The sequence below is a fragment of the Halichoeres trimaculatus genome, unplaced genomic scaffold, assembly GCF_033239565.1.
Source record: "Halichoeres trimaculatus isolate MK-OKI-2021-1 unplaced genomic scaffold, fHalTri1.1 fHalTri1_scaffold_21, whole genome shotgun sequence".
NCBI classification, from domain to species: domain Eukaryota; kingdom Metazoa; phylum Chordata; class Actinopteri; order Labriformes; family Labridae; genus Halichoeres; species Halichoeres trimaculatus.
In genome coordinates, this window is record NW_027437199.1 from 23,770,567 (window position 1) to 23,893,593 (window position 123,027).

Genomic DNA, 123,027 nt, shown 5'->3' on the forward strand with positions numbered 1-123,027 from the left:
CTGTCCTACATGTTTTTTTATGTTCCTGACTCCAACACACCTGATTCAAATGATCAGCTCGTCATCAAGCTCTGCTCGAGCCTGATAACGAGCCATTCATTTGAATCAGGTGTGTTGGAGTGAGGTAACATCTAAAACATGCAGGGCAGGGGTCCTCCAGGACCAGGATTGAGAAACACTGTTTTACATCATGAGACTTGTTGAAATGTAACGAAAAAGAATAATGAGGTAGAAGAACAGTATATGGTAAATAGTAAATAGACTTGAGCTTATATAGCGCTTTTCTAGTCATGGACTACTCAAAGCTGCTTTATACCACAGGTCACACTTACCCATCCACACTCATTCGCGCTCACATTCACTCACTGATGGTACAGAGTTTCTATGTTAGGTATCCACCAGTATCTCTAACACATTAACGCCCTTTCATGCTCATTTACACACCACTGACGCAGCAGTGGGAGCAACTTGGGGTTAAGTGTCTTGCCCAAGGACACAACGCCATGTATCGCCCAGAGATGGGCTTGAACCTGCAACCAAATAGCGATAAATCAAGAAAAAATTACCTGGACAGACCAAAATGTCCTTGATTACCCCTGAGGGTTGAAAACAAAAAAAAATTGCTTTGCAAAAACTTAAATCTAAGCTATCCCAGATTTCAAGATATCTAAAGACAAAATGACAGGACAATCACTTGACAAAAGGAAAATAACCTGCCAGTGGGGTGAGAAAAATTGACTTGTTTAGTTTCTTGAGTTTACATATTGTTCTTATTTCAAGAAACTAAACAAGTAGGATTGTCAGATTACTTTACTCTTGGCAAGCAGTTTAGCAATTTTAGTACCTTAAAATAAGACATGTTTCTGGACTTGTTGGATGAATGTGGCTCACATCAGGTCTGATAAGACAATGTTTACTTAGATATAAGACAGAAGCACTGGCTGATATTTCAGTTTTTGCAGTGTGATAACTAAATGAAACAAAGACACGGTGAGAACTCAGCAACAAGACTCCGGACCAACAACAAACTGCATGGTGTTTGAAATGAATGAAAAGGATAAAGTCCAGTGAATACACTTCACATTACAGCTGTATCCCAACCGTCATGCTCTAGTGATAACTTACATAACCCATCACTTGGCACTAATTTCCCTTTACAACCAAAACATGAAAACAGATGAGCAGCAAGAACCACTGCATCACAAGGTCTATCATGCTGACACCTCCCTTCAGAGTTTTCTCAAGTCAGGCACAAAACCCTGACCTTCAGGTGTCAGGTTTTGTGTTGTCAGGTAAATGTTGCTCATTTAACCAGATTTTGGACTAAAATGACAAAAACACTTGCTAAAGTTGGAGATTCTGCTTGGTTTGTGTTGGGACAAACAACTCGACACCTAAAAAATCTGAACAAACTTTGAACTGTCTTATTTGCTGCTGTGAAAATACTTGTGTCAAGCTCAGCATTAATATTTTTCAACTCTCATGCTCAGCTGTGTACAGACTGAGCGTGTCTGACAAGCATGGTTGAGGCAGACCAATAAGGTTACAGTGAGAGTAGCCCTTCCCACTGATGTTTATCTTGTTGCCAGTTTGTGGAGCATGAAAAGTTAAAGTGTGGAGGTAAAGTGGAGTCTGCTAGCTGTGTTGACGAGGGGTGTAAATACTGGATTGTCTGGTCTTATGGTGTTCGCAACTCAGTACAGTTCCCCTCTCAATTACAATCTTAATGTATCAGTGCCCACATTTACCTAAAATTGTCCCTCATCTAGCTTCAGTGTAACCTCGTTAATGATTTGGCTTCTGCTCCTCAGAGAAAACAGTGATCACGTGAGTTTGCCCCCATAATTCCTCCTGTTTTTGACAGCTCAATCAACTGGCATGCACTGTTTATTAGCTTAATATCACACCAGTTTGTTCTCTGTTGTTTTGTCCTCTTTTTCCACAACAGGTATGTAGAACTTTGTAGAACTTTGTACAAGTCGCTCACGTTGTTCTGTCATGGCTCAAGCCTTGTTTTTAAACCCAGCACAGCAGCAGAACCTCCCCGATGGAGTTGTAATCTCAAACACAAAGAAGCAGTTGGGCTTGACTTTAATCTGTGATTTTACAGTAGCTCTAGTAATGCATGAAATGCAACACATAGGCCCCTAGAGTGTTTGAGGAGAGTGTGAAGCTCATAGGACTTAACATAAGAAAGAAGAGTGTCACTGCAGAGGAGAAATATCATCCAAACCCAAACATATTCCTCTCAAACCTGGCTCACACTGGGATGTGTAGGAACTCTAATTTGAGGGAGATTCCATCTGTTTCACATCACTGACATCTCTTTAAGACGAGCTAGAAAGGCTTCTGTATAAACAATAATGTGTCAAAGACACATTGTCCTGCTGTAACACATCCTGGCCTGGCCTGCTGTAAAGTACACAAAGCCTTAACTCTAAGTGGACGCTTACAAACACAAACTGTTTGGTCTTTTAGTCCAATTTAACCTAAAGATTTTCATTTCTGTTTAAAGCACAGAACACATTTCACTCTCTACTGCACTTTGTCTTGGAAAAATCCACATCTGTGTGTCGACACGTCTCCCCTGAAAGACGATGTTTACGCTGAGCTGTGGTTCTCTACAGATCCCTGTCAGTCTGTTAGCGTAGAGGTACACCTGCACGCGCGCACACACACGCACACGCACACGCACACGCACACGCACACGCACACATCCTATTTGTCCAACAGCTCTGCATGAATGTCAAAACAACACTGTACCCAGTGTTTGAACAACTGTAAGGTGTGAGATAATCTTATTGTTTGCTGAGGTACGCCCATAAAAATGAGTGGTTCATTCAAAGTGTTCAGCTGGAACAAAACTTTTTACACAAACATGCACATACCAACTTATTTTCATCTCATGCTGGAACTTGTTTTGTGCAAAGTGAACTTACTTAAACGCCCCATTTTGTTTAGGCCCTAGACTTCCCCTTAGAACTTGTCCCCTCTACAAGTACCAACATTACATGACTCACTCCTGTTTGCCCCAAAGCTTCAGAGACCAAAACATGTGACCTTCATGAGACTAAATTGTGCATGCAGACATTTTTTTCCACTCTGTACAGATGTTTTGAACATGCCTGGAGGTGAGCTTGTTGTGAATAAGCCACTCATTCTCACAGCTGCTGTCTTCTTCTGACCTCATGTTAGGGGAAGCTGGTGCTGTGATAATAACATCACCTCTGTTCTCCAGCTGAAGGATTCGAGGCCAGAGACCCCCTGTTGGGAATCACTGCTGTAAAGACGTGACTCTTGCCAAGATGTGCAAGATCATGTTTGACCTGACTACAGACAATTAGAAATATCACAATGAAAACCGAATCATTGCTTTAATTATCTAAATTTAGATCATTCATCATGAACCAGCAAATATGTAAAAGTGAGACTTTTCCTCACCACCCATCTGAGTGTAATGATGGATTTTGTGTTAATGTGAAGCTCTGAGCGTGTGTCAGATATGCTCAAGCTGTCCCACATTCTGAGCGAGGGATGTGAAAGGAGTGAGAACAGTCACCTGTGCTGCTGAGGAACACCTGTGTCTCTTATTAAATGTCAGGCACATCCTTAACCAGGGATTTTTAACATTTTTTCCAATTTTTAGTCCAAATTGTTGTATTCAAAAGCCCAGATGTGTCAGGAGATTCAAAAAATCAAAACTGACACTCCAAGATTTTAGCTTTAGGCACACTGCAAAAATACAAATCCAAGCAAGTATTTTTGTCACTTTGTTGGTAAACATTGTCTTGGTTCACTTAATATGAGCCATACAGTCACCGTATAAGACCAGAAAATGTCTGACTTATGATACAAAAAGACAAAAAAAGACATCTAAATTGCTTCTAATATATCTGCCAATGGGGGAAAAAATGAAATTATTAGGTTTCTTGTAAAAAGAATGAATTCTGGAAGAGCATTGCTGGCACACTTACTCTTGTTCTGAGGATGGTTTCTGAATATTTGGACATTGTTTATTTAAAGTTGTTAAAAGTTAGAGTCCATAGAGCCAAAGACTGCTGTAAAGGCCGTATTCACTTCTGACTAGCACCCATGGTTTGACCAGTCTGTAGGTCTGGATCCAGGGGATGGGTGAAGTTGGGGTTGTTTTCTTTTTGCTTAAAGGGAATTAATTAATTAATTAATTATTATAACTAAAACAAACACACAAACAAAAAACAAAACAAAACACTTTCTTAGATTGAGCATTTTGAAACATTACTAGGAACTTAAACTGATGTGTAAAAAGCTCACTTTGTTTAAGAAATGTATCATAATGTACCATATACAATTCACATAAACAGACTAAAATGCTTTGTGTATCATTTGGATTCTTTTCTATCAGGAAAACATAGAGAGAAATTAGCTTATGTAAAAATAAAGGTAAAATGGTTATCTTTGTTAGGATATTAGAAAATATTCACCCTGGTGCACTGTTCACACCTGCCCTTTTTGCTGATGTTCTTTCAAGTCTAGAAACACCAGAGGTATAAATGACAGTGACAGAGGGATACACATCCTCGTTATTGTCGTCACTTTTATACTGGAGAGCTTATTGCATGTGGGCCCTTTATGCAGGTCTTCCAAGCATATGCTGAGAGCAATAGCATCACTCTGGGGCTTTTTTCACTCATAACTGTCTGCAGCTCCGTCTGCTGCCGCTCTTTAAAGCGGGGTCGCTGCTGATACTGTTTACTTTCTCTCTTTCTGCACCGGATTGGCAGCAATTGACGGTTAAACGAAAAACGAGGAGGGCTCACTCCGGAATATTTCTTGTGTACGAAAACTAACGTGCAGAAGATGCTGGAGTCCTCTGCTTACATACTTTTTGACAGTCATGCAGTCATCCACCAAACAGTCCATCTCCAAATGAAGAGAAATCATTATGCAGCACACTTGCAGTCGTGCATATTAGACTAACTAGATATTTTGAGAGTATATCCTGAGAGTAAATTGAATTGCTCATTGAGTTAAAGAATCTAACAATTCAAATATGTAGAAAAAAAGGCTAAACATGCATTTACATATTTTTATTATCAAATTAACAGTCGGTATTAAATGACAACACCAAACAGCTGATAATAGGTCATAACTTGATTTCATCGACGCCCACCCGTTCAGAGGAGTCAATCTGAATGGTGGCCCTGATTTTCGCGGAAGAGTGATTCGTCTCATCTTAAATAAATAAAGACGATCTTCGTCTGTGCTGGTTTTGACGGCGTTGGGGGAGCACAGCTTGCTGCTGCAGCGGTAGAGTTAGGGACGGACGCACTGGCCGGGCACATCCCTCCCCCTTTCTCTCTCTCCCTCAAACACACATACACATTCTCTCTCTCTCTCTCTCTCTCTCTCTCTCTCTCTCTCTCTCTCACACACACACACACACACACACACACACACACACACACACACACACACACACACACACACACTTCACCCTTTTCTACAGCATCGGCGCACAGTGAGTGGCGTGGCGGGGGAGGACACGGGAGCCGGTTACAGCAGACGGTGAGTTATTCATGCCTGGTTGTCTTTTCTCTTTTTTTCTTTTTTTTTTTTTTTTATGTTATTCTAAAGATGCTACTGCTGCTCCTACTGCTGCTGATGACGATGATGGGGGTGAACGCGGTTTTCCTCTCGGTATCATTTTGGGAATAATGGTGCAGTGCTGGTTGGTCTATTTTAATTCCAGTGATGCTGCCTGACAAGGCCACCAGATGCAAATAATCCAGCAAATATGGAGGCGCCTGACGCGGATGGTGGTGTTTTTATCCGGATTCGGCAGAGCATCAGAGGCAGACCTGTGCACTGTCTGCACACTGCCTGTAAAGCAGCATCCATCAAAGCATCCATAGGGGTGGGAAGCCTTGTGTTGATCGGCTGTAGTGCTGAACGAAGCGTCGGTTTATGCGTATTGCTGCTGCCACCGGCCGGTGCGGACAGGCCTAGTAGCGCTGAGCGGACTATTTGATGTCTACAAGCGATGCGGCCAGATGCAGCTCAGCTCCTTCAGCTGATGAGGTCAGGATTGACTCTAAAGCAGAGAACAAGGCTAGACACCCCAGGCCCTGTTTTTAGATGTGATATGTGAATGGGAGGCAGGTGTCTGTGATCAGTTAGATGGGGGGTGGGTATCTCTCAGCTCTCAGTGATTCTTCCATGAATCTAATAACAAGGTTCTTTGAATGATTTCCGTTCTTTTTCTTCTTAAATACATTTTTTATTGGGGTTTGTTTTTCCATAAGATATCTTTGTTGATGTATCAAAATTAGAATGAATGGATACTAGTTATTAACTTAGCACTTGCTGCTGATCCTGGATTGGTTACAAAAAATAGATCTGAGGGATTCTACCCCCCCCCCCCCCCCCCCCAAAAAAAAAAAAAAATAAAATAAAAATAATAATAATAATAATAATAATAATAATTATATATATATATATATATATATATATATATATATATATATATATATATATATATATATATATATATATATATATATATATATATATGTAATGAATAAATATTATAATATAATAATAATAAAAATAAAATAAAAATACATAAATAAATTAATTAAAAAATAAATAATAGTTATAATAATAATAATAAAAAGTTATGGTATAGAGTTTTGATTGCTGATGTTAAAGGGCTTATTGCAGCTTATTTTTTTAAAATGAACACTTAACATGGTCTGATAATGGCAGTAGAATAAGTCAATCTCTGACTTTGTATGTTGTTAAACAAAAAAGGCACAAATTTAGAGGAAGAAGTAGCTGTTTTTTGGTATAGCTGTTCAAAACACTCTTTTTTTTCAGCATTGCTTTATTCGATGTAACAATAGGGACTTCGCATTCCTTTACTCTGCTTTGAGTTTGAAATCGAGCATTTCAGGTCTTATTTACTGTGTTTCTTCCCAAGTATTATTTAATTAGACCATTCATTAGATGATACAGATGCATTTGGATGGTTGCAGAAGGTCCATCCGTGGTGCCCATTTCTGGACAGGAAGATTGCTATGATGGAGTCTTTTTCATGAAGTCTATGGATGGAGTTCATGATGGGATACTGGTGTCGGGTGAGACTGATGCTTCTGCTGTCTGTCAGACAAGTCCAGCTTCACCGGCAACAGCAGCAGCAGCCTCTAGCCCAGCTCCAGGTGACAGACACAAACAAGGATTGCTAGAGATTCAACCTGAGATTCAGCCTGACAGAAACATGAGCAGAGCATGGTAGCTAAGTCTTGGTTTTCTGACTCTAGATTAGTGGATAGACCTCTGATAGGCTCCTTTGTCTTTCTCTCTGTGGGCTTTATCATGATGACTCAAAGAGTGTTGCTTTATGATCAGCTCTTACTCGTACTACTTATTTTTTATGTCTATATATCTGATTTCAAACTTTAAATATGTTGATGTGAACACAGCATTAGCCTACATATCACTAGTTAAAAGCGCTCACTCACTGGGACACCTGCTCCGTTCTCTAGTTCTCCTCACACCACAACTCCACAGCTCTCCTACGGATGTTATTCCTCCTAATCCTGCCCTGTTCACAGTCTCTATCTTTCCCAACAGGCTCATAATTATAACCCTGAGGTAGGGCTGTACAATATGGCCAAAATCCAATATCTCGATATTTGTACACTATATCTTGATACACGATATATATCTCAATATTCTGACTTCTCTAAATCACCATATAAATGTTAAATCAGCGCTTTGATGCATAAAATGACATCAGTATAGTGATTCAAGCAAACCTTTCAATTGGATTTTTAAAATTTTAAGGCAAAAAGGGGAAAACTCAAGCAGGTAAAGTTTAGCAAACCTTTTAATTTAAACCAAACTTTATGTAGTTACATATTTTTATTTCCAGTAAAATAATGTGACATTTGAATCCGCGTATATTCATGTTAAACAGAGGTTGAAGCAGCGTGACTCCTGATTGTGAAATCATGTTCAATTGCGGTTTTTAACGCCGAAGTACAAAAACCCATACTAAAATGTCTCCAGGTGACCCTGTGGTTTATTAATTTAGGAATTTCTTCCTGGATATTATTTTTAAGTTGTTTTTTCCTAGTTTTTACCAGTTATTTCCCATCGATTTCTTAACAGTTGTCTTTAACCTGCAATGAGTCAAATAGTGACCAATGCTGTATAATTATCACCTCACTGATACCAAATATCCAAAGTATGACAAAAAAATCCTCGTATTGAACAGATTAACTGTCTAATTTCAATCAGTTGTTGGGTGAATGACAACAATTCTTTACCTTTTTGGAACCATCGATCTCCTTTAGATTGTCATGAGTCATTGCATGTTTGCCTTACAGTTTATCTAGTGACAAAAATGTTGAATTTGTTGATCAGAATTAATTTGCTCTGGCGTAGCATGTCTGTAATCCACTTTACCTTCTAAGAGAAGAGTTTTAATCCTATTTATTTCTCATTTGGTAGCAAAGAACCACAATTAAGAAAAGCAGTGTAAGTTTAAGGTTTGAGTAATTTTTTTTTTCTCAAATCAATGCCCAGGTTTAAAGTTAAATTACAAGGAGTAATGTCTTGTAGCCAGATATACCAACGTGTATCTTACAGTTATAGTGTAAAGTATAGTATAGTATAGTATAGTATAGTATAGTATAGTATAGTATAGTATAGTATAGTATAGTTTAGTATAGTAAAGTATAGTATAGTATAGTTTTGTATTTGCATTGTACCTATGATTGTATAATATATGGACATAGCCTCTGTAACAATACAGAAATTTGAAGCCCAATGTCAGCACGGGTCGTATTAGAAATGCTGAGCTAAGTCTAGCTTAAAAAGGTGGGCCTCTACTCTCTTTGCAGAAAGGTACAGGGTGCTCACCTGTCAGTCCAGTCAGCCATGCCCTTATATGGTTTGATAACTAAGTTTAATAACTTTGAAAATAAAGAGTCATGCTAATCCCGGGACAGATCCCCAAATAACCGAGACGAGCCTTCCCACTTTTTGAGACCCTTCCGTAGTGGTGCCAGACTAAACTGATCCAATCTTGGAAGGTGGAGCTACAACACTGCAGACCGTTGATTGGTCAAAAGAATCATCACTGACCGTGCGACAGCTGCTGTATTCCTCCTTGCGGCACACTGTCTTCTCTGAAATAAAGCTTGATTGTGCTTTGTAACAAAGAGACACGTGCCAATCACAAAGGATACAAATTGCTTGATGTACACTGTGTCACGGTGCTGTGGTTGTCATGCTATTATTTAATAGATGCGGCGATTGGCATCAAGCTGACATGCCGCCTACCCTGAGGGGGCATGGTTGGCTGTGGAAATGCAAACAGGACGAGGCTTAACCGAGCAAACACATACCAAATGGTACGACTCTAAACAGGACTGGTGGAAACGGGGCTTTGGACCCAAGCCGCTTTTTACTCTTAACCAGGATGTAAACGTGTATTTCTGCTGAAAAGCTCAGATTTTTAAATGGGTATGTAAGTGGTTTCTGGTATTTCTGCAGACAGCCTCAAGTGGACACTAGAACAGCAGTTTTTCTTTTTCACTTGGCCTCACATTTTTAGACCAGGGGTTGCTGTTTGATCATATCTGATTTACTGAGCTACTCTGTGACACCCAACTGCTGTGGACAGATAAGCCAGAATAAGATACAGGACCAGAACCTCCTCTTTTAGCCTCTTGAATGCTTTTCTTGACATTTATAGACATTTCTACTTTATTGACCCTTTTAAACAGTATTACAAGTTTGATGAGCATGAAATACAATACATGAGAGAGGCACAGGGTATTTTATATTATGCTACCAGAGACCCCCATAGTCTCAATATTCTCCAAATTTTAGTCCTTTTTATGATAGGCCACTGTTAATGCAATGTAGAAGTGTGCTGAGTAGCCAGTTTTCTATCCTCACTTCTTACTGTGGTCTCATATGATAATGTTGTTATTGGTGATTTGTCTCAGATGCCTCGGAATCATTAAATCCCAGCTGAAGAATCACAGTGACATTAACAGGGACCCCTGTTTGATGAAATAAGTCACAGGGCTCTACACTAACCTTTCACTGGTAGCACTGGTGGGACTCACTTTCTTAGTGGGTCACACCATTTATTTATTTATTTATTTGTGGGGGTGGGGGTGCAGTAACTTTAGCTATGATTTTGGTAAATATTTTATTGTCAATATGAAGTTTGCAACAAGCAACACGCTCTGGCTGACAAACCTGGTTCTTTCTTTTCTGTAACTTGAAAGGAAGACAACAAAATGCTTCTTCAATAAAAGCAAAGAATAACAAAAGACTTACATGTGTTAACATGTCAGGGTAATTATAGTTAACAAAAACATTATCGTTGAAAGCTTTACAAAACAATCACTAAAATTCTTGAATGAGTTCACAAAACTTACTTAAGTTACCTAAAATGATGGAGAAAATGTCTTTAGTTTTTGTCTTTGTGCCATGTGTGCCATTACTCCTGAATATGGATGGAGTCTCCTATTTTTTTAACACTTTTTCCAGCTGTTCTCCTGGCTTGTGATTTCTCCTGATTATCCCCCAACTTTAAGTTTGCTCCAGCGATCTCTAATATTTTTCAAAGTTAAATCAAGCCCTGTACTTGGGCTGTTTATCGAAAACTCAAAAACCACCCACTCCTCTATCTCTCAGTTGGTCTGATCCAAAGACGCTGCAGGAGACCTCATAGACAGATATATAACTGTGCTGCACTCGTTTATGAAGAGTTTATCAGAGCCTTTGCCGTTTTCTTTCTTTTGTTGTTTTTTTTTAGGTGTTGAAATGACATGACATGAGTTCAACTCTTGCACTGGTTAAAAGTTAATTCATCCTGTGGTTAGACCTGATCTCTCTATCTAACCTAAGCTCCAACATGCTCTAACGTAGCATTCTCTTCAATAAGGAGAGTTTAGAGCAGCATGAATCTTGTTGTGAGTAGGCCGACTCTTAAGTAGTGAAATGCTGGTCGTTGTGAAGTTCTGTCTGTCTTCGGTGTGTGATACAGATCCGTGCTGCTCGTGTACGCGACTGCGCTCTCTCCTCAGAGCAGGAGGGAGTTCAGGTGGAGGAGACTGACTGAGCCAGTGAAAGAGAGGGAGAATTCAATCCACAATGTCTAGTACAGTGTCTGTGATAGAGGAAGTATTAAGATATATGCAGTCACACAAACGCGATCGGATGAAATTTGTACTCACACAAGAACCATTTTGGTTGCAGTCTCAAGCCCTGAGTCAACATGACTAGTGATCACTTTGACTTTTAATTAAACTTAATGACAGTCATTCAAAACTGTTCCAACCCAAAGCTGTGCTATAATGCTAATATCAGACTGCTCACCTACATTCGAAAAGTTCCTGTCCGCACTTTCTGCAGAAACATAACATGGGCCACAGAAGACATGTTTGCTGTCTTCACAGAAGATATCCTTTAAAACAGAAGCTGCGTTAACCCAGTGTTAATTTTCTCTAGGCCTCAGTAATTTCCTATTACAGTGAAACTCATCCACTTAGTTAATGCATTACAGCACGACAGCACAGGTGTATTCAGTCACAGTAAATGATGGGGTAATTCCATTAAAGCACTTGAATACAGCTAAGCCATGGTTAATGATATTAGTCACACCTGTGCTTTTAGATGAGCTGAAACGTCTGCTGTGTCTACAGTCTGCTGTGCTAACAGTCTCTTAGGGTGTAGTTACACCTGTTGCTCATTTGCTTTGTTCCGATTCAGGGGCAGAAATGATACAATTGTAGCAGTTGTCACTTGGTTCATTTGTGTTCACAAAGCAAAAGTCTGTTGTAAAGTTGTAAACGAATGCCATGTGTGATCTTTTTTTTTTTCTCTCATTGGTCAGAAATCATACCTGGAAGGTGTGGAGTTTCCTTATCTTCATGGAGTATCAACAACGTGTGGCTAATTAGCGTTATAGCTTTAATGGCTCATGTAACAGTGTGTGCTCTATGATCAACATATGTAGTTTTTAAGAGTCCTGACTGCATTAAGGCACTTCGATAAGTCACTTTATGTCTTTACTGCTCCACATGAGCCCACGACTCATTTTCTTCAGTTCCTTGGTCTACTCTTCTTCTGCTGTGGTTGATTCTTTTACTCCTTTTTCTTCTTCTGTTTTGACTGTACAGTTGTCAACCGAGCTCATTACTGCTCGCATCACTACAGTGTGAGCCACAGTTACAAGTCAGTTGTGCCAGTTGCTGGGGCGTTTTTCAATCAACTTCGTATTAGTGGTTGCTGTTTCTGAATAACAGCATTTTTATTGCACACACAGTATGGAGGCCACTTTTCCAATCATTAACTACTACACAAGCTTGACATGTAGCCTAAACATAGTAAGTGGGTCAGATCCAGAGGAAACCTGACGTTTCTGAGGAGGACAAGTTAATCTTGCAGGTGAAAAACTTCAAATGCAGAAATTTGGCAGAAATTCATGTCAACACCAGTGCTGAGCTCCAACCTAACTTCCCATGATGGATATTTGACTCTTGGTCATGAAGGAAACACCCAAAGTGAAGTATTTCAAAGACATGTGGTCATGCTCAGTACAAAATTAAGTGAGACTAAGCAGAAATGTTCAAATCCCAGTGGTAAACAGCTTAATTCGTTGTAAAGTAAAGTCTTAAAAATAATATCCCCTCATCCACTAAAAATTTTGTCAAGGCTCTAAAATGTTTGGTAAGGATTTGGGTCAAAGAAGCCATAAACTCACTGCTCTTATCACACTGTGCATCCAACTGGTTCAAGCAGCCAGCATCACATGACCAGTTTGAACCAACCAGCCTGAACTTTACAGATAACAGCACTGTGCGTTGAATCTGTCTCCTCTGGTAGGCTAATATCTTCTTCCCCCAAGAAATGAAATGAATTTGATGGCCGACTTAACTTAGATGTTTTACACATGGTTTGCAGAGTGTGTAATTATGCAATGCTATTAAAGCTGAGTATTTGACTTCTTTCACAAGACCTCAGTGCTTCCTGTGGCCACACTGGTGTCATTTCTCAGATGTCACTCTGCAAAGCTTGGTAGATATTTTGAGGCCTTCTCGTGCTAGTCAGGGGTAGAAACGCCCATTGAAGCTGGCCCTGGATGTTTGGTTAACCTTTTTATTGGGCGTCTGCTGATCCTCACTGTGTGGTAATGTAGGAAAATGTGGCTCCAGTTCATTCATGCATGTGTCCCTGATCCTACTTGTCTAACCCCTAAGTAAAAGCCTTTCTGAGACCAGCAAGTTCTAAGTAAATGCCCTCTTATTGCTCTGAAAGAACATTTTTGTGGAACAGATGAGCTGTGCAGCGTGCAGCTAAGGAGGACGGGAAACAGAAAGCAGTTCTCAGAGTGGAAAAGTTATCCATCAGTTAAGATGTGACTTAACTTGTAAATCAAGTAAAAACAGGTGCCTATGTTAATGAGATCTGAAGAGCACATCTGTCTGTGTTGATTTAATTTTTTCTCTATTTAACTCTAGTAGGGGAGCCTGGGTATGTTTGTAACATAGGCAGAGTTGTAACACCACCAATTGCTCCAATCAGGGATAAGAAAGGAGTCATATGATAATTTCAGTATTTACCCACTGATCACCCAGATCACACATGGTGGTTGCCAGGACTGGAAACAGGTGCATGCAGAATCTATAAAGAAAAAATATATGTTTTGAGGTTAGAAAGTACATTTTTTGACTAAGACTATTATTGGTTTAGTACTTATACTGTTCCAGATAGAACCATTTGACTAATGTCAGAATAAATTGTAGTTTCTGAGGCAAAATATGATGCATTTTTCCATGCTAATGTCAATCCACTATGGTAATACAGCTCACTAAACACAGGCTGACAGGGATTGGTGGGTTGAACTAGGGTGTGCCATTTCTTATCGTCTACAATGATACCGGTAAAATTTTATTGACAATATAAATGTGTCATTTCGTGACATTTACAGTGCAGAGACGCAACGACGTATGGCACTCCCTGCTGTGTACAAAACAACAATGGCCGAGAGCAAAAGCAACACAGCAGCATCAACTCCATCCTCACATGAGGATTAAGTGCCTATAAGAGGAACTAACTCGGTGATGTGGAGGTGGTTTGGCTGACCAAAGATCAGACACTTAGCAAAAAACATTAAATGCAAAATGTGCAAGAGAATTATTACTTTGAAGGGTTGCAACACCACAAACATGTTTCACCACCTGAAGCTGAAACACACGGCCGAATAGGAAATAGGAAATACTTTATTTATCCCAGAGGGGAAATTCAGGAGTCACAGCAGCAATCAAGAAAACAAAAGTAAGAAAGTGTATAGAAAGTGCAAAAAAGCTCCTCCAATGTGGCGCCGGCATCCGATGTCATCTCCGTCAGCCACGCCCATGAACAGTACGATGCCACTCTGCCCTCCAGCAGCCCCTCTGCCGCTGGGCTAGCTCGTCCATCCCACCAGAGATAGATCCCACGTTCCCAACAACGATGGATGGAAGGACAGGTCGTCCTCACCTCCTCCTCCTCACCTTGAGGGAAATCATCAAGCCTTACACTAGTTAGCATTGACATGCTACAGGCTGCAAACAGCTAATTTCACATGCAAACAATGCAGCCATGGTTACATGTAGGATCTCCAGACAAACACAGGAGAAAAGTAGTAAAAATATCACTGAAGCCACAAAAAGTTTGGTGTCCATGACCAACTATGAACCACACAAAGTAATGATCCACTCCAAATAAAAAGATGATGAAAAAGAGACTAAAAAGTTACAAGAAACGGACAAAGAAGAGAGAGCTGCTGCAACAGGCAGCTACTTGGGCAGCGCCTAGCATGTAAGTTATGGTTGTATTCCAGTGAAATGGAATACAACCACGTGTGAAGACACGTGAGGAGCAAGCCACAGCTACATTATTATCGATGGAATTTTTTGTCTCTACGACAGACCACACATGACTCCCAAAACTTCAGCACCTTCAGTCCATGCCTTCTCCTTTCTGTTGGTGTCCTTATAGTAAGAATGTGCTTTACTCATATAGAATTATGAAGTTTTTCACCTGCAGGATTAACTTTCCTCCTCAAAAACGTCAGGTTTCCTCTGGATCTGACCCACTTACTATGTTTAGGCTACATGTCAAGCTTGTGTAGTAGTTAATGATTGGAAAAGTGGCCTCCATACTGTGTGTGCAAAAAAAATGCTGTTATTCAGAAACAGCAACCACTAATACGAAGTTGTTCGTTTTTTTCTCCCATATCATAATAAATATTATTATTACAAATTTCCTTACAATATCGCGAAATAATTTTGAGGCTATATGGCCTACCCCTAGTTATAACACATCTTTAAGAAGTGTCAGAACCATCCCATTATATACAACTATGAACATTTTCTTGATTTTAACACCACTCTGAGTTCCCAGTAAGAAATTCCGAGTTCAGGAGTAAACATTTATTGAGCTCCTGTTGGATTCTTTTTATTTTAGAATTTCTGACTAGTGCTTGTTGCAATAAATCAGCTGTACACATAGTATTATTTGATGTTTACATACAGAAATAATGCTGTTATGGCATGTTTTCCAACATGGCAACTGGAACGCTTAACTCAGAGATGACATCATTTCCACTCCCGACTTCCCAGTTCCGAGTTCAAAAGTAATGCAGCAATACATGCATACAGGAAGTGAGTTATGTTCATTCACAGAGAGAGATATTGTTCTGGATTGTTTTATTTTGAATAAACCTTTTTTTCATTCTCATGACCTCTATTTTTGCTGGTGGTGTTACAGCCACCACGTGGTGTTACAGAAATGATACCGGGTGCACATCAAAAACACAGTTTCAACAAACAGTCACACAGACTCTATACATTAAAAGAAACGCTCCTCTTTCTACTGCCAATGTGGCACAGACTGGCTGCTGTTGGCTGAGGAAACACTGTACCATCTTGTGTTTGGATCCCCATCGTGTCACCACATCATGGATGAGAGCCTTTTGTGGTAGGTTGAGGGCAGCTTGTTTTTCTCTAAGCCTTCGCCTTCTTTTCCAGCTCCGTGAGAAGCTTTGGACCCTAACTGCAGTGTCAACCCTTTGAATATTCAGAGCCTTTGAGGCCAGGTTTAGGTTATGCCCAAAGCATCCAAGCCACAGATCCGTAAAGTCTTCAAAAGCCTTTACCATATTTGTTGCATTGTCTGTGGTTACACATACCATTTTTTTTTCTTATTGATCCCCCACTCTTCCAGCATATTCTTGAAAGACTCTGTGATGGTTTCAGCAGAGTGATCTTCTGGAAAGAACTGTGTCTCAAGGCAGTGTGATGACAGTTGCCAGTCTGGGCTGAGGTAGTGGACAGTGAAGCTGATGTAGGTTGACCAGCTCCACTTTCACTGGTCCAGATGTCAGTTGTTGCAGCAAAGTATGTGTCCTGAGCCTATTTTTTTTTACAACATCAGCTTTAACACTGATGCACAGATTTGGGATTTCAGAAATTTTGGGGACACTTTGTAGTGAGGCACAGCAACCTTCATCAGTCTTAGAAATCCAGGTCTCTCAACTATTTGAAAAGGCATCATATCCATCGCAATGAAATGTGAGAGGGCTGCAGTGAGGTTTTTGGCAAATTTCAAAGTAGGTGCATGATCAGGGTGCTTTTGAAATGCCTGCTGTATAGTTGGTGTGACTGTCAAGGATGTAGAGGATGTAGAAGCTGTTACATCACTCGGCCTGCATGCTGCACTTCCACTCTATAAAAAAAGGACAACAAATGAATTATTTCCATTTATTAATGAATTGGATCATTTGGCTCAGCCTGATGAGAAGGATGGTTGAACAGTACATCACTTGACAGAATTGTATCTATAAGAAAAATGTTAATAATATAGTATAATCACTTTGACAATTCATTTCTGCTGGAAATGCCTCACTTGACATGGATAATGCAGTATTATTACAAATGTTACTCCCCGAGACTGTTTATTATTGCTATTTTTATATGATTATTTTGGCTCACTTCAACAGACCACGTGTTTTAATGAGTAATGTTAGGAAACTCTTTAAAATACTGTGATAATGAAGAACTAAATAAAGGTTAGACCGACAAACTGTGACGTTTTCAGCTAAAAGTTAACTTACCTTACACTTGCTGTAAAGTTGTGGGTGGTGATCACGGAGATGACTCATGAGATTTGATGTGTTTCCTCCCTTCACGGGGACTTTCTTTCTGCACTTTCTGCAGACTGGGGGACCATCTTCGATTAGTTTCCCTTCTTCGTCTTTATAAAAACCAAAATATGCCCAGACTTTGGACCTGGTCCTTTTTAAAGGGAAAAAATCTCTGCTGCACTCTCAATACAACCATCCTCCGCCATCATCTGCACGCAAAAGCCAAACAATGCAGGATGCGCGCCTATGCATGTGTTCCCTGTCACACATAGGAAACAAAGCAGACGCATAGTTCCATATTTTTTAGGCAATAACAAGCATCACCGTGAGTTATTGACGAAGTAATGTCATCAAACATGGTATTTCGGTAATTTAGAAAGGAAACGGTAATGATTGCCGTCGGGAATTTTACCATGATTTACCATTTTACCGGTAACCATTACATCCCTAGTGCAAATACAGGAGGCAGAACTTGGCGTTAGCTGTTGCAGGATTGCAGCCTGTCACCTGCTAAAAACAAGCTGATACTAAGAGATCTGTTGACATAAAAACTAGCAAGATGATTTCCAAAAGATATTAGTCCATTTGAAATCAGACTGCTCCACTCTGAGCACGCAGAACTATGATGGGGATACTTTTCTTTTTTTTTAATGAGTTCAGAAGACTTGACTTGGAAAACATAACTCACAGTTTATATGTTGAACCACATAAGAGCGCATTGTTTTGGGGTTATTGATCCAGCAGCCACTCTATCATACTTTGTCCCTTGGTAGTTAACAGTGCATTACAGTGCATTACACACAGTGCGTCTTCGTTCCTAGGCGCTGCCCAAGTAGCTGCCTGTTGCAGCAGCTCTCTCTTCTTTGTTTGTTTCTTGTAGTTTTTTTCGTCTCTTTTTCATCATCTTTGTATTTGGAGTGGATCATCACTTTGTATGGTTCATTGTTGGTCATGGACACCAAACTTTTTGTGTCTTCAGGGATATTTTTACTATTTTTGCTTCTGTGTTTGTCTGGAGATCCTACATGTAGGGTTGCCAACTTTGAGGCAGAGAGATACGGGATGTGGGGGGGGGGGGGGGGGGGGGGGGGGGGGGGGGGGGGTTCCTCGCTACACAGCACGGGGGGGGGGGGGGGGGGGGTAGTCTCTCGCTACCGTACAGTCTACGCTCGCTACACAGTACAGTGCGCACGCACTGGGACTGGGTCACACGACCGTTAGCACGGCCATGGCAGGCAGCCACACACACAATGCATAGCACACAGAGAGGAAAAATATATGCATCTTGCCTTTACCTCTGAGGCCGGGACAAACAATGTCCCGTACGGGACGCGCCTCTTTTGGCTCAAATACGGGACGTCCCGGCTAATACGAGACGGTTTGCAACCCTACCTACATGTAACCATGGCTACATTGTTTACATGTGAAATTAGCTGTTAGCAGCCTGTAGCATGTCAATGCTAACTAGTGTAAGGCTTGATGATTTCCCTCAAGGTGAGGAGGAGGAGATGAGGATGACGTGCTGGTTCTCAGGTGTGAGCTGGGAGGTGACGACGTGGACCTGTCCTTCCATCCATCGTTGTTGGGAACGTGGGATCTATCTCCGGTGGGATGGACGAGCTAGCTGTGCTAGCCCAGAGGCAGAGGGGCTGCCGGAGGGCAGAGTGGCATCGTGCTGTTGACGGACGTGGCTCCACATTGGAGGAGCTTCACCTGCTGTGGGCAGACAGGATCCAGGAGACAGAGACTGAACAGACTGCTGGGGAGGCTCAGTCCTGGACCCTGTGGAGGTGGAGACTGGCTGGGCTGGAGAGTGGTGGGCGGGCTGTTGTCATCTATTTTCATGTGGACCTTTTTGCACTTTCTATACACTTTCTTACTTTTGTTTTCTTAAATGCTGCTGTGACTCCTGAATTTCCCCTCGGGGATAAATGAAGTATTTTCTATTCTATTCTATTCTATTCTATTCTATATCTATTATCTCATTTTAATTGATTCACAGTGTGTGTGTGTGTTGTCCAGCCTGTAAAAGTCAGCGTCATAGTGTGATAATCAGTCTTATCATGTTTGCTCTTGCTCACCAACAGTCAGTGCTTTTGGACGCTGGCCTATAAAAGTCAGTGGTGCTTCACATCAGTGACAATGCCCCACCCTGTCACTTTGTCCTCTGTCTCTTTCACCCCCGAAGCTGCTGAGCCAGCTGGTTTTTGGGGCGGCTGGATCTTCCTCATTGTCCCCTCAGAGCTGGGCTGCTGTAGTCACCTTGTCTTTCTCCCCCCTCGTCATGCAGGCATGGCTGCTCTGCTGGCTTTGCATTTTAGCTAATTACAGCATGCAGCGTGACCCACATACAGTTGAAGACCTACAGAGCACTCCTTTGTAGGATTACTCTCAAGATATTCAAAGCTTTCTATCTCATATTCCCTTTCACTTCCTCCTAAGTTTTTTTCATCAGAATTATATTCATCTGATCAGCCTTCCATCAAACAAAATTTCAGCAGTTCTCTCCCTGAAACTTGCGGCAGACAGCGATCAAAAGAAGGACCTGATTGTGATCAGGACACTTTCTACCAAATTAGCTTCCAGCTCTGCTCTCCTGATGTGTGATCTGCTGGAAAAGTGATAACCCTGATGTCCCCACTCAGAAATGACATGAAGATACTTGCACAGCAAAATTTATATCAGACTACCTTAACATGATAGAGATGTGAGAAAAGAATATTTTTATCTAACACATATTTAGTGTATTCTCCTCTAAACAATATCACTAACGAGGGTATAAAGTTAAGTGTGCTCATAAAGACTTTTATCTTTTTGGTTTACTATAAGCAGTTCATACCATGGAGTAATATAAGTCTTTAAATCTCAACCTGTTGAAGAATAACACATCTCATCAAGAGAGCAATCCTGCTGAACCTTTTTCTCTCTGGTAGAGTTCCTGACATACAGCTTCTAAAACATGGAAACACCCTTGTCTGTGCTTGTATGAATAAAGATGTACTGTGATAAATATATTCTACCAATCTGAGAGTTTTATGCACCGTGTTCACTTACTTAATTTGATCTGAACACACCATTGTCTGTATCCATCACCTAATTCAACTATTTTTCATTTCACATTTCATATTTCAACATCTCTGCTCTGACTTTATACCATTATGCTGATATTGCCCTGAATCTTCTTTTCTATTTATTTTTGTACTGTTTTTTATTTTTTGCTGAACCTTTTACTGCTAATTTTTTTTTTAATTTCTCTTTTTAAACCACTGCTGCTAAGTATCAATGGAATACCAATGGGATTGACTCTGGAGACAAATTAAGTTTTTAAATTGAATGTCACTGAGGTCAGCTGACCATATTATGTTAGATATCATTAGAGGACTAAGGGTTTTAGGCATTTTAGTGGATTTAAAAACCAAAATTATGTCTGCTTCCTCTTCTTCTGCTTTCCTCTTTTTACTTTCTTAAGAAGTAAAAAATAAATTAAATCTTCTAATACTTAATTTTATGGATGGGTACTGAATTAGATATTTTTATAGGTACGGACCAAAATCTGTCAAAAGTACCGGGTACTGATTCACGAAAAATCAAAAGGTACCATGTTTAGGTACCTAAATGCATCTTTGTGGCTATGAGGGAGTGGAAGAGCAGACAATTTTCCATGCTGGACATGAACACAGCATTACAAGGTTATATATTAAAAAATGATAATGTCAAATTGAAAAACAAAAAATAAAAAATTAAACAAATTGATATTTTTTACCTAAAAAAGTACCGAAAATTGGTACTGTTGAGTACCAGTACTGATTGCCAGGTACCAGGCATTGGTACCGTATTGTTTCATAAGTGAAAGGTACCCATCCCTACTTAATTTATAGGAACCTTTTTTTCTCCCACAAACAGCTGGTGTATGCCAAAACAAAATCAAATCAAGGACATGACCTATTGCAGGATGAGTTACAGTCCCTTTAACACTGGCTTTTCACTTTAGCATGGCATAGCAGTAAATGAGTTTGAAGAAATAAATGTTAATGCTGTAGAGACCTCTGTTGAACATTTTTCTGCACACCAGTGAGAAGCTGTGCTAATATGTCAAATTTAGACTGGCATGGAGGTACAACCCTGCTCGTCAATGCATGTCTGTGCTGGATGCTACATGCTAGCCACAGGTGGTTTGAACTTTATGGGGTGGTGAGACAGTCAGCCAAAGTGTGCTAACATGGACCCCTACATCTGCACATGGAGCTAATAGACCCCACTGCTGTGGTCCATACTCCTTTCTCACACCCCATACAGTCTGTTAGTCTTTTTCCAATAATATGTGGACTAGAGCAGCTTAATTTTGATAAATAACTGTCAAACAGTAAATACTTTTCTTCAAGATAACATCCAGTAGTTCTTGCAGCATGGTGTTTTATATGGTAAAACATGATCAATATAAAATTGAGACAGATATTCTTTAGACTTTAACCGCTTCCAGTCCAAGATGGAAATGCTGCAGACAGCTGTGCACTTTGCTTCCTATTCTCTGTCTTCTCAGCATTTTCCCACCATACACACATGGCTGTTATTGACCCTCTTCCCACCTTGTCTCTCCTCCACCCTCTGCTCTGATCCATGACTCACAAAGCCCATTTAACCTGTATCAAAGAAAACTCAAGCCAGTGCTCAGCTATGACCTCCATAGGCAGTCCATAACTGAAATCTTTAACCTTAGAAAAATATGAAACATGCCCACAAATACAAATAAACTGGGCATTGATGTGCACCCGTTATCATTTCTAGAGCAAAGGGAACCCCCCCTTTACAACAATCATCCGTTACAGCTTTGTAATAACCTGCAAGATACCTGGCCACAGACGGTCCATTAATAACTGGAAGAACAACTAAAGTAGGTATCACATACTCTTCCCACATGGGTTTCCCTCCCTCACACTCACGTAACCAGGTAACATGAGTGATCACATGTCCAGGGAGTGCCCTGTAACGGCTGGATCACATGACTGATGTTTGTTTGGTCGACCAGGATACAGTTCATTTAACACACCAGTACTTGACTTATACGCCCTGTGGTTTGTTAAGAGATGTTTTAATAGTTTTAGAAATAGAAACCTTTTGATGGACCTTAGGGCTTCATGACTCCCGAGCTACTATCTTTACATCCGAACATAAATCATTATCCTCCCCTCAGATGCAGGAAACACCACTGTGTGTCTTCCTTACACTGAACTATACGTCAAACAGAACACAATATAAAGTGTATATGTTTAAACTGACTCCATCATAGACTGCTGTTAAAATAGCTGTAATTGCATGTTCTTCTGCGCCCAAATTCTTTATGAATGCAGCAATGTATTCACAGCAATAATGCATTCAAATACTTTCAAAATTATTTCATGTTTTACGCGATTTGAGTCCCATAGAGAATAAATGCAGAATCTTCAGGATTTGCTCCTTTCAGGACATTTTCAGCCTGCTTCAAACCCTTCTCATTCAGTCACACATTCAGCGAAAAACTTCATTCATACTTCAAAACATTAAAGGTAGGGTCGGTCAGATTGAGAAAGCCGCACCACTTAGGTGGATTTTCAAACGATACAACAGAACCATGCCTCCTGAACCACATTATCGAGCAGAGGCAGACGACAGCTGGAGGATGACTACAGGTAGCTGTGGAGAGACAACTTGCTACATCGTTTGCAGAATTTTTTCATCAAAGAAAAGAAAAAAAATCTCATTCTCATGTGAGTAATTTGACTTTACTGCATTAGGAGTAGATGAAAATGAAGGTTTTTAGTGCACTGAGCGGTTATACTAGCACGTACATTTGTGTTTATTTGATTGGTAGATAAGAAATGACAGATTTATTATTCCCTGGCTAACAATTCCTGCTAGCCAGAGAGCTGGAAGCAATAGTCAGATGTAAAAAGTAACAATTGATTTGAGTTTTTGTGTACGTTTAGGATTGTATCTCATTATGTGAAGAATGACTACAGAGCATACATACATATTTTAGTGCACCGTTGTTTACAGTTGGATTTTCACATTGGGTTTATAATGTTTTTATTTATTATTTTTTTAAGAGCTCTTTTGATGAGAGTGCAGTTGGTTGTAGCGATGACTATAATCCAGCGCTGAGCACCTCATGGGGTCTGAGAAGACAAGGCCACGTTCGAGGGCATGGCAGAGGTAGACGTCTGAGAGGGAGAGCAGTGACCCCGGGCGGAGGCAGAATCAGAGGCCGGGGACGTACTGCTGTCGGCGGAGCAGAGCAAGACTTTCAGCAAGTCCAGAATCTGCAAGCCCGAAGGATTCCTGATAAACGGATATAGCCTCAAATTACTTCTGATATATTTTGTCTGTTTTATCTTCAACAAATTTACCTCCATTGGTGATATTCATAGTAAGTAATGTAGTATAACTAACAAACCAGTGTATCCTATATTTTGTGTGTATTTTGTTGTTTAAGCTGACTGTGTTATTTATATTCTTTCAATAAATATTTAAAACTTACAATGTTCTTTCTTTTTTATTTCAAAAGGATTTAATCAATTTGAAGTAGTAAATAACATTGAACATAAAGGATCAACTACAGACTGTCTGTTTCTTCTTTGCACATTCATCTTCCATTTCTCTATTGCAAATTGCACATTTTTCTGACATCTATTCAGTGCACTACCTTTAAATTAAATTGTGAATATATTTTTATTCTACTCTGTACAAAGTTCTTTATTCAACATTATAATTATTATTATTTTTCTCTACTGCTTAAGCTCCATTTTTTCTACTTTTTGTAATATTTAGTGTTTCTCTTAGGGTCTTTCTATTCACAACATTTGTACTGAGAGGGTGCAGTTTAAACCGGAGTCCAATTTTTTGTATTCTTGAAAATACTTGGCGAATAAAGGCGATTCTGATTCTGATTACATCATGAAATTATTGTATGACATGTTCTGTCAGTGAACAAACTCTGTTACAAAACTAAATATTCATGAAGTTCCACAATAAATTGTATTCTTATAAAAGGAAGGTAGACAGGTCTGTTAGAGGTGTCTTGTTCATTGATTAACAATCTGAGGATGGCTGACATGATTGGAGAGCAGTGGTACATTCCCAGAATCCTCTTGTCTTTAGGCAGGGGTTGTCCTGTAATAAGAACCACAAGAACATTTTTAACTAAATGCCACATTTTGAGGACATCAAAACTGACTCCAAGAGTGCCAACTATGTTTACTTTCAGAGCAAAGAACTATTTTGCATTACCTGGACAGTGTACAACTTCTGCTTCGGATACTTATGGGAGTTTACTCAATTTATTATAAGTCTTTATTTCACCGCATTTTTCTTCTGTCATTTACATTTTCCCTTTAAAAAAGTATGACAAAATCATGACTGGTTTGGAGAGTCAAAAATGGATACACCAGATAAATGCAAGCCAATAAACAAGGACTATTGATGCTGTATATTTTTCTGTCAATGTAACGATAACTCATTCAGTAGTGTCATGTGCTGACTCACCTAGCCCTCTGCTGAGTTGTTCATATATATATTAAACCACAGCAAACATTTCCAACATTAAATTTACAAATTTGGAATTACCGTGTGTGCTTGTGAGAGGGATAAAAAAAACCACAATAAATAAGCTGTTCGTGGCATAATGTTGGATTTATAGACAATAATGAAAATAGCCTAGTATTGCTGTCGTCCTTTTTATTTACTGTTTTCCCGTCTCTCCTTGGCAAACGCTGTCAGCTCTACTATCTTTTTTGTCTTTAACATCACGCTTAGCCTGCTTGCTGCATTCTGTAAAATATTTGAGAATTTCCTTTATGCCTCATGATGTTATTGAGCTATATTTATAAATGGATCAAATGGGTTTTACCAAGGCAGAAGTTTACTACGAAGCCAACTACTGAATGTAATTCTGTTTTCTTACAAACCCAAAAGCTTCTGTTGTGAAATGAAAACCTTTACATGTCAGAAAATGCCAAAACTTACAACTGCCTGACTGTTTAGGCTGAGTCCCTCTGGCCAAGTGAGCATCCTCTGCTTTAAATAATTGATAATGTCTCAAATATGTAAATGCAAAAACACATCTTTTAGTTCCTTGCTTTGGAAGCACTGACACTGCCAGGCCAAAAATACTATACTGCATGATGAATTATTTGGCACTCTGTCCCTACTTGTCGCTTGCACTCAGCATCCTGTGTATAGGGTTGAGTTGGGGATGCACTGTGTACATTTTGTCAGAGAAACTGGATTCTCAAAATCAGAGGATTGGCTGGTTTGGTGTTCTGTTACATACCTTTGTGCAGATTTGCATTGTAAGTCAAACACTGGCTTTCCTCACCCTTGATAAACACTTTAGCATCAACATTAACCCTCTGAATTTTGCTGTGTGTCAGGTATCACTGATCCATAAGTGCCAGCACAAGAGCTTGTATTAACCCTCACTTTATTGATCCCAGGATTAGCCAGAGATCCTGAGGGTGAAGCCGCCTGTTTTAAGCTTGTCCTTACAAGCTCATTAGCTCGGGCAGGATGGGGTTAACTCAGTCTATCTTATTTTGCCCAAACCCCAATAGTCTAAATAGGCTTTTAATCAGACACAATCTCCTCAAAGAAAAGAGGATTTGGTTCCAACTACAGCCAGAGACACAGAGCTACTATCCAAATCAGTACCACCTTTATTTTGGTTTAGACTTGTACTTGTCTCCAGTTTTAGGCAAAGACTGAAGGAAGAGTAGCCTGATCTGCGAAAAAAAAAAAAAAAATAGCTGTAGGAGTGTAATAAATTCTCCTATAGCAAAGCACAACCTGGTATAGACTGGTGAGTGAAATAGATGGCACATTTGTACAGATGCAGCTTAAGACTATCCCAATGTAAACCTGCTGCTGCTTTGATGCTGCTTGCTCATTAGCTCAGACAGCATCTGTTTTTGGAGTACCAAAGTGCTGAGTGGAGCCTTTGTATGGAGAGAGCTGCAGCCTGGCTTATACAGCTGGGTCTTTACAGTCTGGCCGGTCACAAACTCAACAAGGCTGCAGGGCCTGTGGGTGGCAGTGAGTAATATAAACCTCTGTGTGTGCTTTTGTGCAGTTTAAGATTGAGTGATAGCAAACTGCCATGGTCAACCATTTGGGGAGAACTTTTGCAGGGCCTAGCTAAGCAGAGTGAGCCTTTCTCTAGTGTTGAGGTATAAAGAAAAGAAGTGCAGTTACTTTGGCTGAGCTTTGAGTTTCTGATATATAAATCAATCTCTTTAAATATGAACACCCGTTCCTGTCATTCAGCCAGGTGTGTAAGTAAGCTGGTACAGTCCGGTACTGCGTATCACTTAAAGATTCAGTGACAGTACACAGTACCAGGATGATGGGAAAATGGCTGCCTGCTAAGGCCCTCATTCAGAACCAGTCACAGCCGGACTTTGAGTCAGAAAATAGATCTGCTAGCAATACGCAGTCTTTAAATCTACTTTGTCCGTTTAAATATTTCTTTTAACTCATTCTAAATTGTTTCTAAACTGTCTGTGCTGTGTTAGGCCATGGTCACACCGGACATGAATTTGCAAAGATGTGCATCAAGATCACATACAAAGTCAATGCAAAGAGGCGTTTGGATGCAGATTTGCCTTGGCCGGAGCGTTGGACGTGTTTGGAGCGGCCGGCACATGTGGGGCATCAAACGCCCCAACACTCGAGTTGTAAATATTGAACTTTCGATGCAAATTTGCGTGAGGCTGTGCTGCGGCAGCCAATCAGCAATGACCCATCTTACCCCTTTTTTTCCCCTCATTAAAAAAAAAGTTATACATGTTCTTTCTTCTTGCATTTTGGGAAGTGACGGGAGTCACGAATGTGATAATTCATGTTTCAGCACGAGGATAACTTGCATGAATATATATGGCCATGAATGATTAAGAAGATACTTGACTTTACCTGGGGGAAAGTAGAGTCCTGTCTTTCACTCCCTCTATTCCATGTGCTCAACCCTCTGTTTAGTTTGAATCCATCCATGATGAGCAGAGAATCATTAAGTAGGCGAGGTGCCAACAGACAGCAGGGTGTGTACAGACTTTTGGGTTTGGGTGCCCTGACCAGGGCAGTGCGGATTATGTGAGTCTACATTATTTTTGCCTTATTGTATTACTGATACAGGATCAACAGGCTACAAATCTGACAAAAATGAAACTGATAAAAACCAAACTAGATCAAAACAAAGAGTTAAAAAATAATAATTCAAAGCTGAAATCTAACTGATCAGTGCTGTAGTACATCAAAAATAGTGCAGTTCAAGCTTTCTTCAGTGGTATTTTCAAATTCAAAATATATAAATTTATGATTTTTGTTGTGAGATACATGTCTCACATTTACCAATAATGCCTGTGTGTTCCTTTAAAGCTAAACATGTAGATTCATTAGGGCCCCAGCCCACCAACTGCAGGTGCAGCAAAGGCCCTCTTGAAACCCTTAGGGTTATTATTCTTTTTCATTCTTCTGCCGCTTTGACCCCAGATTGCGTGCCTTTTGCTTGACATAAATTCGACACAACTCGCCATTAAATTCTGTAACAGCCAAAAATGTATGAATCCAGTATTTGTGCGAAAATGTATGCTCCATGGCGCCCCCTAGTGAAGCCTCACTGGCTACTTTCAGCTGGAGGCCTGAATTTTTTTGTGCATTATCAGTACCTACAAAAAACTCTCTTACGACCATGGTAAATTCCGAACAGCAAGTTTGTAAGGTAGACTGAAACATCTGATTTTGGCAATTTCTACAGGATCTGAACGAACTAGTCCAAGGTTTTTTACGAAAGTCTGCTGACGTCACATCTTCTTGTCACTTCTGCAGCCCCCACAGCTCCCGCCTCTCTTCCTTGATTGGCCTGGTCAGAATTTAGCCGGGTGAAATCGTTGGTCAATGGAGCCTGGAAAGATTGATCTGCGGGGTTTCAGAAACTGAACCAGGCAGGTCCATCTGCTCTGCAAGGTTAATCGGGGTGGCCAAAACCCGCCAAAGGTTGTGAAAACCTTTATAGCTCTTATGTACAATGTTGGATCAGGACCAAAATGAACACATGTCAAGTGTCTCATCCCGAACACATCCATATGTTTCTTTTCAGGTTACAGTACAGGGCCCCCTACTGTCAACAGGAAGTCATGTGTTCTGTGATTAAAAGCTCTTTGCTTTTTACACATCTTTTTGTAAATTGCACTCAGTAATCTCTCTCAAGCCCTTATAAAGCATCACTGATTGCGTCGTGTCCTGTAGTTAAAGGGTGTGTCTGTGGCACCACCGCAAAATCAGAAATCTCGCCATGAACCAGGAACTCATTCTCACTCAGTCCAATCTTCAAATTTCACACACACCATCTAGGGCTGTCTCACAACACTTCACCTGTAACAGACAAGTGATATTTACTACAATGACAATTTCCCATTGTGTCTGCTTAAAAATTGCAGGGACCACACCTTATGTATACACATGGCTTTTGGCTGAGACACATTTTGCGGCACATGCGGCGACCAGGACATGGGGTGGCCAGGACATGCTCCAACGGGCACACAACAGGCAAGGGCCCGCCTATCGCTGCTTGCAGCTTAAATTATTATTTTTCACAATCACAATTTTTCCAAATTGTGCAGCTCTACGAGATGGTGGGGGTGTTGTCAGCAGCTGCTGAATGTCACTAAAAAAGTAACTTGTAATCTAACTTGGTTACTTTATAAAATCAAGTAATTACTTAAGTAACTAAGTTACTTTTTAAAGGAGTATTCAGATAACTTTTTCAAGATACAGCCATAGTTAACCATTTCTCCTGTTTTGACCAGGAAACTGACGTGTTTTACCACTTTATACTAGTTGGGATGGCCCGCATTAGGTGCCACAAAATTTCCCTTATTTTCAAATCCAAAACTCAACAGGTATGTCTGTGCTTAGCCTTCAAAACATGAACCACATGATTATCATCTTTATGTTTGTTGCAAAATGTCCCATTTACAATCAGGGGAGTAGCAGGATTAAGGAGCATGATTACATGATTTTACCAATGACACTGCTGCTGTCAACATACATCTCATTTTTTTCACTCATCAAAACAAGTAATGGATGGATTTTTCATTTTTTTGTACACTAACTCCTTCACAAGGCAATAAATCAGCTGTGTCCAGGCTAATGCTCACCAGGATAACAAGATGTTCAGGGTTTTAGTTGAGGGTGTTGGCATCCTCACTACAACAAACAAACAACTTATGGGAAAAAGTGACATATTTCTTTTAAGGGCTGTATGACAGGAAGTGTTATCCTCTGACAGTGCTCTGACTTTTCATTAATCAGAAACAGCGTTCCTGACTTTGAGGCCCCTTGTACCACAGCCCTCAGGGTTGTAACACTTAGGTAATCCATTTATGTACAGAGGTCATGGGATAGAATCAGGTTGATAAGAAAAAATCACCCGTTGAAATTACAAGCTTGGACTGGCATGTAACATCATGAATGATAATCAAAAACCAACCTGACCAGATCCGTGATCCAGATCCACACTCACAGAGACCTTGAGGGATGCATAAGTAAGATGAAAACTGTCCTTGTACTGCAGTTTCTTGATGTTTTCTAAAAATAGCAGCTCTGCCCTCGCTCATCTCCAGTTTTGATCTTCCTTTGAAGTGTCCCTCGTCTCATGACTGCTGCAGGATACACCAAGCACACAGCTGTGAGGGGCTTTGTTCCTGTTGTGCAACACTAGCAGAGGAATGAGGGGCATGTGTAGTCTTTTTAGAGGTCTTATAAACCCTCCTTTCCATTTAGTGGCTTGTTGAATCATTAAAACAGAAACCTCACAGAGGCTCACTTGGTAACAGCTGCTCTGCCTCACAAAATGTAGCTTTTGTGTTAGTGTCACTTTTTTTTTTATCACAGCGTAGTACATATATTCTTTCTGAGGAGTCTTAAATTAATGAGATCACACAGAAATCTCTGTCCACTGCTGATACTAATATTAGGAGGCCTTAATCCTGTCATTCTTTATCTGCTGTTCTTCATCAGCTGTTCTTCCTTCTCCACGTATGGTGGAAGATATGTGGTCAATATTTGAGTCTCCCAGGCACCCCAAAGGTCTACCCCCTCTGCTGTTTGCCCTTCCTTGTCAACACACTTTTTTGTTCCTCACTCTCATCTCCACATTTCCATTTCTCATTTCCACGCTGCATCTGTAACCATCTTTGTCTTTCCCTCGCCCCACTCCTTTGTGTGCTTTCTCTGGGCTCTGGCTGCAGGGGCATTTTTCTCAGCCTGTTTCTGAGGTGTCTGAGCACTCTAGACTACTTGACCTCTGCTGTGGTGGTACAACTTAAAGTTGTTCAGACCCTCATGTAATGGATCTGGAGTTATGAATGCAGTCTTCTAACAGTTTCATATGTTAGTTTCATTTCTACCAAATCTCTCCAGCTAAATTCCTCTAAATACTTATCACTCTACCTTAATGTTTTTAAAAATGGGATTCCCATGTGTCCCTCTGGTTTTAGTTGCTTTAATGTGGGTTAAGACCAGGAACTGCCAAAAAAAAAAAAAAAAAAAAAAAAAAACGGTTGCTAGGCGCTACCCAAGTAGCTGCCTGTTGCAGCAGCTCTCTCGTCTTTGTCCGTTTCTTGTTAATTTTTTCGTCTCTTTTTTGTAATCTTTGTATTTGGAGTGGATCATTACTTTGTATGGTTCATTGTCGGTCACGGACACCAAGCTTTTGTGGCTTCGGCGGTATTTTTTACTCCTGTGTTTGTCTGGAGATCCTACATGTAACCATGGCTGCATTGTTTACATGCGAAATTAGCTGTTTGCAGCCTGTAGCATGTCAATGCTAACTAGTGTAGGGCTTGATGATGTCCCTCGAGCTGAGGAGGAGGAGGTGAGGACGACATGCTGGTTCTCAGATGTGAGCTGGGAGGTGACGACGTGGACCTGTCCTTCCATCCATCGTTGTTGGGAACGTGGGATCTATCTCCGGTGGGATGGACGAGCTAGCTGTGCTAATCCAGCGGCATCATGCTGTTCACGGACGTGGCTGACGGAGCTGACATCGGACGCCGCGACACATCAGAGGAGCTTCGCCTGCTGTGAGCAGACAGGATCCAGGAGACAGAGACTGAACAGACTGCTGGGGAGGCTCAGTCCTGGACCCTGTGGAGGTGGAGACTGGCTGGGCTGGAGACTGGTGGACGAGTGGTGGACGGGATGTCGTCATCTAATTTCTTATGGACATTTTTGCACTTTCTATACACTTTCTTACTTTTGTTTTCTTAAATGCTGCGGTGACTCCTGAATTTCCCCTCAGGGATACATAAAGTATTTTCTATTCTAAACCTAAAGCTCCTGTGAGGAGTCGGCATAACCAAAAATCTCATTCTGTAGATTTTAACTGTCAAACGTGTCACTCTCTTGGAATGCTGTACGAAGAAACTTTAAAGGAAATGCTGTATGCAGGGGCGTATCCAGCTGCATTCATTCTGGCTGGACAAACTGGGACATTGACTGATGCAGAGGTGCACTTGTCTATGCACACCCTTTGTTCCTCTTCTAATTATATGTGTTTTATGTACCAGTATCAACATCTTATACTGATGCTGTCCTCTCAAGACGAAAACATTCCATGTAGAGTGTATATATATATATATATATATATATATATATATATATATATATATATATATATATATATATATATATATATATATATATATATATATATATATATATATACACTTTAACAAGTGCTGTTTGGTTTTCAAGTGCTCTATAAACAAAGATGACTTGAATTGAGTTGAGGCAAAACATCTCTACCACTCCTGGTGGTTGACTGCAGTATGGGTGATAGAAGCCTGACACATTAAGGCAAGAAAAGACCTTCAGTTTTATAATGAAATGAAAAGCAAAAATGAAAGATCTAAGTCTTCTAAATTCTTTGGTCTTTGCTTTGAAAAAGACCTTCAGATTGTCCACCACAGGTTAATGGGGCTCATTTTGGTGGTTTAGCTGACCACTCTTAAGACCTGTGCTATGTTCCTTACTTCTGTTAAGTACACTTAAATGAAACGCACTGCGTTCACTATGCATGTTGTCCCAAATCAAACACATCATCATTGAGTGTGAATAGTGTCCACCGTTCCACATTCAAATTGCTGACCCTTTTGAGTGCACCAGCTGAGAAATCAAAGTGCACTGCATTTTTCCATGTTGTCAGTGTGAATGCACTTATGCACTCTAAATAAAGAGTATAAGTAAGTGCGCAATTTGGGACACAGTACTGGATCCTGTGCTCCTGCAGCCAAGTTCTCCTGGCCCTGGATGTGAAGCAAGGAGAATTATCTTGTTAAACATCTGGTTTGGACTTGGATAAGGATGGACAAGTACTGGTATCAGTGTCAGGTTTCAGGCAGATACCAGTATTGGACTGAAAAAAAGTGGTATCGAACAAAACGGAGCATGTGGGTTTGGAGTGTGGCACAATACTTGTTGGAGCTCAATGTTCCATCACAGACTGGGAGATGAACAACAGCAATAACACTTATGCATCCACAAACCATGGTCCTGCCTCCACCATGCTGACAGTAGGTCCTGTACCTGCTGAAGATGATGCTTGGCCTGGTTTCCTGCATCCTGTCACATTAGCAGGAGGAAGATAAAGCTGGAAACTGGACTCATCAGACCACAGAAACTTCTTCCAGTTGTTGTCTAGTTTTATCCTTCCGTTTGAATTTCGGAGTCTGTTGTTTTGGTGCAGTAGCCTTTTCACTCGTGGCTTTGGTGAAGGTGGCGTACTCCGCTGCATGTTGACCTTTGAGATGTCGAATTAAATTTGTTGTATTGAAAGCAGGCCTACTGTTTCCGACTTGTGAAATGGCTGTATTGCATAAACTACAAGTGGCACTTGGGCTGTCGTTGTTTTCAAGATGAAAATAGAGGATGATAGATAGATAGATAGATAGATAGATAGATAGATAGATAGATAGATATATAGATAGATAGATAAATAGATAAATAGATAGATAGATAGATAGATAGATAGATAGATAGATAGATAGATAGATAGATAGATAGATAGATAGATAGATAGATAGATTGATTGATTGATTGATTGATTGATTGATTCATGCCAACCACAGAGCCAGTCCGCCTGATCAGCTTGTGCAGTCTGGAGGAGTCCCTCTTTGCTGTGCTTCCTCCCCAGCATACCACTGAGTAAAACAGGACACTGGCAACCACAGACTGGTAAAACATCCACAGGAGTTACTTGCAAATGTTAAAAAGGCGCAGCCTCCTCAGAAAATACATCCTGCTTTGACACTTTCTTTACAGGTGGTCAGTGTTGTTTGCCCAGTCCAGCTTGACATCCAGCCAAACACCGAGGTACTTGTGGGTTCCTACAATTTCCACATTTGACCCCCAAGGTCCTGTGCTTGAGGGCAGGGTCTGGACTTCCTAAAGTCAATCACCAGCTCCTTGGTTTTCAAAGTGTTTAGCTGCAGGTGGTTAGTGTGGCTCCATGCGACAAAGTCCCTCACCAGACTTTGATACTCTTCCTCATGATCACCTCTGATGCATCCAACGATGGCTGTCATCAGCAAACTTCTGGATGTGATAGGAATCAGAGTTGTAGCTGAAGTCTGAGGTGTACAGACTGAATAGGAGAGACGGCCAGCACAGTCCCCTGAGGTGCCCCTGTGCTGCTGACCAAGAGGTCAGACATGACGTCTCATCCGTACATACTGGGGTCTGTCTGTAAGGTAGTTGGAGATCCAAGTTTATGCATTTGTCTAAAACAAATGAATAAACTTCAGTTTCGCTTATATATGTATAGATTTTTGAGGATGCTATAACATCACTACAAAATGGAAATAAGGTACAGTCAGCCTGGTCAGAATTTATCCAGCGTAACCAGCCAGTGTGCTGTGCATGCCCTGCAGTGTTTTACAGCAGCTAAAGATATATCAGTCAGCGCTTTCTCTCCTCACACACTCTGGCCTGCTGGTATTGGGGCACGAGAGGCTACTTTCTGTTTGGAGACCATGCTACATAACTTCACCTAAAATATGACTGTCTTATTGTAAAAAAAAACAAAAAAAAACAACTTTGCCCTGCTTCAGCATGATGTTTGTATCAGAGTTTGAGTAAAGACTGTCAATCATCCTCCCTCTCATTAGCCGATGCTTGCGCCAACTGAAGCTAAAGCTAATGTACTCACGGGAAGGCCACAGAAGGCTTTTCTTAGACAGAAATTAATCTGTGCTGGAGTCCTCTCTCTCACTCTTACTGAATTAGTGCATCGAGGTTCATATGATGAGATATTTCATCTGCACTGATGCCAAACTGCCTCTCTGTTTACTGTGATGATCCAGACCTCCCACTCCTCTGTTTATCCCCATCACTCTCATGTTTTCTCCCCTCTCTCTTTCTCCATCACTCTCGTTTTTATACACCCTCCTCCTCTGCCGGGTCTGTAAAATTAGTTTGATGATTTGATCCCATCCCAGGAGGCGTCTATATAATATACTCCTCTTCTTCTCTGCTGCAGAAAGCTTAGCAGAGGATCAGTAACAGATGAATGCTACTTCTTGCTGTTCTTCAGTCGTGATTTCTCTTCCTGCCTCTCACCATCTCTGTGTGCATGTGTGACATTCTTGAGGCATTCATTGTGTACTCTGAGTCTGTGCCCAGCACACATAGCCAGGTAATTGATGGGTAAGAGGCTTTAAAGCAGCTATGAAGGCCATCCTGACACAGGACTGCAGCATATTTTGCTCTAACTGTTGCCATTTGTGTGGGTAAAAAGTTGATAAATAACCACATAGACCAAACCTCAGTTTTGATTTGTGTGAAAAGAGGATTTGTTCATTGTTTTGTCTAAAGCTGCATTTCCACCAAAACTACTTGGACTTCTTGGAGCTACTTTTCAAGAAATTCAAAGGTTCTTTTGTTTATTGTTGTCTGCTTTTCCTGAAGGTAAAAACTCCATCTCAGACAAACAGTTAAGTTAAAGTGTAAAATAGTATTTTGTATTCCCCAAACAGGTACATACCTTTAGGGGTCAAAAGAGGGGGTACTCTGCCTTCCCATATTTATGGTTCTCGCCTGATGTGAGAGGGCCCTCTAGCAGAGCTACTGTTTTTTCTTTGTTTCTTTAAAAATGGATTTCAAGTACCAATGCTGATTTTTTTTCTGAACATGCCATTTAAAAAAAACTCTACATCTATATGTTGTATAAATCCCTGAATCTGTGAGAAAACTGATCGAGACCCTCTGTTCCAAAAATAACATGAGATCTTCACCAGATCTTCTCAAGCATAGCTGAAATGACAAGGTCTCCAAGGTCACCCACAGACAGTCCTCAAGAGGGCTGGCCAATCAGAAACAAGGGGGTTTGTGGAGCAGAGTACTGAGCCTTAAAGAGACAGCATCTAAAATGAAGGATTTCAAGTAGAGACTGAGACGAGGGCTTTCTGAAACACAAGTGAGAGGAAAAAAAGGGGATTTATTTTAACTGTGAAATATGTAAAGTTACCCCAGGTTTGTTAGAGTAACCCCCTCCTTAAAAAGGGTATTTAATTTCTGGAACCTTTTTGGTACCCTGCTGCACTTGTGCACTTGAGCTATTGGCTTTATCTTATTAGGTTTATAAAACCAAAACTGTACTTCTTTATGAGAAAATTCTCATCAGTATTTATAACTGCTCTTCCACATAATTCAGATAATGCTTTTAGTCACTTTTGAGGACTTTGAAGGTTCCTCCAACCGATGATATCACATCCGAAAATCAGTCTGCTAAAAGCTGCAAGTTTCAACCAATTAAATTTGTCAATGCCCAAATTTCATTCCAAGGTCTTAGTGTTTTAGTGGGTCTAAAAGAAGTCCCTGGAGCTTATTTTTGACCACTGAAAAAAGTTCTTACAGTGGAAACATGTAGCCTCATTAATGTGCTGTACCTTGATCAGTGGGACATGTGATGCAGTTTAAATGTCTGTGTGTCAGAGAGGTTAGTAAATTTCATTTTGGAGCATTGAATCTAAATGACACAAAGATACTGAACACTTAACCTGGGGACCGTCTTAATTAGGTCATTTATCATTTCCTGTGACGTGAGGTACATGCTCATGGACACGGAACGCACACAGGCACTGCAATAAATAACCCCCAGGCCTTCAACAGAATCACACACAGATGGTATGTCTGATACAACAGGAACAGCCTTCAGGCTGCAGACACACAATCGTCGCTACCCAGGTGCTACTGCTCCTCTCGCTGACTCTCGAGTCGGTGTGGATACATGCCTCACAACCATCATGTAAATGCAAATGTATTCATCCCCTCTCTTGTTCCTCCTTTAAATAAATGTCTGTCATCATTGGCAGACCTTCAACACATTGTGCACCAGTGCTGCTTTTGTATCTTCTGCTGTTTGCACTGGCCAGCCTGGGCGACTGCTATGTGGAAATCTAACGTGTAAAATGGCAGGCCTTCATCTTTGGCAGCCTGAGCAATGAGCTTTAAGCAATACAAATGATGTTACATGTTTCTGAGAAGTTGCTCAGGTATAAATTTTACATTTTACATTGAAAGCTGTTTAATGTTGAGATGAAACTGTGAAGCTTTTTTTAAAGCATGATCAAAAAAATTAAAAACATGTAGTTCAATGATTCTGCAGAATAACAATAAACAGTTTGTTATAGCAAACATACTGAGCTTGCCTCTTTGTACTTTAAAGCACATCATATATTCCTAAATTATTGTGGTTTTAAATTTAAAATCGAAAGATCCACCACTAACAGTCAGTTCAGCTCACATTTCTGTGTAATTTCTGCTTGTGGATATGATGACGTGAATTGTTAACCCTGAAATTGTAGTGGCCATAGGGGTCACAGGAATCACACAAAAGGGAGACTCCAGTGTGAAGGCTGTGCAGGCAGTCAGGGTGTGTGTGTGTGTGTGTGTTTGTGTGTGTGTGTGCATGTGTGCGTGTGTGTGTGTGTGTGTGTGTGTGTGTGTGTGTGTGTGTGTGTGTGTGTGTGTGTGTGTGTGTGTGTGTGTGTGTGTGTGTGTGTGTGTTGTATTCTCTTGGAACAGCTGCTATTGTGGCTGATTGCTGAGGCTGATTGCTCGGGGGGTTACAGCACACACACACACACACACCACACACATGGAAACGCACACACACACCCATCTACATTTCTTTTCACCCCTCAGGTCAGTTATTCTATCACAGGCTGACCCCCCAGCTCCCACCCACCCCAAATACCTTGCAGACAAAAAACATCACAGCAGATAGTTAAACAGAGTGGGGCTGCACCAGGCCTTTGGACTTAGGATGTGGATTGTCGGGGAACGACTGGGCTTGACTCTGAGGTGTCTCCAGCTTTCATTCACATTCACAGTACGGTCACAGACATATAATGGTTCCTCACCTGTGAACTTCTCAGTTCTGTTTTGTTGTAGGATTCAGCAAACCTTTCCACTTCTGCACTTGGGAACACTTAAGAATAGGAGGGTGAGCTGTAAGGTGGCTTCTTACCTCCTGTGGTTGGAAAATACCAGTTGAGTGGATTATTAACTGAGACCTGAAACTGGAGTATTTCATATTCTTTTTAGACATTTGTGAAATGTTTCAGAGAGAAATTGTTGGGAGAGCCCAATTAATTTTGTTTTGATCATTTCACAGAACAGAGGACCAGACGTTTTCTTTCACACCAACCAGACAAAGTGTCACATATCTAAGTGCTTATTATCAGACGTGATCCGTGTTCAAATTTTAAGCATCTATTATAGCAGGGAGATTATACTTAAAGCGGATATATCATGCTGATCCCTGATTTTATACTTACATATAATATAATAAATATGAAGACAAGACCTTTCACCCCCTGAATTTTCAAAAAATGAGATATTGTATTTTTTCTGATATCCTAGAACGAGATTTGATGCCTCTGAAAATAGGTCATTGCCATTTGGCTGCGAGATTTCGACCTTCGTGACGACACGAGGATCCTTTCTTTTTATTGGAGTAATCTGATAAAGCAGCTCCTCCTCTGTGATGTCAGTTAGTCACACAACCGCCACCGAGGGATACACCCACCAAGAGCCGAGTATAAATAAAGCTCCCTACCAGCTCTGGCTGACTTGACTGAGTGCTGGATGCAGGGACTCTGCTCTGCTGAGCAGCTCGGCTTTACATGGTGACTTAGCAGTTAAAAGACTGTAGTTTTAGTAGACGTCGTAATACTTGTGAGACTGTGATATTTGCATGCTTGTTCTGACATGCACTGTGAACCTGGACCACGATAATGCTGCGGTAATAACATAGTGAGATGATCTGTGTCCAGGTGGATTTTCTTCTTCCTGAGCTGTAGAACCGTCTGGGTCTGACTCGGGGTCCAATACAAAAGGACGTATCCTACACTCTGCCATTTTATTAGTGCTATCAATGCCTTACAGTGAAGTTTTGGCAAACAGCAAACTCGCTCGGTCTGCCCCATCCAATATGGCGATTTTGTAAATACTGCCATGCTGCAAAAACTGCCCCCTGGCTCTACCCCCTTGGCCCCTCTGATAGAACTGACCAATCAGAGCACAAAGGGCTGTGACGTTGCAAGGTTACTGGAGGTCATTCTCCAAACGGGGCGTTTCAACGAGATCTTCATAATGGCCGAAAATGAGGATATTGAGAACGCTATTGTGGGGCAATGAAGGAACTAAATGACTTGTACTGAGGGCAGAAATGCTTTACAGGCATCCTAGTCTGGCATAGTGAAAAGAAGAAACAAGCATGATATGTCCCTATTAAAATGTGGCTGACACTCTGGAAACTTGCCTCCGAAGCCTTGTTAACATGTGTGCACATGTGCGCCTGTCACCAAATTACAGCTGCGGAGGGCGTTCTCCGCTTTGCGCCGAGAATAGACCAGGTTGGAGCTGACGAGCTTTCAGCGCACTTTCTGTGCTGTTTTTGGCACAAAATTGTCACTGCACCAACATGAATATACCGATACCACCCCCTGGTGCGCCGTCAACTCCCCCGCCACACCCATCTCTGCGCAGACGGTCTATCAAATTGTCAAATTGGCAGCGCACGGCGGTGCGCCGCACAAAATTAACACTGCGCCAGGCTTGCGCCCCCTGCGCTGCGCTACAAAATTAGAGCCCAAAGTCTTTTGATCAGTTTACAAAAAGACACAGATTTAAGGATTTATACAACATACAAATATAGTTTGTAAGGTTTGAAACTCTGCACATGCTCAGTCTGAACATCCAGCATTGGTACTTCATATTCATGATTAGAAAACTGGGTCACAGAATACCCCTGCTTTAAAATCTTGCTAGTTCGTTGATCAAGTCCCTATATTTGTCTGTCACAAGTGGCACTAGGGCTGCAATGATTAGTCGACGTGATCAACTCGTTGACTATAAAAAATGTATTGATGCAATTTTTGATAGTGGACGTGTTGTATTATTGTTTTTATTGTTGTTTTCATATGGTGAAATCAAATACCAGGGGGTAATGCTCATCTGTAACTTCAGTTCACTGCATGAAGCACACATCACAGCTTGGGGTTGGGTTGCTTGCATACCTCCAGTCCCTCCTTGGCAGCAGCCTCTCACCTGGGTCATCCCAGTGAGTTTGGACTCCTTTCTCCTCTTTTACATCATCCTCTGGCTCAAACAGCTCAACCTCAGCTCGTTAATTACACAATTATTCATTTATTCAAAAACTTCAGTACTGATTTAAACACAACTTTAAAGAACCAGCAAGTGGCACATACAGTATTATTGATACACATAAGTCACACTCACTTGCTGTGGCTGCACATGGAACTCAGAAGAGCTATGAAGCACAGGAACTTGCATACATCTACACTGTGTGGCATAATTGTTTTTCTTCGGTTGTATTGATTTTTTGATTGTCAGATGGCAAAATTGAAATCACGATTAAAATCCAATTAATTGTCCAGCCCTAGTACAGTTCTGTAAACTGATCTTAGTTCTCCTCTTGTGTAACTGCTGCTGCTGCTGCTGAAGGGCTATAGACAGACATTTAGTTAAGTCACATTGTACTGTGACAGCTCTGCTGCTTGTTATGTGTTATTGTGGATATTCAGTGTTCCCAGTGTTAAGTCAGTGAAGGCAACATGAAAGGCTGAGGGTGCGTCTCAGAGCGATAAAGTTCCATCCTTCCTTCCTCCACTTGCGTTGTTCACTTGCGTCTCAGTCCCTCCCACCAGAGATGCATGAGAGAGGAGAGGAGAGAGGATGGAGGAGATTGGTTTTTAGAGCAATGGGACATCTTTTCCTCCTTTCCATTTCCTTTTTGAAGGATATGTTAGTTATATTTTTTCACAGTCTTTGTCTTCATGTCTAACTTTTTGTTTAGTCTTCATTTATTTTTTGTCCATGAACAAGGTTTGTTGACAAATATTTTTCATCATAGTCTTTGTCTATGATATTAACACAGTGCTAGACTTCATTCATCATTCATCATGTTAGCTCATTTAAAATGACGAAACATCTCAATTTGTTTTATTTCAACTGAGAACTTGTCTTTTAAAATCCTGTTAAAACCCCAGAATGACAGAAACATCACAACCTAATTCCTGGGTTGAAAGACAAAAGATTAAAAAAGTGTTTTTATTGAAAGTTTGGGGTCATTTTTAGATTTGGATTGGGGTTTACAGCAGGGCTTATCCCCAAAAAATTGAAATGTAAACAAGTGTTTATGTCATATTTTTTGAAAAAATAAATAAATAAATAAAATTATTAGAGTAATATGATCTATATTTACCAGACAAGTCCAGAAAAATCCCTTTCTTCAAGATTTTAAAAGACAAGAATGACAACTGAAATGTTTTTACTGTTAAAATAATAATAATAATAAAATAAACTGCCATTGGGGTAGGAAAAATGTTCCTTTTTAGTTTCTTGTATTTAACAAACCTGACAGACATTTTTTAGTCTTTACAGGCAATACATGTGTTGTTATTGTCTCTAAAAATCTTTAAAAAGCCATTTTCTGGCCTTGTCATGTGAATTTGGCTCATATTTAGTCTAAAAAGACCTAAAATTTGTTTAGATTTCAGTTCTTGAAGAGTGCCAAGCATCCAAATGCATCCCTGGCTTACAGCAGCTGATCAGCCCACCTCAAAGACCTTAGACCTCAGAGGTTAGATGTGCAAAGGGGGTGAGGTTGGTGCTAGTACATAAAAAAAAAAAAGAACAATAAAACTGACATGAAGCAAAGAGGAGCAAGGATGTGGTTTACGCGCTCCTGCTGTTGGGTTTCTGTTTATTGATGAACAGCAGCACTTTGGATGAAACTGTGCAAGAAAGTTTTGGTTAAATCCAAAATAAAGTGCATTAAGCTGTAATGTGTTGAAGTGAGTGCATGTGTCCCTTGCTCTAAAGATAAAAGGTTTAATCCTGGAAAAAAGCCTCAGATAGTAAAAAGATTTAATACTTAGATTTTTCTTCAGCCAATATAAAACCATGATCCATTTTGATGCATAGATTTATGGTACAATAACTTACAGCTGCAGAGAGGTATGTCCTTACCTCATTAGGTAATGAGGGGACAGTGAGTTTGCACGTTTGTAAGCTCGGACACACTTTCAAAACGTGTTTCTTTATTAAATAAGTTGTAATTAAACAGCACAGGAGATAGAGTACAAGTTAGTCAGTGCGTCATGATAGGGGATGGGGGAGGGGTTGTGATCTTACTTTTGGCTGTGGAACAAACCAATTTATGTCTATTTCCCTTTCTTATATTGCAGGTTTGCAGTTCCTGAACACTGACTGTGGCTGAGATTAAATCCTCACAGGTAAGTTGGCTACTGCAGATACTTTCTTTACAATAACATTTGTTATTTTGCTGTGGTGCAAAAAGCTCACAGGTACAAGTGAAAACAATACCTCTTACTGTACAGTTTGCTTACTCATGATGCTGCAGCTGTTGTGGCTTATTTCCCCTCTCTCCTGGATCTTGACTCCCCCTTTACAGCTTTATATCACAAACAGCCGACAGTATGCCTGGCCATTTACATTTCTTCAGTGCATATATGATAAGATTTTCCACACAGCTTTTACTGATGCTGAAATGTTTGATTTTGGAAATGCAGTGCAGGATAAATGTGTCTCTTGGTTGGCAGTAATTGATTTTTATTTTGGAAACCTTTGATTTCTACAGTTTGAAAACTTGATGCATACAAGAACATGAAAAGATCACCCTTTCAGGGAGGGAGTGTAAATGATGCACAGAAACTTACAATGTTCACTACAAGCTTAAGTATGATTGTCTAAAATAAATGCTTCAAGCTTTTTATCTTAAGACTACAATAAATAAAACCTGCAAAAGACTTGGGCCTCATAAAAACTGGAATGACAAGATGTCAATATGTTTGCACCCAGAGAGGTGACGGGACAAAATGACTGCCCAGCATGGTTTGTACAGAAAGAAGCCACATGTCCTGGTATCACCTGCTGCTGCCAAGTGCACACACACACACACACACACACACACACACACACACACACACACACACACACACACACACACACACACACACACACACACAAAGGAAAGAGAGGAAAGCAGAGCAGAGATCCAATTCAACACACTTTTTTGAACCATTCAGTTAAATTTACAGATTAATTTCACACCTATTTCAGGAAAATAAACAAGCCAGGCTTTTTACAGGAGTCTGGAAGTACTGACAGCTTTTGTCATGGACCTGGGAGGTATTCCACAGAGATGGCTAAAAAAGGCTGAGCTATTGCCTGCTTGAATGAGCTGCTGTCTTGAATAAACCGCTGGCTTGAATAAGGCGCCACTTTAATATTAACTGCTACTTGTTCCATGAACGAGGCTCAGCTGTTTTTTGCAGAGACACTTATTGTAGCCTGGCTGATCTTTGCTGCTGCTATGCCCACGTCCGTGGTATATATATATATATATATATATATATATATATATACATATATATATATATATATATATATATATATATATATATATATATATATATATATAAAGAGAGGGGGGGCATGGATGAAACAGTGAAACAGCATAGTTTGTTTTATAGTTTTTGTGTAAAGTGATGGTGATATTTACTATTTTACATGCAGGCCTAATTCACGTTATTGATTTAACAAATATACTGTACACCCATAATGGCTGAATATAGCAGCAACACAGGTAACACCAAAAACCAAAAGAGGCAGACTTAGAAAAAATGGGCTATTGATGGTGATGATTTATTGAACACTGAATAAAACAGTAGAAAAAACATTTATTGAGGAAATGTAATTTTTCATATTAGGGATGATAGTGGTACAATGCCCTACTTAAGTAAGGGAGATGACATACATGAGCATGTACACAAACACAGTAGTAATCTCATCATTTGGCATCACCTTTAGATTATTATCATGATCAAAATGGAATGCTCGTAAAAGGGAGGTATTTTTTTTAATCGAAAATTGTGGCTGTTGCCACCTTCTGATTCTTTTTTTTTTAAACACAATTGGTGTCTTTATTCTGTTGTGTGTTGACTGTACTTTGAGGAAGACAGAAGAAAGAAAATCTGCCCAGTGAAAAGCACAACTCACTGCGACTCATGGCCCAGCACTCTAACCACTGACACACTTACTTCCCTGCATTGGGGGTAAATAGTGTAGTACCTGACATGTCTTGATCGCTGGTATTCTGGACTTTTTTTAAAAAAGGTCTCAATTTTCTGAACAAGAACATCATTTATTACAGGTCAAGATGAATTAAATGTAAGACATGCAGTTCACAAAGCGTTTTTCAGAAGCCTGTCAGACCTTCTCTGAGACGCAGCTAAGGTACGCTTGACCTTAAGCCTGCCCGGGACCAGGATTATCACCCTTGCTGATTTACCATGGTTACCAAGCCACACTAGTTCTGAGCGTCGTTTGTGGAACCAAACTCTCACTCAAGTTAGTGTGGCTAACCGAAATAAGCCAGGCTTTGAACTAAACCAGCTTCGTGAAATCCCCCACTGCTCAGTAAGTCAACACCATGTTAATATTTTGATTGACTTTAATATCTGTATTAAGTGTTGGAATCAGTAAAGTCAGAAGTGTTGGAGTTGTGAAATGTGGACACATCTAAACCTAAGTTTATGCTTAGGTAAACATAGATTTTACCTTTATGAAAAAAGAAGAGCCAGATTGTTAGTGATGCTACAGGAGCTTCAGTAATGCACCATACTCGAGTTAACCTTATCAGGACAATACTACTACTACTACTACTACTACTACTACTACTACTACTAATAATAATAATAATAATAATAATAATAATAATAATAATAATAATAATAATAATACTTCTACTACTACTACTACTACAACTACTACTACTACAACTACTACTACTACTACTACCACTAGTACTACTACTTCTACTACTACTACTACTACTACTACTAATAATAATAATAATAATAATAATAATAATAATAATAATAATAAAAATAAAAATAAAAAGGAAAAGGAAATGAGGAGGAACAGGGTGTAACGCTGCAAAAACTGAAATGTTAACAAGTGTTTGTCTTATTTTTAATAGAAATTGTAGACTTACTATGAGCCAGATTCCCTTGACCAGTCCAAGTAACCTCAATGACAGAAATGATGTCTGCGTTATTTTTTAACAGGTGAATGAACCATTTGTTTGTTCTGAACAGAGACAACAAGCCAGTGGTTCAAAGAATATTGAATTTAGCTTTCGAGAGCCCTATAAAATATTTCCCTGCAGGGTGCCAGGCTGCAAGTCAGTATTACATAACACAGAGGTACAAAGCCATTACTGTTACTGCTACCTGAACAGCCCTATGATAGTACCCTACTATATTACACCAAGCTATAGTTTTAACCAGGAGTTTAGCTAGATATGGTCCAGAACAATCTGAATGCAGGTAATGTAGGTTTAGATGATGAATCCCTGCTCTCCTCTCTCCTCCTCCACGCCTCTCTAAATGACTAATCCTGATGAACAGATGGGTGGAGGAAAAAAAAAGAGGGCATGCCAGCATGATGCACTGCTATGAACACCGTAAATCCCCCACTCCCACCTCGTGCTCCTGACCTTTTCTATCATGCACTTTCTCTACAGTCAGTATTTCAGCTAAAACGTTACACTCCAATGGAAAATCACTTTAATTTGAGCTCTTTAACATCATGTACATGCTAGGCCTCCTGAAAGTACCGAGGCCACAGGTGGCAATCTCCTCATCAATTCCTCATCAGTACCTTGTACTTAGCAATGGCATCCTGAATACTGATTAGACCTGGACGGTTTACAAACTGGATTTATAGGGTCAGTGGTTCACTGAGGGATTGAAGGACTGTCTATAGATTTTAGGCCATTTAGTCATATATCCATGTTTCTGTTCAGACACTTTTTACTCTCTGGCTATGTTAATATAAGAAGGCCAGTGCTGCAGGTTTTAGATACACAGTCGTTCATTTCTAAAATTCAATCTTAGGTCATGATTTTGCTGATGAGCCTTTATTTTATCTTATTACAGGTTGGCAAAAAAATAATAAATAAATAAATAAATAAATAATGATAAAAAAAACGTTTAAAAAGTCATTTAAAGCTTTAAAATCCATACTTTTCCTCTCACACATTATAAAACTCAAATGAACTGCACTAAAAACAATTGTTGAAACTGATTACATAAAAAGTTTTAAGTTATACTCAGTTTTGTACCTTAACAAACAAAGCTATTTTAAGGGGCACTTACTTAATTTTACAAGTAAGACTAACTTTTTATTGAGTTACCTCGAATACTTCATTTGTCAATGTCAAGGTCAATGTCAGTTTTATTTATATAGCAGGTTTCATTGGACAAGCCAGACAAAGTGCTTGACATGAGAAAAATATAGTAGAGTAAAAATTTGAGTTTAGATAAAAAAGGAGGATTAAGGACTAACAACTAAACTGTTTGGTTAAGCTTCACCACAGCTCTTTTGTGTTGTCTGTAAATACTTGCTTATTTCATTATCTAAATATTTAATTGTAATTAAGCTATGCTAACTTCTCTATTGTTAAAAGAATTCTGTGATTAAAATTAAAAAAAGGATGTTCAGTACTTAAAACTTTCTTTGTAAGTGATACATAAATACTTTTGAGATGCTTTAACTCAGTGTTTCTCAACCCTGGTCCTGGGGACCCCCTGCCCTGCATGTTTTTAATGTTCCCGACTCCAACACACCTGATTTAAATGATCAGCTCGTCATCAAGCTCTGCTCGAGCATGATAACGAGTCATTCATTTAAGTCAGGTGTGTTGGAGTGGGGTAACATCTAGAACATGCAGGGCAGGGGGTCCCCAGGACCAGGATTGAGAAACACTGTTTAAGATGTTACCCCACTCCAGCACACCTGATTCAAATGAATGGCTCGTTATCTTAAATTAAATTTTGCCTCAGGTTTTTGGTTCGAACTACATTTAAATATCAGAACTGTGGTTGGTATCAGCTAAAATAAGATTAAGTGCACCCCTTGATGGCATTTTCAAAATTGTACACATTTTACGTTTTCCATTTACTTAATACATTACCTCTTCATGGCTCATATCCCTGGACATGTTGACATGTCTCACGCCCCCATGCCAGAACAGGGCCAAAAGTTTGAATCAATAAAAAAAAAAAAACAATCATTTCGAAAGGAGAAAAAAAAAATCTGAAACCCCAAAAAGAAGATTTGCATGGGGAAAAAAGAAATTTAAATCTGGAAAAAGAGAAAAATTGCACCTGAAAAAAAATAACGCTTTAAATGTTAAATATATTCAAGTTTAAAAACTGATAACAATTTGATCCAAAAAAAAAAAAAAAATCAAAGAGCTCCAAAACTATTTTAGAACCAAAAAAATATTTTTTATGCTTAATGTTTTGTTTTGGTTCAGTGTTTTTTTTTTTTATATTTTTTTCAGGCTCAAACTTTAAATTTTCCTTGTTTTTTTTTTTTTTTTTTTTTTGTGTATTTTTTTTCAGTTTACAAAACTTTTGGCTTTGATTTAGCTCCATATTATCCTTCCATTGAGTGTCCAACAATATATTTAGGAATGTGCACATTTGTATGATATTTTAGTTCAGCACACGTACATAAGCTATATATTCTATCAGTTGCCAGTGAACAACACTGTACCCCTAACAAACGATAAATCAAGATTTTTTTTTTTAATTTAACCTTTATTTAACCAGGAAAAGAAACTCATTGAGATTAAAAATCTCTTTTACAAGAGTGTGCTGGCCAAGATAGGCAGCAGCACAATGTACAAAGTTTCTTACATTCACAAACAGCATTATTCACTAAATACACAGACCTGTAAAACACTTTATGTACAATAATTAAAGACGGGCTGGATTATTAAAGGAAGCAAGATCATCTGTCGACACATTAGCAGCCAGATGCCTCAAAGAAACTAAATCCAGAGTGGTCATAATGCGGCGATGTAGGTAGGGTACAGAGAACAGCAACATCTTGAGCATTTACATCAAATTGTTCCAGAAGAGTAAGAAAGCATTCTCAGCTTTAGATTCTTGATAGGGAAGGCATACAGCTATTTATCAAAAGAAAGAACCCCACAATGGTTGCAGTCAGGCTGGGTAACACTTACCAATTTTCACATGGAGTAAAGAGTTAAATATGTGAAATAGATAATGCCCCAACCTCAGCAGTCCTCAATACTAAAAGAATCTCAGTAATATAGTGTGGGGACATTCAGCATAGAAGCTCCGACAGAGGTTCATCAAAACTCAAAATTCCACTGTTAAAATGCACAAAGTACAAAAAACACTCACTTGAAGGTCATAGGAGCTGGAGAGCTGATCTAAGACTCCTGCCCCCTTCTCTGTGCAAGCAGCTTTCTTCCTGTACTAACTCTGAAGAATCAGAGAAGAAGATCTACCATCTTCAGGAGATCTGTCATTCTATGAAACTGGATAAATCTATAGAAAAAAATAACACGTAAAGAAATTAAACTTACAATGTAAAAAGCCCATGTTGTTTTAAATGTGTTCTTAAATTACTTGACACAATTTTAACTAATATTTAACTAATTTTCACTGGTCACAATTATTTTAGTGTGTGTAAATTTGTTTAGTAATTGATGTTAAGAATGTACAGAGAGAGTGCAGTTAAAACCGGAGTCAAATTCCTAGTATTCTTGAAAATACTTGGTGAATAAAGGTGATTCTGATTCTGATTCTGATTCTAATAAGTTTTCAACAAATTTAGTCAGTGTCATGCATGGTGGCCCGTAGTTGTCAGACCATTTGCAAACACCACAATGCAAATAGAATCACTACGACACAAATGCAAATGGAACGACACAATGAAAGTACAGCCACAACGAGAGTTAAAAGAAGTTAGTCTGCCCAACAGACACAGGAGTTGTTAAAAGTGAGTAAATTATTGTTTCCTTTTTTAATTTAAGTTATGATAAATATAGATGTAATGCTAACATTATGGCATGACTGATTCTTAAAGTAAATATAAGATGACACATTACGTGTAAATATTGAAATATAAGTACCACAAAGAAGATCACACGGTGAGACGCCTAAAGCCATATTTATCATAGCTAAAGTTAAAAAGAAAATAACGCTTTACTTATTTTCATAACTTTTCTGTGTCCATTTGGATAAGTGACCTTTTTTGATCTCCACTGTGGCTGTACTTCTGTTGTGTTGTAGCATTTGCATTTGTGTTGTGGCCTTTGCAAATCATCTGACACCTACCAGCCACAGTAGACACGTGCATACAGCCACCACAGGAGTGGTGCAGAGATGAAATCAAACTAATGTCACTTTTTTTTTCCAGCATTGAGGTGTACATACATCTCGTCAATCATAGCTGCACACTCTGCCACCATGTGCCCCTCATTACCCCTGCCATTTCAGCGTTATCCCAGTAGTAAACAACATGAAGGACAATGGCCCTGCAGGGTGGCTTGTATAGGTGTGGATTGTTGGGAGGGAGCAGGGGGATGCAGCCCAGCACATGCTGACCATCAGCACTTCACAAAGCCTCAGAGAAAAGCAGGCACTGAGGGATTCTGCAGATGGTGCTAAAAAACCGACCTCCAAAAGGGAAGCTCCCTCATGGAGTAAAGTGTGGTGGAGTGGAGTGGAGTTGAATATGTGTGTGTGTGTGTGAGTGCAGGCACATGCACAAGAAAAAGGCGGACATCACAGAACTGGCTGTGTGTGATCCAGTTTGGGGTATGCCAGACATGAAGAAGCTGCTAGTTGTGTCTTTTCTCTCCAATGAGAGCTAACTTATTATAACTTCCAGTTTCCACACAGTGTCAGCAGTCAAATTACAAGGCTCTCTGTGATTTAACTGCTGGATCCTGATAAGGAAGTACTTTTCAGAAACTACATGTTTCAAAGAAATATATACATTTTTCAGGTTTTATTTCCTTTTTGTAATTGTGCAACAAGACAAGACAGTGACATTGTCAAGCAAATTGTGAACAAAGTGTTGATTGCAGTGACAGCTACATTATTATTATTATTATTATTATTTTTATTATTATTATTAATATTAATAATAATAATAATAATAACAATAATAATAATAATAACAATTTGTATTATTATTATTATTGATAATAATAATAATAATAATGATAATAATAATAATAATAATAATAATAACAGCAATTATTATTATTATTATTATTATTATTATTATTATTATTATTATTATTATTATTATTATTATTATTAACAATTATTATTATTAACAATTATTAACAATTATAATAACAATATTAATAATAACACTGACAATGATATTGGGGGGGGCTGTCCCAGAATCCCTACTGATCTGCTGAGGGCCAGCCTGGAGGGTTGTGTTTTTTAGACATGAGCCTGTCATTTGTTGTTCTGTTTGTCAGATTTTACATGTGGACTTCTTTGTCTAAAAGCATCCAGGGAAGTAAAACTTACAGCTCAGCAGCAATAACCCCATGCTTTTCTGAAGTCACCGTGCTGTTTAGCCATAAATCTATGACCACCACATTTCCAAGTACCTGTATCAGTTGCAGTGGCCTTATGATGAAATTTTGTCTTGATACTTGAGTCAAGGCCTGTGAAAAAATTATTTGGACATGACACCCTAATGTTTTTTTGGAGAATGGGAGGGCATTTACTATTTCTTCTGCCCTTCCAAGGTGAGGAAAGTGTAAGACTTTGCCCTGAAGAAGGAGGGCTGTTTTCTCACCTTACGGCAGGTTTTGTTCGTGGCTTGATGTGGATGTGTGAAGGCGGGAGAGAATCGAAGGGATAAGGGGAAGCAGAGAGAGGAAGCAGAAAGCCAATAGTCGTACATAGAGATTCAGGGACAAAGACTGACATCAGGTTGGACCAGTTTTCATACAAATTACGGGATTTCTACATGTAGATGTTTGTAGATCTGTGCATTTAGTTTGGTGCTTTTGTGGTGTATTTGTCTCCAGTATTATGTCCCTTTAAGTGTTTTAATCCCCTGTACTTGGCCTTTGTTTCAACTCCTGGTTTCATTTCAGAGTAGTTTAGTCACAGTTATTCGAGTGTCTTTAAAGAAGTTCAGTTACACAGTCTGCTTTCTCAAAGGTCAGCATGAGTAATAGTATTAGGCTTCAAATTTATACTGTGGCTTATCTCCTTGTGTTTGTGGGAACTCAGAGCTCCTATTACAATGTTTTGGTTACTCAAGACGCTCAGATTAAGTCAGGAAGGGACTGTTCAAGAGGAACCTTTGACACAAACTCAGAGACTTCTGGAGAGATGTTTAGTCAGTAACTATAATGAGACATTAAGATTAAAAGTTAGACTGACAGATAGAAAGAAGGAAACAGGAGCCCTGTGTGTCAGTTTCCCCCTGACCATCTAAACCTTTAGCAGCAGAACTAAGAGCTGGTTCAAACTATAAGCTATATCAAAAAGGGAAGTTTCAAGTCTACTCTTAAAAGTAGAGCCCCCCAGACCTCAACTGGTAAGTTATTCCAAAGAAGAGGACCCTTATAACCAAAAGCTTGACCTCCCAGACTACTTTTAGATACCCTAGGTACAACGAGCAGGCCTGGTGCTGAGAACCCAGTGACCTACGTCTTCTAGACATGCTTTAAGTTTAGATTAGCTACTGGTTTCCTATGGCTTTATTGACAAGTATAGCTGAATAAACTGGTAAAAACAATTTGTTTGGCCTCTGTCTAATTAAAGGCATAAATAGCCCCCCAAAAAACTCTAAATATATTTCTACAAAAAAAAAAAAAAAATCCACAAAGATTAGCATCAAGACTTAAAGAAGACAAACAACTGTAAAACTATATTATTCAACAAATCAACCTAAGTTAGATTTGAGAGGTTTAACAGGGAGGGACATTAGTTATGATGCACATGAGTCCCATAACAGGTTAGCCTAGCTTAAAATGAAAACTTATAAAAAGGTTGAAACTTGATTTATAGTGCTACTTCTAAAAAGACATGAACTTAGTTTATCATAAAGACAGTTAAGAGACATAATGATTTGTAAGCTACTTCTTACAGGTGACTGATTTGTGTTAGCATGAAGGCTTTAAAAAAGAAAAAATAATCTAAAATAATCTTTCTTTTACATGTTAGCTTAGCATCAGCACTTAGTTTGGGGAAACTGGTGATTGTGGCATAAAACTTGGAAGAGGATGGACACTTATGAAGCTATGTAATCTACATAAAATAGATTATCTTAGCTTAGCATTGACATTAATATCAAGTCAAACAGCTTGCCTGTCCCTGTCTGAAGGCAACGTTGGGTCTCACTTCCTGACACAGTTTAGCATTAAAATGATACTTTAAAGTAAGAGGGTGAGAATCTGGCATTACTGTATTGTTTCTGTATCATCAAGTGATTCCTTACAGTGTTTTCCCCAGGTGGCAGTGGCAGAAGTATGGGGTTTGCAGGAGAGCAAGTGTTGCATCTTCACAGGGAAGGAACTGGGAGATGTTTCTTGTGGTGGTTTTCCCAGCGCTCTGTCTGCTATACAGAGTGTGCTTGTCTGTGTGTGTATATGTGCACATGTGTTTATGTATCTGTAAATGCATTGGGGCAGAACTTTGCAGTGCACAACAGAGCATTAGAAAAAATATGAACGTGGTGATGTACAAATGACATCCTGTCATGTAAATAGGATGAATAACATAAGGCTATTTAGTCTGTAAAATAAAAAAAACAAGGTATAGACCTGATTTAAGAGGGATAAATTACTCCTGCTGATCTCGTGCTATATATGAAATTTCTAAAGAAAAAAGCCCCCCCATATAATTTTAGCGTAAACACTGCCTGATGTTCATATGAAAGTGTCCAACGCAAGTTCACACGAGGTGCTCATGGGCTAATATTTACATTGCATTACAGATAACAAAGCAACAGAGTGAAATAAATAGAAAAAGACAGTGAGTCAAAAAGACATGGAGGCAGAGACAGACGTTTTGACCTCTGGGATTTGACCCCTGAGAAAGAGAAAAACAAAAGAAGAGGAGGATAAGGCAAGGCAAGTGTATTTGTAGAGCACAATTCATACACAAGGCAATTCAAAGTGCTTTACATCTAAAATAAAATAAAATCACAAAAGGCAAAATGAAATCACATCATAAAACATTAAAAATGATTAATTAAATTAAAAGAGGAGAGTGCAGATAAAATACTTTCAGTTGTTGTTTGCAATACTGAACAGAACTGTTTTCAGCTGGAATTTGAACATTGCCAGAGTTGAGGCCTGTCTCACATCTTCTGGAACACTGTTCCAGATTTTGGGGGCATAAAACTGGAATGCAGCCTCAACATGTTAAGTCCTGATTCTGGGCACCAGCAGGGGACCCCTCCCTGAGGTTCTCAAAGAAAGATTTGGTTCATATGGTTCTAGCATGTCCGAGATGTATTTTGGTGCGAAACCATGGAGAGACCGATGTTATTGATTTGATGTGGCTGATAAAGTTCAGGTCTGTGTCCAATATCACCCCTAGGTCTCTAACCTGGTTACTCACATTCAGAGAGAGAGTCTGAAGGTGACTGGTTACCCTTTCTCTTTGTTTCTGTGGGCCACAGACAATGGTTTCTGTTTTGTCTGAGTTCAGCTGGAGGAAATTGTTCTGCATCCACACACTGATCTGTTCAAGGCAGCGACAGAGAGAATCGACAGGCCCATGTTCACCTGCCGTCATTGACACATAGATCTGAGTGTCATCAGCATAGTTGTGGTAGGACACGTTTTAGCTGCGTATTAGCTGACCTGATGGAGGCATGTACAAATTGAACAATAGGGGTCCCAGGATTGAACCCTGGGGAACCCCACAGGTCAGGGCCATTTGTACTGAGACACAGTCACCAATTTCAACAAAAAAGTCCTGCCCTCGAGATAGGACTTGACCAGTTTAAAGCAGCACCAGAGAATCCCACCCAGTTTTCTAACCTCTGTAATAAGATCACATGGTCAACAGTGTCAAAGGCAGCGCTCAGGTCCAACAAAACTAAGACTGAGACTTTGCCTGCGTCTGTGTTCAGGCAGATATCATTTGTCACCTTGATCAGAGCTGTCTCACTGCTGTGGTGGGGATTAAAGGTGACCGGCCAACAGCTTAAGTCATGACGCTCACCCTTCATCTTAGTCATCATCTTGTTTTTTGTCTTCTGCCTGTAAGAAAACTAGCTATGAGGATATCTCACACTTACAGATGACAGTGAGCTTGTGTGTGGTTTAGTATCTGGAAATTTTCCCCACTGTGGAAATATGGAGATGTTGACATTTGCAGGCAGTTACATGTGTGTGACTGCTTTCTGTGATGCACGTGCTTCTGGAGTCATCTGTGCTGTGTACTGATTTATTTCAACCCTGAGGCAGTTAATCCATCTCTCTCTCCTTTTTTTCTCTCTGTCTCTCTCCGTCTCTCTCTCTCTGTGTCTCTCTCTCTCTCTCTCTCTCTCTCTCTCTCTCGGATGCTGTGGAGATGTGACCCTGGTCAAACATAAATCGAAACTGACAGAGAAGGGGAGAGCAGATGACAGCTTGTGGAGTTATATTGTCATCCCTGTTTGAGAAGATGCTGATTGTTCAAACTCTGAGCAAAGATAGATCAGTGAATCAGTACTTATTTTTAAGTTATGTTTGTGAAAAAATACTAATGATCAAATTTAAATGCATTTAAGCTAATGCATATGCCTTTCAACAAGGAAATTAGCAGGATACTAAAGTTAGTGTTAGACTTTGCCTTCACTGTCAAAGGTTTGGAGCATGAAAGCTGATGTAACTATTTTATAATATCAAAAAACAACCATATCTTTTAACAGATATCAATTGGAATAAGTATCATCAGGAAAGTAAAAGGACTCTTTTAAACACAAGAAATAATTCAGCTTTCAGTGAAAAGTCAAGTCACTAGGATACTTATGATGCTTTGTTTTAATTGGCAAAACAAGGTGAGCGTATAGTTATTATACTCAATGCAAAATGTTGACATTAGATTTAAATTCCTCTACCACATTGATAAAAGAACATCTTGTGTTAATTAAGGGGTAATTGGAGAAACGTAATGCTGCCATACCACAAAAATTATCCACATATCAGTATTGTTATTTATGATAATAAATCATTTTGACTATTTTATTATAATAAATTATCAATTGATATTATGTGATAAGTTTTTGGCAGTGTTGAACTGGTGCAGCTCTTATCCATGAAGTCTTCCATGCTCCTTCAGTGTGTTGATGATAAATGAAAGTCGATGATATAGATGATTGCATCATCTGCAGTGCTCAATAACAGAGGAATCTGTCAGTGAAAAACTCTTTTAATCAAAAAGAAAGACTATGGATCATACAGTATTTCACACTAAGCTCTCTCAGTCCTCCCACGGGCTGGTGAATCTTCCTCCTCTGCAGTCTCTGGATGATACGATAAGATACGATAAAATACGACACGGTACGATTCGATACGATACAATACGATATACTTTATTGTCCCCATAGGGAAATTTGTTTTTGACTTGCCTGCTGCTTACAGGTCTCCATAAAACAAACAATACAAATTTGCATATACATACACATATCGCACATTACAGAAATTTCACATTATACACATATTGCACATACCCAGCTATAAAAGAAAGAAAACCACGTAAATATTGCACAATCCCTGCACCCTTAAAAGCACTATTTATAACCTTAATTGAATTAGGAACAAATGAGTTTTTAAATCGGTATAGTTTACAGTGGGGGACTCTATCATCTACCAGAGGGCATAAGCTCATGCTCCAAGTGCAGTATGTGTGATGGGTCAGTCACAATCCTCTGAGTTTGCTGAAGAACAGACTGCTCATAGATTGACTGGAGGGGCTTGTATTCCTTTCTCCCTATCACCTTCATTGCTGTGTTAACTAGATAGGCCAGCTGAGTTTTCGACAGGCCAGTGAGGTTCCCAAACCATGCAGACATGATGTATCTGAGCACCCTTTCTAATACAGCCAAAACACAATCTTTTGGTCCACACCATACACTCAGTCTACACAAAAAGTTAAGTTTCTGCTGTAGACGGGAGCACACAGTGTCAACATGACTTTTAAAGCTAAATGTATTTTCCAAGAGCACACCAAGATACTTATATGAGTAGATTTGTTCAATGTCTGTGTCATGTATGACCGCTGGACTGTGATACCCCACCAATCTGGGGTCTGGAATCGAAAAGCCGGTTCCTGTGGAGAATCGATAAGAAATGTTTCATTCCATCGATATCGTTAGCCTTTGTGCTTAACGATTCCCTTATCAATTCTTTACATTGTGCCGGAGCTGCCGGCGGGCCTTACATAAACTAGTCTGCTGCAGCTATCTTAGCTTAGCAGTTAGCTAACATTTCCCAAGAAAACTCTGATGAAGGATTTTCAGCTTGAAGATTTTCTGAAGAACTGACTTCATGAAGAAATGTATATTACTATCTCTCAGGAGATTCATATTCAGTACATTTAAATTGGTTTAAATCACCTTATTTACCAAAATCACAAAATAGCGCAAGCTTGAAGCTAACAGTTGATATGCTAGCAGTTAGCATACATCAGTATAACTTCAGCTTCAGAATAAAATTTCAACTGTCATCACAGAAACATATCACATCAACTCTTTGTAAAATAAAAACTGAGAATTTTAAATGACAAAAGCTAACAGGCTCATGACTGACTTCATAACTACAGAAAGGTTCCAAACAACTTAAACCATTGGTATAACCACTTTGAGACAGTAGATGGCCAACTTGGATTATTAATATATTACAACACAGTACATCAACGTCACATTGTGTGCAATTTTTACCTGTTTCTGTTTAATTATGCCCAGAAATATCCAGACTCAGGGACCAATTACAAGAATTATTGCATTAATGTTTCACCAGCTTCAACGTTTTGTGCCCGCGAAGGCTGCAGCCTTTGTGGGCTGCAGACCCCGAATTGGGACACAGCTATAGACAGAGCACTGCCTAAGCTCTGCAGGGGAGACCAGAGAATCACTACAGCAACAGAACACAGATCACCTAAAATATCTGATCTAGCTTATTGAGTCTGGATCAGACTGTTACCCAATATCAGGATCAGATGGACCCACATGGCAACACTTGCTCAAAGCTAAATTGTTAGAGCCTTATATTGAACAAATATGAATTTATCAATACTAAACCCCTAGTCCTCCTCTTCATCTTCTAAGTCACAAGTACTGAGAGTTTGAATCCCAGTACTACACTGCAGACTGACTAGTGTCTACTTTTTTTAATCAGTTCTCATTTACATGTTACTAAAAAGTGTCCAGAGTTGAATAAAAAATGGATCATTTTGCGTTTTTTTTGTCTCTCTCTCCACAGCTTAGATACAGACCCCCTCAGAGCTCTCACCATGGACTGGAAAAGGAAGTGGGTGCTTGGCTTTGGCAGTGTCCTATTGGTCCTCTTGAGTCACATAAGCTCAGCGCTGGAAGTGCCACTAGATCGTGAGTTTTTTATTTATATGACAACTACAGAGATTTAAATATGCAGTTTAGCTTCTTTTTGACAGAGCTTGGTTAACTGTAGAAGGAATTCCATTTAACACTACTATCTTTCAGGGAAGAATAAATATTTCTGTCCCTTTTTTACCACCTATGGAGCTTTAGAGCTGCACACTGAGCAACGGTTTAATGTTTCTCTTGTGTTTCAGCTTTGCATGTCTCAGCGTGGACTAAAGTTTGCACTTTCAGCTCTGAAATGCAATTAAACTCCTTAAACTTCAGCTCTATCACACATCCTGTTTGAAATTATAACTTCATTAACTACTTTTAAGCACTGACTGCACCTGATTGATGAAATTCAAACCATAGAATAAGTCATGTGCAGGCTCAATGTAAAGTACTTGAACATTCAACTCTGACCTGAATCTTTGAAAAAACTAACCCCTTTCCTCAATATCCTATTACCGTGGTACGGCGTGTATCGTTGGACAAAAAAGCTAAAGTTCTGGAAGGATGTAAGTTTCCCCTAACACTGCTGTGACTTGTAGTTCTGCAGGCCTTTTTGCTTTCACTCAACTGAGTCTTTGTGCATTCTAGAGATGTTAGAAGTGCATGCTGTAATTTCAGCAGTGTGACGTGCTTGTTTTCGAGTGGTGCTTTGTTTATTGTCACTTCATGGACAGGTAAGATGTCACCAGATCACATGTGTTGTAGCTTTGATTGCAGCTCCATGCCGTGTGAAACTTGATTGTCGAGTTTTTAGTGAGCTCTTGTTGCATGCTGCTTGCAGATCCTTGATTCTGTTATTGTACTTGTCATTGCTTGTCATTGTAAGAGTTTTAACTAACCTTCTATTCATGTTTCTCTAGTGCCCCAGCCCCCCACTATAACTCTACAGTCCCCAAAGGATTACATCTTTGATCCAAGGGAGAACATCGTCATCCACTGTGAAGCCAAAGGGAAGCCTCATCCCGGGTGAGAACACCACTCCTGTCATCACATGGCAGTGACAGACTTAGTGGGCATATCATTGTTTCAGTCCAGCCACACTGACTTTTATGATCTCTATCCTGAAAAACAGCAGTAATGATGTTTTTTATCCATTCTAGCTTCTCCTGGACAAGAAATGGATCCCACTTTGATGTGGAGAAAGACTCCAAAGTCCTGATAAAACCTGGATCAGGAACTCTGGTCATCGACATCAGCGGAGAAAAGGCAGAGGCTTACGAGGGAACGTACCAGTGCACAGCTCACAACGAGCATGGCACAGCGGTATCCAACAGCATCGTCATCAGACAGTCCAGTAAGACTTCAGACCATGTTCAGATAGCTGTTTGAAATGTTCAAATCCATAAAACTATCAAAAATGTAAGTGTTTTAAAATGAGACTGGCTGTAATGCTCATGACATTGGAAGCCTGCAGTACATCCGTTTGATATTTGTGACTCACAGGGTCCCCCTTGTGGTCAAAGGAGAGAAATGAGGTCATCGTGGTGCAGATGGGAGTACCTCTGGTGCTGCAGTGTCGACCCCCTGCAGGGTTGCCTCCACCTGTCATCTTCTGGATGGATAACAGTGAGATATTTGCATTCATTCTTGACATGCACAAGATTCAAGCACACAAGATTAAAAAGATGTTTACTCAAAGTATTGCAGACTTTCTATTTTACTACACTGATATGGCCTTCTTTAAAGCCTGTTTTAAAACACTGATAGACAATTAAAAGCATTTACTGGCCCTTTCTGAATGCATCTTGTCAAATAAATGTTTTCTATTTTTATATCTCTCACTGTTCCTGTCTCCGTCCTGCAGACTTCCAGAGGTTACCGCTGGACAAACGAGTGACTCAGGCTATAAATGGCGACCTTTACTTCTCCAACGTCCTCCCAGAGGACAGTAGACCTGACTACATTTGCTACGCTCGTTTCCCGCATACACAAACTATCCAGCAGAAGCAGCCCATCTCAGTCACCGTGCTGGACAGTAAGTCAGCTCTAGGAAACTCATCTCTAAGAATGTATATTTACCTAAAAAATTCTGCAGCTGCACAATTTGGCAATCTATCTCATTAGTTGACAATTTCAGATATTTGCAAAAAATTTGAGCTGTTTTAATTATTTGAATTTTTTTTTCTTATTTGTAAAGTGACTATTTGTGCATTTGTTCCTCCAGTCTATGAGCTTTAAAGTGGACATATCATGCTTGTTTCTCCTTTTCACTATGCCAGACTAGGATGCCTGTAAAGCATTTCTGCCCTCAGTACAAGTCACTTAGTTCCTTCATTGCCCCACAATAGCGTTCTCAATATCCTCATTTTAGGCCATTCTGAAGATCTCGTTGAAACGCTCCGTTTGGAGAATGACCTCCAGTAACCTCGCAACATAACAGCCCTTTGTGCTCTGATTGGTCAGTTCTATCAGAGGGGCAGAGGGGGTAGATCCATGGGGCGGTTTTTGCAGCATGGCAGTATTTACAAAATCGCCATATTGGATGGAGCAGACTGAGCGAGTTTGCTGTTTGCCAATACTTCACCATAAGGCATTGATAGCACTAATAAATGGCAGAGTGTAGGATACGTCCTTTTGTATTGGACCCTGAGTCAGACCCGGACGGTTCTGCAGCTCAGGAGGAAGAAAATCCACCTGGACACAGATCATCTCAGGACGCTTCAGTGTGGTGAGTCAAACCGGTACTGTAACATATATAGTTTATACGTTTATACTCGGCTCTTGGTGGGTGTATCCCTCGGTGGCGGTCGTGTGACTAACTGACATCACAGAGGAGGAGCTGCTTTATCAGATTACTCCAATAAAAAGAAAGGATCCTTGTGTCGTCACGAAGGTCGAAATCTTGCGGCCAAATGGCAATGACCTATTTTCAGAGGCATCAAATCTCGTTCTAGGATATCAGAAAAAAATACAATATCTAATTTTTTGAAAATTCAGGGGGTGAAAGGTCTTGTTTTCAAATTTATTATATTATATGTAAGTATTAAATCAGGCATCAGCATGATATGTCCCCTTTAAAGGCAATGTAGTATGATAAACTCAATGTCACTGTAGTGTATGTCTTGTATCCTCTGTTTTCAAAATGCATCTCTGAAGAGCTCATGCATTAATTGAAACTTTGAAGAGCCACTTTGTTTTCTGTTGTGTTGCATGCTTATATTTTTCTGTTGTATTACAGTGGAAACTTTGAATGAGACTGTGGCTGCTTTGTACAATATCTCTGATTTCTATAGTGGTGAGTTCTGCTGGTTTATACCCCACTCAGCCCCCTAAATGTGAACCTAGTCCTGTTTTGATTCCCAACCTAATCAAACCTGATCCTGCACCTGTAACTGGTCTGAACCCTCTCCTCTGTAACAAACCGCCCTGAAGCCTTCTGTTATTGGGCTCTGGTGTTAGAAAAGGAGGAAAAATGTGATTTTGGTTCTTTTGAATCAAAGTAGCTGAATCATTTTGCATGATGAGGGTCTAGCAACCTTCAGAGCATGCAGCATTAAATGTCAGCTTACTGTATCCTCCCTTGAAAACACACTCACACACACGCACACACCACACACACACACACACACACACACACACACACACACACACACACACACACACACACACACACACACACACACACACACACACACACACACACACACACAGATTTCCAAGAATGCCACAGAAGCAGGATACAGGACAAGTTTTCTGGGCCTCAGTCACTAATATTTCTCCTTGTGTTCTTGGATCAATTTAGATGGAAGCTTCAGTCTCTTGTTTACAGCATGTGAGACACAGAGGTCACATAGGGTAAAAAAAAAAAAAAGAAAGAAGAGAACATTTATAAATGGCCAAAATAAAATCTTAAAATGGAGGAAAGTTTAAGGTTAGTTCAATTGAACCCCAAAGCAGAGACTGACACGGGTATATGATAAAAAAGAAACACACAGTTTAGTGTTCAAAAGGAGCAGGCAGCAAAGGAAGGGAGGTGGCTGGCTAGCTGGAAGGGTAATCCTCTGAGAAATGCTGGAAATGCAGGTTGATGTGGATACAGAAAGGCACACTGGAACACCTGAGCACAAAAACACAGGTAAGAACATAAACTACCTGTGCACCAAAAAAATCACAGCAAGAAAAAGCTCAAAAATACATCAGGGAAAAAATCACTGGGACATACTACAGCACAAGACAGAATTATCTGGCAGGGAAGTGGAGTGAAGACCAGGCTTTTGTAGGCAAGTTGATTAACTGAGTGGAGCCCGGTGTGCCTCGTTTGCTGCTGAGAGGAGAAGCCAGCCACACCCTCTGCCATTCACGTACCTGTAGGAGGAAGAAAACAGGAAGGGAGGTGGGAAAGGGAAAAGCAAAACAATGCAAAAAAAACCAAAACAGAATCAGTACAGGTAGTGTGCCAAATTGTCACACTTTATGTTGTCCTTCTGGTCCCTGTATCCTCTTTACACGATTGAAAGCCCAAAAATATCTTTTTTTTTCCTCACATCTTGTGAAGATCTGGTGCTATTTTTAGAACAGGGTGTTTTTGATCAGTTTAAAGAAGGATTGAAGGATTCTACAACATATGAAGAAGGGGCAGGGATATTACAGAGGCTGCTTTTGTCCACAGAATAAAAAGAAATATTTCTTGATAAATCAGGGTGAAGTAATTGATTTTTGGTTTTCTATAACTCAGCTTTTTTAAATATGAACTGAAACTTAGACCTTGGTGTAACCCAAGGACAAATCCCAGCAGAGCGCACATTGATGAATGTTAAGAGTCTTCAACTGTTGAGCTATAATAAGATGCGTTGTCTGTAGAAAGTTTGGAGAATAAGGCCCATTTCACTTTCCACTGTTTGAACTGGAGGAGGATGAGCCAGCTTTTTTATCCTCTGTGCTTCAAATCTGGATCTTCACATTAAAATCTTCCCAGTAATAGGTGAGAGGCTCAGGGTTTAGCATCACATCAAACAGACATCTTCTTTATCTGCTCCCTGAAACTGAGATCAGACCAGTCTTTTATGGACCATTACTGTTAAACAACCACTTTCCTTGTTTTGGCTCATTTGCCCTCTCCCCCTTACCTCCCCTTATCATCTGATCAGCCATGTGGTTGTCTCGTCTCCTCTGAGGGATCTTTGAATCACATGTGATTTGGATCTGATTTGGTTTTGTCCTCCCATGTTCAGACAGCCCAGAGGGGGAGCGCCACCCTGGTTTCATGCTGCCTATGGGTACCAGCAGTACCAAGATGGTTCTGAGGGGGGAGACTCTGGAGCTCGAATGTATCGCTGAGGGCTTGTAAGTAGTAACACAGACTGAAATAAAGACCGACAGATGTAAAAACAGCTCCTGAGAAACCTCTTCCTATTGCTTTTGTTTCTGACAGACCCACTCCAGAGATCTCCTGGCAGAAGGATGGAGGAGAGCTTCCAAGCAGCAGATTGTCTTTTTCTAACTTCAAGAAAACTCTAAAGATCTCTGATGTGAATGAAGGGGATGGTGGAGATTACCGCTGTACAGCTGAAAACAGCCTGGGCACTGCTCACCACATCATCAAGGTCAATGTCAAAGGTACACAACTCAGAAATCTATACCAGAAATAAAGTCATGTCTCCCTTATATTTGTACCTTTAAGGTTAAAATCTGTGTTGACATTCTCTCTAAATCGTGCTCGGTTTTCTCTTTTCTTTTTTTTTTTTTCCATCACAGCGGCTCCTTTCTGGGTCAGCGCTCCTAGGAACCTGATCCTCGCCCCCAATGAGACAGGCATCCTGACATGTCGGGTCAGCGGAGAACCCAAACCAAAGATCACCTGGTTTGTCAATGGAGTGTCCATAGAGAGTAAGTAAATAGAATAGAATAGAAATAGAATAGAAAATACTTTATCCCCAAAAGGAAATTCAGGAGTCAGAGCAGCAATCAAGAAAAACAAAAGTAAGAAAGTGTATCGAAATTGCAAAAAGGTCCACAAGAAAATATATGACAACATCCCGTCCACCACTCTCCAGCCCAGCCAGTCTCCACCTCCACAGGGTCCAGGACTGAGCCTCCCCAGCAGTCTGTTCAGTCTCTGTCTCCTGGATCCTGTCTGCCCACAGCAGGCGAAGCTCCTCCAATGTGGCGTCAGCGTCCGATTTCAGCTCCGTCAGCCACGTCCGTGAACAGCACGATGCCACTCTGCCCTCCAGCAGCCCCTCTGCTGCTGGGCTAGCACGGCTAGCTCGTCCATCCCACAGGAGATAGTTCCCATGTTCCCAACAACGATGGATGGAAGGACAGGTCCACGTCATCACCTCCCAGCTCCTCACCTTGAGGGAAATCATCAAGCCTTACACTAGTTAGCATTGACATGCTACAGGCTGCTAACAGCTAATTTCACATGTAAACAATGCAGCCATGGTTACATGTAATAATAATAATAATAATAATAACTTTATTTATATAGCACCTTTTAAAAACACAAGTTTACAAAGTGCTTTAACATAAACATAAACGTAAGCACACACACAAAAAAATAAAATAAAATAAAATAAAATAAAAATAAATAAATAAAGCCAAGCACAAAAACAAAACACACAGTTCAAGACGCACTTGTGGAGAAAGACATCATGTATGAGGGCAACAGGAAGCATAGTCAGGGACCCAGACTATACAGGAACCATACAACGTAAAATGAGACCATGAGGACTGGGATAAAAGCTAAAACATAAACTCAGTGAGATAAAGGAGGAAAAGGCAATGTAAAGTGCAATAAAAGACAGTTACAAACATCAAATATAAATATAAAAAAAAAAAATGAAAGATAAATATAAACAGAATAATGATGTTAGATAAACGAAAAATAAGAATAAATAAATAAATAAATAAATAAGTAAGAGAGCAAAAAATGAAAGAATGAAAGAATGAAGAATGAAAGACGAAAGACGGCATCACATAAAAGCCAGCCTATAAAAGTGGGTTTTTAAAAGTGATTTAAAAGAACCAACAGACTCTGCATGCCTTATCTCCTCTGGCAGGTCGTTCCAAAGTCGAGGAGCTCTGACAGAGAAAGCTCTGTCACCTTTAGTTTTGAGCCTCGACTTTGGAACGACCAGGAGACCTTCGCCAGAGGATCTGAGGCTGCGAGCTGGCTCATATTTAATTAAAAGCTCAGAAATGTAAGTAGGAGCACGTCCTGTGAGAGCTTTAAAAGTGATCAATAAAATCTTAAAATCAATTCTAAAACTGACAGGAAGCCAGTGGAGGGAGGCTAAAACTGGTGTGATGTGATGCCGTCTATTAAAACCAGTTAAAAGCCTAGCTGCTGCATTCTGTACTAGTTGGAGGCGAGAGAGAGATTTTTTGTTTAAGCCAGGTAGGAGGGAGTTACAGTAGTCCAGTCTGGAAAAAATGAAGGCATGAATTACTTTCTCAAGATCTGGAGGGGTGAGTATTTGTTTGATTTTTGAAATGGAGCGCAGATGGAAGAAACAAGACTGGGTGATTTTATTGATGTGGGTGGAGAAGGTGAGTTCGGAGTCAAAGATGACTCCTAGATTTCTGGCTGAAGGTTTAATGTTTAATGAGAGTGGACTGAGAGAGGACTGTATCAGGGGGGAATTTGGTATGTTACAGAGAATTATTTCGGATTTTGAGTTGTTTAGTTGAAGAAAATTTTCTGCCATCCAACAATTGATATCATTGAGACAGTTCATGACAGCAGCTAGGCCCTGTGTGTCCTCAGGTCTCAGGGGAAGGTATATCTGTGTGTCGTCCGCATAGCAGTGAAAGGAGACCTGGTGGCGCTGAATTAGATGGCCAAGGGGCAGCATATAAATAGAAAATAAAATTGGACCTAAAACTGAACCTTGTGGTACACCACAGACAATGGTGGAAGTAGAGGAGCTGTGATTGCCTATGGTGACCGCAAAGGTTCGCTCTAAAAGATAAGACTGAAACCAGCTAAGTGCAGTGTCCTTGATACCCACCCAGTTTTTGAGTCGTTTAATTAAAATAGCGTGGTCAACTGTGTCAAAAGCTGCACTGAGATCTAAAAGGATTAAAATTGAGCCCTCCCCTCTGTCTGCTGCTAAAAGAAGATCATTGGTCACTCTGAGGAGGGCTGTCTCAGTGCTGTGACCTGTTCTAAAACCAGACTGGAATTTCTCAAAGAGGTTGTTTTCAGACATAAAACTTAAAAGCTGTGAAGAAACCACCTTCTCTAAAAGTTTGGATAAAAATGGAAGTTTTGAAATCGGTCTAAAATTGTTAAAATCAGTGGGATCAAGGTTTGGTTTCTTTAAAAGGGGTTGGACGACAGCGTGTTTGAAAGCAGAGGGAAATACTCCCTCTGACAAAGAACTATTAATGATAGATAAAATACTGGGTCCAACCGTTTTAAAAACCTCTTTGAGAAATCTGGTGGGGATAAAATCAAGACTGCACGTAGCTGGTTTCATATGGGCTAAAATATCTGATAAAAAGGGTAAGGACACCGGCTCAAAACTGCTAAAATACTGAAGAACTATCCTGCTTATGGCTAACGGGAGATCAGGAGGAGAGATCTGTTGCCGAATGTCCATTACCCTGTTCGTAAAATGAGTTAAAAACTTCTCACACGTGTCCTGAGAAGCGTCAGTAAAATAAGAGGGGGAGGGGTTAGTGAGGGAATCTAAAACCTTAAATAAAACTCTGGGGTTAGAATGATTGACTAAAATCAAATTAGAATAAAATGCTGCCCTTGCATCTTTAACAGCCCTCTGGTAGTTTTTCATGGATTCTTTCCAGATGTTGTGAAAAACCACCAGCCCAGTCTTTTTCCATTTTCGTTCGTTTTTTCTACATAATCTCTTTAAAAAATGTGTGGACTCTGTAAGCCAAGGCTGGGGCTCTTTATTAGAGCTTTTTGCCTTTAGAGGAGCTACAGAGTCCAGGATGGTTCCACAAGTGCTGTTAAAAAGAGAGACAAGCTCTTCTGTGTTAAAAACAGGATTGAGATCTGGGTTGAAGGCTGTTAAAGATGCAGAAATGAAAAGCTCCGAAAACTTGCTAGCAGACATTGAATTGAAAACCCTTCGAAAAACTGGAGTATGATCGGTAAAAGAAGGCTGGGATAAAACCACAGAGAATAAAACCAGTTTGTGGTCTGACACACAGATATCCTTAGTTAAAAACCCAACAGGACTAAGTCCAGAAGATAAAACCAAATCTAGGCAATGTCCCTTTACATGGGTTGGTTCCTGTATTGCCTGGGTTAGATTAAAAGAGTCCAGAGTTTCAATAAAATCAGCGGTCATTGGATGAGAGGGACAACAAACGTGTACATTAAAATCCCCTACAATAAGAATTTTATCAAATTTACACATAATAAGGGATAAAAACTCTGAAAACTCTTGAATAAAAACAGTGTTGGGTTTTGGAGGTCTATAGATGACTAAAATCAGGACAGGGTCTTTCAATTGAACAATAACAGCAAGGTGCTCAAACGAACTGAAGGTACTGAGGGTGATGGGGGTGCATTTAAAATCCTTCTTGTATATGACAGCCACCCCCCCTCCCCGACCTGACAGCCGGGGTTGATGGAGGTGAGTAAAACCAGGGGGGGTAGCTTCAATGAGAGAGGTGTAACTGTCCGGAGTGAGCCAAGTTTCTGTTAAAATAAAAAAGTCCAAGCAGTTTTGGGAAATAAAATCATGACATAAAAATGTTTTGTTATTGAGTGACCTGATGTTTAAAAGTCCACAGTTTGCAGGTTTGCTGTTAAAAGCAGGGCGGGGTAGCTGTGGAAGCAGGGGAACGAGGATGAGGTTTGAGGGGATACAGTTCCTGACAGGGTGGAGGTGAGGACGAGAGGAGGTGATGTGAACAGGAATTAAAGAACTGCTGATGTAACCAAACTTAGGGAGCAGGGGAAAAGGGGGATTGGCAGGTGAGTGGGCGGGGATTATTGGTGTGCTTTGTGATGAACAGGTGATACTGAGCGGAGGGGAGGGGGTGACCTGTTTGTGGGAGGATGAGCTGCTGAGAGCAGACTGTCAAACCGGTGAGGAGTGGATTTTGTACTGGAGATTGTGCGAAAGCATTTGGCTACCCCGCCTGTTGGGATGGATCCCATCATGTCTAAAAAGGGATGCTCGGTCCCAGAAGAGATCAAAATTGTCAATAAAATAAAAGTTGAGGGTGGGGCAGGTGAGTTGAAGCCAGGTGTGGAGGCTGAGTAGCCTGCTAAAACGTTCTGCTCCACGACCAAGTGTGGGGATCGGGCCAGAGATAAAAACTGTCTTTCCAGTGTCCTTGAGAACGTTAAAAAGCAAGTTAAAATCACACTTTGTGACTTCGGACTGCTTTTTGGAGGTGTCATTAGAGCCGACGTGCACCACGATCTTCGAGACAGAGGAGGGGAGGGAGGGGAGTAAATGGAGGAGTTTGTCCAGAATAACGGGAACGGTGGCACCAGGAAAAGAGTGAGTAATGGCGTTAAAAAACCTGATGTACCTGGTTATGGAGTCTCCGATGATCAACGTGGTGGGGGGGAGAAGAGGAGGAGGAGAAGAGCGCAATGAAGAGAGCTCGGTGATGCCTTCAGAGATCGGGTGTTTCACATGTGCGAAGGTTGACGCCGACGTACCAGGTGGAGTGAGGGTGTTTGAAGACGGGGGGAGCACCCCCGAGCGTCTGGAAACGGCCTCCTTAAGCAGCCGGCGGCGCTGCATCCCGGTCGAGGAGCGTGGCGCAGCCTGGCTCGAGGTGGCCATCCGCGGAGCCGACGCAGCAGAGGAGGGAGCCGCCTCCACTTGTGCTGATTCTGACGGGGATGGAGGAGCCCGTGCAGGGGCAGGATCAGCGGCGCGGACTTGAGCCCCATCTTTCAGGGCCGAGAAGCGGTTGGAAAGGGAGAGGCGAGGTGGTGAAGGCGCTCCCCCCACCGCGATGGTCCTCCGTCCGCGTTGCACAACCTCAGACCAGGCTTGGTGCCCCTGCGGCTTCGGTGTAGAGCAGTGGGCAGGGTGCGATGGGAATCCCCCTTCCATGACAGCATGGAGTCCTCCGGCGGCCTCAGACCCTGACTGACCCCGTCCGTGTTGGGAGAGGTGGTGTAGCAGCCTGCCGGCTCCGCGCAGTGCCGCGGCGCGGGGGAGCGGATTGATCGTGCCGGGCCCTCGGCCGGCTCGTTGGCGGAGGAGTGCAGGGAGACTACCCAGGGTAGCGTGGCAGCGGAGGCCGAGACCAGCTGAGGAGCCAGAGCTGAGGGCGACAGGCCGGAGATCCTGGAGGCCTGCATAAGTGAAATGTGTTTTGCCTGAGCCGAGGCTATGGATATAAAGCCCTCCAGCAGCTTGTCCTTTTCCCGGACATCCTTTTGCAAACGGGAGAGTTTTTCTTCCAGCCGTGAGTTTTCTCTTTTGCATTCCACACACACAGCCATTTAGAGATTTTAAAAGCTTTTAGACCCACTCTTCCGGGTCTTGTTGGCGCCGAGGAGACGAGCCGCAGAAATTATGTACTAAAATCAGCCGAAATGATTGTTCTTGTGGCTGAGAACTGAGGCCCAGTTTAAAATGTATCAATCCAGCTAAAAGGTTAAAACAAGGTTAAACAAAAAACTATAAAAACTCGTTAAAAGTCTAGCTTTCCAGGAGAACATCTGGCGGGAGGAACAGACGCTAACGCATGCGCACATGCTGTAGGATCTCCAGACAAACACAGGAGAAAAGTAGTACAAATATCACTGAAGTCACAAAAAGTTTGGTGTCCATGACCAACAATGAGCCATACAAAGTGATGATCCACTCCAAATACAAAGATGACGAAAAAGAGACAGAAAAATTACAAGAAACGGACAAAGAAGAGAGAGCTGCTGCAACAGGCAGCTACTTTGGCGGCGCCTAGCAACGAAAATATCCAGAACTTTGTGATGATGTCAATTTTTACGAAGACAAAATAAAAACTAAAGCTACAGCTGTTTATGTTCTTACAAAAAGAGATGTGAAAACAGCACACCTAACCCACAAGAAATACAGTAAAATAAATTTTTTTAAAAAAGTAAAGTAAAGTGATTAAACCGAGTCCCAACTCTCCAAACCAAGGCTCAGCTGTGCAGCTGATGCTTTTTCTCTGTGTCTTGTGTTGTAATAGATGCACCGGAGGATCACAGTCGAAAAGTGGAGGGCGACACAGTGATTCTCAGCAATGTCCAATCAGGGTCCAGTGCTGTCTACCAGTGCAATGCATCCAATGAGTTTGGTTACCTGTTGGCAAATGCTTTCGTCAACGTTCTTGGTGAGTCAAATCTGTCTTCAGCCTAAAATTCTTTCACTTGAAAGAGTCAAAGAAAAGTCTGGAAACGTGGACCAGCCGTGTAATGTTGTGTTTCCTCCCCACAGCTGAGCCACCAAGAGTGCTCACCCCCCCCAACAGAGTGTACCAGGTCATCACCAACAACCCTGCATTACTGCACTGTGCCTCCTTCGGCTCGCCAATACCAATCATCACATGGTGAGACTCAGGTTTTCAGAGCTGTCTTGCACCATGTTGAATAAAAATGTTGGCATGTTAAGAGTTATAAGGGGAATTTCATTGAAACTGTGCAAACAAATCTTAAGTTGAAAAGTTGAAAAATAAGTTGCTCATTTTCTTTTTAAGACCATTACACCTTTAGCAAGAGCCAAAGTCTGATCAGTGCATCAAATAACAGATGCATGTTGTTGCCATCCAGGTTCAAAGACAGCCAGACCAGCATTAAGAATGGCGACCCCTATGTGATCCATGAGAACGGCACATTAGAGATCCACGTGGCCCAGCCTCTAAACAGTGGAAAGTACACCTGCATAGCCACCAACAACCTAGGAATCAAGGAGAACCATGTGTTTCTGGAGGTTAAAGGTCAGACTAGAGTAAACTCAACTCTTGTTTCCAAGACAAGCAGCTCATTTTCAGTCTGGCTTTTAGCTGCTGTTTTTTCAGTTGCATTATCTATTTTTTATCTAGTAGCACATTTACTGAATTTAAGTTTTAGTCTTTCTTAATGGCCCACATGCTGTCTTGCTTTAGTTGTATTAGATGGAGATTTTAACACATTTCTTTTTAAATAGTTCATTTTTTTTATTAAACTTTTATCTTAGGCTCTTTTTTGGTCTTGTGTTTCTGTTTTAATGTTTAATATTAAATGTGACCGCCAGTCTGTCCTTGGTCCTTGTTTCAAATGATTCTTTTATTTTGAAAGTATTCTTGAACTGTATGAACTAGGTCTTGTTGGTTGTTAACTAATGTTATTGTAATTTTATTTCATTAACATTATTTTACTTAACACTGACATCCTTTGTCCTCTTCCAGAGCCAACCCGTATCCTGAAGCAACCGGAGTACAAAGTGGTGCAGAGAGGTATGAGTGCCACATTTGAGTGTAAAGTTAAACATGATCCCTCTCTCCAACCAATCATGACCTGGCTCAAAGACAGTGGAGAGCTGCCTGATGATGAGAGGTACAGCACTTATTATACACTCTTACGAAAATGCACCTGTTGAACTCTGGGGTGTGTAAATTCAGCGTTGTTCTTTGGAACTCTGTCAGGTTTGAAGTGGGCATGGACAGTCTAACTATCAGAGGTGTAACAGATGGAGATGAAGGAACCTACACGTGCATCATGAACACATCTCTAGACCAGGACTCAGCCAGTGCTATGCTGACGGTCGTAGGTATGTTCATAGATCATCATTTTTGTTTCATTTGGTTCCATTTCAAAATTTAAAAAGAAGCAAAATAATCAGAAAGGTAAAGGTTAAAATGGAGGACAACCGTGATGCTTTTCTTTTTTTACATTAAGATTATTTCTGTGCAGTGAGGAGTGTGGAGGATAGCAGCTGTTTGACATTTATACCCACAATACATTTTTTTTTATCCCTTTACACATTCCCAGATGAGTCGATGAGTCCTTTTGTTTTCATGAAAGGGCAACAATACCTTTAGACCACTAAATCTCAAGCACACCTTTGACCTTGTCAGGTGTCACCTGACCACTGTATTTTCCACCTTTTCTGACATTTCTCTCTTTCACTAACATCTAATCTTTTCCTCAATCTTTGATTCTCACGGCCACAGAGGCGACTCCTACTCCAGCTATCATCTACGGTAAACTATGTCTACAAATCAGGATTTTATAGCTCTCCAAACTTTTTCTTTTTTAACCAAGTTGCTTCCTTTTTACCAGTTGGTGTTTGAGATTTGTTTTCATTTTATATGTCACACCTTCATTTTCTTTTTAAATGTTCACTTTTCATATCAAGACCCTTATCTGTTATGTTATTTGTATGTGTTTCTTAATATACATCTTATCATTTGAAAACAACCTCTTGCATGCCCTTGAATTTGGCACAGGTGTTTTCATCTGACCTGACCTGACCAGTTGAACCAGAGGTATCCCAAGAAGCTGGCTTAGCTCAAGGCCTGGCTAGCCTCGCTAACTTTAGTGAGAGTTCAGTTCACAAGGCTTAGGGCTTGCGTGGATGGGTAACCATAGTGAATCAGCCAGCGCGACAAGCCTGGTCCCAGGCAGGCTTACAGTCAAGCTTATCTTGCTGTTTCATCAACACACACACACACATATATGTGTGTGTATATATATATATATATATATATATATATATATATATATATATATATATATATATATATATACGCACACACACACACACACACACACACACACACACACACACATATATATATATATATATATATATATATATATATATATATATATATATATATACGCACACACACACACACACACACACACACACACACACACACACATATATATATATATATATATATATATATATATATATATATATATATATATATATATATATATATATATATATATATATATATAAATATGTATGTATATATATATATATAAATATATATATATATATATATATATATATATATATATATATATATATATATATATATATATATATATATATATATATCAGCATGGTATTCTTGAACCAGCAGTGTCTCTAGCTGTATGAATTGCAACCGTGTTACCATTTTATGTAATTTCGCCCTAGTAGTCATCATACAACTCCATGAGGAGTTGTTTCTCTGCTGAGGGAAACATCTCTGCTCTTGGTTTTGACATGATTTCCTCATTTTGACAATCGACACATTGGGGATTTATTTATTCCATGGACACACGCTTAGCCGCAGCTTGGATCAGCCTGGCTTGAATAAGCATCTCTGATAATCAGCTGAGCCTCGTTAGTGGAACGAGTTGTAGCTTAGGTTAAAGTAGCCGCTTATTCAAGCCATGCTTACCTGCGATAGCCCGGCCATTTTTAGCCAGCTTCGTGGGATACCCTCCTGGTTTCAGCTGTTTGTGACCATGTGACCATACAAAATATTTTAACTCTATGTGAAACGTAACTTTTTCAATGTGACTGAGTATAAAACCGCAAACTAATTGCCTCTTTATCATTCATTCGTGTAATCAATAAAGTTTATCAACAGTATTTTCTGTTAAAGTTATTTGGGAGGACTGGCTGCAGACTTCATGTTTTCCTACAGAGACAGTCTTAAAGTCTTTGTTGTGTTTGCAGAAAAACCTGACCCCCCATCTGACCTGGAGCTGACAGACCAGGCAGATAGGACCGTTCAGCTCACCTGGATCCCAGGAGATGAACACAACAGTCCCACCCAGAGTATGAAATGCTTAAGTTCCAGCTCACTCATAACAAAAAACAACCACTTCATTGAAAATGTTAGAATCCTGAATCTGCTTTCCCTCCTCAGAATTTCTGATCCAGTACGAAGATCTGCTCCACCAGCCCGGTGTCTGGGTAAACCTCACAGAGGTTTCTGGTACGAGCACCACAGCACAGTTGAACCTCTCTCCATATGTCTACTACTCCTTCAGAGTCCTGGCTTCAAATCATGTTGGCACCAGTGAACCCAGCCAGCCCTCCAGCCAGTACAGGACCAACCCTGCAGGCGAGAATCAACCCAACATAATCCAATGTAGTCCAAATTTAAAAACATACTCACAAGTGGAATTATAATGTTTTGGGTTTTTTTTCAGCCCCTGATGAAAATCCGTCAAATGTTCAGGGAGCAGGAACAGAGCCTGGAAACATAGTCATCTCCTGGACAGTAAGATAGATCTCAGTTCTATTAAAGCTTTACACATACTTATTTTCTTTCAAGATGTTTACAATAGGTTAGTTTGTTTCTAAAATGAGAATTCATTCACAGCCGCTGACAGGATTTCAGTCCAACGGGCCAAGTCTGGAGTACAGAGTTCAGTGGAGACAGAAGGACGTGGATGAGGAATGGTCCTCAAAAACTGTTGCCAATGTTTCCCGGTTTGTGGTGACTGGAACTCCAACCTACGCACTGTATGAGATCAAAGTTCAAGCCCTGAATGATTATGGCAGTGGGCCTGAGCCTGGGGTGGTGATTGGATACTCTGGAGAGGACTGTGAGTCAACTGATTGTGAACATTTGTTATAGTTTTAGCATTTGCAATGTCCTGATTGGTCAAAACCATGGTTCACAAGGAGTTCCTGTTCACTGTTTCAGGACAGATGTGATTCTACAGACCTGATCAAAATCTTAAGACCAAATCTTAAGATTTTGATCAGGTCTGTACTTCTGGTCCTGAGGTGAGTCTGAGCTTTCTCTGCCTCTTCTCTGCAGTGCCTCTGACTGCTCCTGACAGTGTCCAGGTCATGGTTCACAACAGCACACTAGCAGAGGTTCACTGGGAGCCCGTACCTTTACCTTCTGTAAGAGGAAAACTTCAGGGATACAAGGTACCTGATGAAAACTTCTGCAGCATTATGATACTAAGACTTTTAAAATCTGTCACTTGGAGCTTCTTGTTTTGTAAGCTCATCAAAGAATTTTTACATTGGGGATCAATAAAAGGATTTTCTATTCTATTCTATTCTATTCTATTCTATTCTATTCTATTCTATTCTATTCTATTCTATTCCATATTATGTTCTCTTGTGTGCTCCCTTCAGGTGTACTACCATCGTGAGCGGGGCTTGCATGAGCCAGAGGGGGAGACAAAGCAGCAGGAGGAGCAGGTTTTGATATTCAGTGGGAATCGTAGTGAGGGACGTCTGCCAGGCCTCCAGCCTTACAGCATCTACAACCTCTCCATCAAGGTCTTTAACAGCAAGGGGGAGGGACCTCCAAGTCCCAGCAAGAAATTTGAGACACCAGAGGGAGGTGTGTACAGATAATTATGTTGTTGTCAATGCATTATGCATAGAATTAAGGAGGGGTCTTGCAGAATTTTTTTCCTGCATAAAGCTTTGCACTTCTTTAATTTTTAAGGAGTACTTGTGTCATGATTTGTTTAGCCAGCTGGGTTTTTTCTTGAACCCAAAAGGTGAGGCTGAGGCAGAAGCAGTTTTAAGGGTTTTTATTGAGAGCTTGGATGTGGATGACAGGTGATGAGAGAGAGTGGCTGTGGGGTGCGCTGCTGCAGGAGTGTTCTTGTAGAGGAAAAAAAGGGAAAAACACACACATGTAAGTACTAGAGAAAAACACCAAGCGAACATGCACAAAATACTCAAGGGATACTTAGTCGGCCTGATTACCACTGTGGGAGCTGGAATCTACTGGCGCTGGTCCTTCCTTCCAGCAGAGCTTGAGAGCCGGCGCTCCTGATGACACCACTCGTTGCAGGTGCGCAGAATGCAGCAGCGGGAACCTCTGAGCCCCTCCCCAGAGAGGGGAGGAGAGAGAGTGAGCATCCTCAGCCCTTCATAAGCAAACAGTTCTCACAATAGCCTGAAACTGACCAGGATCTTTTAAACTTCAGCTGAATGTTGTGGGCCACAGTTTTCCTGCACTGTTGTCTCCCCTCCACTGAAGTTTTTTTGAGATGAGATTTTATGCAGTGATTTTCGACAAGTTTTTCTTCTTTTTATTTCTTCTTCATGAATCAATTAAGAGGGAGACATCTGCCAGTTGTTCCTTATAGATAATAATAAACACCATCAAATGCCCACTGACACCGAGCTCATGTGAGACTTAAAGAAAAGTGGAGAAAATTCATAAATGCCCAAAATGTAATATTAATGAGAGTGTACCATGCTATTTTTAGTCTTTATTCTGTCCCTCTGGTACCCCTGAAGTATTTACCTGATTTACAGCTCAAATCTATCAATCTATCAACAATCTATTCTTCTCCCTCTGGAGTTTCAGAACTTTTTGTTTTAGCTGCTGTCTCTTGTAGGGCGTATTCAGACCTGGACTGTTTGGTCCACTTTAAATGGACCAGGGTTCATTTCCCACGCTGGTGTGGACTTTTCATGCAGGTGTGAATAGACACAAACCAACTCTGGTGTGGACCAAAAAATCAGACTAAGACCCACTTTTTGAGGTGGTCTCAGTGCAGGTCTGAATACCAACCAAGGTCCATCCGAACTAACTACAGGATACATGCGCCTTTTGGGCCTATAAAGCCACCGTAACCTAACCGTCTTTGGTTCATACCTGATCCTCCGTCTTCTGTTTAGCCACGCTGTTGCTGGCATGTTGTGGGTCAGGACACGCAGAGCATAGCGTCTCCTTGCTGCGTGCATTCATCTTCGCTGTTCCTAAATTGTAAACGGTGTTGTTAAGCCTGCTTTGAAGGAGCTGCTCTTGAAACTGAAAATGATTTAGCAGCTCTAATAAGGGCACAGACACACGTTTACCTCCATTTCCAGGTCTGTACTCTGTGTAGTACTCTAGTGTGCCGCCTTTGTCAGTGCTGTCCAATGAGAGCACCGATCGTCACACACGTGGATGTGTTTACAGAATATAGTCCACTTGCAAAAAGTACAATCTGAATACGAACCGCACCAAATGAAAAAAATAAAGTCCGCTTTTGGTCCGGACCAAACAAGTGGACCAAAGGACTTTTCTGGTCTGAATACAGCCTAAGATTCTGTGCTCCACCTACCCCCTTACCTCTGGCTGGCCAGCCCTTTGGAAGCCTGTCGAGTACAGACCTTGGTGTTTGAGGCCAGTTTGGAGAACCTTATGTGATGACCTCATCATTTCAGCAAGTCTCCTACAGATCTCATAAAGATCTGGAGCTTTTTTAGAACAGAGCATTTTGATCAGTTAACAGTCAGATTGAGGGATTTCTACAACATAAAAATATGTAGAGGTTTGAAAATCTGCACCTTTAGTCTGAGCATTCAGAATTTCTCCTTTCTATCTGTGTTAACATATCATTGAATATGGTTTCAGTTCCAGGACCTCCTTCTTTCCTAAATGTTGTAAACCCCAGTTTGGACTCACTCACATTGGAATGGGGCCCCCCAGAAAAGAACAATGGGCGCCTCGCTGGATACACACTGAAATACCAACCAGGTAGACTTCCTACCAGCCTGTATGTTTTCCCGTCTCCCTTCTTCATGATAATCTTCACCATGATCCTCCCTTGTTTCTCCTTAGTCAACAACAGCAGTGAACTGGGTCCACTCAAAGTCATGACGCTCCTTGCCAATGAGACCACCATCACTCTGAGCAGCCTGAACTCCAGCATGCTCTACAAGTTTTACCTGAGTGCAAAGACGATTAAGGGCTCAGGGCCGATCATCACAGAAGAGGCCTTCACAGTCATGGACTCCGGTGAGATTTTTAGTTTCCTTCACAGTGAGTTGCATTCTCTTTAGAAGGACAGTTTCATCAGGTCTAACTACCTTATACTTCGCTCTTTCTTTCCTCTCATCCTTGTCTTCTCCTTCAAAAGCTCATACTCAGCCTACTGTAGTGGCAGGCAAAGGTAACCTGAGTTGCCACTGGAAGCAGCTGCATGTTTATTAAATGTTAAAAGCAAAAAAAGCTTAGCAGCAGGAGTTCATTTCACCAGTTATCCTTGCATGTTACTGAGTTAGCATGTGTAAGATTTATACTGGATTCATACGATTTTTTTAAAAGATTTTTTATAAGATATTTTAAGGTTTATATTTTCACCCTATTCTCATAAAGCAGTTTTATTTAAAGCAACTTGCATGACACTTGAGCATTTTCAGTTGGGACACATTTTATAAACCTGCAGTAGAAATGAATGCAACAAAGAACATGATTCAGTAATATGCATGCTGCTCTGCTCAGCATGTGGCTCGTTTATTCCTATGTAATTCTCTTTCTTTGCAATTTATTACTGCACAGGGTTTGCGTGTTGTCTCACTCTTCTTCATGTTCTTTCAGGCCTCACAGTGCCCCCACTCTCAACCTCCCCCATCACTCAGTCCCTGCATCCTCCTCTTCACAAGGGTACAAGCACTCCCTGTGTCGCCTTCTATTTTCCCCAGTATTTTATGATCCATAATCTTTGTGCTAAAAATGGTCCATCTTGGTCTGAAAATATAGATCTATTAGCAGAAACATAAGGTGTCACATTTTGAAAGTTGTCTTTTTTGGGGGCCCAACAGCAGCACTTGCTGGGGGGCCCAAATATACTGATTGGGGAACACTGCATCTCAATGAACCATGGAATGAGACTTCTAGCAGGCATAATAATTTCTTTGGGTGTTTTTGTTTTTGGTTACGGTCAAGGATTTTCATTTTGGTGCATCCCAAAAAACTATCTTAATCATATAGAAAAAAATTTACTAAAACTTTTTTTCCTTTAAAGGGACAGTGAGGAGTTTGAAAGGGATCTTGAAAAAGTCTCCCCTCTAGATATATGCCTGATCGTAATCCCACGTTAAAATGAGATCATCAGTGCCAATATTGCTGGTTACAGGTTATTTTGAATTTCTACATTTTAGCTTCCAGGTCAGGCCGACCAGAACTGGGTTAACTTCTTAAGACCCAGCGTCCATATGTGGACATTACACTTCTGCCTCTCCGACTCATGATACTTCATTTTTTTATACTTTGACCTATCAGCCACATTAAGGGACACTACCCACATCATATTTTGAGGAAACCACATTACACCCATTTTAGTGAAGAAAACAACATAGTTAAGTGCAATAACGCCACTAATAAACACATTATAGGGAACTTATAACACAAATAATCAAACCTCTCGTACAAAGACAAAGTTTGGTGATTGTACTTATGAGGTCTTACTTATCCAAAAAAGCAAGGTAAACTAAAAAATGCAGACCAGACAGAAGCTCGGGTCTTAAGAGGTTAATTTATGGCACATCTAGGTCTGTATGATAACGGCGAGGTTAAGCAGTGAGAAGAGATAAAACACAGTTATCTGTGTTTTTCTCTGCTGAAAATGAATTCTGTGATTAATTTTGTAGTGATGGTGGACACTGTAGTCTCACTATCAGACAGAAAAAAGGACAGAAGAGCATTAGAAAGCTTCCAACCCACATTCAGCAGTTATTCTGCAGTGGTCTGTACAAACTTGAAAGTCTATGAATAAAATGAAGAGCCAGGTTACATTAGCTTTGCTTGGTAGATGACTGGAAGGACATAACCAGGATTGTATCCAGTACAAAATTTGTCTTGAACAAAGGAAATTTGTTCCAAACAAAGACACACCTTGCTAAAAGTAATTTACAACAGTGTGCCAGAAGGTGGCAAGGGAGTGCAATTACAAGATCCTCCTTATAACATCTCTTAGTGAGTGCAAAACCCTTTCAAATACATGAACCATGATATTCTTAGTGTTATACTTCAAACTACTATAAGTTAATGCAAAATCTATGACAGATATTTTTGGACTCTGATTTTTCCTCAAAGATTGCTTTTCTGAATGATCTAACCTGTAATGAAGCTACTCAGCTCTTAAAAATAAAATCACAGCTAAGAAACATCTGACTTTAAAGAAGTGCTGCAGTATACAATACAAGTCCTTGATTTCTTCTCTCCTTCGTATTCAGCACCCCCGGTTGGTCCTGCGTTTGGCACAGTGAACATGTCTGTATCGGAGGAGGGTGCGGTGATCAGTTGGGATTACTTTGGACAACATAAGAATTTTTATGTGGAGTATAGTGTAGAAAACAGTAAGGCTTTAATTTGTATCTAACACCATCACTCATACAGATATTCTCCCAAAGGACTCTGTTTTTTCTAACCCCTCTCCATCCACCACACCTGTTCCAGGTAAAGAGGACTGGAAAAAGGAGTTGGTAAATGGATCACACTGGCATATGATAAAAGGTTTGAAGCCAGGGACGTTGTATAAGGTGCGAGTAGTAGCTAGAGACCCGGCTGACCCGACGGTCCACAAGACAAATGAGGTGTTGGTAACAGTGCCAGGTGAGGCAGCATGCCTCAGGATGGATGTCTTTCTTTTATTTGTCGCCTTGTTTTCTCATCCTTGTTCTCTTAGTGCACATCACCAACTAGATCCAGACTTGACATAGTGAAAATCCTGGTTTGTGTGCAGGCTTTGGTCTGATGCATGACAATAACACCATGAGTGTGGGTTAAATCATTGATAATCCATGTAGATGATTAATCTGAGGCCCATTGTTCCTGTGCTGACTTTTGATTTCCTGTCCTTTTGTCCCTCACAGCACCAATCAACATCATTTAACCTTTTTTTAAAAAAATCATTCCTCTGTTTACAGCATGTTAGAACCGTGAAATTTTGCATGGCAATCCCTGGATTGAGATTCATTAAAAGTTAGACTCACTTCTTGTTTTTTTAGCCGTACCCAGCCGGCAGGTGGACATAGCCACCCAGGGCTGGTTTATCGGGCTGATGTGTGCCATTGCTCTCCTCATCCTGGTCCTTCTCATAGTGTGCTTCATCAAGAGGAACAAAGGTGGCAAATATCCAGGTAATTCAGATATGAATGCTGCATACTGTCTTTTTTGTAATGCATCACTGGAAGATTGAGCAAAAATATTGTGTAATCTCTAGTGAAAGAGAAAGAAGACGCTCATCAAGACCCAGAAATCCAGCCAATGAAGGAGGATGATGGGACATTTGGAGAATACAGGTGAGGCTTGTTTTAAAGTGAGGACTGCATCAGAATTATTTTCTCCGCTGTGTCCTGGCTTCACTGTTTGTATATAGAACATTTGATGAGGCTGCAGAGACCAAACAATCCATAGAGGCAAGACCAAACAAGCCTCTCCCTTGAGTTTAATCACCACATGCCCTACACCTAATCCACATCAGATTAATAGAGTTTAAAAAGTGTCAATATTAACATGTATGCTTGTCTCAGGCTTAGATAAATGTGTCTTAACTGCTCTAGAAACAACTAAAACAAGTCCTAAAGTTAGTTCATTACATTTTTCATATAAGCTAACATATAGCCTCTTTTCTCTGAACTAGGGCTCTAAGGGCCTCAAGGAATCTAGGCTTAACAGTTAGCTTTAGCATCACCTCAATGTCAGTGCTCTCCTCTCTACCTAAGGAAAAGATTAAAAGAGAAATAAAGAAAAGTAAGAAAAAGGATTATAAGGAGGAGGAGGAAGTAGGAGAGAAAAGGAGATAAGGATTTTTCTCACACTCCTGTCTCAGGCTCCAACTGACTTTAAAGAGGGGGGGCGCTGCTTTTTTTCAGCCTTCATTTTGTCTCTGTGGGGCTCCTATAACGACTTTAAATGTTTTAAAGCTCAAAATAATCCCTATTTCTCTTTCACTATTGTTTTAGGAAACCCTTATTTCAGCCTCAGTCAGAAACACTTCATATTAGCTACTGTCTCTTTCAGAGTCCCCGCTCCACAAGCCCCCTTCCCCTTTGCCTCTGATTGGCCAGCCCTCTGGAGACCTGTTCAAGGATTCCTTCAGCATATGAACATAGAATAGAACTTTATTTGTCATTGCAACAAGTGCAATGAAATTGCACACGAAGAATTGAACATGTAGCACTTTCTAAAAGTACTCTTTGTTACTCTAAATCACAGGTGTCAAAGTCGTGCCATGGAGGGCCGAGGGGCTGCAGGTTTTCTTTACAACCAAAAACTCCACCAGCTGATTTCACTTTAGATTAGATTAGTCCCTGCTCTCTGCTTGAATGTGAGGTAATCAGTGAAATCAGCTGGTGGAGTTTTTGGTGGCAACGAAAACCTGCAGCCTCTCGGCCCTCCATGGCACGACTTTGACATCCCTGCTCTAAATCCATGTTTAAAATGAGAAAGCAGAATACCCTCTCTGTAAATCTCCTCATCCAGTTCCTCAGATTTACCTGTAAATGCAGTAGTTGCTTTAAATGAATGATTATGTGTTGGTGTGGATGTGATGTTATTGTCGTGCTCTAATTGTGGCCACATATGCATGCTTTGTTTTGTCTGTGTTAAAAAAAGAAAAGAGCAGACACTCAGTGTGGCTTGTGAATTGCTTTTCATGTGTGCTTCCATTCTTATCTTTGTTTGGCTTGTTCAGGTCTATAGAGAGGTAAGACGAGATGGTAAAATCCAGCATGCCTGTAAGCAATGACTCTGACTTCAGCTGAACAAAAAGCAAGAAGACATAGACCATACCATAACAGCAAATACAGTGAAGCAAAAAAGTAGTCAGCCACTGATTTTACAAGCTCTCCAACTTAGAAAGATAAGAGGTCTGTAATTTTCATCTACGAGAGACTTAATGAGAAAAAAAAACATGAAATCACATTGAAGCATTTTCATAGAATTTATTTGTAAATTAGGGTGGAAAATATGTACTTGGTCACCCTCAAACAAGCAAGATTCCTGGCTTTCACAGACCTGTAACTTCTTCTTTAAAGCTCTTCTGTCCTCCACTCATTACCTCTATTAATGGCACCTGTTTGAACTCATTATCTGTATAAAAGACACCTGTCCACAGCCTCAAACAGTAAGACTGTATTCAGACCAGAGCCCTGTTCTACGATGCAGGATTACTGCCTAGCGAGGTAGCTTTGAGGATAGGTTTCGGATTCCCTGTTCTACGACACAGGATCACTCCTCAGCGAGGCGAGTCTCCATGGCAACGTACGCTGAACGGCTAACCTGCTCCGGGGCAGGTTAGGTTCCAGATTGAACTCGCAGACTATTAAAACCCCGCCCACTGACCAATGAGCCCTCAAGAAAAAATGGCTTGTCCGTTCTTAGAGGATCCCGTGTACATCGGAGCCCGACCCACTCTCTTTTTCGGATGACCACCTCTATGAAAGTTACCAGTTTTCCAGGGAGGGGTTGGTAGTACATGACACTTTCTACAGGTAGTTGAAGAACTGTCATTGCCGTAATAAGATCTTCAATGCCAACACTTCTGTTCCATGACAATATTTTCTTGCCCATATTAAAATCGTGACAGGAATTCATGTAGGGCTCATGTGGGCTACATATCACACAAAAAATATAAACACAATAGGAATGAACTAATGAATAAATTCATGTAAGAGCTAAACTAGATATGTTGCATGTTACAGTAAAAGTGCATGGTGAACAGTGCTATTTCAGGATGATAATGGCACAAAATATTTTATTTGCACTACACCACTACACTTACGCATTTAGACCGTCGGCAATTTTCTGCTAGCACTCCTTCCGTGCTTTAGCAGCAGCGACGGTGTTGCTTTTAACGTTAATTACATGTTTCAGCTCGTCATACTTCCTCATGATCACCTCCTGCTCCTCCTGTGTGAAGTATGCGCTCCTTCTCTCTCCGGCCTGCTCTGACGCTCCAGACTGCTCCATGTTCGGGATTGGTCAGATGCAGTGGGCTCTGCCTTATATGTGTGCACGCGCTCATTGCCTAGCTGGATCCACTTATGAGGTTGATAACCAGCGTCGTAAAACCGTGTAGCGAGACCGCCGGCTACCGCGCTCAGTTCAGCGTGGTAGCTCCAAGGCTATCTCGCTAGACTGAACTTGCTTCGTAGAACAGGGCCCAGAAAAGTCCTTTGGTCCACTCGTTGGTCCGGACCAAAGCGGACTTTATTTTTTTTGTTTGGTGCAGTTCGTATTCAGATTGTACTTTTTGCAAGTGGACTATGTTCTGTAAACACATCCACGTGTGTGGCGATCAGTGCTCTCATTGGACAGCACTGACAAAGGCGGCACACAGAGTACAGACCTGGAAATGGAGGTAAACGTGTGTTTGTGCTCTTATTAGAGGCCGCTGGCTACTGCGCTTAGTTCAGTGAGGTAGCTCCAAGGCTATCTCGCTAGGCTGAACTTGCTACGTAGAACAGGGCCCTGGATGACAATTGTAGACTTGCACCAGGCTAGGAAGAGTGAATCTACAATTGTCAAGCAGGTTGGTGTGAATAAATCAACTTAGGGAGCAAGTGGAAGAAAATGGAAGACACACAAGACCATTGATAATCTCCTTCAATCTGGGGCCTCACACAAGATCTCATCCTGTGAGGTCCAAATGATCACGAGAATGGTGAGCAAAAATCCCAGAACTACACGGAGGAACCTGATGAATGACTGGCAGAGAGCTGAGACATAAGTAACCAAATACCATCATTAACACTACACTGAAGGGGACTCAAATCCTGCAGCACCAGGCATGTCCCCCTGCTTAAACCAGTACATGTCCAGGCCTGTCTAAAGTTTGCCAGAGAGCACATGGTTAATCTAGAATAGGATTGGGAGAATATCATGTGGTCAGATGAAACCAAAATAGAACTTTTTGGTAAAAACTCAACTCATCGTGTTTGAAGAAGGAAGAATGCTGGGTTACATCCCAAGAACACCATACCTACTGTGAAGCATGAGGGTAGAAACCTCATGTTTTAGGGCTTTTTTTCTGCAAAGGGGACAGAACAACTGATTTGTGCTAAGGGAAAACTGAACGGGCCATGTATGATGAGACTTTCAGCCAAAATCTCCTTCCATCAGTGAACGCAATGAAGATGGAGCATGGCTGGTTCTTCCAGCATGACAATGATCGCAAACACACCGCTCATGCAATGAAGGAGTGGCTCTGTAAAAGCATTTCAAGGCTTCGGAGTGGCCTTGCCAGTCTCAAGACCTTGACCCCACAGAAAACTTGTGAAGGGAGTTGAAAGTCTGTGTTGCCCAGCAACAGCCTCAAAACATCACTGCTGTAGAGGAGAGCTGCATGGAGGAATGGGTCAAAATACCAGCTAGTGTGTGAAAACCTGGTGAAGACTTACAGGAAACGTTTGACCTCTATCATTGCCAACAAAGGTTATATTACAACGTACCGAGTTGAACTTTTGTTATTGACCAAATACTTACTTTTCACAATAATTTACAAATAAATTTCTTAAAAATCCTACAATTTGATTTCCTGGATATTTTTTCTCATTTTGTCTCTCATAGTTGAAGTGTACCTCTGATGAAAATTACAGACCTCTCTCATCTTTCTAAGTAGAACTTGCAAAATCAGTGGCAGACAATACTTTTTTTGCCCCACTGTACAACATCAGAGACTAATACTAGCCCTGATTTAAAACGTCTTCTCATTTCTATCTGTTTAATTTCTTTTAACGCAACTGCACTGAGCCTGGAAATAGTTACTGTTCTGTAATATTCTGATTGTAGAGCTTGCATAGTGTTGATTTAAACAGGAATTTCTTTCAGATTTATCATACAAACTAATCAAAGACAGCTGACTTTATCTGATGGGAAAAGGTGCATTTTGATCATGCATGTAATCAGAAAGCATTTTGGATAATATAATTGTAAAATTTTTGTATTTTAAGGTGAGTATTGCAAGACTGAACAGCACGCATTGGCAGAACTTCTCTCGCAGCAGTCACTAACCCTTAATGCAAACAGCACCATGTTTAAAACAGAACTGATACCTCAACAGTTTTACACATTGTTAATAGCTGTTACTGAGTTGCTCCACTGTACAATAAGCATGAAGTACCTTTTTTTTTTTTTTTTTTTTTTTTCAAGCGGAAAAGTCTGTCACTCACATTTTAAAATTTCTGACTGCACAGAGATGCTCAGACAAACAGGAGCTCATAGTGTCTGGAGTACAAATATACTGGCACTTATATGATTCATCACTCAAAGATCACCAGTATGACTTTTTTCTGCCGCAAAATTGGGGCCACGCAGAAGTAAACTTGTAAACAGTGTAAACAGCTTCTTCTACTCTAGTTTAGTACTGTAGTAGATGTGGGTTTGTAATACGCTGCCCCCTGCAGTTTGGTAACGGCCGCCAACAGAGGCTGTACAGCGTGTTAAAAAGTTGAAAATCCACAAACATTCTCTTATGATTAATAGTAACACAAAATTATTATTATATTATTAGTATTATTTTTACTTTTATTTGATTTATAAAGGGACCATGTACAATATTCGACATAAATGTTACCATTTGATGCATTGTACCAGAGTTAGCTTGGAGCTAGTTTACATCTGCAGTCCCTTGGCAGGTCCCAATTAAAACATCACATTGTAGTAAAAACTCACACGCTTACACACACACACCCACACACACACATCGTGCACACACACACACACCCACACACATACACACACACATACATGCATGCAGCATGCACACACACACACACACACCCATACACATTCATAAAGGCTGGAGTGTTGCTAAACAGCAAGACCATGGCTGCAAACTTGGCCTGTCTTGGCTGCTTTGTAGATAACTGAGGATTTGGTGGAGATTGCTCTATGATAACTGCCACCTTCATTTGACCTGACTCAGAAGACAGTTTGTTATTGCAGAAGCATTGACTCTGTTGTTGTATTTACTAATTTAAAGCAACATGATTTTTTATAATGCAGAGTCCTCCTGCTGTACTTTTTAAACATATCCCTGTGTGTATTTGGAAATATCTTCAAGTTCACTTCACCATTGACACTTTTTTAGCACAGACTTTCTTCGGCTTTTGTTTAAGGAAAGTGGCTTCATGGATGTTGTTCGGTGGAAAAGTAAAAAGTTCATGTTAAACCCTTGAGAGTAATCTTCCTACTTCTGATTAACACAAGGGTTTCTGACCCCTGCAAAAACAAAACACAGAGTGTGAAATATGTTCTCAGAATTTATCTTCTCCACTTTGTAGTGACACAGAGGACCACAAGCCGTTAAAGGGCAGTCGGACGCCGTCCAACGGGACAGTGCGGCGTGATGAGAGTGATGACAGCCTGGTGGACTACGGGGAGGGTGGAGATGGACAGTTTAATGAAGACGGCTCCTTCATCGGCCAGTACAGCGGAAAGAAAGAAAAAGACACACACGAAGGTAACGAGAGCTCGGAGGCCCCATCGCCCGTCAACGCCATGAACTCGTTTGTCTAACCACAAGCGGAGGCCTGGCTGCAACGGTTACTATGTCCACTCTTTGTCACCCTGGCAAATGTGACCATGGGCGCCGCCGGTGGTGACAGTTGCTAAGGTGACAGTAGATGTGGATGCCTTCCTCTAACCATGGTGGCTGTCACTCTATCTGCTGACACACCCTCATCTTCAGCCCCCTGTCACACTGTGACCCCTGATCCACACACTCTACGTGACAAAACACACCCCCCATGACCATTAAAAGAAGGCAAGAGATGAGGAATGTGAAGACTCTGAGAAAAGAGAAAGGAAGCAATACAGAAGGAGCTCAAGGAATGTACCAGAAAGAGTTTTAGCGCTCAGACTAAGAAGTTTGGCCAAGCGTGTGTGTGTTAGTGCTATATGATCGTTACAAACATCCTACAACTTGTATCCACACGTATATTTTACCTGAGTGCAGTACACCACCCACAGGCAGGCCAATAATCATCAAAAACACTCATCTGCATGGAAAATTTCATGATCCTATTATGCATTTGATCATCCTCGTGTAAGTTGTTGCAGAGGTGAGCTGTGTGTTGGGATTGTATATGGTGCACGCCTGGATATGCCTCTTGGTTTTGTTTTTATTTTTTCTACTTTAAGTGTTCGATGGTGTTTGATATTAAGAGAAAAATTGCAGCAGTGTCTTTATGAACATGGCTGACACAAAGTAGAAGCTAGCACTTGTCTGTTACAGAAGGATGAACTGTTTCTACATATGTCATAGAGTAAGACAAGATCTATGTCCTGAGGTCAGGGATGTCTTTGGAAGTCTTTGAAAACCTGGACACAAACACTTTGAGTCACTCCTTCTCACGCCAGCCAGCCAGCCAGCCAGCAAGCCAGCCAGAACTCCCCAATCTACTCCAGTCACCCTTTTTTGGTTTCCTCAAGCTCAGTCTGTCATTTTCTTTAACAATTTGTTCCTTCAAACCAACCCTAGGCCTGTTCTTCTTGAGCACTAACCAAACACATGTGATTGATCTGTTCTCACTGTCAATTGCTTTCAAGAGCCACTGTGCAAGGTTTTCCTCCACTAATAGTATTATAATAAGTTAAAGCTACCTTAAGAATGTCCTATACTACATTTCCACTTGTCTGCTCTTTAGTTGTGCAGGGGAGAGAAGAGATTATATGATTAAGAACCTGTCAGCATGATTTTTAGTGCCTTTGCAGAGAACAGTGACTCAGATTCATGCAAATACGTCCCTTCTTAAACACAGCTTGGAAGGGTTCGGTTGATGTTCATTAAGTCATATTAAAAATCAAGACAATTTAATGCAGTTTTGCTTTAGTTTAAGCTAGTCATAGCTAACACTGTCGTTTCTGACTCCACTTATCTCTTAAGTCTTAAAAAATGCTGAAAATTAGTCACTAACATAAAAACGAGCATTTCACAGTAGAGCATTTCAAGCAAGGGGTACTTTTCAGTTTCAGTGTTGTGAACTTGTTGACAATCATACACTCACGCATGAGCAGGCATAAAATCAGAAAAGCAAATCACATCATTCACTGGGAATTCAAGACAGAGGAAATGTGACGGAAACCTGACCGCAGCCTGAACAGCTCAGGAGATGTCAAACTCATTCATGTAGAGGAGGAGCCGCTGCTCAGCAGCACCACCTACTGCCAACCTGCTCACAGGTAACTGCCAAAAGGAACCAGACTCACCATCTGGCACAGACCACTATCAGGGCGGGACTTCCTGTTTCAGGTAGCACTTAAAAATCAAGGGGTAGTAAACCTGCGTCATGATACTGAATGTGGAAACAAGTGTTATCTGTTACTGTGAATGAAAATATAAACGGTGAACACACTGGTGACTTTTGGTTTATGCATTTAACCTTCTGTCAGTGTTTGTCACTAGGGCAGCACTTGGCGAGTTTTCTTTTTCTGTAAACGAATGAAGCTTGTGTGTGAATGTTTGGGTGCATAAGCGCATGTGTGAGTGTGTGTGTGTGTGTGTGTGTGTGTGTGTGTGGCGCACATGCATGCTCCCACATTACAGCGTGCGTGGTGTAAACTTTTGCTTTTCATGGATAACAGTCTGATTCTGATGTGTCCAGCAATCCACTCCTACTCCCAACCAGACATTTTTTTTTCAGGAAACATTTCCACATCTTACTTTTATCATAACTTGCATCAAGTTTTCAGGTTTGCGATGCGTCAGCTTTCCACATGTAGATGTTTTTGTTGTATTTTGTAAATAATGGCTTGAATGGAACGTAGTTTGTTGAGGTCAGAGGTGAGAGCTCGGCCTCAATCCACCCTGCTGCTTTATGGGTTGAAGGGTAAAAGATGGTGTTGCGTGAAATGAAACTATTTACAGTTTTTTCACTTTCATTTGCAGTGGAAACTTCCCTTTTTTTCATTTTTTGAACTAAGGTGAATTTGCAAATGTTTAGCCTATCAGGTATCAAGGAAATTATTGAACTTGTGACTGAGCTCTTGTGACACCTGTAATGTTTCTGTCTTTGACAGTTCACGCACCTTTTCTGTATTTCTTTTTTTTATGAAGAGCTGCACACTTAAACTGGATGTACCATTTCAAACACATCTTGAGTCCAGTTTGAAACCACACCTTGTCTGTGAGCACAGCTTGCAGAAATGTAGTCATAAACTCGATATAATATGAAACTGTGACATCGTTTTTAGGAGTGTGCATCCAGAAACTAAAGGAAGCTGTAGTTCGGAGCACACAGAAAGAAGACTGGCCCGGGCCGTTACACAGACTGACCACCTGGAGTGTGAACACCCTGGAGACAATGTTGACTGGTGAACATACAGTATATTATATAATATAATATGGCTTTCTGGTTAATGTTGAAGTTATGAGGAGCATGAACAGCTGTCAAAAAGGTTTACTCTACAGTATGATATTGCAAAATATTTTGTATTTCAAATGAAGTTTAAAAAAATTAAATAAATGTTGGTTTCTGGATTTCAAACTGGTCATGTTTCTTCTGTTTGCATGTATGTTCAGTTGATCATGTAAGAGTCTTTCATTTGTTAAACAACCCACAGAGATCAACCCTCAGTGCTTTTTCGGCTTCCAGAGCAGCAGATCCCTCTTTATTCATCAATGTCACATATGGGCTCTCTGCATCACTTAAAATTGATTTCTGCCAAGGCAATTGTATTTTGACATCCTTCAAATCTTTGCTTCCAACTTAGCATGGAAACACAACAATGTATGTCCTCAACAGACCACCACAAGCTGTTGACCAAGAAAACCATGCCTTTCAAGTAAGATGGGAAACAGATCACCTCTTCAACGAATTCAAAGGCAAACCAATGTGTTTAGTGCAGGGGTCACCAACGTGGTGCCCTCAAGACCCACTTAGGGTGCCCGCAAAGTGTGTTCCACCACTGCCACAACAGCACTGGCCACAATGGAGCTCCTTCCCAACACCATTGTTCTGTAAATCATTAATAATAATTGTAAAATAATTAACATTGACCTGCGAGCAGTCTCTTCACATGGTATTACTTCTTCTATGATTAATGTTATTAGAAAGTGGTCTGCGCAGTTTTGTTCAGAAAGTGATTGTCAGACAAGTAGCCCTTTGTGCCACTCATTTCCCATGAGGTAGCACTCAGTTTAAAAAAGGTTGGGGACTCCTGGTTTAGAATAGAATAGGATAGAATAGAATAGAATAGAAAATACTTTATTTATTCCCAGGGGAATAAATAAAGTATTTCTCCAGCCCAGCCAGTCTCCACCTCCACAGGGTCCAGGACTGAGCCTCCCCAGCAGTCTGTTCAGTCTCTGTCTCCTGGATCCTGTCTGCCCACAGCAGGCGAAGCTCCTCCAATGTGGGGCCGGCGTCCGATGTCAGCTCCGTCGGCCACGTCCGTGAACAGCACGATGCCGCTGGGCTAGCACGGCTAGCTTGTCCATCCCACCGGAGACAGAGCCCACGTTCCCAACAACGATGGATGGAAGGACAGGTCCACCCGAGAACCAACACGTCATCCTCATCTCCTCCTCCTCACCTCGAGGGAAATCATCAAGCCTTACACTAGTTAGCATTGACATGCTACAGGCTGCTAACAGCTAATTTCTCATGTAAACAATGCAGCCATGGTTACATGTAGGATCTCCAGACAATCACAGGAGAAAAGTAGTAAAAATGTCACTGAAGCCACAAAAAGTCTGGTGTCCATGACCAACAATGAACCATACAAAGTGATGATCCACTCCAAATACAAAGATGACGAAAAAGAGACGAAAAAAATGACAAGAAATGGACAAAGAAGAGAAAGCTGCTGCAACAGGCAGTTACTTGGGCAGCGCCTAGCAACGAAAAGGTGTCTCGAAACAAAATTAGCCATGAAAGATTTCAACTTAAGACTCCACAATTACACTATGCAAAAAGACAAATACGAAAAAATACACTGGAGCCGCCAGGGCCGCTATCATTGCTGACCTCAAAGGAAAAGTACATCGACAGCAGAGCCCTTTCACCAAAACCACAACTGTACAGGAGTCAGCTCTCAAGGCATCTTATGCTGTTTCCCTTGAGCTTGCTAAAGCAAAGAAACCCCTGTTCCATGACGAGATGGTGAAGCGGTGTGCATTAGAGATGGCTAAATTGTTTGGAGATGACAATATGGCCAAAAACTTTGAAACAGCCTCTCTGTCTCGTTGCACAGTGACACAAAGAATTTTCGACAATCCAAATCATGTTGAGGAAAAGCTAGAAGACGTGATGCTGAACTGCAAATATTTCTCCCTGGAGCTGGATGAGAGTACAGATTTGACAGATGTATGCCAGCTACTCATTTTCACATGAACCGTTGACAGTTTATTTCAAGTGCACTAGGGATTACTGTAACTGGTGTCTTTGCATGATACCACAAAGGGCACGGATATTTCCAACGCTGTAAAAACTGGAGTAAGTGAACACGGGAGCCTTGACAAACTTTCAGCCGTTGTGACCGACGGCGCTCCGTCCATGCAAGGAAGATGCAGCAGATTCGATTCACTGGGCTCCTCCACCAGAGCAGAGTCGACTGTCCCATTCTGCACTGTATCATACATCAGGTGAGTAACTATTTAAGAAATTTATGAGGGTGCACACCACTTTTGTAGTCAGCATATAAATGATTTATTTTTATTTTTTAAATTTTAATATACAGGAAAAGACAATTAACGTCAGTCACGTCACGGATTTAGTGAGTAAAGTTATAAACTCATGCGGGGGTCAACAGGGCTCTCGGTCACAGGAAATTTGTTGCTTTTTTGGAAGAAGTCAATGCTGTCTATGGAGATTTGCAGATGCACACTGATATCAGATGGATGAGCCGCGGAAAGTGTTTGGATATTTTTTTTTTTTTGGTGCTGCGCAATGAACTGCCTGTGTTTTTGGAGGACTCCCTTCGCTGTGATCAGTGGCGTGGCGTGGGGATTTTTTTTTTAAGGAAGCCAAGTGAGACAAAGCCTCTAATCTGTATGTTTTTTATAGAGTGGGGTATGGAGAGAGAAATTTGTTTCTTAAGTATTTAATCAAAAAGAATAGATTTGAAACCAAAAAAGAGATTTGTCAGCAGAAGAGAATAAGTGAGAAATGAAAAAAAAATTGAGATCAAAAGACAACAGGTTGCAAATAAAAAAAAAAAGGTGAGATCAAAATAAAACAGGTTGCAATACACAGAGAACATATTTCTTTCCATTTTGCTTATAAATCAGTCCTCTTTGCTTTCAAGTTGAAAACCTTCTCTTGAAAATCAGTCCTCTTTGTTTGCAAATTCCAAAGTTTTGCTTGTGAATTCTACTGCACTTAATGGGCGGGGCCTACGCTGGTGGATGAGAGAATAGTTTCTATTGGTTTGTTTGACCTGGCTTTACCGAGTGCAGGCACCAGCTACCACTTCTCTCTTACACAACTACTGGAGGTAAGTTGATAGCCTCTGGCTACAGTCCACAGTACACTCACAACAACAACAACAACAACAACAACAACAACAACAACAACAATACAATATAATGAATTATAATGCCCTACTGCTGCAAGCACGCTAATTAGCATAGTTGTCTCTGCTAGTCTTGGCCTGAGCACAGTAACGTTAGCTAAGATATTGAGTGAAAAACATTTTTTTTACCACGGTACAGGCGGTGTCATGGTTCCTACACAACAGTTCAGGGTTTCCCCCAGTGCATTATAAGCCTGACGGGCTGACAGGCTTTACCCGTTCCTTTTATTTGTTATTTTTTATTTGTTTTATTGTGATGCACTACGTTTTCTTCTGTTTCGGGTTTCTACACTTGCTGTAACAAATTATACTATAAATCTGAAAGACAAAGGGGTAGGACTAAAAAAGTTTCTGACTTCATCCTACACCCTTTTGAACAAGGTATAAAGATCTATGTTATTAGAGCTGTTTCTTTAATAGTTTTTTTTTTTTTTTTTTACTTCTGCTTAAACACATTGTGCATCTTATTTATCTCTGTTCTGTTTTATTGTTTTGTGATGATGTGTCTTAAACCTGTTCGAATAAACAAACAAAAATGAAATGGAAATGAAAAAATGAAATATATATATACCAGTCTTTGAAAACTTGCTGTATCATGATAGCTTGACACACAGGAAGGAACCCATATGTAAACAGTTTTATCTTGATGAGGCAGCTTCATCCCCGCCCTGATTTACAGATTCACACCCACGGTGCTTAAAGCCTGAAAAAAGACCAAAATACAAGTTTTCACACAGACAAACAGAGTTCTGACTCGGGGGTGTCTGAGCATGAAACTCAACAAACAGACAGTAAGTCAGAGGGTGCAGAGTGTTGTAGAATAAAATGGCTCGAACACATGGTGATGATGAGGACACACTGACCGGGTGAGTTCCGCTTGTTTTAGATTATAATCCTATACCAAAAAACTTTCAGCTTTTTCTATCATCTTTGATTTCCTTAAATTCGATAGCATGGACTCTGTGGAGACTTTTCATGTCCCTTCACTGACTCTCCGCGGCCTCTCCATGGACACCCGAGGAGCGCACTACAGGGATGCACTTCGGTTCGGGCTGTCTCTCCGCCTTGACACTGCATACATCGACAACATGCATGGCCAGAGGATGCCCTATAGACAGCTGACATATTTCCCCTTCCACGGCCCTCTTGGTGTTTGTGAATACACCTTCGAGCCCGCGTTCATCCGTAAAAGGAACGAAAGAGAGCGGCACCGAGTGCGCTGCGTAAACGAGGGTTACGCTCGGCTCAGAGAGCACCTGCCGCTGGAGTTTGCGGACAAACGGCTTAGCAAAGTGGAGACTCTGAGGGCTGCTATTGACTACATAAAACATCTGAATAACCTGCTTGATGTAAATGTGTCCGGGATGGAGGTGACGCTTGGCGCCGCGCGTCTGTTCGCGCAGCAGCCGCAGAAGACAGAGTGCGGCGGGGACGGAAAATGAAAAAGTCACTGCACCGACTTTGGGAAAATTGTAGACAAGGTTAGTTTCTCTTACTCTGACTATGCCTGTCTGTCATCTGCACTACATTTTATACTGAAATGTAAAACGTCCCAAAATGATTAAATTTCCTCTGTAAGATTTTTACTGCATTAAAAAAGATCTGGGAGTGAAATGTTAAACTACCAAAGTGAAATCATTTAAATGAGAAGTGGATGAAGACTGAATGTAGTCTAATGGTTTGATTATTCTGATGTAAATATTTCATATTTTCACTGGAAATAACAGATTTTTCCTGATGTAATCCAGCAAAAAGCTTCCATTGATGTTCAAGGTTTACTGCAAAATGTTCTCAAGAGTCTTTTTCACAAGGATAATTTACAAACCATGTCACAGAGTTATAGGCATTATAGGCATTTGGCCTATCTTACTGAATGAGTCAGAATTTAAAAACAGCCCCTTCCAAAACCTTGGATATGATCAGAATAATGTTTTTTTTCTTTTTTCTGTATATAAAATTTATTCATATGTGTCCCAAAAATGGTTTTTACTTTGGTCAAATATTTCTAAGGCAGTAAAGGACAGTGTAAAGTGTATGGTCTACAGTGTTGAGTGATTATTGATGTTCAGACATCTTTTTCTTTCAAAAATCTGCACATCTGGTGACATCTGTATGCCATCCACATTTTCTGTATATTTGTTTTAGATTTGTTTTAGTGCATTTCTGTTCATCTGTGTTATAACTAAATGTTTAAACTACTACCACCAAGGACATCAGATTAAAATCAGATCAGATTGCTTCTGATGGCATGTTTTTTTTTTTTTTATCTGATCTTTTTTTCTTCACGAGTAGAGACTCATTTATGTAAAGATTCAATAACTGTGGCTCAGTGGGTTGTTTCCCATTTAGGAGGTTAGTGGTTTGACCAGAAGTACCACTTCTGATTTTATGACAGTGTGAGAGAAAATACCTGAATACCACCTGGAGCTCATAGGAATGGTGCTCTCAAACTGATTTTTATAGAACTAGTTAGAATAAATGAATAAATAATACATATATCTGTGCGTTCTGAATAATATTTTAGGTTGCATGAAAGAAAACAGATCAGCAGAGTTCTTAACAGAAAAGCTTCCTTAATCACCAAGCATCATTTTTTCAACATGGAAGAAGCTCAACACTTTACATGAATTGCCTGATGCTGATTATTGTTTTAAAGATTTGATAGATGACTTTTAAAGCTTCCAATGGACTTCTTCTAAACTAATAAGACCTTCTGACTTTCTGAGAGCAGGCTGAGGCACAAAGGAGGCGTTGATGCACTAACTTGTGTTATTTCACAAATTAGTCTCTCAGCCTGTATGGAATATCTCAGATTGTCTTTGATACTTTGGAAACATTAAAAATCTTGTCTTTATGCTTTTTAACCCGTGTTCATTTGTTCTATTGATATTCAATTGTGAACCAAAAAACAAAACATCGAGAAACGGTTCTTTTTCTGTTTTTTCCTTCCAAAATGAAAACAAATGAAAATCTTTTTATTTTTCAATATTCCATTTGATAACATAGATAAAGGGAAATGAATTCACAGGGTGATTTCGATTTTATTGTTTCAATTCCCCAGTCATGGTGACCCGGAAGTTGTTGCTTCTTTGTCAACAGATTGTAGATAATGGGGTGCGTCTCAAAGTGATAATTGTTCTCGGAGGAGAAAGGAGAGGATAGAAAAGACTGATCAGAGAAGCTATGATCAGGGAAACATGAGAGCTGGCTGAAAATACTGTACACAACCATCATGAAATCAATATAACAGAGGATTAATACTGAAAACCAAGATCTAATGAATAATATCTTCCTGAGAAACAATAAACTGGGGTTGAGGAAAAGATCACAGGGAACAGCCAGGCAGGGCCAGTGGAGGTGGATTACCAGGGAGAGGCAGCAGGCCTTGATTGTGGTCTCCAAGGCTTTCACACACTCTCTTGTCATGCTTTTGAAACCACAGCTCTTTTTTTTTTCAGATGCTCTTTTGGGCTTCCCGTCTCAAAATGAGCAGGTTCTCCACTCTGCCTGCACAGTCACGCTCGTCAGCCCCTCAGCTTGTCAAAATTGTCCACAACCAGACTCCGGCGTTCACGAGGCGCGTTACAGGCGTGAGGCGCATTTAAATTCATAGGTTCGCATCCGGTTTGGCCATGGCATAAAACACACAATCGAATGCTTCATGAACAGTTTGTAACCCTTGGGCAAGCACATAGATTTTTGGGAAAATTACTTCTTTGCTATTTTCTTATGTATCTAGGCTTTAAAAACCACACTTCAAGATTTTTTTTCTCCTAAATATGATCCTCATTTTCAAATTTACACTCTATTTCTTCCGGGATATGTTGTGTGTTAAAGGGTATATACTATACTTTACTATACTATACGATACTTCTATATATCAAAATTATCAACACCATCAATCAAAATAAACAGTGAAAGGGAAATGGCCACCTACTGCATAAAAACTCCTTTATTAGGGATGTCTTGTTTATTGGCTCTCATTTTCATGTATTTCTATGTAATAATTCAAAATCAGTGTTGCTCCCAAATTGAACAGGTTGATACCCTAGACGTGTGATTGACTTTGAGTTATATTGGGACAATTACACAATTATTTGTTCCATACATTTCTTGAGCAGTATATATATATATATATATATATATATATATATATATATATATATATATATATATATATATATATATATATATAAATTGATGTAGGAGACAACTCCTGCCCCCCACATCAAGAGGCCACAAAAAAAACAGCCAAGATTAGCTCAGCACAGGCAGCCAACCACCCTGTGAGCTTTGTTAAGGGGTGTGTACCATAAGTTTTCATTCTACCAAAACTGTCTCTTTTTTTCCAGTTGTTGATATAAGTTTGTTGCAGGTTTTTGTAGGACTGCAAAAAACTTATCTGGTATGTTTCTATGAATCTGTTTCATTCAAACTGCAGGAAGGAGCCAGCCTCACTACACTTTTGGATAAAGTTGATGCAAGTCAGCCCTCCCTTCTCTGCATCAGTAAAGAAGAAAATCCAGAGGTTCTTTATTGCTCTTGACAAAAAAGCAACCCAGTGCAATGCTCAGACATCAGTTGCTGCATGAATTGATGAGCCTTTGAACCTTTGATAAATAATATTCTGATGAAAATAAAAGCATACATTGTTACATATTGTAACACAAGAATGTGTTTTAAATTACATTGTGATGCACATGTTTAAAAATCATTGGTTTTCTAACTTCTACAGAGTTAATCTGAGTATCTTGATTTTGCTGTGTAGGCTGGCTGCCATCATGGAATTTGATAGAAATTCATCAATATAGTTTGGAATGCTGGCATGAAGACACAATTGAATGAATGATACAGGGGCTGCACGGTGGCACAACGGTTAGCAAGAAGGTCACCAGTTCGATTCCCAGCTTGGCCGGTGGGCCTTTCTGTGTGGAGTTTGCATGTTCTCCCTCTGCATGCGTGGGTTCCCTCCGGGTCCTTCAGTTTCCTCCCACAGTCCAAAAACATGCTCACCAGGCTAATTGATCACCCTAAAATTGTCCGTTGGTGTGAGCGTGTGTGAATGGCTGACTGTCTCTGTGTCAGCCCTGCAATTGACTGGAGACCAGTCCAGGGTGTACCCCGCCTCTCGCCCAATGACAGCTGGGATAGGCTCCAGCTACCCTCGACCCTGAACAGGATAAGTGGTTCGAAAATGAATGAATGATACAGGGATGCCTTTTTAATTATCATATTGATTCTGTCCCTCTGCTGATGCCTACCACATTTTTATCGCATGGCTCTGAAAAAAGAAACACTCTCAGTCCTCTGACCCGATGGATTGAGAAAGTTTTGTTTTTAAAAAAGAAACGAAGATGATCCTCTTGTTTCATTTAAAGCTATTTGGCTGTGAACACTATGATAAAGCCTAGAGTGTCGTTCTGCGGAGATTATAACTCTCTGTTTTCAGTTACCTGAGGGCTTCTCAAAGACCACCTGTCTTAGGAAGTTATTTTTCCTTCCTTCATGAAGGGCTCAGCCTCCCTTGAACACCCCTCTTCCTCCTCCTCCTCCTCCATCTCCTCTGAACCCTGTTTCTGTGTTTGCACGCCCCACCTCCTCTGCTGACCTGCACGGAAACAGCCTGACTGATATCCAGTCATACCAAGAATACAGACCAGAGGAGACCAAAGCAAACCTGATATTGTAAAAAGAGTAAAGAGACTGTGGAGAGCAGCTGAGTGCCGCCTCAGTCGACCATGCTGGTATGGAAGAATGGCTTTGACAGCCACAGAGCATCACACGCTCATATAACAGCAGGCATTTGGCTGTGCAGTTTGTGGATTAGAGATGATAATTAGCCGGATGCTGGTACCTGGGGCTGATGGTTCAGTGGCTCTGTAAAGATAGAGAACATGAAACTACTTAAAGAAAAACATCCTCCATAATGGATGTTTTCTTTTCTCATGCACACAGACTGATTCCTATCTGATCCCTGCACAGATTTCATGCAGGGAGTCTTCTGCTTACTGGAAAAGCTGCTGCAGAAGTAGGGATGGAATCTGTCTTGAATACAGAAAAGAACTTGACAGTTTTTTATTAGTCTGATAGATATTTCTGGATTGCATCATTCAAAGAAAAATTAGAATCTCAGCTCTGCTTTAAACTCTGGAAAAACATGCAGTTGGATGTGGAGGTAAAATTTGTTTCAGGATGATATTTTGTTTTTGCAGATATAATCTGTATAAATTTTGTAAATGTAGTTCTCTCCATGTATGGCAAGTGCAATTTAAAAAAATAACATATCCTGCAAACATGTAAGATGACTTGATGTTATAAAGTTTATCAGCTGTAGTGAGATCAGCGGAGGACCACCAGGAGAGGCTGCAGGGACGTGTCAGGACAGAGAGAGCCCACATTCAGGGCTGGAAACAGAATGACTGTCAGTAACACATTATGATGGTGGAGTGTCTTCTGCATACAGGAGAATCTATCTATCTATCTATCTATCTATCTATCTATCTATCTATCTATCTATCTATCTATCTATCTATCTATATTACATTAATTCACACATACATACATACATACATACATACATACACATGGTGGTAACAGTAATGTGGAGACAATGCTGTGCTATGAAACATTTTGTAATATAATGACATTTTCTGAACTGGTGGTGTTTATATCTACTGAAATAACTTACTACAAGTCGCATTTTAGCAACTTGGGGAACAGTCTCTGACTGATATGCAAACATTTTTATTGATATATACAAACAGTAAATCACTTTGAAAAATTTAGGTCCAAAGTTAAAGCATGAAATCAGAGGAGTGGGTGTGTCTTGTTACATTACCAGAAAACCGAACAACCTGTCAGACAAGTATCTGAGGGAGGTGAAAAAACAAATCTGATGGACAGTTTCTACAAGGCTTCTGTAAAACTGGTCTGCAAAAACACACAGAAGCAGAATGCATGTTCACAGGGATTTATTTATCTAAATACATATTTACAATCTGAATAAAGTTCACATGTACAGAGCATGTGTTGATCTGTACCTATAGAAAAGCATCAGTGTGTCTGTAAGTCCCTGAGCTGCTCCAGAAGAGTGTCTTTCTCCAGCTCTAACAGAGCGATCTGACGGTTCTTGTTGCTCACTTCCTGTCATATGATACAGTATAAACAACTGTAAATAAGAAGTTTGAAACTGGAGGAAATGACATGTTATCACTGAACTTTGCTTATTTATTACCTTTGTTAGTACTGTGTTGTGCCACCGGAGGTCGCTCTCTGCCACTGCGTCAGTCAGAGAGGGGTTGCTACAGGTGACATTAGGCTCACTCATCACAGTGCCCAGAGAGCCATTTACCCGCTGAATACAGGACCTGAGGAAGCAGGACTGAGCCTGAGGACACAGAGAGGAGAGGTGTTACAGACGGCTGGCTCTTAAAGACCCTTAAAAAGAGGTAAAAGGTCAAACCATAGACTGTACAAAACATGGACATAGACTCCCTGACGTCACCCGTCTGTTTCTGAAATGGAAAATGAAGCACATTGGCTATAGCGGCCATACTGGTAGTGGCAAGGGCTTTGCCTACAGCTATGGGGAGCCTATCAGTCACATGACCTGAGCTGTGCCTCTGATTGGGCGAGCTCAAGGTCTTCAGAGGATACTCTGAACTGCTGAGTTAGAAAAAAAATTCAGCCCCTGTACAGTGTGTGCTGATAGTTAAATTAGCAATTCAGACAGTAGACGTTTTTGAACCAGTCTGTTAATAGGGTAATTTCTTCTTTAAAAACTGCTTTCTTGGCTTGGTTTTTATGTGACTTCCTGTACCCCTGGAGCCAGCCTCAAGCGGACACTCGAGAAACAGCAGATTTTAGCACTTCCGCATTGTCTCATATTCTTAGACCGGAGGATGCCGCTTGGGTCATACCCAGTCCTCAGTGTACCTCTCTTGATCCCTCCTTGCTGAGTCCGACCCCACTCGTGGGCTTGATCTTGTCCTGTCTGGATCTGTTCTTCTCCAGCTGCTGCAGGTACCAGAGATGAGCCTTCTCCAGGACCTCCAGACCCGAGCACAGGGCGTCTTTCTCCCTCTCCAGATCCTTCAGACGCTTAATCTGTTAAGAGAGACACTCAGCTGGGTCAGATTTCCAGGCAGGACAACAAACATAACTGTCACTGACTTTTTCAGCATGCCATACTCCAAAGATTTTGTGCAGTGGTTAAGGGATAAAATACTTTTCATATTGCAGTGAGGAAAACCTGATAACACGCCCATCTGTTAGAGAAGTTGTGCTGAAGTGTTTTAGTCTGTTACTTTAGTAGAGAAAATATAACAAAAAGTCCATGGAGGGCCCTCCATATGGAGAAAATGGGATAAAGTGCTCTTCTGGGTATTTTCCATTGCTAAAACCTTGCATGGTCTCATTTCAGAACCCTTTTAGTAGAGAAAACATGAACACATGAAAGATTCCTCAGAGGCCCTCAGGGTGGTAAAAGTGTGCGATTTCAGTAGATTAACTCTGGGTAGTAAATCAGGATTTCTTCTATTGGAGAAAACATGATAAAATGCGAAGGGGCCTTCAGGATTTCTACAAGTGGAGAAAATGTGAGGAAAAGTTCTTGAGGGAGATGAACGTCAAAGCTTTAAAGCTTTACAAGGAAAGAAAATGTGATAAAGTGCTTTCATTATTCTTACAGATAGTACTTTTTAGATTTCTTTTTGTTGAGAAAACCAGGTGGAGTCTTTTAGGGGTTCTCCCATTATTATTTATAGTATTTTTCACTACTAAAACTTCAACAAGTGTCCTTTTAGGGTTTCTTCTAAAGGAGAAAACATGAAAACATGTTGTAAGTTAGTTCAGTGAAGCAGTGATATGTAGGCCTCTATTTTAGTAGACCAGGCGCAAGCGCAGACGCACCTGCCCTGCGCCGGCCTTTGCCGCGCGGACAGGGCGTGACCGGTGCACTTTGCAAGTTTCCTGCAGTGCCAAGAGAGGCGCAGTCAAGGCACAGAGGAGTGCTGAGGTGCGCGTCCACGCCTCCCTCCACGCAAATGGCAGAGAGGGAGGAGAAAAGCCGTGAGTGGGTTTAACACAGCCGAGCGCTGTTTTCACCAGTCAAATGAGCGCCTCTCCTCGCCTTTAAACGCGCTGCGGCCGTGGAGCAGCGTTTAATTGGTCTGAGTGATCCCCAGCACCGCAGAAACAGTGTGCTGGAAAGACCCGGTAGCGGAGACGATCAGAGCCGCTGTCCCTGCAGCAGGAGAATGGACAGCGGGGCGCATCAGAGGACACGAAGCGCGTCACCGTGTGGGCCAGCTCCCGGGACAGATGTAATCTGTCCCTTTGTCATTAATAGGAGTACAAAATGAAGAGACAGTTACACAGCTGGCTTATCCATTCAGAATACTTTTGATCCACCTGCACTCCTGGTTTGTCATCGCCAAATAGCAGAACCTTTGGTGATGTACTGTAGACCAGTGTAACCCAACCCTGGTCCTGGAGGACCCCTGCCCTGCATGCTTTAGATGTTACCCCACTCCAGCACACCTGATTCAAATGAATGGCTCGTTATCAGGCTCGTTATCAGGCTCGAGCAGAGCTTGATGACGAGCTGTTTGTTAACATAAAAAACAAGAATGTGTGAAGCGGACATACAGGCACCAGGGGAGAGTACGGCAGCATCCCACAGTCCAGCGTCACCCATATTAAGAAAATCATCACTGTTCTGCAGAAAGGTGCAATAACCAAGGTAGGCCAGAGAGAACAGCACATTGGCTATTATTAAGCATATTTCCTTGTTCCCAAAATTGATGGAGGGCTTCGTCCCATTCTAGACTTCAGATGCCTTAATGCATACATGAAGGTCTTGCCCTTTAAAATGCTGCATACAAAAAGCATACTAGTCAGTGAAACCAGGGGAGTGGTTCACCACAATAGGCCTCAAGAATGCTTACTTCCACGTCCCCATTTGTCGGAGCCATTGGTAGTTTCTCTGTTTTGCCTTACAGGGGCAGGCTTACGAGTCCAAAGTCCTTCCATTTGGCCTCTCCCTGCCCCCAAGAGTTTTCATATGTGTGTAGCAGGCGCCCTGGGGCCACTTCAGAGGGCAGGGTTAAAGATAATGTCACACTTGGAGGACTGGTTAGTATGCGCCCCATCCCACAATCAGGCTATACAGGACACAGAGACTGTTTTGGCCCACATTCAGTCCCTCAGCTTCAGAGTCAACTTCAAGAAGAGCAACATCAAGCCACGACAGGAGACTATCTTTTTGAGATTGTGCCTGAACTCTGCCACAATGAGGGCATGTCTTGCCAAGAGGGTGGCGAATATTGCAAGGCCCAGTTGCATTTTTCACCTAGGCAAACGCCTAGCACAAATTCATTTCCAGAGACTGCTTGGGTTAATCTCAGCCACAGTTGTGGTGCTTCCACTGGGGCTTCTCAAGGCTCAACCCCTTCAGTGGTGGCTGAATGCCCTGAAAGTCCACCGACTCCCTTCTCTCTCTGTGTTTCTTCTGTTCTGTGTCGGTTTATTGTTGCTGTCTGCTGTCATGTCCTCATGCTTTCTGTGCCTCTTCGTGCTTCTTGGTTTTCTTGTGAGTTTTAACAATGTTTTGGTTTGTTTCTTTGTTAGAGTTTTGGGGTTTGACTTTTAGGATTTTTGAGTTAAGTTAAAAAAAAACCTTTTTGTTTTATCTGCATTTGAGACCTCCTTTTTTTTTGTTTCCAATGTTCCCTGGATTCCTGACAGGCTGCTTATAGGCAAGTGCTCAAGGATGGGTTGTTGAAATGTTGTTTTGTCCTGCAATGTCTGTTCATTTAATCATTTTCAATCTGATTGCAGCAAACTGGTTGCAAGCTAGTGGGAGAGCTATAGCTTGAAGACACATGCTTCTGACACAAACGTTAAGGTTATATGTGTTGCATGAATGTGGATGCAGAGAGGTGGTGTTAGCTTTTATTTCCTTCATCTTTCTTTTTAATATAAAGCACTTAGTGTTTAATGAAATGTACGAAAGGTTCTACTCAAATGACTAGTTTAAGTTTAGGGTAAAGTTTAAAGTATTCTCACTGAATTTTGTTGATTTTGAGGACAACTTATTGAACAAGTGATTTTCAGATCTGCACCGAAAAAAAAAAAAAATATATATATATATATACACACACACACACATATATATATATATATATATATATATATATATATATATATATATATATATATATATATATTTATATATATATATATATATATATATATATATATAAATATATATATATATATATATATATATATATATATATATATATATATATATATATATATATATATATATATATACAAGAACCAAATTCAGGTGTAACATATCCCAAAGCACAAGGCAAAGTTCGTGTAGACGAGCAGCCAAAACTCAACAAAATGTTTGCATTTCATCCTAAAACTGTTGTTGTGTAGTGTAGGTTTAGGGGCTGTTTACACGACAACAGTTTTAGGGCAAAACGCAAACGTTTTGTTGCGTTTCAGCCTCACACAGAAACAGCATTTCAACCAACCTAAAATGCAAACTTTTGAAAACGGTCTCCAGAGTGGGATTTTTCTGAAACACTGCCAACACCGTCGCCATGTAAACAGTAAGTCAGCGTTTTCAGTGGAAACACTGAAGTCACACTCGGCTTCGCCCAAGCGCATACAACAGGACAACAGAACCGTTACAATAGCTGCGTTTCCACCAAGCAGTACAGGTCGGTTCAGTACGGTTTGGGACGGTTTGGGACAGTAAAGTCTCATCCCGTTTGCGTTTCCACAGCAAACTGTGCCCTCTCATGGTGGGCGGCGTGTAAGCCGGATGCCGGAAGCCACAGCTGGTAAACAATAGCGCGACGCCGTAGCAGCTTACCCCGCTATTAAATCCAACAAAGAAGAAAACGCGACACAGTAAACAAAGAGCACGGATGGAAGACATGCAGCATTTCGTCCTCTGTGATTTTCATGTAACTCTCTGTTACAAAGTGCAATCAAGCTTCATTTCAGAGAAGTCTGTGAGCCGCCAGGAGACATGCAGCCGCTGTCGGGGTAAGTGACAATTCTTCTGACCAATCAACCATCTGCAGTGTGTTGCTCCACCTCCCGAGAGCAGATCGGTTCAGTCTGGCACCCATACGAAAGGGTCCCAAAAAAGTGGGACGGCTCGTCTCAGTTTTTAGGGATCCGTCCCGGGATGAGTCTGTGGAAACACCACTAAAAGCGCACCGTACCGAGACGAACCGACCCGGACTGCTTGGTGGAAACGCGGCTAATCAGCGAATTACCATGTTGTGCTTGTGCTGCTCAAACTGCTGAATTTGCTGACTGTCTTTTAACAAAATGAGCATCTGTTGATCCTCTTCTGCCCTTAGTATTCCCAAAAGCAGCTTCTGGAAAAGACAGTTGTGGCGCCCACTATCGGCCTGGCATGCTTACTACAGCGTTTTTAGTCCTTCAGCGTTTCTGTGGAAACGCAGATTTTTTTCACTAGGTTTCAGTGTATTCAGATGAAACGTTGTCGTGTAAACGGGGCCATAATGTATGTCGAACAGCTCTGGAAAGGCAGCCTGCAGCCTGATGTAAAGCAGGGTGAATTTACATTGCTGCCTGTTGTCTTCCAGAGGCCCCAAAGCTTTGTTTACAGCAGCAGAGCCGATCTACAGAGCAGCAGGAGGCCTTTAGACCTATTGTATGCCCCTAGCTGGAATACATGCAGTTTAAAAGGGCTTACACAGAGCTATCATCAGGTCAGGATTCAGGTGGCTGGTACGACATGCCTCATGTAACATTTCAACCCAAGAGAAATCTTTGATCCTAAGCACTGCTCTCTTATGTAATAATAAACTTACAGTTAAGGGAGAACCATAAACTGGAAGCTGTGAGGAGCAGACCTAATGTGGCAATGACACACTGGGATGATGCATCCAGTTTTTTTTAGAAGTCACATTTAAACCATTAAACTTAGTGTTAAAATGATGTTTCGCTTTAACAATGGATTACAAGGATTTACATCTTAAAGTGTCTCTCCTTTATCAAACAGGATTTTTATCCCTTTAGAACAGCAAACAGCAAACACAGTCACAGTCATGTTCATGATCCTGAAATAGACCACAGAGGACAGCAGGGCTTAAATTCAGGTTATAGATCACACCCAGTGTGTGTGAGAACAGTCAGAGGACAGATTTACACTGACATTCACTCACTGTGCTCAGGTACAGGTGAACCACACACAGCAGCTGATTAAATCATAACCTCTGGGGAAGCACACTCACTCACAAGTTACTGTTTAAGATCACACACTCCTTTTAGCACACACACACACACACACACACACACTTACACACGCACCCATAGGTAGAAGTGCAGAGCGTCCAGGCTGCACAGACTGCTCCTGAGTGGGATGATAACCACGGTGTAAGAGCTGGAGCAGCGACAGGCCATGGAGAGGAGATCAGTCTCTGACAGGTACCACTGCCCCATCCAGCTGGGCGCATGGCAGACCACAAAACACAGCTCCACACAGCTGGGCAAGAGACTCTCTATAACAGCAGAGAGAGAGAGAGAGAGAGGGAGAGAGGGGGGAGGAGGAGCAGCATGATTCACAGGCACAGACAGCATGGTGCCCCCAGGGCGAGGCAATGAAAAATTCCACTTGTCAACGCCATAGCTGGTTAATTGACATCCAGTGACAAAGAGAGAACAGAGAGAAAGAGCGAACATGGCAGAACAGGATGAAATACGAAGAGAAGCAGAAAGCAAGGAAAAACAAAATAATGGATCAATTCTCTTAAAGCTACACCTGCACAATACTTTATCAGGTTCATTCTCTGAAATACTTTACGTAAAGGATCAACATCTATACGCCAATGAGGCACATTCTGCAGAGAAGAGTTTAATTCTACAGGTTACAACCACCTGCAGAACTACAGTGAATCTTCCTCCACTAGATATTCTGTGCATGTCTTAAAAGTATGACATACACTGAAAAAAGTCAACATGAAGCAATTTTTTTGCCTTATTTCTAGTAAAAAAAAAAAAAAGTCTAAAATTTATACATTTAAGTGCTGTAAAGATTACTTCAATGACCAAACTCTCTTTTGTAACAGGCAGAAACTGTCTGCTGTAGCTGGATGTCAGAGAAGAGATTTGAGTAGAAATATGGGTGAGATCAGGACTCAGCTCCTGTGTGATCACCTTTTATATCTTCTTTATGAGACATAAGAGATGTAAAAGTCCTGCTCTTACACGCTCTAACAGAGATTTTCTGCTCAAAGGGTTGTCAGGTTTTCTCAGAATCCTGCAGTCCTGTGTGTTAGGTGGAAGCTTACCATTCCTTTGAGGGAAGGCGCTGCAGATTGAAAACAGAGTGCTCGTGATAATGTTTTTGCCTTGTCCCAACATGTTCCCAGGAATGTGACAGAACCTGGGGACAAGCTGAGCCAGCTCGAAGGTATGGAGTGTGTGCCAGTGGAATTTACAGCAGTTATTACAAACAGGCAGAGCATTTAGTTCAGTCCTGTTTTCATATAAGGGTGGGAAGGGAGAGGAGTTGCACTAAGATCATGACCATCAGCTGTTCAGAGGGTCGATTTCTCTGCAAACAATAGACGCACGTGGTCCAGTGAGCACCTCAGGCTAAACTGACAGAGGAAGTGGATGGATTGAATCCACTTTAACAGCAGTACAGATTTGTGAGGTTGTGTTATGGTGAGCAGAGGAAATTAACCATGCTCTTTTTTTGTTTTTTTACTGTACTTACCACCAAAGCAACTGATGTAAGATCAAAGAGCATAATTAATTAAGATTATCCATAAGTTAACGTTCCACCATCACTCCCAAATCTGAATGGCTGCAGGTACCACCTTAAACTTCTGCATTTTGGTTTGATTTTTATCTTGTCAAATGTGAGACTTGAGTTAAAAATAACTATGTGATCTGTTTGTAACAGTGTAACAGAGGAGTTTTCAGTCTCTGTTACTACTGGAGCAGATAGCTGGGGATTGAGTCAGCTAATGTTACAGCTGTTTTTTATTGCACACATAGTCAGGGCCACTAAGTTCAGCCAGATGAGTTTGTAGGATGAAGACAGAGATTTGTAAAACTATACATTTTTAGAAACCTTATAATGCAACAAATCAGAAAACCAATGTTGCTATTTTTTTCCGAGGTTGTTATAGCAGCCATCTTGGAGCTTTAAAAATGGCTTCTTTCAAAAACGAATTTCTCCATATCTTACCTCCTAGATGACCTAAATTCATGATTTCAATGGTTGAATCTACATTTTTGGGGCCAAGGAATCCAATGGAGCTGACTACACTGTAAATAAGACATGTATGGGTGGGTATTTTGCATTTTAATCATGTCTTTGAGTGTTTTACATCATAAAATAGCTGGCTGTTTTGATTGAAACATGCCTGGCTTTTTTTCTTGCATTTTGTAAAATGGTCCCCCCAACAAAATAAAAAGGTCCCTATAGAGGCGTAAATTTTCAGTTCACTTGATATGATACCTTCAAAAACTGTGAGCACAAATAATCTGATGCATGTAGTAATAGTTTTGACACTGCAATTGATGTAAAGGAAAGAGAATAGAGGTGTGGTAGTGTGATAGAAAAAATGTGATCTCTCTACTTAAACTTCAGAGCTTATGATTAATACAGAATAGATCGTTAATTTAGACACCAAGAACAAGAGCACCAATCACAAAAAATCTTTGCTTCCCATAACCATAACATCACACAGTGTTGCATAGAATTGGCATAATGAAGGAATCAAGTCATCATAACAATACCTTATATCCTAATTGAATGTTGATTTGCCGTTCAACTCTTGTGTTACCCTAATTCAAGATTCCACTGGCTTCTACATTTTTGGCTGAGAAAAAAACAAATGGTGCCAATACATCTCGGATGAATCCAGGTAATTTGCTTTATCAGTGTAATGTTGATGCTTGGCCTTACATGGCCCCCTTTAAATTCTTGATTAAAGGACCCTCAAAGTTGATGGATGGGCAGGTTGTCTTTTGAGAGTTGTCTTTTGTAAGATGTGATAAAGAGTGTTAGTGAAATATTACATTGTTTGGACGACAGACATATCCAAATGACCATAAAATACCATTTTATCATGTAAAGATGCAAAATACACAACCATACATGCCTCAATCATAAGGAAGGTCAGCTTCATTGAATTCCTTGCCCCCAAAAATGTAGATTCAACCATTGAAACCATGAATTTAGGTCATACGGGAGACGAGAAACGACAATATGGAAAAACTTGTTTTTGAAAGAGGCCATATTTAAAGATCCAAGATGGCTGCCTCTGAAAAAAATGGCAACATTGGTTTTCTGATTTGTTATGTCATAAGATTTCTGAACATATATAGTTTTACAAATCTCCGTCTACATCCTACATATTGACCTAAGCAACCTGACTAAGGACCCCCTCGAAAATGAGATGATGCATTATCCTTGAAAATAAACAATAAGACATTAATCCTGCTTCGTGATAAAGGCCCCTGTTGTTAATTTTTGCTCACAAAAGGCATCACAATATCACATCTGAAATATTAAGTCCCACTTGTCAAATCCAGACTTTAAAGAGCTTTACTGAGGTCTCCCAACAGTCACCTCTACATTACAACAAAAGCCTTTAGTGTTCGCACTATGGTGTACACGAAGATGACATGCCTCTACCTTTTTGCCGCAAAATGCAGCTGAGTGTCATCACAGTGTTTCAGGGATCAAGCTGCAGGATCTGCAGATTGTCACGCCTCCTCTGCAGACCAAGAAACAAGTTTTGCCCAATAATAAAACAACGACGACTTATCAGATCAGATCAGTCCGCAGATTCTTGCTGTGAGTCATGGAGAGTTCAATGACTGTTGTGTTTCTGTCAGTTATGTTTTCTTCCTCCCCCCTCCTCCACAACTCTGCAAATCCTTCAATGAATACTGCTGTCTACATTTGTCAACAATAGTTCTGCAGTGACCTCCTCTCCTTTGAGCATTTTTTGCCGAAACAAGGGACACTTGTTTTTATTTCTGCTCCAAGAAACAACAATTTATAATAAAAATAATACATACTAAAAAAAAACAAAAAAAAAACAGGTGATGTTGTGGAGTGTTGTGGGGTTGCTGCACACAGCACACAAACATTATCAATTTTTCATAATTTTCCTTTCCTCCAATGAGCAAATGAAGCTAAATGTAATTCAAATGTCCCTCAAATTCATGTACTTTTTGCTAATTAGATTTCCACCCGACAGGAACTTGAGTCCGATTGTGGCTTTACTTTGACATTGCACATATTCAGACAATGATCCTGGTATGAACACAACATTCTAGAGGAGAGGCAGCATGTTAAACTTCTCACAGCAGAGTCAGGGGTCAAAATATACATGTTCTCATCTGCATATTTTTTAAATCTATTTTTGAAACCACATCACTGCTCCATCCTGAAACTTTTCTCTAAGTCTCACAGCTTCTCCTTCTTCTGCAGCATCAGCCTGATGAAACCAATTAGTTCCAGGTGCTTAAAACTCACCTTTGGCTTCTGCTCCAGGAGCAGTTGTGCAGTTCAGTGTTACAAAGATCAAAACACCACATTACCCAAAGAAAAAAGAATTGGCTCTCCTGTGACAAGAAAATGATTTTCTGGATCTGGAAAAGATAAAAACAGGCTGGACTAACACAAGTGGAATTAACTCATCACTCAAAATGGAGCCGACAAAATCTTCAGCAGCATGTCCACTCTGGGCTTCCATACAAACTGCATCTATTGATTGAACACCGAAGGTCCTCTGGCCAAACAAAGGTAGTTTTTTAACATCACGTGTTGAATCCAGCATGTGATATATCTGTCCCTAAGTCAAGACTCTCTTCAAGCTCCGAGGGATCTCCTGCAAAACCCATGACCCCTCATGATATTGTGCCCTCATCAAGCCACAATTCAAGGTGAACCAGTAGAGCAGGTACAGGACAGTTTGCTGAATTTCTTCTATAACACCCAGGAGATCCTCAGAAAAAGCCAGCAGAGATGACACCTCCTGAGGAAACTCAATCCCTTTGGAGTAAGCCAGAACATTCTCAGGACATTGTACTACTCCTTTATACAGAGTATCCTCACCTTCTCTATCACAAGCTGGTTTATTTTTAATCAGCCCTCAGGAAGCTGTCAGCAGAAAACTGTGACTGTCAGCCATAAAATAACTGGGTCATCCCCATGATCTCTGTTGGCTATCTATGAACAGCTTACATGTAGGTTAGCAGGAAACATTGTTCAGGGCTCCTGACATGTGCTGTTCACCAAGTCTGAGTGGCTTTCATCAGGCTGTCAGCTTCTCTGCCTAGCCTGCAGAGCTTGAAGAAGAAACCTTAGGGATTATTCTTACCCCTTCTTACCCAAATTATGAAACTTTCACTTGAGATAAACCCAACTAGCCACAAAATTCAGTCAGCTGTAAAAATTTATGAATCCAGTATTAGCGCAAAAAGATATGCTCCATAGCACCCCTGAGTGGCCTAAAACTGCAGCCCCTCGGGCTACTTTGAGCTAGAGCCCTGAATTTTTGCCGGCGTTACTATCATGCCCAGACCTACAAAAAAGTCTCTTATGTCCATGGTGAATTCCAAACAGGGAGTTTGTGATTTGGACTTAAACATCGGATTTTGAAATTTATATTTGAACAAGTCCGAGGTGTTAGATCAGATCAACTCCAAACTTGGCTTGTGTATCCTACACACATTGATAATTCAAAGTTATCAAAACATTTATAGAATCTCAATGGGCGTGGCCAGGACAAGGGCTAAAAGTTTGGCATTTTTTAAACTATGTCTGATCTTTACGAAAATGGACGCACGTGTTAAGTGTTACGGCCTGGACACAGCCATGTCATTATTTTCAACAGAAAGAACAGTGCACCCAAATGGCAACAGGAAGAATTACAGTTACAGGATATGTATTTTTATCAACCACTCGCAGGTTTTCAATCTAATCAACTCTAAACTTGGCTTGTTTATACTACACACATTGATGATGAAAAGTTATTGCAAGATTTTTTGTAACTCAATGGGTGTGGCCACAAATGACAGCAAGATTTGACCATTTCAGACGCTTAATGAAAACCTTACTATGTTGGATCAGGACCAAAATGCACTGTTCACTATCACAGCCCGAGTGCGTTTCTATCACTGATTTTGCAAACATTGCTCCATAGTGCCACCTAGAGGCTCAAAATTGCAGGACTTCCGACTTTGAGCTAAAGCCCTGAAATTTTTTGCCCATAACTATCATGCCTAGAACTACAAAAAAGTCTCTGAAGACCATTGTGAGTTCTTAACAGGAAGTTAAAAATTGGGATTTTAACATTGGATTTTGACGATTTATAGTCTATGTATTTTGTTGAACTAGTTCTGGGTTTTCCATCTTATCAACTCCAAACTTGGCTTGTATATCCTATACACATTCACTATGAAAATGTATTATAGATTTTTTTGTAACTCACTGGGTGTGACCATGAAACACCGCCAAAGTTGACCATTTCTTCAGCATCAGGAAAACCTCAATAGCTCTCTTGTATTATGTTGTATCAGGACCAAGATACGCACACTTGTTAAGTGTGTCATCCTGAACATATCTATATGCCTGTTTCAGCTCAAGGTACAGCGCCCCTTACTGTCAACAGGAAGTAATATACTTTTATCTGTCATTTAAAACTCCTCTGTTTCTTTGGATTTGCTCTTCATTTGTGCTCACAAATGTTTTTCAAGCCTCGACAAAGCATCACGTATTACATCATGTTCAATAGTTAAAGGGTGTCTGATATCTAGCCATGAACCAGGAAGTCATTGTAACTCCTTGGTATGAGGTCAAAGTTCATGTATGCTCGCTGCAGGGACTACACCTCTTCCACTAATGTAGCTTTTGGCAGAGGCAGATTTTTCTGTGCATGTGGCAGCAAGGACATGCCTGGACGGGGGCAAGTGGGGCGAGGGCCCACTAATTGCTGCTCCCTGCTTTAATTAGGACCCCAGCCCGAGAATCGAGGCAAAGGCCCTCTTGAAACCTGATCAATTAATCTTACCCCTTGGATCAATCATCCAGCCATTGCCGCTTTGTCCTGAAGTGTTATTCATTGCAGGAGCTCCGAATGATTGAGCCCACACAGACTTAATGTCTCCCAGTGCTCGTAGTTTTCCCACTGTCTCTTCTTCAAATGCTTGCGCCCTCATGAACGCCTGGCAGCCGCGAAACCAGCCCAGCAAGGTCGAGTGTCTGCCATGGGATGTAAAGACCCTGGGTGCCCTTAATCAGAATTGGATACTGCCCGTCTGTGTATCTGTCTGGTGGGTGTATGTTTGGTCTGTATCTAAGATCATACTGTCTCTGCATTTTAGCTTGGGGGTGTACACCCGCAGTCTGAGTCGGTGTCCCTTCTCTTCTTTTGGTTTCTCCCCTGTCGCTGGTTCCTTAACTGTGTGGTCATACTGTTCATCTATAGCTCCCTAAATATGTTGGATCTCTGTTCTGTTCGTTTCTCATTCACAATCTGTTCCCACACCCTCTAGATCTAACAACAGCATCATTGATGCTGACTGGCTGCCGTCGTAGTCTGCGTAGCAGTCTAGAACAGCTTGTTGTCCCTGTGGACTTGCTTTCAGTGTGGTGCTGCAATGTTTTGGAACTAAGTCGTGCGCCTGCTCGCCCTGTGGGGATGTCTGAGCTGGCTGTGGGGTAACACTGTGTCCAGAAGCCTGGGTCTCAGCTTGAGACTGCTGTTTTTGAGTTTGGGTTTGCAGTGGGGGCTGCTGTGGGGTGAACGGTTGGGAATACCCACACTGACCGTGTACTCTGGAGGGTCATTTGCAACCTGTGTCGCAGAACTCTGCCTTTGTCCTCCAAAACTGTCAATGACTCACTGTTCACTATATCGCAACCTCCTTTAATGTTGAATGACCCTGTGATCACTGGGTATAATCCACTGATGGTTGTTGCATTGGTTTGTTCGCTCTTTTTCTCTTCACTTGCTGACTCGCTCATCGGAAATTTCATTTTCCTTGCATTGTTTTGTTTGCTTCTCTGCAGCTCAGCAAGACCTTCTCTTATCATCTTCCTGTGACATTGGCCTTCTTCTTTGAACAAGTTGATGATCTTGAGCTCCAACTCCTTCTGCTTCAGACTGTTTATTGTCTTAAATGTTGGTTTGTGATCTTTTATGTGACATTCCGTATCCCCACACACTCCCACATCAAAAGTGCCTTCTTCTGGCCACACAGGATCTAATCCTTTGTGCTACTTGTGCCACTTGTCTGAAAACTTCTGAATGTCTTTCATTAACTCTGGGTGTTTGCAGCTAATAATAGCTACACACACAATATCAAGGTCCATCCTACAACACTTCTATAACTCCAAATCCCAGCTACTGCAATCACACCACCCTCTATATATGCATGATAATATTATTCATATTCATTCTTACATTTCATCCCAACTTTCACATACATGATCTCAGTCCTACTCTGGACTTATCTTCAGGTGCATCATGGTGATACAACAGTGCCACCTATTGGAGGCAACTAATTTTTACTGCCTTAACAATTACCATGTATGCTTGATGTAGGGACCAAACCTCATGCATACACATGGCTTTTGGCTGAGCCACATTTTGCTGCCCATGTGGTGGCCAGGACATGCTCCAATGGGCACATGTGGGGCGAGGGCCTGCTTATTGCTGCTTACAGCTTTAATTTTATTTTTTATTCAAGCAATTGTTTTTACTTTTACTTTTTCAGTCTTCTTGGAGGTAGGACCTTAGAATTTTCAAAGTAGACTTGAATTTAATGTGCAATGTGGTCTCCCTGTTTGTGCTGTTTGTTCTTATTTGTTGACGGCTCTATGCACCTTAATTTCCCTTCAAGGATAAATAAAGTTTCTTTCAATGCAATTCAATACAGTTCCATTCAGTCAATTCAAGTCAATGATGTTTGCCTGCTTTCACTCTGATTGGGCCTCATTCACTAATAAATGTGTAGGAAAGTTCTCACTCTGCGTACAATCTCAGTGTTTTCTCTATTTGGCAGGCTTTTAAGAACATGCATGAGCTTACACACACACACACACACACACACACACACACACACACACACACACACACACACACACACACACACACACACACACACACACTATAGTAACCCACATTTCAGTCACTACACTGTCACTTAGGATGGCCCTCTTGTTGCTTCCTCTGTTACTCTCTCACACACAAATGCTTCCACACACACTCATTCTGCCATCTTGCTGTCACTGAGACTTTCAAATGTGGTTTCAGCGTAACTTGGTCAGATAATCACACACTGAGGACCATGTACAGAAAATAAAGGACATTAAGTTAACCCTTTTTTATCTTCTTTGAAACATAGAATAATGAGGAACAATCAGTCAGGTTTTTAAGGGACATATTTGGACATTCAAGCGGCTTCTATCCAATCCACACCAGCTCAGAGATTCAGAGTTGCAACTTGAGGACGTACATTCCATTTAGCATGTAACAGCCATTTTCATGTGACAGGAGATTTACAGGAGATTTACAGGAGATGTGACAGGAGATTTAAGTTCATGTGTTGTCCACTAGGTGTCACCTTTGTTTTTTTTTTTTTATATAAATGGGTACTTAGGTAGGAACCTTTCTACAGGTGTCAGGTGTTGCTAGAGGGGGAGCACTAATAGTTCTTTGACCGCAATGCCAGCACACCGTGTCAGTCTGTGTCAGATAATAGATATCCATGATCTGAACGGAAATGGTTGGATGTTGTATTCTTCACGACACAAGTCAGGAAGACGCACAGCAAGCGAGTCAAGTAGGTTTTATCCCGTCCAGTAACATGCGGTGAGGTCCATGACGAGGGAGGCAGGCACCTAGCTAAAGTTGAAATTTCCATATGTGTGTGTTATATTATATACGGTACACTGCTCACATTTGCTAATACAAACTGTTACTGGCCAGCCCTGCCCCTTTAACGCGGTGACAGTCTGTGCTGTGTGTGTGTGCGTGTGTGTGTGTGTGTGTGTGTGTGTGTGTGTGTGTGTGTGTGTGTGTGTGTGTGTGTGTGTGTGACATAGAGGAAGGAGAGATGGTCTGAGTGCATGCATGGCGTGTGTGGGGCGGGAGTACATTATGTTGGTCTTTGTTTCCTCAATAAATGTACGGTTGTGCACAAGGTGCACCTTTTTTCCTCCTCTTTAGTCTTTTTCCTCACTTTGGCCCGGACTCCTAGAACCCGGTTACACTGGCCAATCGTGCCGTGCCTAAGCACGCTTCAGCCCTAAAGCACGTTTGGAAAGGCCAGTGTGACCGCAACTGTGCCGTGCTCAAGCACGATTCACTTCCATGCTTTGGCACGCTTCGAAGAGGTGGGCTTCTGCACGATTTACTTCATGCAGGAGCACAAGCACGTGGACAGCACGTGCGATCCATACGTATGATCACCGCGAGGGCATCTTGACGGTCATTTTAAACAAAAGGGGGGTGTTAGAGGGCTGTGTCAGGCAAAAACGACTCACTATAAGTCCAAAAGTCTCTAAAGTTGTAGCAGTGCTCTCTGTGTCTCATTGTGCTGACTCTGATGAGATCGTGCTTCATGTAAACAGACGCTTTACGATGACGTAGGCGGGCTATGCGCGTGTGTGATACCGGCTAAAGTCTGGTTGACGTAGGGGTAGTGTGACCACTGGCCGTACTCTCCAGCTGGGGAACAGAGCTGCGGGGGGGCAATCGTGCTTAAGCACGGCACGGTTCGGATGGCCAGTGTGACCGCGCTCCAAGACACTGGTTACCAGCAACGAGCCAAGTAAATAAATGTTTATCACCTTTTCCATCTACAGTTCAGAGACAGACTGAAGTCCCGGAGTTAACAAGACGAAATACCAATTAAAACCCGAAACATACGTTCACCTGCATTTCTACAGGATTTAAATCACAGGAGCAAGAGCAAAATACGAACAAAAATAACCCATATCTCAACAACACAAGAACACAGGCCAGACACCTCCAGTATACTCTATTAAACGTCTGCACTAACAAACTATCACGAGACCTTAAAGAGAGTGTGGTATTACAACCTGCAGAGGCAGAGAAGCGCTGTGCCTCATCGATGCCCAAATTAATCAGTGTGACACCTTAGTACGCATGCGCCAACCTACAAAACGTTGTGATTTCAAGTAAACAGTCTCTGCCTATGACGCACATTACAAGCATGAAGCCAGCGCGAAACGCTGTCCGTCCCCTCTGTTAGCCTCCCTCTTATTGACAAATCAGCAATTTCCTTTTTTATTTTTTTAATTATGACAAATTGTCGACGAACAACTGAAAAAAAAATTAAATTATATTAACTTTTTTTTTTTCTTGTTAGCTTAGGGGAGTCACTGACTCCCCTGCCTCCCCTGACCGCACACCACTGATCCCGTCCATGCAGCCCCTCAGTGGCTTTAAGTATAAGGCTTAGTAGCTACAAAACATATTTTTCCAAATACTGCAGAAATTTTCCCAGTTCTCTTTTTACCTTCTCTTGTGCGTCTCTCAGTGCTTTTAGTAGCAATGAAGAAGACTTTTGATCTTGTGTACAGAGCATCACAGCAGATAATCCTCATCCTCTCACAGGGAGGCGCTACAGTCCATCTGACTACTTAAAACGTGTCAAAGAAGTCATTTATCTTGAATACTTTAACCATCCTGAACCTTTTATTAAGTGAGATCTAAACCCTGACAGGGTGTGAGCTGTTTGTTATCCTGACTGTGTCAATGATTATGCAGACATTATGAATCTAAACAGACACATTTCTGGTCATTAAAGACTTTTTCTATTCTTATTCTGTTAAAATGAAACCTCCTCCTAAAGCCACTTAGTGGCATAAGTTAAACTGTTTAGTCATGCATGCATATCCAATCTGATCATCACAGGTACTGCACAGATTAAATTGAATATTATATTGCGATTATGGGCATTTTTCTCTCTTCCTTTCCTTCATTAACTGCTCATCCAGGCTCATCCACTCACCAATAACCCCCCTCCCCAGCCCTCCTCCTCTTTCTCTAATGCACGCACATTTCTGTCACACTCATCACGCAAAACCTCAGTGTTGCACAGCCAAGATGCAAACCAGACGTTCCCCCAGATGCACAGAAGTAAAACACATCAGCTGAAGCGCAGCACCATTTTACCTCAGCTTCACAGAGCAGGAGCAGATACAGGGTCATCAGTGAGGGCCTTTTTTGGGGGGGGGGAGTTACTGAAATAACTGTTTTCTGCTGCTTTTTTGCACTTTCATCTTATTTCATCCTATTTTTGAAACTGTTATGAGATGATTTCTAGGCTTGGACTTTGATCGAGCCTTTGAGGTTCCTTTAGGGGCCCACTAGGATGTATGAAGAGACATAAACAAAGGATCACTTTACACCAACTCAGTCCCACCCTCCAGCCCGCCCCTTGGTTTCATTCCCACGCCCAAACACACTTTAAAAAACAATATTTCACTCAGCTCCATGCTTCCCTTCAAAGCTTTAGCTGCTTAATACTTTATGATAAACAATAAATGCTTCACACACACACATAATAAGGACAGCACAGTTCACAGAAAAATAAATGGAAGACCCCGATCACAGAGTTGAGACCCCGATCATTATGCGTGTTGTTACACATGAATAGTGCTGGTCTCAGGGCCCCCTAAGGACCCCAAGAACACACACTCTGAGTCGGGGTCTCCTCTCACATCTTGGAGTAAACCCATTCACCCTGAAACAGCCGGCTCCCAAGTGAACCCATGACAATATCCAGCTGCCAGAGAGCGGCCTTGCACGCCGCACAACCCTAGCTTCTACTCCTTTCCACACAAACACTCACACACTCTCACGCACACACACACACACACACATAATCTACTGCTCACTTCCCGCCAAACCCCACCTGTGGCCTCCCAAGCTGGAAGAATGCTCCTATGGAAACTCCTCTGTTTTACATGTAGAATACTTACACTTTTGTGTGTGTATTTTTAATTTTCAAGTTAATAGTTAATTTTGTAAGGCAACAAACTTCCGCAAAATTTTGAGTTAGGCTCTCAAATTAAAGTTTTGAGTGTTGCTTTTGAGTTCCCGTAACTTTTCTTATCAGTGTTCACTCAATTTGAAGTTGCACTAACTCGTATTTTTCCCTTATAATAATTTAAAACCTTAACTTCAATTAACTAACCCTAAGTTGTAGTTACTTGTACTTCCACATTGTACTAAATACTTAATACATTTTACTTCTATCAACTGACTGAAAGTTTTAATAACTTATAAATTCACATTATAATAACTTAAGACTATTAGTTCAAATTTCTTACTGTACATTGCTGTACATTCCCTATAAAAATGCAACACATACATCCCAAATATTTGTTTTATTTGAAGTGTACAGGCAGCTCAAACAGGGGACTGATGGCTGTTGGCAGGTCAGGACGATCTGGAAGGACAACGGCTTCTTTCACTGCAATGATACTCAGACACTCTCATTAGCTGCAGTTTTCTCATCCTTCAGAGAGGACATCCACAGTGGAACTTGTGATTCTCTTCTGGGTCAGTGGCCTTGTGATGACAGACAGAAAAAAAACATATATTAAACAGTTTATTCAGTAGAGGCAGCAGGTCACACAGACCAGACTGCAGTCTGCTGTCAGAGCTGCAAGCTCTGACCATAGGCTGTAAAAAAAAAAAAGGACGTCATCTCGCTCGGCTCCAAGTGAGGTCTCCACAAAAACTGCTCCCCCTGGTGGCTGGCTGCTGTATAGGTCAAAAAATCCTGCTCCCCAGCCATTCCAGATTGGCTGTGGTCAATTTTAAAAAATTAATACACCTCATAGAAATGTTTCTCACATCTAGTTGTTGAGGTTTTGAAGATATTATTGGGCTGCCTCATATCCTTTACCTGCTGTGAGCAGACAGGATCCAGGAGACAGAGAAGGAGCATGACTGAAGAAGCTCAGTCCTGGACCCTGTGGAGGTGGAGACTGGCTGAACTGGACAATGATGGACAAACTGTCATCATCTATTTTATTATGGAGCTTTTTGCACTTTTTATACACCTTCTCAATTTTGTTTTCTGGATTGCTGCTGTGACTTCAATTTCGTTGTACTTATTACAATGACAATAAAGTTCTATTCTTATATCCAGGTCCTCTTTTCTCCATGAAGTTGTGTTTTCATTAGTTATTAGAGGTTAAGAATGAGGATTTACGTTTTAGGCTTTATTGACAGCTGCTGTTCTTGTGTACTTTTTTCATAGGTTGTAAAATATGTCAGAAGGGAGAGCAAAGACGAGATTAGACTCTCAAAAGAAAAAAAATAATTGTTTTTTTCGTCACCTTGGTCCACTCGGATTCTTTCTGAGTCCCGCAGAGCCACACTGACCACTCTGTATACAGTCAATGACTCTGATCCATATTATGTCAGATCAAACTGCAAACATGCTTCTGTATTGTCCTGAACATGCAGATGTTAAATTTGTCTAAGTGTCATCAGTACAACAGAGACATGTTGCTGCATGTTGTGAAACAAAGACATGAAAAGCCAGTTGATGTTCTGACTACAGTTTTAAGTTAGCATTGAGATCTAAAGTTCATCATCTCAGGCCCTGTTGACACAAACACGTTTTATCTGAAAACGCTAAAACGCAGTGAAAAACGATCTGCATTTACACATAAATTCTGAGGGACTGAAAACACTGAAGCAAGCATGCCAGACATGTAGTTGGTGCCATAACTGTCTTGTCCAGAAGCTGCTTTCAGTAGATCCCCATTGAAGTAGAGTTGGGCCGATCATCTGGTGCATTAGCAAATACCAAGTGCAGAAGTGGAGCAACAAATGCACATTTTGATTCAACAAGCACAACACAGTAGTCTGCGACGACCGAAACAATGGTACTGTTGTGTTGTATGCGCTTGCATATCCACTGAAAATGCCGGCTTACTGTTTACATGGCAACAGTATCAGCAGCATTTCAGAAAAGTTCCTTTTGGAGGCCGTAATGCAACAATACTTTTGCGTTTCACCCTGAAACCATTGTTATGGTCTCATCTGGTCTCTGATCTGAGCTGCTGTTAACTTGGGATTGCTGAGAATTGTGACTCGGGTTAACTTATCCTCAGAAGCAGAAGTGACTCTCTCCAGTTTCGTAGTAGAGCTTGATAGTTTTTGTGACTCCATTTGGGGACACATTTAAAGTTTTTGCAATTTTCTGAACTGACTGAACTTTATTTCTTAAAGTATTGATGGCCAACTTTTGGCCTGTATTGTACATCCTCTGTGTATGAAACAATGTACGTGTGCATGGGTGCAGATTTCAGAGTAAAGAATATGCTGCTTCAAAGTGATAAACTTCAGAAGTAAATCTACAGAAATTAGCCCGTTTTTCATCTCAGCCACTGTTAGTAGACAGCTCTGGCGACCTTTGTGATAGATACTTCTTAAAGCTCTTTCCTGTTCATAATTTTTAGTCATAAAGTGAAGTGCACCTTTTTTGAGTTTCTTGCGGTAAATCTTGTTGCTGTTGCTCTGTGGAAAACTTATCTACATTTTCCTCCAAAAGGCCAAAGGAAAATGAACCCCCCCGCCCACCCCCCACCCCGTCTTTGGTATCAAAGATGCACTGAACATGCAATGAAGTGCAGGCACCTGGAGCACATTTAGCAGCAAACTTTAAAAACAAAATATTCAAGGTGTCTTAGGATAGGATATCTTACACAAGCTGTGAAATGATGGTTTCAGTTCCAAAATGAGGAGTCAAAGCGGTGACTTTAATGCCATTCATGTCTTCTCACTTGACCAAATATTTTTTTTAACATCCTCCAATAAAAATAAGGCTATGTCAAGGTCATGGAGTTTCAAAAAGATAAACAATGTAACACAAAATTGAAGCCAGACAATTTAACCCGCTTTACCACAAAGTGGTCCAGTATGGAACAGTGCAGTTTGGTTTGGGTTGGGGATTTCGGAAGCTTGATCCTGTTTGTGTTTCCACAGCCAACTGTGCCCTTTTGGTAGGCGGCATGTAAGCCAGATGCAGATAGCTGTGTCAGCTATGTAATAGCATGATGGCAGCACAACACAATGCACCCGGCTAATAAATCCAACAAAGAGGAAAAACTCAACAAATCGCTCATTTGGGCTATATTTTTTCATCCATCGCCAGTGTTATCATAAAGTCAGCTCGTCTGCCGTCTTCAGGTGGGTCAGCTGACCCAGAGCTGACCTGGTAAACAAACGTTTGACGGTTGTCCTTACCGGTTTGAGCCTGAGTACACGGACGAGGAGCTCCATGAAAGAAGGATGCAGAGGGAGAGAGACGAAGAGCTGGCTCGAGAACAACAAACAGGAACACGTCCACGACTCAATGCAAACTGGTCGTGCTTGTGGACAGTGTTCGCCTATGGCAACAGAGGAGGAGTGTGTTTGTGATAACGACAAAAAATATAGCCCAAATGAGCGATTTTGCAGAGAATATGTCCCTCGCTGAAGCTCCCTTGCCGTGGCCCCCGCTAAGTGCGGCTAAAATCAGCTGGATCTAAATAACTTCTGAAGGACTCCGAGCTGCACGATGTTTGTCTGAGTGAGTATATGAGCATGCACACACCTATAAATAAGGTCCAGGTGTCAAAAAACCAGAGTTGCCCTTTAAGTGTAAACAGAGGTCATTATCATTTAAAAAGGTTGTAAATCTAGTTCAAGTAAATTTCAGCATTTTTTTGTCTGCTTTCATCATATTAAACATAATTATCCAACAACAAAATGCTGAGTGGCTAGTAACTTTAGAAAACCACTGGCCACAATGGCTGGTGAGCAAAAATGTTAATGTCAAGCCCTGTTCATAATATATGAAAAGATGCCTGAACCTCAAGAGGACCCACTCACATGGTGGGGAAAACATGACAAAATGTTACCTGACCTTGCCTACTTTGCTAAAAAGTATTTGTGTGTCTCAGCTTCAAGTGTGGCTTCAGAGCGTGTATTTAGTGCATCTGGACTTATTTGCAGTCCACGAACAGCACGACTTACAGAGGAGCACACTGACATGTTGGTGTTCCTCTCACAAAATCTGAAGTGAGAGGAATCTTGTTCCTCTTTTGAAATGCATTAGATTGCTTAACACTTTGCCCCTACCCCAATTGCAGAAAAGTTGCTAAACAAAAAAGAATTATTGCATTGCATTGTTTTTTATTCCCTACCTCCAAATACAGTTAAGTGACTTTTGAATGTGTGACAAATATCAGAGGCCTCTAAATAAGTGCCCTACCTCAGTACAATTGCACTGTATTTATTTTCAATTGCTTTAAAATGCCTTTAAATAGTCTGACTCTGAGGCCTTAGTTTGAATAAGTGCACTGCACATATCTTTATTTTCAATTGCATTTAAGTTACTTTTGAATGTTTGACAAATATCAGAGGCCTTTAAATAAGTGCCCTACCTCAGTACAATTGCACTGTTTTTTGTTATTTCAGTTGCAGCTAAGTAAATGTGTTCTGTACTGTTCTGTACTGTTCGTTAAATAAAAAGAGACGTTTTTGCACTGAAAATCCCTGTGGTTATGTGGTATCCAAAATCGTATTGAAAATCAATATTTT

The 123,027-nt window shown here is 40.9% G+C and overlaps 3 protein-coding genes across 7 annotated transcripts; 2 read left to right on the forward strand and 1 right to left on the reverse strand.

The window, feature by feature from the left end:
- The first annotated feature begins 5,352 nt into the window (after window positions 1–5,352).
- On the forward strand, window positions 5,353–89,331 carry LOC141810764 (neuronal cell adhesion molecule-like). 5 transcript variants are annotated; one of them, XM_074698564.1, is made up of 33 exons: window positions 5,355–5,547; window positions 28,660–28,768; window positions 41,998–42,045; window positions 57,117–57,241; window positions 57,736–57,753; window positions 58,108–58,213; window positions 58,348–58,541; window positions 58,691–58,813; window positions 59,052–59,222; window positions 62,419–62,530; window positions 62,619–62,803; window positions 62,942–63,073; window positions 69,347–69,490; window positions 69,595–69,706; window positions 69,927–70,093; window positions 70,544–70,691; window positions 70,781–70,905; window positions 71,309–71,338; window positions 72,817–72,918; window positions 73,010–73,207; window positions 73,296–73,366; window positions 73,469–73,694; window positions 73,913–74,028; window positions 74,242–74,452; window positions 76,472–76,594; window positions 76,679–76,855; window positions 76,977–77,009; window positions 77,438–77,503; window positions 79,075–79,197; window positions 79,298–79,453; window positions 79,849–79,980; window positions 80,064–80,142; window positions 86,128–89,331. In XM_074698564.1, the coding sequence occupies exons 4-33, from the start codon at window positions 57,148–57,150 to the stop codon at window positions 86,360–86,362; spliced, it is 3,909 nt and encodes a 1,302-aa protein (XP_074554665.1). In that variant the 5' UTR covers window positions 5,355–5,547; window positions 28,660–28,768; window positions 41,998–42,045; window positions 57,117–57,147; the 3' UTR covers window positions 86,363–89,331. The 5 variants fall into 5 exon arrangements, with proteins under 5 accessions (XP_074554668.1, XP_074554667.1, XP_074554665.1 ...); XM_074698563.1 differs by lacking the exon at window positions 28,660–28,768; XM_074698566.1 differs by lacking the exons at window positions 28,660–28,768; window positions 77,438–77,503 and having other exon boundaries at window positions 5,354–5,547.
- Window positions 89,332–93,312: 3,981 nt separating this feature from the next.
- Window positions 93,313–93,801, forward strand: LOC141810948 (achaete-scute homolog 4-like). Its single transcript, XM_074698814.1, has one exon. The coding sequence runs from the start codon at window positions 93,313–93,315 to the stop codon at window positions 93,799–93,801; it is 489 nt and encodes a 162-aa protein (XP_074554915.1).
- Window positions 93,802–99,412: 5,611 nt separating this feature from the next.
- LOC141810280 (suppressor APC domain-containing protein 2) lies at window positions 99,413–105,820 on the reverse strand. The gene is made up of 4 exons (XM_074697677.1): window positions 105,728–105,820; window positions 100,295–100,465; window positions 99,594–99,746; window positions 99,413–99,502 (listed from the first exon to the last, which is right to left on the reverse strand). Exons 1-4 carry the CDS (start codon window positions 105,818–105,820, stop codon window positions 99,413–99,415), a joined length of 507 nt encoding a protein of 168 aa, XP_074553778.1.
- Between the last annotated feature and the right edge of the window lie 17,207 nt (window positions 105,821–123,027).

Bases quoted from the DNA above. Each gene is read 5' to 3' on its own strand.
- LOC141810948 (XM_074698814.1), top strand. From the start codon at position 93,313: ATGGACTCTGTGGAGACTTTTCATGTCCCTTCACTGACTCTCCGCGGC.
- LOC141810280 (XM_074697677.1), bottom strand. From the start codon at position 105,820: ATGGCCTGTCGCTGCTCCAGCTCTTACACCGTGGTTATCATCCCACTC. The intron at 100,466-105,727 runs GTGCGTGTGTAA...CTCTCTTAACAG, and splicing joins CTCTGCACTTCTACCTATGG to ATTAAGCGTCTGAAGGATCT. The intron at 99,503-99,593 runs GTAATAAATAAG...ATCATATGACAG, and splicing joins ACAACACAGTACTAACAAAG to GAAGTGAGCAACAAGAACCG.
- LOC141810764 (XM_074698564.1), top strand. From the start codon at position 57,148: ATGGACTGGAAAAGGAAGTGGGTGCTTGGCTTTGGCAGTGTCCTATTG. The intron at 70,906-71,308 runs GTATGTTCATAG...TCACGGCCACAG, and splicing joins TGCTATGCTGACGGTCGTAG to AGGCGACTCCTACTCCAGCT. The intron at 77,010-77,437 runs GTAACCTGAGTT...ATGTTCTTTCAG, and splicing joins TACTGTAGTGGCAGGCAAAG to GCCTCACAGTGCCCCCACTC.